Genomic DNA, 134,062 nt, shown 5'->3' on the forward strand with positions numbered 1-134,062 from the left:
CAGAAATGACATGCCAAAAGTCAACTGTTCCTCTACAATGCCTTGGAAGCCCGAGGATCTACCTGTGTCCTAGTCCACAGCCACAGTATTCAAAGCCAGCTGCTCTTACGAATGAGGAGACAGCTCCTCTGACCCAAAATCACACAGAACGGCTCGTGGAGGATTTTTTTTTCTGAGCTATGACTCAGAGGGATTCTGTAAACCACAAACTTTTCTAGGTTGTTTTATAATAAAGATAGAAAATCATTAGTCAGCTGATTTGCGGAGAGTTGGCTGATGCAGAGCAAATCTCTGCTTGAAAGAGGCATGGTTCAAGTGGACCAGAGAATCTGGGGCAGGGGAGAGGAAAGAGCAGGGTAGTTATATATTACCTGCACGGGACCCAGGGACCATAGGGGGTAGCCAATGGGGACCCTGCTGCTGAGCCACTGGGTCAGCTCAGGACACACACAGAGGGAGCGTTAGGGGGCTGGGGTGGACCCGAGAGGTTACTCAGCTGGTCTCTGTCCCAGATCCATCTGTAAGGGGCCTCAAAACACAGGAACCACAGACAGGCTCTGCTAATGCTTCTGCTGTATTCAAGCAGAATACAGTTTTGTCTCCTAATCAATAGGTGTCCCCCTTAGAAGCACGGACTTAGTTTGATAACTCTTTCCCATGATGCAAATCTCTGAATGTATAAAGCAAACGTTAGGAAATGGTTTGTAATTACAATAAACATTTCAAGTTTTCTTTAAAAACATCTTTACCAGAAGGTGAGACGTAAAGACGGGTGGATCTCTGAGCTCAAGGCCTGAACATAGTGAGACCTTGTCTCAAAAAAGAATTTTTTTTCCTATACCTACACAGGATGTGATTCTTCAATTTATTGTCTCTCTGTCTCTCACACATAAAAATTATCTAGTTGGTTTTTTGTTCTGCTTTGAATCTGAAATATCCCCCACGGGTTCCTGTCTTCAATGTTTGTTCCTCAGCTGAGAATGCTGTTGGGGCCTGGCAGGCAGAAGTCTCTAAGGGTAGGATTCCAGAAGCATCCGCATCCTCTCTGTTCCCCAGCCCAACGGACTGTGAGCTCCCACTGACGCAGAGGGAGCCATTCTTTCACACTGTCCCTGCTATGCTAGTCGGGAAAACCCTCAGAAACTGTGAGCCAAAGTTAGCTCCTCCTCCCGTGAGTTGTTTCTGTCAGAATGGTAACTGCAGTGACGCAAAGCAACTGATACTGCTTCCACAGAAGATTCACTCACTCCACGCCAGCCTCGCTGAGTTTGAGCAGGCTTATTAAGGAAACAAACCTGGTATATACTGGAAAAAGAAGTCCGTAAATCCAAAGCCATTCATGGGATGAATTCATGGATCTAGAACTTCAAAATCTCTGCAAGGGTCACTACCCACCACCACCACCCCACTACCCCCATCCCTCCACCACCACCCCACCACCCCACCGCCCCCATCCACCACCACCCCACCCCCTACCACCCCACCACCACCACCCTACCACCCCCATCCCTCCACCACCACCCCACCACCCCACCGCCCCCATCCACCACCACCCTACCCCCTACCACCCCACCACCACCACCCCACTACCCCATCCCTCCACCACCACCCCACCACCCCACCGCCCCCATCCACCACCACCCCCACCCCCTACCACCCCACCACCACCACCCCACCACCCCCATCCCTCCACCACCACCCCACCACCCCCATCCCCCACCACCACTCCACCACCACCACCACCACCCAACCACCCCACTACCACCACTACTACCACCACCACCACTACCCCACCACACCCATCCCTCCACCACCACCCCACCACCCCACCGCCCCCATCCACCACCACCCTACCCCCTACCACCCCACCACCACCACCCCACTACCCCCATCCCTCCACCACCACCCCACCACCCCACCGCCCCCATCCACCACCACCCCACCCCCTACCACCCCACCACCACCACCCCACCACCCCCATCCCTCCCCCACCACCACTCCACCACCACCACCACCACCCAACCACCCCACTACCACCACCACTACCACCACCACCACCACCACCCCACCACACCCCACTACCACTACCACCCACCACCCCACTACCAACCTCCCACCACCCCACTACCACACCACCACCACACACCCCCACCACCATCCCACTACCACCACCACCACCCCACCACCACCACCACCACCACCACCGCACCCCCCCCACCACACACCCCACTACCACCCACACCACTCCACTACCACCCCCCACCACCACCACCCCACCGGAAGCCAGAGCCTCAGCTACCTACACCAGGGAGTTAGAGGAGAAACACGCTAGCCCCAAAGGTCTGATTTTGCAACTCTGCTCTGCCAAGTCTCTGTGACAGAAGAACAAGGTCTTTGGTTTCTGGATTTCTCATTTCTTCATCTCTGAAACAGAAGGAAATCATTAAGGCTAAGAGTCTATGTTTGCCAAACTCATCTTCTAATTCTAATGTTTCTGTCTGCCTGGTGGTTTTTTGCATCATTTCTGGAATTTCTTTCCTTTCCTTTGATGCTGATCTATTGTGAGGCTCAGTTCCATGCAGGCCTTCTGTGCTGTGGGTCTTCCTGCACTCGCACAACTGCTTTGGAATTCTGCTATAAACTAAGATTGTAAAAAAAAAAAAATCAAGTTACACTATCACAATGGTTAATTTAATGTCAGCTTTTCTAAGTCACAGGGCCCAGATATTTACACGATTACACGATGTTTGATTTTTTTTTTGAGAACATTTTCGAGGCAATGAACATTTATGTTAGTGGATTCAGAGTAAAATCAGGTCATAATGTGATTGTAGGCCTTAATCAATTGAAAGCCTGAAAGAAGAAAACACTAGCTTTCCCTGAACGTGAGAGAACCTCCGCAGATGACCTGTGGACTTGAACTGCACCACTGCTTCTCTCCTGGATCTGCAGGCGGCAGGATCCTGCAGAATCCAGCCTTGTCAGCCTACAGCCAGGTTGATTCTCGGGGATGAAGAGATGTCAGTGGATAAGAGCACTGACTTTCAGGGGACCTGGGTTCAATTGCCAGCACCCACATGGTGGCTCGCAACTCGTTGTAACGCTAGTCTTGAGTGATCCGAGGCCCTCTAGAACCAGGCACATATATGGTATTATATGGTATACAGACATACATGCAGACAAAACATCCATGCACATAAAATACAGTAAAAAAAATTAAAAAGAAAACTTCCCCCTATCTCTCCTTATCTGTCTCTGCCTGTCTGTCTCTCTCTTTCTCCCTCTCCCCCTCCCTCCCTCCCTCCCTCCCTCCGTCTGTCTGTCTGTCTGTCTCTCTCTCTCTCTCTCTCTCTCTCTCTCTCTCTCTCTCTCTCTCTCACACACACACACACACACACACACATATACACACACATGCCTGGAGGACCCTGACTAACACAAATGTGACCAGGTTTTCTTACCTGTGATGTTTTCTGGCAGAAGGCTGATACATGCTACTGCCTGAGAAAAGGAAAGCTCTGGAAGTTCAGGAGCAATGTATTTTCCATGACCCTGCTCTCCACTCCTAAAACTGAGTGCCTTGGTGGGGTTGATAAAGGACATAGAGAAAGCAGTTCCAGAGAATGAAAAACTGATTTATTACTAACAGACCACATTTATTGTGTAGGAAAATGCTTTCTCCAATAACCAAAAACCAAAGAGACTGAAGTGGAACAGAAGGAGAAGGAGATAGGGCCTTTCTTGGCCTCTTGGATCACTTCAGATCAAGATCTTAATTGAACAGTAGAACTGGTTTGTTTAGTGCGTGGCTTGGCAACAGATCTGCTATGTGACCTTCAGCAGACACACTAGGTGTCTAGATGAAATGTTCAGAATGAAAAAATCACGGCACCCTGTCAACGTGGTGACACAGTCAAGGAGGTAGACAGGATTGTCCTTCTAGGAAGGATTTGCTGTCCAAACATAAGGAGTGTGGCTAGAAGAGAGTCTTCAGTGCTGGTTCCTCTGGATGGTCTCAGCTGCAGAGACTCAGTTTGCCCCAGACTTCGGGATTCGCCGGCATCTGTCCAGTGGCTGAGTGAGCTGCCGATAAAAGATCCAGTTGACTGAAAAGAGGCTCTCTCGGGCCCTTTATGAAGTTTGACTTTCTCCTTTCTCCATTCCACTTCCTTCCTTCTTCTTTCACATAGATTGGTCCCTAACATGTACCAACCCCATTTCCCTCAGTATCTGCTTCCAAAGAAACCAACCTGTGGCAGCCATAGGCAGCTACCTTCATTGCAGGTAGAATATGAGGAAATGTATTGTGAACATGAAATCACACTTAGGAATATGTTAACATGTGAGGCTCACAGCTCTACATAGATGTGGGATGCAAAAAATGACCCAAATCAGCCGAAAAGGAAGTGTTTTATTAAGAATTAGGGGTCTTATGGAGTTGGTCAACAGTCAGTAGAAATTATCAAAAGCTAAAGTTAACCTTTCTTTCCCTCCCTCAACTACCTCCTGCTCTCGCTTTGTCTTCCTCCCTCTTTCTTCCTATTTCCCACTCATCATGGTGCCTTATCTGTGTTCTTCATGTTAGATCCACTCTATAATTTTTAAGATTTCTTTTATGTGTGTGACGGTTTGCCTGCATCGTGTGTATGTCTACCTTTTCCCCTGGAGGTCGTTGGATCCCCTGAAACTAGAGTTATGGGTGGTTGTGAGGCACCATGTGGGTTCCAGTAACCTAACCCAGGTCTTCTACAAGAGCAAGAGTAATTTTAGCTGCTGAGCTATCCCACCAGCCCCTGGATTCATTCTTAGTGCTTATCAAATCACATGACCTCCAAGCAGAAACTCCAGAATATCAGGCTCAGTGACCCTAGTCTCTGTCCCCTTAGAGGATCTGAGCCTGTGGCCAGCTGATCCTCTTTATGGATTCTCAAGTAAGTCCTGACTTGGCTTCCTCTTCTACCATCAACCATGACTGGAGACGAGGCCATTTTGGACAGAAAGCTTCCTTCCCTCGAAGGTTATACATGGAATTTATTTTCTTAGAAGAGGATGTGAGCATCTTCGGCACACAGTTCTCACAGGTAAGGTGCAGTGGAAGAAATGTCCTGCTTTGAAGTCAAACTATCAGTTTTGAGTTCCTCATCTATCACCTATTAGTTACATTAAACTGGATAGAATCAGTTAAAGCTGACCCTGTTTGCTCAACTGAAAACAGGGATAAATCTTCTGGCTCAATGGTGTTTTAAAAACTTGTTTACTTTTCAAAAGTAGTTTTACATTTTATTCATTTGTTTGTTTGTTTGTTTTCTGAGACAAGGTTTTTCTGTATAGTCCTGGCTGTCCTGGAACTCACTCTGTAGACCGGACTGACCTGGAACTCAGAGATTTGCCTGCCTCTACCCCCTGAGTGCTGGAATTAAAGGCATGTGCTATCATTGCCTGGGTAAGAAATGATTTTACCTTTTTAAAAGTTGGCTGCTATGGTATGCACCAGAAATACAGAAGTAAGATATGTTTTTTTTTCTCTCTCTAGACAGATGTTCTCATTCTCCTGAAGGAGAAAAGTAAGGAAGCACATAATCATGCTCCTAGTGATGTGCAGTTAACGAGGAAAACATACCTGGTTAGGTGTCCTCCCTGTGTGTGCTCAGTGTGTGTACTTATGTGTATAGACAGAAAAGACAAAGGGGGAGAAGAGCGGAACCTGAGCGAGGAGGCTTGGTGGAGAAGGGAAAGATCTGTGTGGAGGCAATGAGGATATCATGTGCCAGATCACAAATGTGTGAGAGCATGGTCACACTCAGAGATGTGACAATGTCACGGTGAGCAGGGCTAAAATAAGAGGTAGCATCTGGCATGGAGGCAGACCGGAAGGGTGGTGAGACCACTGGAGATAAGGTTGGACTAGAGGTGAAGCCTGGATCAAAGAAGCGTCCCTGAGAAACAAGAAGTGAAACAGAAGTGCTCCACCATACCAGTGCTCAGCACTGAACTGACTATACGCCAGGAATTAGGCTAAGCTGTCTCATGACTTTGTTTCTGGGAGAAAAGTAATATCTTTATTTTGCAGAACTTTATCTGAGTAATTTCCCCCCAAGTTCACCTTGAGAAAGTTCATCTTGTTGGGATCCCTGGGAGCAGATCGTGAGAACAGAAGTTAACTATAGGTAGTTTATTTTGGAGGTGATCCCAGAAAAAAAAAATCCAGTCAGAGACTAGGAACACGAGGCAGGGAAGAAGGAGCTTCAGAGTTATTTCCAGCGGGAGATGCGGCCAGGCCGTTTCTTGACAAGTGTTGTTGGTATTGTGGTTTCAGGACTGTGTTTCACGAGGTTGACTTTGGCATTCTCAGTTTTCTAGCCCAGAAGCCATGCATGGCATTCAGGAGGGGTCCCCAGGAACTCTCACTAAACTGTCCTCAGCATGCGAGGCTGTGGGCCACAAGGCCATGATAAGACCCCAGCCATGTGCAAGGAGCAAGGCAGACAGTATATTTGGTTACACACAGTCTAGCTTGTTTTTTATATTGATGACTTCCATCATCAGTCCACCAGTATGGGGAGGGCGTGGTAGAGCAGAGCACTTCACACAGTAAGTAGAGAGAGAGACAGGAAGGGGTCAGGGATAATAATATATCCTAAAGGACCTACTTCTAGTGACTTACCTCTGCCAGATGGGGTTCACTTCCTTTAGTTTTTAGGACATCCCAAAATGGGGACCAGCTATTACTTGGCAAGTAGGAGTAGTGAGAAAAGAACTCAAGCAGTCCAAGCTGGAGTTGATCCTGTGACTCTCCTGCCAGCACCTAAGTACTGTCACTACTGGTGTGTTCCAGGAACCTTTTACTATATGATCCTTTTCTAAGAACACTGCATATCCAGTATCTTAGCATTCTGCTGTTGCCCCACCCCCAGATAGCTAAAATCAATAAACCATTTCCCTCCATGACCCTGTGAGGTTCTACCCCAAAGGTTCTCTTTCAAATAAGTTTACAATTTTCTAACTTTATACCCTGAAATTTCTGATGGTTGAGATCTGTCAATCCCTGGGATGCCTTCAAAGTATCTTTCCTATTTTCTCACGCTAAGTGTTTTTTTTTTTCCTTCTAGTCTTCCTTTTCTTGGTATCTTTAAAGGCACTAACCTCTGTAATACCTACCACACCTTTATTTCAACTACTTTGGTTTCCAGCAAGAGCACACATCTTTTAAACTTTTCTATACTTTTCGCTCCCGAGTCTTGCAGTAAATATGACTAAAAACAGCCAATAATTACCATGCCATATCCTGCATGCACTCCTCTCATGGAATTCCTCTTTTAAATTGGTCTGCCACTTTTTAAAATTGGTTTTCCCATTAAGTTTCAGGACATTGAGAAAGTAGAGACAAGTCCTGTGGCCTGTAGTCAAATTTCCTCCAGAGATTTGTCTCAAGTGAAACTTCATTAAATGAAGTTTCTACTGTCCGCATCTCTTCTTCTTCCTCCTCCTCCTCCTCCTCTCTTCTTCTTTTAATTTTATGTGTTTGGGTGTTTTGCCTTCATATTTGTATGTGTACCATTTGCATACCTGGTATTCATGGAAGGTATTGGATTCCCCGGAATTAGAGTTACAGACAGCTGTGAGCCTACTTCCTCCAGAAAAGAAGCTAGTTCTCTAATCTCTATGTCATCTCCTTAGCCCTAGGAAGGTCCACATTTCTAATAGCATTCTGGTCTTCTGAACTCCCAGGAGATGCCTATAAATCTCTGCTCACAGAGTTTTAGGCATTTTGTAGCCTACTTCTCCAAATTCTTCTAAAGTACTCCTGCAACCCAGTTTCATAGTGGGTGGATCTTTTCACCTCAATGAATCAGATCAAGGAAATCCTTCCTATCTGCCTAGCAGCTGATCTCTCAGGTGATTCTATATCTTGAGTTGGCTATTGAGAAAGACCACCACATAATCATAGAGTACTTTCTAGAAAACACAGTAGGGCTTGTTGTCCTGATAAATGACTGACACATAGTGGGTGATTGGTGAATATTTGTGAATAAATTTAAGTCAATACAAATTAATCATTTAGTTAGTTTGCTATGAAAAGTCTTAGGGTAGAAATCAGGAGATTTGGAAATTGGGCAGTTTGGAGGCCTCTCCTGTCAGTTTGGAGGCTGCAGAGAGGTTGTTTGGGTTTTTTTAAGCTTCACTTTCCCAGTCTTCAAACCTCAGGTTATTGCCTGCCTCACCTGCAGCAGTTAGAGTTTTGAGACCGAGTGTGAAAAGATACAAGTGCAGCAAAGGCTGTGGTTATTCCATATCTCTGTCTTGGATTTGTACCAGGAGTAAATTATTAGTTGACCTTTGAATCCCATTATCTAAGACCAAGAATTTTGGGGTCCACCAAATATATCAGCCAGACCGTTAGTTGAAAAAAAAATCCCAAAACCAACAAAACAAAACAAAATAGAAAAAAAGAAAAACCAGAAATTAATTCTGGCTACTATAATCAAAATAGGAGCTCATCGGGGGCTTACCATGAAGTTCTCAGAATAGACAGGATGTTTGATTACTGACCAGGAAGCACAGACAAGAATACACCACAGAAACACAGTAGTTGGAACACTCCTCGCACTTCACTGTGCCGTGCATATCAGTACCACCACTAGCACAAATTCTAAGCTTACTTCAAATTTGAGGTCTTTGGTAAGACTGGGTCTTATGGTCCAACTACCAGGACTAGGAGAATGACTGGCCTCGTCCAATTTTCATAAGTGGAAGACAGAAGACATACTCTCTCATCCTGTGTCATAAAATACTAGTTTCCCAAGGGAAGGGAGCTCATATGCTAAGCAGCTAATAAGAATGCCAGTCTCACGCAAGACAAGATGTAAAGGAAGTGAGATACTGATGAAAACTGGGAAACTTGGGGGGAGGAAACAGGAACAATTTATTGACCAGCAACACTGACTTGAGACTTTGTTAGGCAGTCTTCGAGGTCCTGGGTACAAAGACATGGAATGTAAGGTGTTCAGCCATCTAGGAAAAGTAATACTAACACTGTACTAAGGAAGAGCTGTAACCAAGTTATGACAAAAGGCAGTGGAGGCACAGAAAAAAGGACTGGCTCTAGAAATCATACAGTTTCTCAGAAAAGCTTGCACGGGGGGAGCTAGGTCTTGGAGGATTGCATAGAAAGCAGAACAGCTCTGGTATTTGTTAATCTTGCTCATTAGCCAGAATCTGGGTCATGGTATTTCCTGTTCTGTCCTTTCCTGTTGCCACCAACCACAACACATATGCTATTACAGTTAAGGTCTAAAATTAGCATTATTGGGGCCTCAGAGTTAGTAGGGTTCTGTTTGTGCCTCTGCTTTCTTCCTTTGCTCTCCCCAAGTTTTGACAATGGCAAAACTTAATGGCTACATCTGTTGTTTTAGGCTATTTTGGTTGTATATGTATTCTCAGAACCTGCATCTAAATAACAGCTCAGCCAGGGACTGCTAATATGATCTCCCTAAGACCTGATTCCTCAAAGATAAAACAGGAATGAAAAATATTCGCCTCCCAGAGCCACTGTGGGGATTAACTGGGGAGACTTCCGGGGACAGCCAGCATGCTGGCCATTAGCAGGCTGAGGCAGTTCACATATCTGTGGGGTTGGGGCTGCCTCTCCGTTCTTCCCCACTTTGGCTTAAGGGGTTTTATGAAGTGGCAGAGGAGTTACAAAAGAAAATGACTTCCAGGAAAGCAGGATCCCAGAGGGGGTGCCCAAAATGGAAGACTATTGTAGTGAAGGAGAAGCAGACAGAAGTTTCACGAGCAGTGAGACCCCCCTCAACACAGTCCCCAGAGGGAGAGCCAAGAGCCCCGCCCCTGGATGGAAGTGAAGCTTTGCAAGCCTATGAAACTGATTTCAAAAACAGCTGCCCTGGCTCCGGGAAGGCTTGTCTCTGCTCTTTATAAGGAAGAGATGATGTGCCCAGATGCTGGCCAAGCCAGGGCAGGCTCCCTTCTCCATCAGGATCTCAGAAGGGTGGAGAACAGAATGTCCGCTAAGCAGACATTGTCACATGCTGTCCCTACAACATCTGAGATATGTGCAGGACAGAAGATTGAAAGGCGTGGGGGGGGGGGGGGAGGAGGAGCAGCTCCCTGCTCTGTCTGAATAATAAAGACAATATTATTTGAGGGGACTGGGCCACAGGCTGAAAACATTTAATAAAGGCAAGTACCAGACATCCTGTGTGGCTTGCAGCAGACAGTGAAGTGTGTGCCCTGTGAGTTTACTTCTCCTTTCTGAGAGTCCTTGACATGATTTAGGAGCCTCTTCTTGCCAATGAGCCATGATGTTCCCTGCCAGTCTGGCCTTCTGAGTAAATTCTGACCATTTGCTATCTGAATACTTCACATCCCAGGCACTGGAGGGAGACATGAGCTCTCTGGTCTCATTCTAAGAAGGGAAAGGAGGTTGTTTGGTAAAAATCCAGGCTCTTCCTTTTGAACATCATTTGTGGGATGGGTGTCTGCCTCTCTTGAGTGCATATGGAGGGAATAATTTCATGCAGAGAAGTTTGGTTCTGGCGTTTGCCAAGCTCCTCATCCATCTGGGGACAAGCCCAAGGCTGGGAGCCACAGAGCAGTAGAACATGTTGCTATGGTAACTTGGTACCACACACCTTTGCTCCTCTATGTCAGCCTCCTTCCCAGTCCCCCAACCCAAACCTCCACATTACCTTTACAAGCAGCATACCTTTCCTTATTTTCACACAGCCAGTTATAGAGACATTTTCCAAGGCACTTGGACAAAGGGACAGTGCTTCTTTTTGAAGGCCAAGGCTCTGCTGATTTTGCTTCCTGAAACACAACTGTGACTGAGACCCATTTTAGCATATCTTCTATAGAAGACTTTACTTTCAAATCCCTTTCATACATCAGTGGACTTTATCACCATGCTGTTTTAACCTCAGGCTTAAACAACCCTAAAAGACAAGAAAATGGACCCATTAAACATTCTGTGCCTAGAAGCATCCGTGTGAGGTAGAGCTAATTTTCCTGCTTTGCAAATGGGAAAATAAAGTTAAGTGGCCAGTGAGCAGTGGCATGAGGGATGGTGAACAGGTGAGAGGGTCAGTGGATAAAGGTGCTTGCTGCTAAGACTGATAACCTAGTTCGATGCTTGGGACCCGCATCATGAACTTCTGAACTTTGATCTCCGACCTCAACAAGCATGCTATGGCATGTATGCACCTATGCATACATGCATACACACACACACACACACACACACATACACACAAATAAATATAAAAATATGTCTTTTGACAAAAATAAGGAATGGAACCAGGTCTCTGAACTCCAAATTTTATGTGTTGCTCTTATATCGTGACTGATCCTCAATCTCTTTCAGCCTTCATTATTTTAGAAAAAATTACAGATACATTCAAAACAGCAGCCAGGATGTGCTTTGCTTCTTTGCCTTTTTTTTTTTTTTTTTTTTTTTTAAGATTTATATGTGTGTACACTGTAGCTGTCTTCAGACACACCAGAAGAGGGCATCAGATCTCTTTACGGATGGTTGTGAGCCACCATGTGGTTGCTGGGATTTGAACTCAGGACCTTCGGAAGAACAGTCAGTACTGACTGAGTCATCTCTCCAGCCCCACTTGCTTGCTTTCTTGTCTGTCTGTCTGTCTGTCTGTCTGTCTGTCTGTCTTTTTGGTTTTTGAGACAGGGTTTCTCTATGTAGCTGGCTATCCTGGAGCTTGCTTTATAGACTAGGCTAGCCTCAGACTCACAGAGATCTGCCTGTCTCTACCTCCCATATGCTTTTGGTCTTTTAAACACAGCTTTATCAGCCAGGCTTGGTGGCACAAACTCCAGCACCAAGAAGGAAAAGGGAGTCTACCCACTGTGCCAGGCGCTGCTGGTACAGGTTTCTAAGTTCAGTGTCAGCCTGAATGACATAGTGAGTTTGAGGCCTGAGCAACTTAGCAAGCCTCTGTCTCAAAAGAATACCAAAAAGGGGGAGGGGAGGCGCTGGAGAGATGGCTTAGTGGTTAGGAGCACTGATTGCTCTTCCAGAGGTCCTGAGTTCAATTCCAAGCAACCGCATGGTGGCTCACAACCATCTGTAATGGGATCCAACGCCCTCTTCTGGTGTTGGTCTGAAGACAGCTACAGTGTACTCATATAAATAAAATAAATGAATAAACAAATCTTAAAAAAAAAAGTGCCCACTGGTTACAAATGTACAGTGTAATGGTTTTTAAAGTTTGTGAGGTGAGAAATATCCTGGGCTAACTCAGATGCTCTGTAGCCTTGCCTACTTGAAGCCTGTGCTCCAGTCATTTTCAACACCTCAGCAGAGGTGTACAACTATCACTGCAAAAAGAAGCTGAAGGCCTTTTAGCTGTTCCTCCCAGGCGATTGTCCCATACTCGCTTCTACGCCCAACCATAAGCAACCACTAATACACTTTACATTCCTATAAATTGTCCCCATTCTGGGCACTTAATATAAGTGGATATATATCTACATACACATAACATATATATAGTTATGTATTGATATATATTTATGTATAAATATATAATATATAATTATGTTTATATATATATATATAAAATGTAGTATATGTGTGTGTTTCTTCATGACCGCTTTTTGCTAAGCATAGAGATGTTTTCAAAGTTCATCCATGTTTGGATGTGGTATATTGCATTTCCTCATTCACTCATCAGTTAGTGGGCATTTGGGTTGTTACCTTTTATTCTTATTAGAAATGTTGCGATGAATTTTTGTATACTGTCTTTGCATAGAGTTTTGGTTTTCAACTTGCGTTTATGCATAGAGATGGCATAGGCGAACCAAACACCACAATGTTTCCCAAGATGATTTCACCATTTTACATCCTACTAAGAAATCATACAAATTCCAGTTTCTGCACACTGTTGCCAGTGTTTGGTGTCATTCTTTTTTTTTTCCTTCATTTTATTTCACAGTTGTATTTCCACGTCCACAGGGTTATCAGTTTTTTGATGGTTACAAAGCGTTCTGAGTCGGTTGGTGTGCCGTTGTTTAATCATAGTTTTAAAGCTGGGGCTTTGGATGTTGTCCAGTTTCAAACTGTTATAAACCATGGGACCTGAATTAGTACCATTTACTACTTTTCAGGTCTCTTCCCTTGATGTAGGTTCCAAAGCAAACAATGGATTCACACAGGTTTGAAATTTCTCCTCTGATTACTCTGCACAGAAGTTGTCTGTACTTAAGATGCCAGCAGTAGAGTTGGTGCCTGCCTCCGTCCCCAGAGCCTCTGTTAACATAAGGCTTTGCCTCCTTATTGTGAGCACTAATAATACAGGTGTGCTGTATAAAAGGCCCGGAGGTTGCTTTGATTTATGTTTCTTTCGCTGTTGGAGACTTACAACATTTAACGGCCATCAGATAGCCTAGTTGAGTCACTGAGCCAAATAAACCAGGCGGTACAGGAAGGTCCAGGGATCAAAGGAAAAAAACAGGTGAAAGAAATTGAAAGAAATTCCCTGGGTGTGCATGAACTGGTCAGTCCTAGTGGCTGGCTAGCTGTGGCTGTCTGGCTGTGGCTGTCTGGCTGTAGCTGGCTGGCTAGCTGTGACTGGCTAGCCCCCGGGAGGGTGCTGAGCTGTGAGAGACACATCCTTCTCCGATGCCTGCTGCATCCTGTGGTACCTTTCTTCCCAGTGTTGCTTCTCCCTCTCTGATTAATCCTTCTCGTTTATTTCCTTTGAGAGTTTTTCCCATCACTTCCTTCTTTGGCATTGGTATTCTCTAGAATTCCATTCCTGGATTCTTAGTCTTTCAATATCCTGGGTGATCCAGATCTTTCTGAGGAAGTACTGATACTAGGGGAATTCCAGACGCTCTCGTATAGTTATCTCAAGCTCAGACTTTCCTCAGAGTCCCAGTTCTAACTCTCTAATCTACTGAGCATCTCCACGGGACTTTCTCTGGGCACTTCAAGTCCGGTATTCCCCCTTAGGCCCCTCTTTTCATATGCCCTCTCTTCATGATGATAGCAATACTAGCCCCATGTCCTCAAGCCAGGAAACCATTCCAAACTTGCCCTTACACCAAATATCCCTAACTGTGCACGTTTCCTCCCCAATGCCTGCTATACTACTTTGATTGCTGTTTTCATTGACATTTGAGTTGTACTGGTAGAAGCTGTCACATTAGAAAGGAAAATTAATAAAAATGAAAAAAAAAAAAGAAAAAGAAGACAAAATAAAAATGAACTGAGTGGATATGGACGTAGAATGAAGATATACTCACTGGGGAAGGGCAGCCTTCCTGGCAATTGACAGGCTTTGGCAGAAATCAGGTTTTCCTGGGTATTTCTCTAAAGCAGTGGTTCTCAACCTTCCTAATGCTGTGACTCTAATACAGTTCCTCATGGTGTGGTGACCGCCCCCCCAACCATAAAATTACTTGTGCTGTTACTTCATTACTAATTTTGCTAATGTTATAAAATGTATTTCAGAGATCTGATCAGATCTGATACCCTCTTCTGGTGTGTCTGAAGACAACTACATTGTACTTATATATAACAAATAAATAAATCTTAAAAAATAATAATAAAATGTATTTTTTAGATTTATCTATTTAGATTATTTCATGTATGTACAACTACAGTATACTTATATATAACAAATAAATAAATCTTTAATGATACATATAATTTTTAGATTTATTTAAGGTATGTGAGTACACTGTTGCTATCTTCAGACACACCAGAAGAGGGCATTGGATCCCCATTACAGATGGTTGTGAGCCACAATGTGGTTGCTGGGAATTGAACTCAGGACCTCTGGAAGCACAGTCAGTGCTCTTAACCACTGAGCCATCTCTCTGGCCTCTATCTGTGTTTTCTGATGGTCTTAGGCCACCCCTGTGAAAGGGTCATTGCCCCACAAAGGGGTCATGATCCACAGTTTGAGAATCATTGTTCTAAAGTGTCTACATCAAATATGACTTGTTTCTAAGAACGTTAAACCTCACCGAGCAGTGATGGCACAAGCCTTTAATCCCAGTACTCGGGAGACAGAGGCAGGTGGATTTCTGAGTTCGAGGCCAGCCTGGTGTACAGAGTGAGTTCCTGGACAGCCAGGGCTACACAGAGAAACCCTGTCACAAAAACAAAACCTTAAACCTCATGCTTCAAAATTTCTGGGAGAGTCTGAAGAGCAGCATAGGGCTAAGAAAGTGGGGGACTGAGTGGACTACTCATGGAAAGAATAGCCGTGCAGATTGATCTGTGTATATTAGAGACTTTATCAAAAGGAAAGTCGGTATGAAATGGATAATCTTTCTAGCCGATGCTTGCCACATTGCTGTAACTTTTATCTAAAGCTCTGTTTTAAGTTTAATTGCTGCGCTTAAGAGACATATAAAGCCGGGCAGTGGTGGCGCACTCCTGTAATCCCAGCACTCTGGGAGGCAGAGGCAGGCAGATTTCTGAGTTCGAGGCCAGCCTGGTCTACAGAGTGAGTTCCAGGACAGCCAGGGCTACACAGAGAAACCCTGTCTAAAAAACCAAATCCAAAAAACCAAAAGAGAGAGAGAGAGAGAGAGAGAGAGAGAGAGACATATAAAACAAAAATGCCTTTAAGCCAGTGGTTCTCAACCTGTGGTCACAACCCAAAGTGTAGGGCAAATGACCCATTCGCAGAAGCCCCCTAAGACCATCTACATATAAGATATTTACATTACAACTCATAACTGTAGCAAAGTTACAGTTATGAAGAAGCACTAAAAATAATGTTGTCGTTGAGGGTCACTACATGAGGAATGGTATTCAGGGGTCTCAGGGGTCACAGCATTAAAGATTGAGAACAATTGCTCTAGCCTGTAAGCCTCAATTCGCCAGGGACTGATAACTTCCCAGAATGCTGAGGGCTACTGTTCATGTTAGATAACAAACCACATGTTTTTGATTTTATAAACAAGCTTGATTGCCCCAACTACACAAGACGTATGTGATCACACCTAAGTAGGAGGTATGTAAGAAGAGCATGTATGCTTGCCCCTGATTGGACAAAGCCTTGTGGGGTTTACCTTTATAAGCCCCTGACTGAAGTAACTCGGTGCCACACCCTGGAAAGTCCAGGTGTGGACCTGGGCAAAATCCATGGTCTGGACCAGTATTTTAAAAAGTTTGATTTCAAATTTGGCTCAGAAATATGGTAGTGATCTTATTCTTGTCCAGCAGGGTTAACACCATATTGTGCCAGAATTCAAGTCAGAGAGAGAAGGGAAGTATAGACTTCTTGAAATCCTTACTCAGTTCTTAGTAAGTCTGGAGCATACCATTTCTACCATGCATTTCTCCCTGTGCAAAAACTTCATAAATATGACTTCTATTCTTCACAATAACCCCATAACCAAGATAGCACACTTAGGTTGCAAAAGCAGCAGCTAAAACTCAGAAGGAATTAGTAAGACTGCCCTAGGGGTAATGACTGCTAAGTAGAAGACCTGAGCCCATGGCTCCTGTTGATTTTATAAAGTGCAAGGGCTCAAACACAGACTTAGTGCCTATTAGGTGACCACTCTTCCCCCCTGAGCAACATTCTCAACCCTAGCACAAGTTTTCTTCACATGAAACTTCCATTTCACCACATAAATGTGCTCTTGCATAATTTATTTCAGTTTGAGCTTGTTTTTTTTTTTGCTTTGTTTTGTTTAAAAACATATTTATTGTATATGAGTACTCTATCTACATGTATATGCATGCCAGAAGAGGGCATCAGATTCCAGTATAGACGGTCCTGAGTCATGTTGTGGTGGCTGGGAATTGAACTCAGGATCTCTGGAAGAGTCTTTTCTCCAGTTTCTAAGCCTCAGTTTTTATGTCTGAGAAATAAACATAATAAAATGGTACCTATACTATCAGGAGGCTCAAATGACAAAGCCCATGAAATGTTCTTTGAAGTCACCTTTACTTAACCTTGTGAATATTCCTTGAGATCCCCCCCCTTCCCCTTTGTCTTCTAGCAACTGCATCATTAGCATTTCCTGTGCACAGCTAATCCCTGTGTCCATCTTTACTGCTGCGTCGAGCATACTTTGAGATCAGGAACTCGGCCAGCCCTTTCCACGTCCCTAGCACAGGACTGAACACAGAGTGGTTGTGTTTACCAAGGCAAAATAGGAAATGAGTCTCAGGGGAACGCAAGTAACTCTATTCTTGGATTGTTTCTTTAAAAACATTCATTCCGTTCTTATCTTCCTGCAGAGCCAGGCCTTAAAATATTTAATTAGCCTACCTTCCATTTAAATAAAAGTCCACAGTAACAGAACCTACTCTTTTCTACTGAGTTTCCTTTTGTCTTTCTTTGTTCTAACCACTTCCTCTTTTTTCTTTCGACTTCCTCCTGCCAAGCTCCTCTCCTGCTGTGTCAGGTCCACCCTGTTTGTTTCTGTCAGTGCTGAGACTAGTCCCTAAAATTCGTGTTAACGCAGGTTTCCCAGAAATCTGTGTAGAGTTACAGTAACAGGGGAAGCCCCACCCTTCCTTTTCCCCTCCTGAGCCCTCGAGGCCTCTGAATATCGGCAGCCTTAGCTCCTAGTCAGCCTGAGCTCCCATCTCCCTGCAGGGTACAAGCCTGTAAACATTTGACTCGGAGTTTGCATGCCTAGCCACACAGTCAGGAGTTATTAGACTGGGAAGCTCATGCCTGTCAGCCTCCTGAGCTCAGACGTGACAAAGTTGTAGCACTACCTAATCGATTCATAAAATTCTCCATTGGATCTCTGAGAATTCCAATGAGATCAGAATCCTATTTAACCCTTCCTTTGAACTCCAGCCTTGAATATCCAAAATGAAGGCTTGTCATCTGATAATAAATACTACACCAATAATTATCCTGATCTGTCTATAATTTATTCTGGACTATTTGGTATATAAACAAACATTAAACCAAATATAATGTTGAATGGGATCAAACTCACTGGATGGACTCTTGCATTAAATCTGAGCACTGGCCAGAGGGCAAATCTCTATGAGCTGGAGGTCAGCCTAGTCTACATAGTAAGTTCTAGGCCAGCAGAATGTATTCTTTGTTCCATTTAGGTTAGCACACAAAGCAATAATTTTTCATCGTGGTATCTACACACACACATACATACACATGCACACATACACACACACACACACACAACACACACACGTGTATATGTGTGTGTGTATATATATGTATATGTATATATGTGTATATATGTGTATGTGTATATATATGTGTATGTATATATATATATACATACACATATATATAAACAATTATGATTCTTGTTTCAGCTGCCTCTGTTGGTGGAGCACTGACCAAGTCTTAAAACCTCTACTATTAAATTGAAGGCTTAGCCAGTAGGACATCAAGAGAACCTGGAACTCTGGCACTGAGTGCTATGTAAGGAGGAGACAGGGAGAGAGTTCATGTGGTAGGATTTATTACGTCAGTCTTTACTGAGGGAAATGAGCCTTAATGCCATGTGGGATTCTGGAATGAAAAGATGAACAGAAGAATATGGGGGAGCTGGAGATGACAGCATCAGTTAGACTAAGGGGCAGGAGCTCTTAGACACAGCAAATGCACTCAGATGCATTCAGATGCAAGGACTAGCGAGCTGTGGGAAGGGCTGGCTGGGCAGAGGTGGGTGCTGTGGGGTATGGCACAAAGTGAGGACCAACTCCCAGAGCTGTCCTTTGACCTTCACGTGCACATCACGGGACAACATACAACACACCATGCAACACACATATAAACATGAAGCAAAATACACAAACAGATTTTATTCTTTAAATGTTTTACAAACATTTTAAATGTCTTATTCTAATTGTTTGGGTAAATTTCTATGCACCCTGTATGTGCCTGGTGCCTAAGAAGGTTAGAAGGGGGTATCGGATTCATGGAACTGAAGTTACAGATGTTTGTTAGCTGCCATGTAGTCGCTGGAAATTGGACTCAGGTCTTCTGGAAAAGCCACCAATGCTCTTAACTGATGAGCCATCTCTTCAGCCCAGATAGATTTCATTTTAAACAAAGAAAGAGAAGATTGGATTAAGGGCAATGGGCATATAGATATGTGTATGATACATTGAAGATGAGATTGACAGTAACCCTGTCTGAATCATGTACCTTTGAATTAGGGCAGGCGAGTTGCGCATAAAGACAGTGGCTAATCTGGCAGGGATTTTGAAGGCAGGACTAAATTCTGAAGCATCTAAAGAGGAAGCAATCTGAGGTCAACACAGAGTGTAGATTTTGTTAATGGAAAGAAAAAAGGTACTAGGTACACTTCTGGGGAATTACACCATTTTATTTGTAGACATGGACATATATCTGAATACCTTTACTGGGAAACATTTAAATCAGGCATGTTTTTGTAGGTGGTGAGGAGTGTATTATTGTAAGACCAGGTTTTTTGATCGTTCCTATATAAATCTTTTAATAATCCAGGTTACTCCACTATTTATAACTTAAACCCATCTCCACTGACTCTGTCCTACTCTGCTGACCTCCCTGCATCTGGCATACATGTTGGTAACAGAGGCAGTTATATTAGTAAAGATAGGTTAATTCATACCAATACCTCAAATCTTACTGGTTGAAAAGTAGTTTTCTTCATTGTTTTCCTTTATTCCTCCCCACACTCTTATTTTTGTGTTTTGAGGGACAAAATCCAAACCCTTATGTACGCTGGCAAGTGTTTTCCAGAACTCCACTGCTCACCTACATCCCCAAGACCACTCCTATTTAAATGGACAAAACAAGTCACATGCCACTTTGTCTTCAAAAGAACTGCATGTCTGAATGCAAACCCTGGTGTCTGAATGCAAAGGTCAGAACTCTGTAAAAACCCAATAAACAGTTTTCCTTGGACACCTATCTGCACATGCTCTGCTACGTTTGCAGTGTCACTAAAATGTCCTTACTGTCAACATTGTGCAACCAACAATGCCATAGCACAGTTGCAATAGACAGCCCCCCCCCCCCAGACCTTAGCTCGACTGACTAAGGTCTGCTTTAGTATGATGCACCATTCAGCCCATAAGACAGCCAAATTAAAAGCAAAAAACTAACCCATTAAAGTTCTTGGTTCTGGGGAAATCTCTGAATGTATCAACCTTGCTTTTTGGCTTCTGTAGTTCTGCTTCTGGCTGACTGTTCTTGTTAACTGAAGTATGTCAACCCAGAATATGATTATTGTCCTTAAAAGCTCACTCTGAGAATCGCTGGCATCCCTAACATTCGGTAACATATAGTTAATAATGACTTTCTATTGGATTAAATTCATGTCTAAGAAGTAGTCTCTGGTGGATACCCCACAACATAATCCCTACAGGAACAAGTTGTTTTTTCTTTGCTGGTTCTTTCCTTTTTTATTTATTTTATTTTAAGTGTGTGCGTGTGGTGTGTGTGTGTATGTATGTATGGTGTGTGTGTGTGTGTGTATGTGTATGTATGGTGTGTGTGTGTATGGTGTGTGTGTGTGTGTATGTATGATGTGTGTATGTGTGTGTGTGTATGTATGTGTGTGTGTATGTATGGTGTGTGTGTGTGTATATGGTGTGTGTGTCTGTGTATGTATGGTGTGTGTGTGTGTGTATGGTGTGTGTGTGTGTGTATGTATGGTGTGTGTGTGTGTGTGTATATGGTGTGTGTGTGTGTGTATGTATGGTGTGTGTGTGTGTGTATATGGTGTGTGTGTGTGTGTGTGTGTATGTATGGGGTGTGTGTGTGTGTATATGGTGTGTGTGTGTGTGTGTGTATGTATGGTGTGTGTGTACTCATGGAGGTCAGAGGCATTGCATGTGCCCTACAGCTGGTTCCAGGCTAAGTTGCCCGATCTGGGTGCTGGGACAGGAGCTCTGCATGAGCTTTAAGTCTGGACATTATCTCCAGCTCTGTCCAGTGCGATGTCTCCCATTGGTGGAAAAGCAATAGTTAAAGCGCTCTTTATTTCCTCTCTGCCCCTGAGGTCCACTTCCCTAGCTTGTCTAGGAAGACTCAGCTCCCTTCAGTCCACTGTGCACTTCCTTCTTACCCTTTCACTTCCTTATCGCTCAGCACGTAAGGCAACCCACAGGACAAAACAACCCGCAGACAAACTGCAAATATTGCCCAATCTGTTGTTTGTTCTTTCTGACTCTGACCAGCTAGCTGCCCAGATTTTTCAGTCTGTGACATCCTATGACTTGTTGACTGGATAATCCGGGCGATAACCACTCTTCCTTTGTATCGGAATTCCACAGAACGCCCTTTGAGTCTTTGATCGGATGGACGTGGACACCCTCTGCATTAAGAATTTTTTGTTTGGTTTTGGTGAGGTTTGGTTTGGTTCTGTACTTAATTCTTTTATCTGATATTCATACTTTAGATGAATGGCAGTACATGGCCAGACATTGTTAACCCATTGACAGATATTTTAAGAAACTGACTGTTAGTTTTAGTTACACTGAAGTAAATCTTGGTACACAATTACATGTATTAGACTTTTGCTCATATTCAGAAGAAAGGAATATGCTTCAAATACATTGAAATACATTTTTCCTCATTACTTTCCTACTTCTTACTTCCTGAGTTGTAGTATAGTATTATTCTTTCTTTACAATTCATACTACACCAATCTCCTCCTCCTTTTCTTCCTCTTTTTTGAAAAGAAACCTTTCCTACTGAGATACAATAACAACTAAAACAAATATTCCAGTGGCTAGAGAGAGGGCTCAGTGGTTCTGAGCATTGGTTGCTCTTCCAGACGACTTCGTTCAGTTCCTAACCCTTACATTGTGGCTCACAATCAAATGTAGCTCAAATTCCAAAGATCCTGATACCCTCTCCTGGTCTCCATAGGCACTGGATATGTATGCAGTGCACAGATATGCATGAAGGCCAAACATCCAAACATATGAAATTAAAAATGCAAACAAAAAGCAAATAACTTCAGAGGTGGCCTTGCTAGGAACCTTCATTCCTAGTCCTAGGAGAGACGAACACAAACAATTGTTTCCAATCCAATCTTGGGGAGGAACAAGCAAACTCAGACAAGTTGAGAGTTCATCCAGTGTGTGTGTGTGTGTGTGTGTGTGTGTGTGTGTGTGTGTGTGTGTGTGTATGTTACAAAACAGGGTTTCTCTGTATAACAATCCTGGCTGGCCTGGAACTCACTTATGTAGACCAGGTTTGCCTCTGCCTCCTGAGTGCTGGGATTGAATGCATGTGCCTCCATGTTCCACATCAACCAGTGTGCTACACTTACAATCCCCGAGAATGCCTGGTGAGCTGGGAGAAGGTGACACTCTAAAACTATTGTATAAACCTGAAGAATTCTGTGAATGAGAAGAGTGATATGGCCCTCATTTGAGATATCACCCACTTGTCTTGTCCTCTCCTTAGGACATCATGGAAGGACATTTTCATCTCCTGGTACTGTGCATCCTCAGGAACTGGAATAAAGTTGGCCAAATGGCTCCGTGGGTAAAGGTGCTTGTCCCCAGACCACATGACTGAAGGAGAAAACCAACTCACACGGTGTCCTCTCTCCTCTTCATTTGATATGATGGTGACGGGGTAAGTCTTTCAACTGCTCTGAGCTCCTTTGCTTAAGGCAGCCCGGCCCAGGGGCTCTGGAGCTGAACGGAAACACACACACACACACACACACACACACACACAGCGGCAAACATTTGAAGTTCTGCTCTATGCTCCCAGAGGGTGCGTGTGTCTCCTCTGCACTTGCCCATGAGTCCTGGATTTACAAATGGAAGACACACACACACATCTAGACTTATTTTTAATATGCCCTAAGCTAGCTCAATGGCTGCACCACTCCTCAGCCTCCATGTGACTAACACACTCTCCTGCTGTATTCTTGAGTTATAGCTTTCTAAAATCTATACTTGATCTCTGCTACCCCAGACCTAAATGAGGGGAGTGTGTGGAGTCGGCCTTGGGGCCACTTTTCCCTGATTCTCTCATGGTTGGTGCTCTGTCTTTCACTGCTCTTATGTTTGTATCCTCTTCCTTCTGCTTGGTGATTCTCCTTCTCTCTCCTGTGTTTCCTCTCTGGGACTCTTCAAAGGTCCTCCTCTGTTCTCCTGCTCAACTACTGGCCACTGACTCTTTACTGACCAGTCAAAAAAACAACTTTTGGCAAGGACCTGCTGCAGATGAATTCCCATGTAAACAAAATTAAATCCCCAACAGACGGCACACACACACACACACACAGAGAGAGACAGAGAGAGAGAGACAGAGACAGAGACAGACAGGAAGACAGAGATACACAAACACACACAGCATGCATACACACACATGAGCATGCACATACACAAATAGATAATACATAAGTGCAATTCATGAAATTCTTTTTTTTTTTTTTTTTTTTTTTTTTTTTTTTTTTTTTTTTGCTTTTCCAGACAGGGTTTCTCTGTGTAGCTCTGGCTGTCCTGGAACTCACTCTGTAGACCAGACTGGCCTAGAACTCAGAAATCTGCCTGCCTCTGCCTCCCAAGTGCTGGGACTAAAGGTGTGCACCACCACCGCCCGGCTGAAATTCTTATTAAAAAAAAAAAAATAAGAAAAAGAAGTTCCTATTGTTTTACTGCAACGCCTTCTGGGAGACAGGAAAGTTTAGCCAAAGGATGAAAGCTGAAGAAACCACATCACCCTACACTCGCTTTGTAGGAACCGAAGGAAATGTTCTACAGTGCCTTATATCCAGGCCTCCTGGCCCTCCACCACGACGCATGTCTACTCAAAGACAAGACAAAAGATGGCCATCTCTGATACTCTAGATTACCTCTGTGTCCAAATCCTGTCCCCAGAGGGAGAACAGTAGAAACCAGACGAAACCAGACTCAGAACATCAAATCTCTTCCACTCAGTAAAGCCCCACAGCAGCTCCACCCCTCCCACCTAACCGAGGAGACCAAGCCGTGAACTTCCCGGCCTCATATCCTCCTGTGCCCGTCGGACTCCCTGTACAGGAAATGCGGAGACCCTTGAGGATATTTAGAATCCACATCCCTTTCTCAATGTTGTAACTTCAGCAACACTAAGAGAAAATGGGAAGTTTCTTTGAGGATCTTTCTCAATTTACTAGGAACTTGCAGACCTGAGTTTTACCTTTTGACTTTCCATGGGTGACCTAGTCTTCGTTCTAACTACTTGTTGTACTGCTGAAGTGAAACACAAGACATGGAAGGAAACTTGAAAACACACACAAACTATGCCCTTGGAATCCTACTGGGCTGGAGTGCAGACCCTTTAAGACCAGGAAGCAGCCAATCGGGCCAGCATAGCAGGAATCTGCAGATGTAGGATGATGATACAGTCTCATCACAGGGGCACAAATTATATTAAGAAATCCGTTGGGCTGGAGTGATGGCTCTGTGCTTAAGCATATTTACTGAACTTACTTGAGAGAAGGCCTTAAGGAAGTAGCTAGCTGTGGAAGGGTGTGACTAGCCTGTCACAATGGTGCCACCATGAGACAGGTCCATGAAATGTAAAAAAAAAAAAAAGTAAGGGAGGAAATAGAAACTCCTAGTGAGGGCCATATGGCCGAGAACTGTGGAGGCCAGCCACATGACTCTTTATTCACAGCACGGACATCAAACGCACCTTGTAAAAGGGCCCTTGTGTAGTCTGACTGGATGCACATAGAGAGTTGGAGCATAAGTCTGTAATCTTCCATGTATATGAACTTACTCAGATTTTCAGTTCATTTCCACAGCACTGATTACTGTACACAATAGCCATTCTTTTTTCTTTTCTCTTTTTATAATTTTTATTTTTATTTGTTATTATATTCAACACAATCATAAAAATGATGGACATGTTATTAAATGAACATAAAAAGATAAAGTCTTTTTGTTTGTTTGTTTTGCTTTTAGTAGAGCTTAAGATCTTGGCTCTTACTGTGGTACAAACCCAAAATAAGAACAATTTTTAGACATTGGAGTTCATTGTAATGCTGTTCTTCAATGTCCCTCACATCCAAAGGATTTTACCTCCATAGTAGCTAAACTAAGAGTTGACAGTTCTGCTATGCCAAGGAATGAATTGTAGGCACAAATATTTGGATGCAGATTTCCTGCTATGGTCAAAGCTATTTGACTTGAGTGATTGTCATCATTCTCAGACCACAGAGAGCAGGTTTACACATTTATTTAAGAAATGGTGTGTGTATAAAGATGGGCTCTCCATGAAGTCAGTCATCAACTGTTTCAATGAACAATGGTTCTGCTTGGAGGGTGGCACAGACATTAGGTGAAGGTAAGATTCTGGTTCATTGGCTGTGATGATTTTGAAAAGCATTCACCTCAGAAAAAGAGTAACTTATAAGGTCATTTTCTTCAAAATTGATACAATAATTATAATATCAAGCAAAACATTTAGTCTCACTCTGTTGTTCTCTTACAAGCCACCTCCCAAATTAATTGTCTGCATTTATTTTGGCTGTATAAATAATTTTAAAATATGTAAGCTGTTCTGAAAACCATAGTATAGTGTAAAAACATCAAATAAACAGTCCTGCTAATAGAGAGGCTGAGATAGGAGAAGCATGATTTCAAGACCATTATGTGATACACAGCTAGATATTGTCATGTACAAACAAGGAGAAAGTGTATATGTATTGTACAATATTGGATGTGTTTCTCCAATTACCAAATTAGAGAGAACACTGAGTGAGAGCCAACAAATTTCTAATTCCTCATATTTTTTAATTTCAATGGATTAGGATATATTGGTAATATTAATTTTCATATTAAGAAATGTTAAGGAAAAGTGATTGTTACTTCCTGTTATTTTTGTTATTAGAGGTGGAATTATGTTTGTGTGGGTTTGTTGAAAGATTACTTTCTTACTTTTCCTATGGTGTAGTTTCCCTCCTTGTGTTGGTGTTTTCCATCTATTATCCTTTGTAGGACTGGATTTGTGAAAAGATATTTTGTAAATTTGGTTTTATCATGGAATATCTTGGTTTCTCCATCTACGGTAATTGAGAGTTTTGCTGGGTATAGTAGTCTGGGCTGGCATTTCTGTTCTCTTAGAGTCTGTATGAGATCTATCCAGTATCTTCTAGTTTTCATCGTCTCTGGTAAGAGGTCTGGTATAATTCTGATAGGTCTGCCTTTATAAGTTACTTGACATTTTTCTCTTACTGCTTTTAATATTCTTTCTCTGTTTAGTACATTTGGTGTTTTGATTATTATGTGATGGGAGGAATCTCTTTTCTGGTCCAGTCTATTTGGAGTTTTGTAGGCTTCTTGTATGTTCATGGGCATCTCTTTCTTTAGGTTAAGGAAGTTTTCTTCCATAATTTTGTTGAAGATATTTACTGGCCCTTTAAGTTGGGATCTTCACTCTCTTCTATACCTATTATATTTAGGTTTGGTCTTCTCATTGTGTCCTGAATTTCCTGGATGTTTTGGTTAGGAGTTTTTTGTTTTTTGCACTTTCTTTGACTGTTGTGTCAATGTTTTCTATGGTATCTTCTTCACCCAATATTCTCTCTTCTATCTCTTGTATTCTGTTAGTGACACTTGCATCTATGATCTCTTTCCTAGGTTTTCTAGCTCCAGGGTTGTCTCACTTTGTGATTTCTTTATTGTTTCTAGCTCCATTTTTAGATCCTGGATGGTGTTTTTTTTTTTTTCATTTCCTTCACCTGTTTATGTTTTCCTATAATTCTTTAAGGGATTTTTGTGTTTCCTCTTTAAGGACTTCTAGCTGTTTTCCTGTGTTCTCCCGTATTTCTTTAAGAGAGTTATTTATGTCCTTCTTAAAGTCCTCTATCATCATCATGAGAAGTGATTTTAGATCTGAATCTTGTTTTTCTGGTGTGATGGTGTATTCAGGACTTGCTATGATGGAAAAATTGGGTTCTGATGATGCCAAGTAACCTTGGTTTCTGTTGCTTATGTTCTTACGCTTGCTTCCCACCATCTGGTTATCTCTAGTGCTACTTATCCGGATATATGTGACTAGAGCCTGTCCTTCCTGAGATCCTAGTTGTTTCATAAGTCCTCAGACTCAAGTAGTCTCTGGGATCCCGTTATTCTGGGATCCTGGGACCCTGAGATTCTGGTATGGCCAAGCTCCTAGGGTCCTGGGATCCTGGGATCCTGGGATCTTAGGTGTATAAGAGCTCATGGGAGTGGATCTTCCTCTGGGTGTGGTGGGACTGGCTGTGGAGTTTGCTCCCAAGGTCTGCTCAGGGCACCGACCCAGAAAGACCGGAAGGTGCCACTGGTCTGGCAGAGTTCCTGAGTGTCTGGGTCCCATTGGTCCCACAATAGCCATTCTTCCTGGAAGCATATAATAAGGATACATTTATATATTTTTGGCTCTTGCCACACAGCTAGGGACTGCTGGAATTGTAGATATCTTTAATATGCTAATTAGATAGCTGGTAGTTGGGAGTCTTTATGCAGCTTGTGGGTAGGGACTAGCAGGTCCAAAGTCTTGATGTGAAGTTAAAGCGTTCAACCCTGTCCCTAAACTCTGGGACAGAGGAGTTGGAGATTGAACTCAATCGCCAATGTCAAAATAATTTAGTGATTTAGTGAATCTACTTAATCGAACTTTCATGAAGAGCCCATCATGATTGGGTTCAAAGAGCTTTTCAGCTGGCAAATACATTTTCCACAACTCCATGGACAGAAGTCTTTATTCTCAGGACCTCTCTGCACCTTGTCCTTTAGACTTCCCATCCAGCTGTTCATTTAAAATAAACTGGGAGAAGGGCAGTGGTTTGCCCACGTCTGTAATCCTAACCACTCAGTAGGCAGAGGCTGGCAGATCTACAGAACAAGTTTCAGAACAGCCAGGGCTACACAGTGAAACTCTTGTCTCAAAAAAACAAAACAAAACAAAACAAAAAACAAACAAAAGAAAGAAAAGGAGAAAGAGGAGGAGTAAAGAAAAAAAGAAAGGAGAAAAAAAGAAAATGTGAAAAATGAGCCTTCTTAAATTCTGTGAAAGATTCTAGCAAATTATCAAGCCCCACAACAAAGAGAGAGAAAGGGGCTGGAGAGGTGGCTCGGTGCTTGGAAGCACTGGCCGCTCTTCCGAAGGTCCTGAGTTCAAATCCCAGCAACCACACAGAGGCTCACAACCATCCGTAATGAGATCTGACACCCCTTTCTGGTCTGAAGACAGTTGCAGTGTACTCACATATAATAAATAAATAATTCTAAAACAACAACAACAAAAACAAAGAGAAAGAAAGAAAATGAGCCAATAAGACCAGGAATATTCAAGTCCAATTGGATCAAGTACCTCCACATAAAACCAGACACACACTGAAACTAATAGGAAAGAAACTGGGGAAGAGCCTTGAGCACATGGGCACAGGGAAAATTTTCCTGAACAGAACACCAGTAGCTTGTGCTCTAAGATCAAGAATTAACAAATGGGACCTTATAAAATTACAAGGCAAAGGACACTGGTCGATAGGACAAAACGGCAACCAACAAATTGGGAAAAGATCTTTACCAACCCTATATCTGACAGAAGGCTAATATCCAGTATATACAAAGAACTCAAGAAGTTAGACTCCAGAGAGCCAAATAACCCTATTTAAAAAATGGGGTACAGAGCTAAACAAAGAATTTTCACCTGAGGAATATTGAATGGCTGAGAAGCACCTAAAGAAATGTTCAACATCCTTAGTCATTAGGGAAATGCAAATCAAAACAACCCTGAGAATTCACCTCACACTGGCCAGAATGGCTAAGATAAAAAACTCAGGAGACAGCAAGTGCTGGTGAGAATGTGGAGAAAGAGGAGTACTCCTCCACTGCTGGTGGAATTGCAAGCTGGTACACCCACTCTGGAAATCAGTTTGCTGGTTCCTCAGAAAACTGGGCATAATACTACCTGAGGATCCTGCTGTACCACTCCTGGGCATATACCCAGAGGATTCTCCAGCATGTAATAAAGACACATGCTCCACTATGTTCATAGCAGCCTTATTTATAATAGCCAGAAGCTGGAAAGAACCCAGATGTCCCTCAATGGAGGAATGGATACAGAAAATGTGGTATATTTACACAATGGAATACTATTTAGCCATTAAAAACAATGAATTCATGAAATTCTTAGACAAATGGATGGAATTGGAAAATATCATCCTAAATGAGGTAACTCAATCACAAAAAAAAAAAAAAAAAACACATGGTATGCACTCACTGATAAGTGGATATTAGTCCAGAAGCTTGGAATACCCAAGATACCTTTCACATATCAAAAGATGTCTAAGAAGGAAGAAGAACAAAGTATGGATACTCTGGTCCTTACCAGAGGGGAACAAAATACCCACAGAAGGAGATACAGAGACAAAGGGTGGGGCAGAGTCTGGGGGAAAGACCATCCAGACACTACCCCACTCAGGGATCCATCACATATACAGTTACAAAACTGAGAAAGTATTATCAATGCCCACAAGTGCTTGCTGACTGGAGCTGGATATAGCTGTCACCTGGGAGGCTCTGCTAGTGCATGAGAAATACAGAGGGGGCCACTCTTGGCCAGCCATTGAACTGAACACAGGGTCCCCAATGAAGGAGCTAGAAAAAACACCCAAGGGGTGTTGAAGGGGTTTGCAGCGCCACAGGAGAAACAACAAAATGAGTCACCCAGCACTCCCAGAGCTCCCAGGGACAAAACCATCGACCAAAGAGTACACATGGAGTTACCTGTGGCTCCAGACACATCGACAGCAGAGGATGGCCTTGTCCTGGACAAGGCCAAAGGGAGGACACCAAAGGGAGGAGAGGCCCTTGGTCCTGGAAAGACTTGATGCTGTAATGTAGAGGAATACTAGAACATGGAAGGTGGGGGGGGGGGGGATTGGTAGGGGAAGGGGAGATGGCTTATGGGATTTTGTGGGGAGGAGGAACCAGGAAAGGGGACAACATTTGAAATGTAAATAAAGAATATATCTAATAAAAAAAGAAAAAAAAAAGACCAGGAATATACCTTCAGTGGCCAGTTTCTTCTGAGTAGACCCCATCTTCAAAAGTTTCTTCGATCTCTCAGTGATGCCACCTGTGACTCTGCCAGTGGATCAGCCTACATATGAAGGCATAAGCCTCCTGGTCCAATGTGTCCCCAAAGCCATACCTGTGAGCTCTGCACCAGGGACCACTGCAAGCATTGCACTGTGAGGCCTCTGGGAGGAAAATTAGTATCTAAACCATCAAATTGCTTAACAGACCTTTCACGAAGATGTAAAAGTGGCCAACGGTAACACAAAAAATTCTCAACCTCGCAATCATCAGAGAAATGCAAAGTAAAACCACAGTGACGGGCTAGCGAGGTGGCTCTATGACTACGAGCATGTGCTGTTCTTGCAGAGGACCTGGGTTTAGTTCCCAGAACCCATGTAGCAGCTCACAACTGTCTGTAACTCCAGCTTCAGGTGACACAATATCTCTTTGACCACTATGGGCACAAGGTATGCATATGGAGCATATACAACCTACATAGAGGCAAACATTCATTCCTATAAAAATAAAAATAAAGACGCCTTTAAAAAAACAAAGAAAACCAGAGTGAAATATTACCTCACACCTATTAGAATAGCCATTATCAAGAAGGCAAAAACTAAAAAAAAAAAAAAAAGAAGAAGAAGAAGGCAAAAACTAGTGTTTGTGAGGATCATAGGAAACGGCCATATACTGTTGGTCAGTGTGTGAGTTGATGCAAGCAGTATGAAAAGCTATGTAGAGGGCTGGAGAGGTGGCTCAGTGGTTAAGAGCACTGACTGCTCTTCTGAAGGTCCTGAGTTCAAATCCCAGCAACCACATAGTGGCTCACCACCATCCTTAATGAGATCTGACTCCTTCTTCTGGAGTCAGTGTACTCACATATAATAAATAAATAAATCTTTATAAAAAAAAGAAAAGAAAAGCTATGTAGTTGTGCCTCAAATATTAAAAAATAGAACTTCTGCATGATCCAGAAATCTCACTACTGGGTATATTCATATCCAAAAAAAATTGAAATCAATGTGCCATAGAAACGCTTGTATTCATATCACCTTTGCAATATTATTTACAGTAGCCAAGATATGGAACTGAGTGCCTGTCAACAGATGGACAGAGGGAATGTGATACAGTTACCATTTGTGACAGTTCACATTAACTTGCAGGATATTATGCTAAGTAAAACCAGACAGGTATAGAAAGACAAATACCGCAAAGTCTCTCTTATGTGGACAAACCCAAAGGGGTGAACTCAAGAAGCCATATGTAGAATGATGGTTGCCAGGGTCTAGAGGTGAAGGAAGAGGAATCCAGAGATGCTGGCCAAAGAGTCCAGTTTTAACTGGACAAGGCGGCCAGGTTCCTGAGTTCTACTGTATCGCATGGTGACCATAGTTAATAATGTGTTATATGCTTGAAAGTTCCTAAAAGCATAGATCGTCTTTGTTCTTACCCCTTTCTGACTCTTTCCGGACTCTGAAGATGTCGAAGCGAGAATGTGGTGGGTCCTCCGGAGTGAAATTCTGAATTTCCCTGGGTCTTCCGGTGGGAGCTGTGATCAACTGTGCTGACAACACAGGAGCCAAAACCTTGTATCTCATCTCTGTGAAGGGAATCAAGGGACGGCTGAACAGCCTTCCTGCTGCGGGTGTGGGGGACATGGTGATGGCCACAGTTAAGAAAGGCAAACCAGGACTAAGCAAAAAGTCCAGCCAGCAGTGGCAATTCGACAACGAAAGTCATATCGAAGAAAAGACAGGGTGTTTCTTTATTTTGAAGATAACGCAGAGGTCATAGTAAACAATGAAGGTGAGATGAAATGTTCTGCTATCACAGGTCCAGTTGCAAAGGGGTGTGTAGACTTGAGGCCCAGGATTGCATCCGATGCAGGAAGCACTGCATGATTCTCCAGTGTATTTATTTGTAAAATATATTCATTAAAAAGTCTTTGCTCTGAAGAAAAAAAAAGTGTTCTTACCACACACAAAAATGTGTGGTGGGTAGATCTATCAGAATGTACAATTCTCAGATCCTCATATTGGATATTGGAAATCGATTCAGTTTTCACTCATCACATAGTCCTGTGGAGGGGAATGGTGACACACGGGTGATCTGACATGACCGGCAGCTGAAATAAGCCAAGTCTTATGCCGCTGAGCTATAAACCTGGAGTCCCGTGCTAACTCCTGGTAATTAATGTAACCCTTAAGAGAATTGTTGGAGACACTGTTAGTGTTCAAAGAGTTGAGTGATTGGTTGCTTTGAGGATGGAAAAATGTGTATATTTGGTTAGTAAAAATAGCTCATCTTGGATAAAATATGTGTATATGGTTAGGAAAATAAACAAAACAAACACTAGTACACATATCCCCAGAATTTCACAAACATTCTCTCCTCTCTCTCTCCCACCTTCTCTCTCTGTGTGTGTGTGTGTGTGTATGCACTTGTGCGCATAAAGGCTTAGGAATAATGAACGCTTTTAGTAGATGTTGGGCTATACTGCATTACTTTTCCTCAAATATTAAGTCAAGATTTAATATCTGCTTTGTTTTTTCTATTCCATTTATTTTATTTACTTCTGGAAAATGTCAAGCAAACTCACTGTGTTAGGAAATCTGCATCGACTCCATTCAGCTCCTCCACATCTCCTCTTGGTTCTGTTATATACTGCATCTTCTAGCACCTCTATGGCAGTGATTGAAAATAAATAGTGAATGTTGTCATGTGATGTGAGACGGCCCCACAGAACACAAAACTGAAGACAGAATGCTCTAGAGTGTATATTTCCGTGGCTAGCCCTTGTTGATCTTTGATATCTATTTCTTTATTTCCTTTTAGAGTACCAAGGCCCCCACAAAGGTCACTCTGGGCTTCCCTCTCTTTATTCGCCTGTATTCCTTACCACACCATTCCTCCCCTGCCATCTAGAATGAATCCCTCATTAGGGTGAGAGGATTTTTACATGTTCTCTGTCTATGTGTTATGACCTTGCTTTGAAAGAACACAAAATGAGCCATTTTTTTGACAATGGAGTATGAGGATGTGTATGTACCACTTGCATGGCTGATGCCCATGGAGGTGAGAAGCGGGTGTCAGACCCCCTGAGACTAGACTTATAGATGGTGATCAGTCTCCATGTGGGTGCTAGGGATTGAACCTGGGTCCTCCGGGAGAACAGCCAGTGCTCTTAGCCGAGCCATCTCTCAGCCCTGTCGCACTGCTCTTTTCTCTGCCACGTCAGCTGCTTTCTTGCTCCATCTGCTTGCTAATTCACTCCACACATTCAACTCTGGTTTTTTTAAAGTACAAAATGCTATGGAGTCATCTCAAGAGACATCCATGTGTCTTAGCATTTGTAACCCTACAATTGATGTACAGTAGACTTTCTTTTCTTTTCCTTTCCTCTCCTTTCCTTTCTTTTATTTTCCTTTCTTCTTTTCTTTTGTTTGAGATGGGATCTTACTGTGTATCCCTGGCTGGCCTAGCTATAGACGGCAGGCTGGCCTCAAGTTCACAGAGATCGACATGTTTCTGCCATCACACTCAGCCTCTACAGTAGACTTTTAATCCACAGGTGTTGAAAGAACCTAGTCTTAGTGTGATCATCTTAATAATGGCCATTCATGCTAACTAAGAGAGCAGCAGATACTTACAGGTGAGCAAGCCTCTAGTTATTCTTAAAAAAAATTTTTCAAGAGCAACATGTTATATGTCTATATGTTATGACCTTGTTTTGAAATGAGCCATTTTTTTGGACAATGGAGTATAATGTTTCCATTATATACCAGACCATATACTTGAATATATTCTCAAAATGATATAAAATAAATTTTATTGGTCTGGAGCGGTGACTCAGCGGTTAAGAGCACTGACTGCTCTTCTGAAGGTCCTGAGTTCAAATCCCAGCAACAACATGGTAGCTCACAACCATCCGTAAAGAGATCTAACACCCTCTTGAATCTGAAGACGCTACAGTGTACTTACATATAATAATAAATAAATCTTAAAAAAACAAAAATAGGGCTGAAGAGATGGCAGTTAAGAGCACTGACTGCTCTTCCAGAGGTCCTAAGTTCAAATCCCAGCAACCATATGGTGGCTCACAACCATCTGTAATGAGATCTGACGCCCACTTCTGGTGTGTCTGAAAACAGCTATAGTGTACTTACATATAACAATAAACCAATCTTTGGGCCAGAGCGAGCAGGGCCGGAGTGAGCGGGGCCAGAGCAAGCAGAGGTCCTGAGTTCAATTCCCAGCAACCACATGATGGCAATCATCTGTACAATTACAGTGTATTCATATACATACCATAAATAAATCTTTTTTTTTTTTTTTTTTTTTTTTTTGGTTTTGGATTTGGTTTTTTCGAGACAGAGTTTCTCTGTGTAGCCCTGGCTGTCCTGGAACTCACTCTGTAGACCAGGCTGGCCTCGAACTCAGAAATCTGCCTGCCTCTGCCTCCCAGAGTGCTGGGATTAAAGATGTGCACCACCACTGCCCAGCAAATCTTTAAAAAAATAACTTTTATTGTGTGCACGCTCCCTCTCCCACCATTAGTTTTTGTTGTGCTTACACACAGTGCAATAAGATGTAAAGATGTAGGCTGCTAAGGTAAGAAAACCAGAAAAGGAGATGCGCCTTGCTCTCCTTACTCTGGCATTGAATGCTCTGTCACATTTTTGAGAGATTCTAATACTCTAGACCTCCTATGTTCCCCTCTTCTCTCTCGGGAGCTTTTAGCTCCTCTCCTAAGTTCATGGTGGGATTACCAAGACATCCCACTGCCACATATCAGCTCCAGGACCTCACCTTTGCCCTCATTTAGTCACTGAGGCCTTCTGCATCTTAATCAGAATAGGCTAGACCCCACCCCCACCCCTTCGAGGGCAGCAAGGGCTTAGCCCACAGGGCTTAGCAGGTAAGCCAGGGCCTTTCTCTTGGGGAATGCCCAATGCAGTGGGAGGGCTGGGTGACAGATTTAGTGTCACCCACAAGGTTTCTGCATCTTCTTTGCTCCGTGTTTCTCTAGCGGGAAACCCCAGCTCACTCATCTCGTATCATCTCTTGACTAAGAAATCGATCTTACACCCAAGTGGCCTTCGGTGGTAGAAAGAGCTGAAGTAAGTGTCCCCACCCACATCTAACATTTCACACTGATTTACATAAGTTTTACAGAGGTTTCAGTCCTCTGTGAGGCCTGCCCCGTCATGCCCAAATTAGTCAGAACCATTATTGTGCAGGAATTCTCCTTCTCAAACAATGAGTAGCAGAGCTCTAACTAACGTCCTCTAAGGCAGGCTGAAGAGATGAAGAGATGCTCCCTGCATCTGTTCAAAGAAAGTCTTTAAAGAACTTAGAAAATTGGCTCAATAAAAGTTTTTAAGGAGGAGGGCTGTTCAAGCCCAGAGCAGGATTAGTGGATTTGGGAGAGTAGCAGCTGCCGCTCTGCCCGGTCAGGACTCCTCTGCCTACAGTAGATGAGGTATCTGGAACTCTGTTTCACAAACTCTTTCTATGAAGTCCTACGTAGTACCCGTCTACAAACGTTATGTCTTCCTCTCTTACATTCTTGATAATAGCACATGAACCTAGTCTTGCTTACCTCTTGCTAAGCCACTTAAAATAGAAAGAGATTAGGTGGAACAGGTGCTGTAGGCCTTCTATTCCAGCTGTTTAGCAGGTAGGGACTTTAGGTTCACAAGTTCAAGGCCTGCCTGCGCTACAGAGTGAATTCAAGCACAACCTGCACAACTTAGTAAAACTCTGTCTCAACATAAAAAGTAAACAGGGAGCTGGGGATAGACTTTGGTGGTAAAGTCCTTGACTGGTGTATGTAGGCCTTAGGTTCAATTCCCAATACAGTTAGAAATATACATTGATATTAAAGAACTCATGGGGTTAGAGAGATGGCCCAGTGGTTAGGAGCATTTCCTATACACTCTTAAGGACTAGAGTTTTGGTTCCCAAGACCCACATGATAAGTATCCCATGAATTCCAACCCCAGCTCCAACAGAGGTAGAAACAGGAGGCTCACTGGCTTCCAGCAGCACCAATAAAATGCGCATCTTGAGATCAGGGAGAGACCTTGTCTGCAAGAAATAGGCAGAGAGTGATAGAAGATTAAATCCTGCCCTTCTGTCCTCTGCTCTCATGCATGGGCTTACATAACATCATAAACATGTGTGTCACACACACACATGGACATAGAGTCACACACAGACAGACGCATCTACAAATATACAAACGTTTAAAAAATGTTAATGAGTTTGATTGGTAGACTACATGAGTAACTAGGTTAAATTAGCAGATGGATCATGAAAGCTCAAAATTCCCTATGCCACCCAAGCTCTGATTTTCAGATGGCCTTTACTTTACTTACCTTTACCAAAGGGTTAAACATACTGATTTCTGTATTGGTTGTCGGTGATATGCGTAATCTTTCTGGTGGCACGCCTGTGCAAGGCTTCTACCAGCCTCCTCTGGCCCATTATGTCTCTGGCTCTTACCTTGGATCTTAGTTCTGGATACTTTCGCTCTTCTCTTTTCTCTCTTTGCTTTCCTTTTCTTTTCTTTGAGACAGAGTTTCACTATGTACCTAGGTTGGCCAGAAACTCACTATATAGACCAGTCTGGACTTCATAGAGATCTATCTGCTTCCACCACTGTTGGGACTAAAGGCATGTGCCATCCCGGCTACCAGATATCATTTATAATTGCACTGTCCTAGATATTCTCAGCCTGAACAGCCTGAAACACTGGAAATCTACAGCCTATGTACAGAACACTCAAACCTCAATGTGATTTATTTTAGCTCCCAATCTGATATAACACTAGCTATGCTGTTATCTTCCAGAAAATGCAATCAACTTTAGGACTGGTTCTCTTTGAAGATTCTCCTTGCTTCTTTTCTACTATGAACCAATGACAATGCTACCCTCAGTATCCAAGATAGCAGCTACAGTTGAATAATGACCATGGAAAGACTTCTTGGAAGCTGCAAATGTCTTATTTGATTAAACAAATATTGTGTGTTTGGGGGATTTTCATATATAATAAATTTAAAGAGTATTGATTACCTAGGTAGACCCTAAATGCTTCTTAAGCACTCTCAAAAGAGAGATACAAAACGAGATTTGATATACTAAGAAGCTACTATGCTTTGTACTTTCCCAACCAATTCTCCCATCAACTAGTCAACCTACTGAAACCTTCAGTATGAGGATGGTTTTTGTAAAAATACCTGGAAAACATTGAAAAACGCTGAAACATTTTCCAAGATACCAAAAGGTTAAATATACTGATTTATCTATTTCCTTAGTCAAAGACATGGCCATTGAATTTGTTTGGGTCAATGGAGAATGTTTAGGTGACACTGAGTCAGGAGCCAGGAGGCTGATGGAATGAGAAACAGAGAAAGTATCAAAGGTTGTCATCCTTGAAACTTAAGACCTGGCAGACCTTAAGGGTTAGAGCTTTTGTAGACTGTGAGGTCAGAGTCCTGAGGAAGGATTCAGTAGCTTAAGTAAGGTAGGATAAAGGATACTTAGTGGTTGATAAGTCATGGAAACAAAGAGTGACGAAAAAATCTCCAAGACACTGACTTGGCCTAGGATATGTGAATTTAGGATACAGAAGGAAGGAAGAAGAAAGGCACACTTCCCAAGCAGGAAGAAAGGCATTAATAATACCTAAGTTGATATGCTTGTGCCTATCTATAGAGTATAGTATTGTAATTCAAGACATCTATGTATTTTACAATGATAAAATTGAGATAATTGGTGTATGTCCTCAAAAATCACTTCCACGTGTTAGGGACTTTCAGACTCTAATCATCTTAAATGTACATTGCTCCTTCCTTTCTGCCTTCTCATTTTACTTCTAGTCTACCATCTACTCTAAGAGGACAGTTGCTTTTTAGCTCCCACGGATGGGCTAGAGTGTGCAGCACTCTAGTGTCTTTCTGTGCTTGTTATCTGACTAAAGGCTGTGCTGCAGCTTTGTGTTAAAACCCTTGTCTGGCTGTACAAGGCCCTGAGTCAGATCCTCAGAACTGAATGGTAGTGGAGGAACGACAGTATCTACGGGGACCACTGATGAAGATTTTGAACCAAGCTAGCCAGATCAAGCATTTGGGGTGGTAGAGTGTCAAAAGAGGTATTTGTTTTTTGTTTTCTCCAAGGTAGGGTGAATCAGAGAAATGAAAACAATACAAGAAGCCGCTAAATTTGTGGTAAAGGGGTTAATAATAGTATGTCGAAATGGCGGATGTCTGTAAAGCCAAAAGCTATATATTCTCAAGGTCATTCTCAAAACCTTCTTAGCAAGATGGGTGTGGTGGTGACATGCCTTTGATCCCAGGAGAGGCAGAGGCAGAGGCAGAGGCAGAGGCAGAGGCAGAGGCAGAGGCAGAGGCAGAGGCAGAGGCAGAGGCAGAGGCAGAGGCAGAGGCAGAGGCAGAGGCAGCTCTAAGAGTTTTAGGCCACCAGAGGCTACGTAGTAGGAGCCTGTCTCATACAACAACAAACAAACCAAAGCCCATTCCTCAGTCCTTTCTTGCCTATGTATATGTGGATTTCCCTGGTTGTGATTCTGTTACCTCTCTACAGCCCACTGCCAGACAAATCTTCCTTATGTTTATTAGGAGGTTACCACTGTCCTGATCAAAACCCTATAAGCAAAGTCAATACAGCTCAGAAAACAGTGGTGACTGAAGCCCCTCGCTTCTATGCAGGATCGAGTGCTTGCTTTCTGGGTGTGCAGGAGCTCATATATTGCAAACTAGTGTCAGTTACAGGGGTACACATTCCTCACTTTGGAAATAAAATAAAAGCCACAGCAAGCTCTTATGTTTTCTTACGAAGTGTGAACATAGGAGAAGAAGCTATGGATGCCCCAACTTGGCTTATTTAGACTTTCTTTCAATCTGCAGTAGTCATCCAGGTCACATGTTCTAAGGAACCATATATTTTTATTAAGAGATTATTTCTGGTGATGTCAGGCAAACTGACTCATGGAATTGAAAAAGTGACCACATATATCTTACTTAAAATTAAAAGATAAATCTTATAGAATTAAATTTACATTCAATATATCTTAACTTGCAATCAACTGAATCAACACTCCTTTATGTTTACCCAAAATGAGTTGCAAATTAATGTCTCCTCTAGATCCTGCCTACAGACATTTACAGTATTTTATTCATAATTGGAAACTACCAAGATGCCCTTCAGGAGAATGAATAATTAAAGTGTGCTACATCCAGACAATAGCACATTATTACTCAACAGAAGGAAATGATTGGAAGCAGGAAATGAGTAAGAACAAAGTATGTATGTATATATTATGTATGGTGTGTGTGTGTGTGTGTGTGTGTGTGTGTGTGTAAAAATGCCATGCCATGTCCCCGCCCCCAGCTCCCGGGGACCACACCACCAACTAAAGAGTATACGTGGAGGGACTCATGGCTCCAGCCATACATGTGGCAGAGGATGGCCTTGTTGGCATCAGTGAGAGGAGAGACCCTTGGCTCTGAGGGTGTTGGATGCCCTGGTGTAGGGGAATGCCAGGGTAGGAAGATGGGAGTGGGTGGGTGGGTGGGGGAGCACTCTCATAGAGGCAGGGGGAGGGGGAATGGGATTGGGGGTTTCCTGAAGGGGAGAGACCTGGAAAGGGGAAAACATTTGAAATATAAATAAAGAAAATATCCAATAAAAAGAAAAAAGAAAAAGAATGCTATGATGTCCATCACATTGTCCACTTACTTGGACTTTCTATTGCTATAATAAACATGATGGCCAAGACCTACTTGGGAAGAAAATGGGTTTATTTGGCCTTTACTTCTCAATCATGGCTGATCACAGAGAAAAGTCAGGGCAGAAACTCAAAGCAGGGGCCTGAATACAGAAAGAGAAGCAGAGGCCTCACATGGGGACGTTGATTATTGACTCGCTCTCTACTTTCTGCTCAGCCTGCTTTCTTACACAACCCGGAACCCCCGGCTTAGGGCTGGCTCCACCCTCAGTGGCCTAGGCCTTCCATATCAACCATTAATCAAGAAAATGTCCCACAGACTTTCAGGACAGTCTGCTGGAGGCTTCTTAATTGAGGTCCTCTCTTCCCAGATGACCTGAACTTGTATCAAACTGACAAGAAACCAATCTGCACATATGCTAACTTAAAACATTAACTAAAAGCAAGAACAAGGCTGGGCAGTGGTGGCACATGCCTTTAATCCCAGCACTTGGGAGGCAGAGACAGGTGGATTTCTGAGTTCAAGGCCAGCCTGGTCTACAGAGTGAGGTCCAGGACAGCCAGGGCTATACAGAGAAACCCTATCTAGAAAAACAAAACAAAACAAAACAGAACAGAACAAAAGGCAACAAGTTTTCAAAAGCAGACTGAGGAGACTGGATGTATTAGTGCACAGCTACCCTAAAGCATCCAGTTCTGATGTCTTAGCTTTAGCAAATGCTTGCTGGCCCAAACACAAATGCCTCCTAGTCTTTCATCTGCTCTGCCAAGATTTGGCAGTTTGAGGACAAACCTGTGGTCTTCGGGAAGGATGGTCATTGTGGATCCCAAAACAACAAGACCAACAGGAAGACCACCGTGTCCTACTGTGGACAGCCTAGGGCACCTGGTTTGTGACCCTTCCTTGTGACCATTCCTTCCCTACCTCAGGACCACCCATCTGCTCACAATATCTCATGATCTTTGCACCCTCACTGCAGTTCTTTGGGATCCCTGTTTTTCTTATTTCCTTTGAAGTCTAGCTGGATTACAGAGTTAAATTTGTAATTATGAATAAAAACTAAGTAAAAAAAAAAAGCCAGTGTGAGAGGGCCGAATGAATCCAGCTACAAGATCCTTTTGGAAGGCAAGCAGTATGCAGACAGTGAACAGATCTGCGACTGCCATTGTTGAGAGGAGAGAGGCATGGGTATAAGGAGCCCAGAACAATTTCAGGGCAGCTCAACTACATGAAATGATGCTGTGTGAGTATGTGTCACTGGGGATTTCTTGAACCTCAGAGAATACATAATAAAAAAAAAAACAATGGACTGCACTGTGAAAATGAAATTTTAATTCATAGTGATATAACAATATTGACTTCTCAACTGTAATCTCTACCACAAGGGTAAGAGGAGTCTGGTAGCCCAAACCTGTGCTTCTTGCTGTTTAGGAGGCCAAGGCAGAAGGATCGAAAGCTCAAGGCCAGTCAGGGCTACAGTGTGAGCCTAAGGCTAGCTTAGTTAGGCTGGAGAAATGGCTCAGCAGTTAAGAGCACTGACTGTTCTTCCTAAGGTGCTGAGTTCAAATCCCAGCAACAACCATCTGTAATGAAATCTGACACCCTCTTCTGGTGCTGTCTGAAGACAGCTACAATGTACTTGGATTTAATAATAAATAAACCTTGAGCAAGCAGGGCGGACCAGAGAGTGCAGAGGTCCTAATTCAAATTCCCAGCAACCACATGATGGCTCACAACCATCAGTACAGCACTCATATACATAAATAAATAAAAAATAAGTCTTTCACAAAAAAGCTATAACCTAGGCAACATAGGGAGACACTGTATAAAACAACAATTAAAATAAAATATGGACTATGACTCAGGGGTAGAGAACTTGATCTCCTGCACAAGTCAAACAAATAAATAAAATGTCAGTAATGGGGGAAGGTAGCAAAGGGACAGGGACAAGGTAGTCATAGGTGTTCTGTAGTTTTTGGCTTTCTTCTGGAAAACTAAATCTGCTTTTAAAATCTATTAATTAAAAAATTAGGCCTTCAAATTTAGATGCTGTTGATTTATAAAGATACGAAATGAGTTTTCCTTCAATAGAATAGTAAGCATAAACTTCTAAGTAAAATGATTAAAAACAAAAGTATATCAAAAGTGGAACAATTCCTTTCTCCTAAATTAAATTACCTGTACCCGCAAACACATCTTGTTGGAGATGAGGTGCCGACTCACCGCAGGCCTGGCCCTGCACTCCTGAGACTGCCAGGCTAATGCTGGGAAGGTCACTCAGGCACTGAAGAGGTCAGCTCTGTTCTGTCTTTCAGGGGCGGCTAGGTTTATCCACAGTACTCTGTTTTCTTTTCTGCCCATCTTCTACCCTTGTTTTTTTATTGTTTATCTGTTTGTTTAAAATAATTTATTTCATGTATGTGGGTATACTGTCTGTCTTCAGACACACCAGAAGAGGGCATCGAATCCTCATTACAGATGGTTGCGAGCCATTGTGTGGTTGCTGGGAATTAAACTCAGGATCTCTGGAAGAGCAGTCAGTGCTCTTAACCACTGAGCCATCTTTCCAGCCCCTTTTGCTTTGTTTTTTTAAAGACAGGTTCTAGTCAGGCGGTGGTGGCACATGCCTGTAATCCCAGCACTCTGGAAGGCAGAGGCAGGAGGATTTCTGAGTTCGAGGCCAGCCTGGTCTACAGAGTGAGTTCCAGGACAGCCAGAGCTATACAGAGAAATCCTGTCTTGAAAAAACCAAATCCCCCCCCCCCCCAAAAGAGAGAGAGAGAGAGAGAGAGAGAGAGAGAGAGAGAGAGAGAGAGAGAGAGAGAGAGAGAGAGAGAGAGAGAGAGGGGCAGGTTCTCTCTAGTTCTCACTATATCTGACTATGGCTAATCTGGAACTTGCTGTGTAGACCAGGCTATCCTCCATCTCACAGACCTGTCAGTTCTGCCTCTAGTAGTGGGATTAAATGTATGTGCCATTTCACTTGGCTTCCCAAGAGAACCAACCATTCCCTCCCTGCACTGGAAATTGTTTTTTTCCTCTGCTTTATTATCACTAATCAAAGCATGGATACAGCCCCCTCATCAAAAATCATGTCCTTCAATTCCCTGCTTCCAAAATTCTGGTTCTCTATGCCAGCCTCATGCAATCAGCAAATGGAAAGAATCTGGCCAGGATCCTGAATCGTGCGTGGTTCTCAATGCTTCTCCCGCGACACTGAACAAAAGATGCTGGGATCAAAGGCTTATTCTTTCCTGGCAGCTCAGGCCAGGTCTCAACCCTCGCAGTAGCTAGCAGGACAAAGATCTCTAAGGAGGATACTTTCTCCCTAGTGACTTAATGTTCCAGCCATCAAAGACAGGGAAGAAATAAAATATAAAAGCATTACAAGAGTCATCCAAAGGATCCTGAGGTTATTAATGAGGAAAATGTCTTGGTTCACTTCCATTAACCCCTACACCTCTTCTAACACCCCTCCCTCCCCTTTCCATCTTCTTCTAGATTCTTTTTACAGGACTCTAAAAAACGAAGGATGGAGATCTTGAGCTCCCCCTGGAGGCAGAAGTGTGTTAATATATCTCCTTGGACTGGTTCTTGAGATTTGGAAGCTATGTTTGGTGCTTCCTATATTTTCAGGTAGAATTTAAATCATTCTTAGATTTCTGATAAGGTTGAAGACTAGTTGTAGTCCCATAGTCAACTCAACCTGTTTAGTATTGAGAGAAATGATATAAATTCGAGGTTTTCAGATGGTAATACAAGCTAAAAGCAGTACATTATTCAGGTATAGAATTGTAACACTTTTAAGTTAAGATAAATGGTGGAATGCTTTATCTAAAGTGACAAACATGATGGACTGGGTGTTAAGTGTATCTTATACTCTATAATTTGCACAATTGTAATAGTTGTGCTCAATTTATATTTGAAAGAAAGGGGCCTTTTAATTGGACAAAGCAGAATGAGTGGTCAGGAATGTTGTGGGTGGCCCTGGTGATGTTTGTATGCTGATGTTAATTCTGCTTCCTCAAGAGGGGCTTCCCGGATGAGGAGTGGATCACGTACTCAAGAGATTTCAGTCTGCCCATTTTAACCAGTCAAATAAAGGCTAGAACCTGTGGTTGCAGTGGAAGGGAAAGGTGGGGGTTTAGAGAGTGGGGAAAGAGAGAGGAGAGAGGAAGAGGAGGTGGAAGGAAGATAGAGCAGAACCACATGGCCCAGAGAAGCCACAAGTAGCAAGGGCTCTCATAGCTGGGGAATACAGCAGTGTAGCGGTAAATCTGCCCGAACTAGGCGTGCAGTTTATAAGTGAAACAAAACAAAACAAAACAAAACAACAACAACAACAACAACAACAAAAAGTTTTCCCCTCTTATCATCAACCTTCATAAACTAAGTTGTTTGGTTTCACTCATTTTCATTTCAGAGAGAATGTCTACAGTTCCCATGACATCTGTGTGTGTGTGTGTGTGTGTGTGTGTGTGTGTGTCTTAGCTACTCTGATCTATGACAGTTAAGAGGATCCTGGCCTGAGATATAAGTTACATGGTACTTTCCAGTTTGATTTCTCACGCACTGTTAGCTTACAGGCTATTCCACTAGGCTCCTACCAAGGACCTAGGAACAGCTTACTTCAATAAACACCATTACAGCACTTGGGAGGCAGAGGCAGGTGGATTTCTGAGTTTGAGGCCAGCCTGGTCTACAGAGTGAGTTCCAGGACAGCCAGGGCTACACAGAGAAACCCTGTCTCGAAATAACCAAAAGTTTAGCTTTCAGTGTGTGTGTGTGTGGTGGTGGTGGGGGATTATATTTTTGCAGTGCTGCAAATTGCTATTTTTATAATGTTTTCCTGACTTCTTTTAGACAATTTAAAAATATGTCTATGTGTCTGTGTGAGGGCTTGTGTGTGTACATGCAGGTGCCCACAAGGGGCAGAAAGGGGCACATCTCTTGGAGTTGGAATTAGAGGCAGTTGTAAACTGACCGATGTGAGTGCTAGGAACTGAACACAAGTCCTCTACAAACTCAACAGGTACTCTTAACCGCTGAGTCATCTTTCCTCTTTGGATCCCTCTTTAAGGGATGTCTAAACTACCCACTGTCCTTGCGAACAAGTGTTGCTGTGGCCGCTGTGAGCCTGGTGTGCTGCTCACTCCAGGAAACCACATCTTTCCCATTCTTCACGGCTTTGCAATGACACCAGCACAGTGACCTACTCTGCACGGTCTATCAGCCTTGACACACATGGCCCCGTCACTTTCATTATCTCAGTGGCCATGGTTGGGTAAGCACCAGGATGCCCAGCTGGGGAATCAGAGAAAAGGGAACTGATTGTGAGAGACCCCCAACTCAATGTTTTTAGACCTCTAAACAATTAGCCCAGCACAGAGTAACTTGTTTTCTGCTTTCAGCTTGAGAAAGATAGCCCACCCAGTTCTAGTTCCAATGTTTAACTATAACAATGCCCCCAAGGACATTTGCTCCAGATAATCTCTAACCTTCCTTACTTCCTCATTCTGTACTTCCCCATTCTGAGTTTTGTCCTCCACCCCTTGCCTTGTGAATTGTGGCCTCCAACCCTTGTGATTTTTCCCCTTTAAATACCCCTGACTTCAGTTGCTCCGGGTCTTCAGTCCTCTACCCCTGCATGGGGTATGGCTGTGGAATCCAGAATTCTGGAAATAAAGAAATCCTCATGCTATTGCATCACCTTCTGGGGTGTGGGGTGCTGGGGCACCCTAGGTTTTCGGGGTCTTACAATTGATACAGCAGGACTCAAGAGTGAGGAACTAGAGCTTTTCCTTACATAGCATCCAATGTCAGCAACTTCAGAAATGATGACAATTCTATGCTGCCCAGCTTGTGGCCTAAGGACTTCCTTTATCTTTTAGGGACTTTAACTCAGGTGAGATGAGATCATTGGCTTTAAGAAAGATCAGAAGTTCAGGGCTGGAGAGATGGCTTGGAGGTTAAGAGCACTGACTGCTCTTCTAGAGGTCCTGAGCTCAATTCCCAGCAACCACATGGTGGCTCACAACCATCTGTAATGGGATCTGATGCCCTCTTCTGGTGTGTCTGAAGACAGCTATAATTGTACTCATATACATAAAAATAAATACATTAAAATAAATAAATCTTTAAAAAAGATCAGAAGTTCAGGACTAGCCAATATGAAGTAAAATTAGCATTTATCATCTTTATAAATTGATGGTTTTAGTATCAATTTTAATCGTGAGGGTACAGTATGGGCATGGACTCCTCTAATTGAAACTAAAATTCTTTACATTGTCTTTACAAATTACACTTGCAAGTCCTGGGGCATCCATACTTCTTATGGACCATGTTGTGTGATAATTTTCAGGAACAGCTCACAGATCTCAGGAAGGCAATGTGTTTATGTTTATCAGTTTATTATGGATGATACAAGGAATATTTTGGTGAGGAGATAATACGAGGTGAGATCCAGAGGGATCCAAGGAGCAGACTCCTCTGTCCCCACAAGGCCAGGGAGTAAACAGCACCCCTCTCAGCAACTTGCTGTGGTCACTTACTGGGAAGCAGTCTAGCCCCATCATTTAGTGTTATTTATGGAGGTTTTTGTGACATAAGTGTGAATAATCAAGTAACTGGACAGTAGTGAAAGAACTTCATTTCCAGACTGTGTTGCTGAAACTGGACTATAATTCTACATTTCCAAGCAAGGGTTAGACTTCCTAGTTGCTAATCTGCATACTGAAGCTATCCAGGAGGCAAAGATTGCTTCATTAGATTTTTTTTAAAAAAAAAAAAATGCTACCATCACCTTTATAACTCAGGAAATTCCAAGGGTTTCAGGATCTCTGTGTCAAGAACTTGGACAAAGACCAAATATCTTTCTATGATACCACAAAGTGACAATGAATTCAAGGGCAAAAATTCCAGGGTATATGTAGTTAATAAGTAGTTTGTAATGATGAAGTCAACAATGTTGTTAACTGGATTTCAAAGGTAATGATAAATCATTAGGTTATACTTACGTTTCATGGCAATTTATTTCCCAGTAACTTCTTAAACTGACAAATTAATGATAGCAACATGTCTTTACTTAGTAATTACAAGCCCGCCCTGCCCACTTTCATCTAGTTCTAAAACTATCTTACTCTGGTTCATTTATTTGATAATTAGATGTTAGACATACTCATGGGACTGTGTGGTTGAACTGGATATTCTGATGCTATATTCCAGATAGCTTTTCTAAAACGAAGAGGTAGATGTTCTTCAACCTGAGCCCATTCACAAAACCTAGGCACTGAGATCTAAACTTTGCTTCTATATACCAACACATACCCCTTCAAAACACATGTTCTAATCCAACCAATTAGACATAGCTAGCTCCTTTTGAAAGGTTTATTTTACATATGTATGTATGTGAGTGCCTGTGGAGACCAGAAGTGTAGACTTAGATTTATTTATTTATTTGTTTATTTATTTATTTATTTATTTATTTATTTTGATTTTTCGAGACAGGGTTTCTTCGTGTAGCTCCGGCTGTCCTGGAACTCACTCTGTAGACCAGGCTGGCCTCGAACTCAGAAATCCACCTGCCTCTGCCTCCTAAGTGCTGGGATTAAGGGCGTGTGCCACTACTGCCCGACTTGTAGATTTTTTTAAAACCTATTTTAATAAGGGTTCTTAAATGTTTTAACCTCCCTTCTAGCCAGAAGTAGTGGAAAGGAAAGGTTAATAGGGTAAGGGAAGATGGGTCCTTTTGGGAGATTCCAAACTTCATTGTCAGGATGTCAGGAGTTTAGATCACACAAATCAACAGCCTTAGCTCAGTCCACTTGCAAACACTATTCACAAATCAGCAACGGCAGTACAATCCAGAAGAAACCTCAAGGCTCTAACCAATGGGCCCAAGTCTGCAAAAGCATCAAAAAGCCACTGAAGCATCAGGAAAAGTTCTTTGGTGCATTTCTCTCTATGAAGTCATGATAAACAACGATCAGTGGAGAAGGCAAGGTGAACCAGAGCCACAGTGTCATCAGCGGAAACCAGCATCAGCAAAGCCCAACCAAGACTAGCAAAGAGTGGCAAGGCAAACCAATGCCACACAGCATCGTCCACTGTCTGTTGGGTTACGCTTATATCCTTTCCAAATATCATGTGTTCTCTCAAGTGTCCACTCTAGCAAAACATCACATACCTCTTTTCCAGGCAGCATCCAGAAAAATACCATGTGTCTATTTCAGCAAAACATCCTCTCATAAGACAGCTTCCAGAAAAACATCACATGACACAACTGAGTCTCCAAAGAAACCAGAAATTTCCACTTTACATGGAGAGGGTATCTAGTGTGATCCCCTAGAACTGAAGTTACAGGCAGTGGCGAGCCACTTGACATTGGTGCTGTAATAAAATGTGGGTCCTCTACAAGAATAGTTCATGCTCTGAAGTGCTTAGCCAAATCTCTAGCCTCAATAAGTCAATAATTTAAGGGAATAAACCAGACCCTTCTGTTCCTGACAGGGTTATAGGAAGTAGAAAACTGGGGCTGGAGAGATAGCTCAGCACTGACTGCTCTACTGGAGATCCCGAGTTCAATCCTAGCAACCATATGGTGGCTCACAACCATCTGTAATGAGATCTGATACCCTCTTCTGGTGTGTCTGAAGACAACTACAGTGTACTTACATATAATAATAAATAAATCTTTTTAAAAAAGACATCAATGAACATAAAAGTAAATAAGCAAATTAAAAAAAAAATAAGTAGAAAACCCTCTTTCTTCTACAAGAAGACAGCAGGAAGAAGGTTATCTCCAATCCAGAAAGGAAGCCCTGAATAGCACCTGGGTCTTTACATTCTCAGGTCCCAGAACAACCCGATAGCAAAATAGAAAGCGGAGATCCTCAAAACACCTGACAGTTTTCAACTCCCATATATGTTCTTCAATTCTTCTTTCAGGGTTGCCAGTACACCATAAGGGATGCAGATAAGTGTGTAGAGATGGTGCAAGTAGCCCTGGCAACTGTGGGTAATGACTGCAAAGTCTATAGAGACAACTAGAGCTGGGCAGTGGTGGCGCACGCCTGTAATCCCAGCACTTTGGGAGGCAGAGGCAGGCGGATTTCTGAGTTGGAGGCCAGCCTGGTCTACAGAGTGAGTTCCAGGACAGCCAGGGCTATTACAGAGAAACCCTGTTTTGGAAAAACAAAAAAACAAGAGAGAGGGAGAGAGAGAGACAACTAGAAAATGGTACAGAAGTCAAGGACTGTATTCAGGAGGATCTCAAAGAGCATGGGATGGGCCTGGGATGCCACAACCACACGTGTGCCTGGATCGCTAACCTCAAGGACCCCTAGAACCCTGACCTGAAGTAGCATTTCGATCAGCAGGGCCATCTCTGTCAGTCTGTTAGCAAGATGGAAGTCCTGCTCCTCTAACGGAGCACAGGAGCATAGCATTAATAAGCTCATGAGGACCTTTGCTTTTGGTAATCATCAGAAGTTCTCTTTATGAGACCACTCACCAGGACAGCATTGATCAAGGTAGGGAACAAAGAAAAAGTGCTAAGCCGTGTAAACTGCAGAGAAAATTAAAATGAAAAGCAAACTAAACAGAAATTACATCAAATCACAGGTCAGATACAGTGGCACATACCTGAAATCCTAGCACTTTGGAGCAGACCACAAGATCAGGAGCTCAAAGCCAGCCAATTAGAAAAACAGAAAATTCAATCATAGTGCGAGCTAAGTTAAACCTTTCCAACAGAGAAAGCTCACAAGGGTAGGCTTGTGCACAAGCCTAATGAACCCAGTTCAGTCTTCCAATCTCAGTCATGGATTGAGCTTTAGAAAATGGGTTAGAATGTCTGTCTTTAGCCTGAGTAGACAAAAGACATTTAGAGATGTGTTATGAAAGATGACTTTCATAACAAAGGCAACAGAAACTAAATAGTATATTTTACCGTCTACTCTTAGAGAGAGGAGTATGGGCTTCTTATTGGGTTTCTTAACCTTACACACAATTTGTTCTTTTTTAAAACTGTGGGTGTTATCATTTTCAGTGGTATGACTTAAGTGAGTGGCACAGATAGTAGCCACCTTATAAAGATATTGAGAACACTGCAATCATGGGTCTGTGACACCTTAGGAATGTTTTTGTTACAATCCATCTTGGGACAACGGTAGTTGTTTTAGTGAAATTTGACCTGAAATGACAAACCCTAGGCATCGAGAGGCACACAACTCTTCTTTAAAGTGCAGTTTGAAGGCTAATGTGAATGGGGATTTTCTTATCTTCTAGGAAGTATTAACATAACATTGAGTGCTACAAGTGTGTCAAAATTGCATACATTCCTAATGCAGGTTTAGACAAGATTATTTTAAATCCTTTTCCTTATATGGATTTTGAAACCTCTGGTAGCATCTGTGCAGAAGCCTCAAACTTAAGAGTGTTTCTGCCTTTGTTCAGCTCTGGGAGCTTGTTATCTTTTTAATCCTCTAAAAAAGTCAATACTAATGAGGGTGGGAAGCAGAGATATAATACTGATTTCACGTAGTCAGCAGGTTCCTGTTTGGTTTGAAGGCACTGTGGATGTGAAGATGAACCAGAAATGGTGTCTGACAGGATGTCACAGACAGGCTGGTCTGGGATTGAGGTGTAGTGAAGCAAATGAGTTTAAACATGGGGTACTGAGGATGTAACTCAGTTGGTAGAGAATTTACCTAGTCTGTACTAAGCTCCTAGACATGGGGAGCTAGAAAGAGGTCTCACCTGGTAAGGATGATTGCTGCCAAGCCGAGGTCATTGCTAATGACCTAAGTTCAATCATTAATCTCTGGGACCCACATGGTGAAAGGAGAGAACCAACTCACATTTAATATTAAAATTTCCTCTGACATACATACATACATACATACATACATACATACATACATACATACATATACTGGAAATAAATGTAATTAAATATAGAACAAATAAATTTTAAAAACAACAAATAAACATGGTAGTGAAAGCCTATCATCCTTAGTTGCATATCAAACTCAAGGCCTACAGGAGACTCAGTCTTTTAAACTAAGAAAGAGCTGGGCACGGTGGTGTATGCCAGTAATCTCTGAACTCTGGAGGCAGAGGTAGGAGGTTCTCTTTGGGTTCTAGGCCAGCCAGGTCTACACATGGAGTACTGGACAGTCATGACAACATAGAGACCTTGTTTTAAAAACAAAACAAAGCAACAACATCAGAAAGGAAGAAAGAAAGAAAGAAAGAAAGAGAGAGAGAGAGAAAGAAAGAAAGAGACAGAGGGAAAGAGAAAGAAAGAAGGAAAAAGAGGGAAAGAGAAAGAAAGAAGGAAAGAAAGAGACAGAGAGAAAGAGAGGAAGGAAGGAAGGAAGAAAGAGACAGAGAAAGAGAGAAAGAAAGGAAGGAAGAAACAGAGAAAGAAAGAAGGGAAGGGAGATAGAGACAGAGAGAGAGAGAGACAGAGAGAGAGAGACAGAGAGAGAGACAGAAGGAGCTTGAGAAGGAGGAATTTTGTGTTGTTGGAGTGTGGAGTTGGAAGTATAAGGCAGTAGGCACAAAATGTGGTAAAGATGGCATTGAAGTGCTTACTTGGGCCTTCCTTAGTGTAATCTGGAGCAGTTGGTCAGTCCTCCTCTGACTCCTATCACATATTTTTCCAGCCCTTCTGGCATCTTGATCCTGAGCAGATTATGAATCTTTTAATCACCTTATGGTAACCTAGCTGTACTGGGAACATTACCTGGTACAAGAAGAACAGTGTGAAATGTACCATTAAATATTCAGTAATTTGATTTCTCTCCTTCTTTCCTAAGAAATGTAGTTGGGGACAACAAAAACAAGGATGGAACTAGTATGGGACTCCTCGTGGCAAACTCAAACACCATGTAAGAACACTAAGGTGAGGTTAAGCAAGGCTATCGTCATGATGTAATATTGGGTATGCTTAAAAATGTTGTGGGGAAACAGCTGTATGGTTGTCATAATTGCTTACAAAGCTCTAACATGGTTGGGGATGTAGTTCAGTTGATAAAATGCTCCATAGCATGCTGAAGCCCTCTTAGGTTTAATTCCCAGCACCATGTAAACCAGGGCTAGAGGTGTATGCCCATAAGCCCATGCATCCAGGAGGGAGAGACTGGAAGAGCACAAGTTCCAGGTCATCCTTTGCTACATAGCAAGTTAGAGACCAGCCTGGATTATATAACATCCTATGTCAAAAATAAACATGCACCAAAAATCCCATGCTCTTAATGTTTCCAACTATGCATGTATCCATGTCTCTGTGAACATATAAAAAGACTAGGTAAAAACATCAATTATGACTATCTCCAGACAGTGGAATTATGGGAGCATTTCTTTCTCTGAGCTTTTCTCCTAATTAACAAATTATCCAAAATATACACCTTACTCTTGTCTTTCCAAACACATTCTATTTTAAGAAGAACCAAAAAGTGGCTTAGCTTTCTTTTCATAAAAAAAAAAAAAATGTCTTAACCAAATTCCCTAAGGGTAGAAACAGAAGGCTATTTCAGGATGCCAAGTGTGCAGATGCAAAACTTTACTCAGAGAACTTGTATTTGGAGACAAAGAAGTTACTTCCTATCCTGCCTGTAAGACTCACAGGAGCTGTAGGGAGTGTTTGAAGACCTTCATATTGTTATAATAGTTCAAGTTTTTTATTTTAAAAAATATATAATATGTTTGTCTGGTTCAAGTTTATACATACAATTATGCAAATGTATGCATACCTTTTGCATGCAGATGCCTGTGGAGGCCAGAAGAAGGTGTCATAGACCCTACAAGTGCAGTTACAGGTGTCTCTGAGCCTGATGTGGGTGCTGGGAACTGAACTTGAGTCCTCCAAAAGAGCAGTAAGTGCTCCTAACCACTGAGCCATCTCTCCACCCCTGCATCCCCATCCTGATTCAAGGGATTTTAATTCTGGTATCTCTGGGATCCTATAAGAAGTCTCTCCAAGCATACTGGGTAGCTATGTGCCATGAAGATCACTGATGGCCTTGAGTAATATCCTAGAATTTCTGAGGAAGTGAGGCAAAATAGATCTTATCAGGAGACAGAATAGTATAACCATTGTGGTGGTTTGAATATGCTTGGCCCAAGGAAATGAGTGGCACCACTAGGAGGTATGGCCTTGTTGGAGAAAATGTGTCACTGTGGAAGTGGGCTTTGAGACCCTCTTCCTAGCTGCCTGGAAGACAATCCTCTCCTGGCTGCAGATGGATCAAAATGAGGAACACTCAGCTCCTTCTCCAGCACTGTGCCTGCCTACATGCTGCCATGCTTCCTGTCTTGATGGTAATGGACTGAACCTCTGAGCCTGCAAGCCGGCCCCACTGAAATGTGTTCCCTTATAAGAGTTGCCTTGGGAATTGATCCATCCTTGTCTCCTTGTACTAAGCTCAAATCCAAATGGATCAAGGACCTCCACATAAAGCCAGACACTCTGAAGCTAATAGAAAAAAAACTGGGGAAGACCCTTGAGGACATCGGTACAGGGAGAAAGTTTCTGAACAGAACACCAATAGCGTATGCTCTAAGAGCAAGAATTGACAAATGGGACCTCATAAAATTACAAAGTTTCTGTAAGGCAAAGGACACCATCAAGAGGACAAATCGGCAACCAACAAATTGGGAAAAGATCTTCACCAATCCTACATCAGATAGAGGGCTAATATCCAATATATATAAAGAACTCAAGAAGTTAGACTCCAGAAAACCAAACAACCCTATTAAAAAATGGGGTACAGAGTTAAACAAAGAATTCTCACCTGAAGAACTTCGGATGGCGGAGAAGCATCTTAAAAAATGCTCAACTTCATTAGTCATTAGGGAAATGCAAATCAAAACAACCCTAAGATTTCATCTTACACCAGTCAGAATGGCTAAGATTAAAAATTCAGGAGACAGCAGGTGTTGGAGAGGGTGTGGAGAAAGAGGAACACTCCTCCACTGCTGGTGGGGTTGCAAATTGGTACAACCACTCTGGAAATCAGTCTGGCGGTTCCTCCGAAAACTGGGCACCTTACTTCCAGAAGATCCTGCTATACCACTCCTGGGCATATACCCAGAAGACTCCCCACCATGTAATAAGGATACATGTTCTACTATGTTCATAGCAGCCCTATTTGTAATTGCCAGATGCTGGAAAGAACCCAGGTATCCCTCAACAGAAGAGTGGATGCAAAAAATGTGGTATATCTACACAATGGAGTACTATTCAGCCATTAGAAACAATGAATTCATGAAATTCTTAGGCAAATGGATGGAGCTAGAGAATATCATACTAAGTGAGGTAACCCAGACTCAAAAGGTGAATCATGGTATGCACTCACTAATAAGTGGATATTAACCTAGAAAACTGGAATACCCAAAACATAATCCACACATCAAATGAGGTACAAGAAGAAAGGAGGAGTGGCCCCTGGTTCTGGAAAGACTCAGTGAAACAGTATTCAGCAAAACCAGAACGGGGAAGTGGGAAGGGGTGGGTGGGAGGACAGGGGAAGAGAAGGGGGCTTGCGGGACTTTCGGGGAGTGGGGGGGCTAGAAAAGGGGAAATCATTTGAAATGTAAATAAATTATATCGAATAATAAAAAAAAATAAATAAAAAAAAAATGCCCACAAGCTCTCCAAAAAAAAAAAAAAAAGAGTTGCCTTGGCCATGGTGTCTCTTCTCAGCAATGGAAACCCTAACTAAGACAACTATTAAGAACTCAGACTTAGGGCTGGAGAGATGGCTCAGTGGTTAAGAGCACTGACTGCTCTTCCAGAGGTCCTGAGTCTAATTCCCAGCAACCACATGGTGGCTCACAACCATCTGTAATGGGATCTGATGCCCTCTTCTGTGTGTGTCTGAAGACAGCTACAGTGTATTCATCATATATATAAAATAAATAAATAAATCCTAAAAAAAAAAAAAAGAAAGAACTCAGACTAAGTAGTCAAACATACCTTAGAATCCTAACTTCAAAACTGGTAGTTGGTGCAACGTTAGATGGATTAGTTCATCACTGTGTCACAATTTCATATGTCAACAAAAGTATAATAATGTCTATTTATAATGTTTCAGTAGTACTGAAGTACTACTGCATATTAAATACTTAGCATTTTTTTATACACTGTAAGTAGGAACACAGAGAAGCTATTGCTACTAAGTTACACAAAAGGAATAAAATAAGTCTTTGATCAAGAAAGGGCCTTGTGGTTGGTTTGAATAAGAATGGCTACTGTAGGGTCATACACTAAAATGTCCCCAGTTGGCAGAACTGTTTGGGATAGATTGGGTGTGTCACTGCCGGTGGGCTTCGTGTTTTCTCCGTCTTGTGGTTTTAGATCAAGGGGTGCACTTTCAGCTCTTCCTCCTTCACTCCGCCATCATGGCCTCTAACTTTGAAACCATAGGTAAATCAAAACTTCTTTTTATAAATTGCCTTGGTCATGGTGTTCTATCGAAGCAACAGAAAAGAAATTAAGATAGGCATACTCGTTCTGATTGGAAAGATGATGAAAGTCTTCACAAAAAAGAGAAAATGTAAATATTCTATGATGGCAGAGGAAGGCATTTTGGGAGGTGGAAACATTGGAGCGTAGAGGTGAGGCCGCCATCGCGAGTGCTGTAGAGCTCACACGGGGCATCACCTCCATGAAGACTGAGGAAGGAAGAACAGCAGGGAGGGGGTTGTCTTAGCTCACGGAAGTTAATGGATGCCCAACTATTTGTTCTAATCTTTATTCTTAGCTGTTTTGTTTTTTTGAGAGTCTCTCTATGCAGTCTTGGGTATCTTGGAACTTGGCATACTGACTTAGCTGGTATCAAGCTCACTGAGATCTGCCTGATTCTGTCTCCAGAGTCCTGGCACATAAAGGTACACCAGCGTGTCTGACCCTCGATTTTTGTTTTCAGTTTGTTTAATCTGAGCAGGTACTGAAATGCCTCCTCACCTGTCCTGTCCTCTTTGTGATCCCCTTTTCTTTTCTTTCCTTTCCTTTTTTCTTTTTCTTTTTGTTTTTTGGATTTGGTTTTTCGAGACAGGGTTTCTCTGTATAGCCCTGGCTGTCCTGGAACTTACTCTGTAGACCAGGCTGGCCTCGAACTCAGAAATCCAGGCCTGCCTCTGCCTCCCAGAGTGCTGCGCCGCCACCCCCACCACCACCACCCAGCTTCGTGATCCCTTAGATCACCAGATAAAACCAAATTTCAGCCAGTTTTAAGTCAAAGACTTAATAGGAGACTATCCAAAGTATGAAATCATCTCCAGAGACAAGAGAAGAAGCTAAAAATTGTAGAATAAGGGAGATACAAGCCCTCCTTTTCAAAGCTGTATGGACAGTTTAAGACTTGGGGAGTCTCCTAGTTATGTTCTATTGCTAAGATGCTACTCTGTGACTAAAAGCACCGTGAGGAGGGAAGGGCTAACTAGTTTAGAGGTTACAATCCATCATCAGGGGATGCCAAGGCTGGAGCCCAAGCAAAGTCTGTAAAAGTTTCTTACTAACTTGCTCCTCTTGACTGCTCAGCTTGCTTTGTTATACACCCCAGGGCCATCTGCCCAGGGATGGCACCACCTACAACAGGCCAGGCCTTCCCACAGCAGTCATTAATTTAAAAAATACCCTAATGGCTTGTCTTTAGGCCAGTCTGGTGGAAGCATTTCTCTCAACTGATATTCTCAGTCTAAGATATGTCTAAGTTTGTGTCAAGTTGTCAAAAACAAAACAATATAAAATCAAAGGGAAAAACAAACCAACAAAGACTGCATTGTGGCAGCAGAGCCCTTAGGCAGTAACAGCAGATTTTGGATTTTCTAGTCTCCATAATTGTATGATTTAAGTCTTTAAAAATATATATATGCATATGTGTGAATACATATATAATTCATATGTGTTCTATACATGTGTGTACATACATAATACATATGTACATATATGTCTTAGGGTTTCTATTCCTGCACAAACATCACGACCAAGAAGCAAGTTGGGGAGGAAAGGGTTTATACAGCTTATATTTCCACACTGCTGTTTATCACCAAAGTAAGTCAGGACTGGAACTCTAGCAGGTCAGGAAGCAGGAGCTGATGCAGAAGCCATGGAGGGATGTTACTTACTGGCTTGCTTCCCCTGGCTTGCTCAGCTTGCTTTCTTATAGAACCCAAGACTATCAGCCCAGGGATGGCACCACCCACAAGGGGCCCTCCCCTCTTGATCACTAATAGAGAAAATGCCTTACAGCTGGATCTCATGGAGGCATTTCCTCAACTGAAGCTCTTTTCTCTGTAACAACTCTAGCATGTGTCAGGTTGACACACAAAACCAGCCAGCACAATGTATAAATGTTAGTTTTCTTCTATGGAGAACCATAATATATATCTTTGTTGTTTGGCATAAGATAAGAATAAATGAAAGTAATAAACATTATCCCCACCATTTACTCTGGATATGGACAGTCGTGGTGTCATTTAGTGTGGACCCCAAGTTCATGAACTTTGGAGCATTTTACCCAGCATGCTCTCTTTTGCACTTTTAATTTGTGCCCTTGGAGGAACATATTCTGTGTTTCTTATTCAGTTACACTTTGAAACAGCCCCTAAACGGAGGAGGCAGGAGAGGTTTACCAGACTCAGGAAACTCCCAACAAATGTACAAGGTTCTTCCCTGCCGTGTATAACTGGAGAAGAGGAGAGCCTTGGGTGGAGGGACCTCAGGCTGGTTTGTAAAACCCGAGTAATTTAATCTATGTAATTACCCTTTCACTACAAAAACTTCCCTGATGCCGACCTACTCCAACAAAAGCAGCAGTATCTGATCCTACAGAACAAGTCAGACATAAGAGAACAACGAGAAAGGGAGAGCCAAGCTTTACAAAGAAATGAAATCCCAGGTGTGCACTTCTCAGACTAGTGCAGAGTCCCAGCTAACTGCAGTCGCCACCTGTTAGCTGCCGACTTTGACTGTCAGGTAACAGTGGCTTTCTCGTGACTGATTAACAAACTTTCTAGTAGTGTAAAGATTCAAAGTCTTTTTAAAAAAGATTTATTTAATTATGTAATATATGAGGTAGCTGTACAGATGGGAGAACACTGTAGCTGTACAGATGGTTGTGAGCCTTCATGTGGTTGACCTCTGCTTGCTCCTGTCACCCCTGCTTGCTCTGGTTAACCTTGCTCATTCAGTCCCTGCTTGCTCTGGCCCAATGATTTATTATTACATGTAAGTACACTGTAGCTATCTTCAGACACACCAGAAATGGGCGTCAGATCTCATTATGAATGGTTGTGAGCCACCACGTGGTTGCTGGGATTTGAACTCAGGACCTTCAGAAGAACAGTCAGTGCTCTTAACTGCTGAGCCATCTCTCCAGCCCATCTTTTTATTATTATTATTATTATTATTATTATTATTATTTTAATCATATAGTTTTTAAGAGTTTTCTGTGTCTTAGTCAGGGTTTCTATTCCTGCACAAACATCATGACCAAGAAGCAAGTTGGGGAGGAACGGGTTTATTGAGCTTACACTTCCACGTTGCAGTTCATCACTAAAGGAAGTTAGGATTGGAACTCAAGCAGGTCAGGAAGCAGGAGCTGATGCAGAGGCCATGGAGGGATGTTTCTTACTGGCTTGCTTCCCCTGGCTTGCTCAGCCTGCTCTCTTATAGAACCCAAGAGCACCAGCCCAAAGGTGGAACCACCCACAAGGGGCCCTCCCCACTTGATCACTAATTGAGAAAATGCCCCACAGCTGGATCTCATGGAGGCACTTCCCCAACTGAAGCTCCTTTCTCTGTGATAACTCCAGCCTGTGTCAAGTTGACACACAAAACCAGCCAGTACAATTGACCTTGTCAACTTGACACACAAACACATCACTATTAAGCCTCAACCCTTACTTTCTTATTCATCCCCAAGATCTAAATTACTTTAAAAGTCCCACAGTCTTTACATATTAAAAGTTAAATCACTTTAAAATGTCCAATATCTTTAAAATTCAAAGTCTTTAAAAATTCAAAGTCTCTTAACTGTGGGCTCCACTAAAATACTTTCTTCCTTCAAGAGGGAAACATATCAGGGCACAGTCACAACCAAAAGCAAAACTCAAACTCCAATGGTTCAATGTCTGGGATCCAACTCACAATCTTCCGGGCTCTTCCAAGGGCATGGGTCACTTCTCCAGCTCTGCCCTTTGTAGCACACGGCTTGTCTTCTAGACTCCAGCTGCCTGTACTCCACTGCTGCTGCTGTTCTTGGTGGTCATCTCATGGCACTGGCATCTCCAAAGCACTGCTATCTTCCACTGTAATTAGCCTTTACCAATAGCCTCTCATAGGCTCTCTTCATGGTGACAAGCCTCGGCTCCTATGCATGACCCCTTCAAGTCCTGGGCCATCAATTGCAACTGAGGCTGCACCTCACCGGTGGCCTTCCGTGGCCTCTCACTGTGCCAAGAGCCTTAGCTGCTCTTCATGACCCCTTCATGCCTTCAAAACCAGTACCATCTGGGTGACTCTTACACAGTACCAAGTCCAGCCACAGCACAAAATACAATTGTGGCTATCTCTGGAACACACTCTCTGTGCTCTCAGTAAACACTTCCAAGAAGATTTCATCTCAGTGATGCTGGTTTCTTCTTAATCACTGCTAATTTCTTAGCTCCAGCTAACCAGCATCAATAATCCCAGTAACACAAAGGTTTGCTTTAGTGGTTCTGGTATCTTGTTACTCACAGCCGATTCTTCAGCCCCAGCTAACCAAAACCACAGAATCTTCACAATCAAAACATGGCCACTGTAAGAGTCTTTAATCTTCCCTCTGAAATTTCACAAGCCAGGCCTCCATCTTTTGCACTGTTCTTAACATTGTCTTCCAAGCTCCCACAGAACTTTCCACCGAGCTCTTAATATTCTAATGGCTTTTCTAGCTCAAATTTCCAAAGTCCTTCCACAGTCCTCCCCAAAACATGGTCAGGTTGTCACAGGAATACCCCACTACACTGGTACCAATTTGTCTTAGTCAGGGTTTCTATTCCTGCACAAACATCATGACCAAGAAGCAAGTTGGGGAGGAAAGGGTTTATTGAGCTTACACTTCCACATTGCAGTTCATCACTAAAGGAAGTTAGGATTGGAACTCAAGCAGGTCAGGAAGCAGGAGCTGATTCAGAGGCCATGGAGGGATGTTTCTTACTGGCTTGCTTCCCCTGGCTTGCTCAGCCTGCTCGCTTATAGAACCCAAGAGCACCAGCCCAAAGGTGGAACCACCCACAAGGGGCCCTCCCCACTTGATCACTAATTGAGAAAATGCCCCACAGCTGGATCTCATGGAGGCACTTCCCCAACTGAAGCTCCTTTCTCTGTGATAACTCCAGCCTGTGTCAAGTTGACACACAAAACCAGCCAGTACTCCATGGCTGTCCTGGCACTCACTCTATAGACCAGGCTGGCCTTGAACTCACAGTTCACTTCCAGGTCAAAATCAAAGGCTTAAAACAATAATATCAAAACTCTTGCACATACGGCATTAAGTCCTAAACACTTTTTTCAGAATCCAGCATTTATCTGAAATATTGTAGATCCTAAGATAAAGACCTTTGTTTAATTTAGTAGTAATTGTAGTCTTTAAGAAATTAAGCACTCCCGGGTGGTGGTGGCGCACTCCTGTAATCCTAGCACTCTGGGAGTCAGAGGCAGGCGGATTTCTGAGTTCGAGGCCAGCCTGGTCTACAGGGTGAGTTCCAGGACAGCCAGGGCTACACAGAGAAACCATGTCTTGAAAAAACCAAATCCAAAAAAACCCCAAAAAACCAAAAAAACAAACAAACAAAAAAAAAAAAAAAAAAGAAATTAAGGACACATAGACCAGAAAGGACTTTCTCTCTAAAAAGCAATGTATTTACTTCTTAAAATCAACATTAGGCATAGAGTTGGTTTTATTTTTCAGTAAATAAAGGAGAACTTGGTTATTTAAAGTAAATTATTATACATCCTTTTGAAGTTAAAACAATACTTTCTCTTATTTCAAATCTAATACATGTTTATTACCAGAAAGACAAAGAAGCAGAAAGACAGCCAGCGTGACGGGCATATGGCTCTGTGGTACAGTACCAGCCTGGTGTGTGAAAGGACTCTGGGTAATTCTCCAGCAAGGGAGGAAGTGGATGGGAAAAAAAAAGATGAACACATTGGTAGCTTAGGGGAGCTATATGGTACTGAGAAAGGAACAGGCCCCAGAGTTAAGCTGTGTGCAATCAGGCCTCGCCACCCTTGTGAACCAAAGCTGCTTAATTTCCTTGCTAGTATAAAAATGAAAGATTAAATTAGATAAAATTGTGCAACAGACCTTCAGTGACTGTGACCTCTGGACACAACTTTCTGAGCCCTTTTAGTCCTAGCATCTTAAAATAGGGATTGTGTTGGCTTTGATACAGTTGAAAAGATCACCTTCCATCTCAAAGTTGCCTTCAACAAAAATGTATTTTCCTTCTATTTTTTTTTTCTTACTGCATAGGAGGAAATTTCTGATGAAATCTTAGTCATAGAGTTCACCCTGGTGATGTGGGCACAGGAGAGCTGGTGGGCTGACCAACTTGGCTACCTCCCGGGCTTTGAGTTGGCCCACCCCAATGTCTAGCCCAGCTATAATTGGCTGGAGTGCATAATAGGGCTGGTCCTACAGATCCAAAGCTGCAGGATCTCCATGACTCAAGGCAATAACGGGATATCAGAGGAGCACCCATGAGGATCCAGTATTGATAGTGTAGCAGAAGCCAGAGAACTTCTCATTGCAATGGACATCTGCAAGACACGTGGACAAGGGTATACTGTGTGACACCCAGTGACACACTACAGCTTCCACAATGAGATTTTTTTTTAAAAATTCTATCTTATTTTCTTTTGGGGAGGAGGTTGCAAGGGTGGAGGGCAGATACACAGATGAATGGAACCGGGGTGATGATGTGAAATTCACAAAGAATCAATAAAAGGCTCATTTAAATCTTAATCATAAAATTAATACTAATAATTGTCAAGCAAAGTAAACCCTTGTTTCAAATTTCAAAGTTTTATCTCTCAGCAACGTTTCCAGAAATGATAAACGTTTAAGCTCTTTCATCTAAATTGTCTCATTTAGCTTACATAAACTTTCTCTGAAAGACTAAGACACTGGAGGGCTAAAGGAAAATACATATATTATTAAGTGGGTGCCCAGCAAATGTCTTGTCTGTTTCTACCTTTTCATTTTACAGATGGCAATATAGAAATAATTCTGCCCTAAAACTGAGGTGAGAGGGAGCTCCTCATTCAGTCATTCCAACGGCTTAATAATACACTCACCAAATCCACGAGGCTCATGAATTTATTACTTATCTGCTAAGATTGACTGAGAGGGCTAGTGAGATGGCTCAGGGGTTAAGACCACTGGCTAAGGCTGGTGGCTGGCTCACGGCCCTTATAGTAACTCTGGTCCCAGGGACAGCCTCTTCTGACTTTGTGTACAGGCACACACGTGGAGCACAGACATACATGCAAGTGAAACACACACATTTTTTTAAAATCTAAAAATGAAAAATGTAAGTTTTTAATGGTACAGGCAAATTTAGTTACCTTTTCCTATATAAAACATTGACTTTTATCTAAGTCTCACCAACGCATGTAGTTGCTCACACTGATGTACAGGTCTCGTCAGTTTCCTAGAGCCTCAGTTTTCAACAGCTAAAACCAACATTTAGACTATGAATCATGGTAATTCAGAACCATGTGATTTTTATTTATTTACTTTTGGAAACAGGCTGTCCCGGGACTTCTTGTGTAGACCAAAAACTGTCCTCTAACACACTGCAATCCACCTGCCTCTGTTACTCTAGTGCTGGAATGAAAAGCATGGGTCCCATACCCTGTCCAATCCATACAATTTTATGAGTTTTTTTTTTTTTTTCAAACAGGTTTTTAATAAATAGCCCTTGATTGGCTTGGAACTTGCTATGTAGACAAGGATGATCTAGAGATTGAGGCGATCAGGCAGTACTTCTGTTGTTACCTTTCCGATGTTGGATTACTGGAATGTATCATGCATCACAAAGTATTTTTATTTAAATCTAAATATTTAATTTAAAATATAGGTTTACTTAAGCCAATAGTGGCACCAACCAGTGGAATATAACCATTCATTGTAATAAGTATTTATTAGATAAATTATCTGCCCAGAATGTAGGCGTGTCCGTAGGCACTGATTTGGTACCGTTTTGAATCCCCCACAAGGCTTCAGAAATTGGTGGTAGGACTGGACTACCTGGTTCAGCAAACAAGAACGGAGAAGAGGAGGGGCCAGGAGGCGGCCTATCTCCGTAACCCAGCGCGAGAATACGCCGCGGCGCATGCGCACCTCCAGGTGGGACGATTCCATGTGCCCGATGGGGGAGGCGAATAGAAAACAGCCTCTAGATTTTGAATCTCTCCCTTCAAGAAAGAGTTTAGGCTGTGAGGAGTTCCACAGATACCATGCTAATGTTGTTCTCCCAAACTCCGCATCAGAGACCCTAGACACAGACATCTAAAACAAGCGGTGACTTATCTTTTCTACCCCCTCCCTCTGGGGCAGTGGTGGTCTGATCCAGGCCACAGACTTTCGCTCCTTTGCAAGCGGGTCGGAGATCGAAGGTTTGAGCCAATTGCGGATGAAACGACTTGGCAAGGAAGGGGGTGAGGGAGCAGCCCTTTGAGTTCCGCCTCGTCTCTAGGCGCTGGTGGGGAAGGGGGACGCAGGAAACCCTGCCCTCTGAGCCAGCAGACCCAACGCCTCGGTGCAAAGTGCCGAGAGGGCGGCGGGAAAACCGCCCGCCGGGACCAGGGGACGGGAAGCGGCCAGGAAGCCGTGCGGGAGGGCGCGCGCGCGCGCGCCCCTTTTTCAGCAGTGTGGCGGGGTCGCACGCACGCCCGCCTCGGCGGCTGGGCGCGATTTGCGACAGTGGGGGGAGCGGCGGCGGCGGCGGTGCCGGCAGCTTTGCGGCAGGCTCCGGCCGGGCGTGCTTGACGGCGGTGTGGCGGAGGCCCCGCCCGAGGCGGCAAGAACCTGGAGGGAGGCGGAGGAACATGTCCGAGAGGGAAGTGTCGACTGCGCCGGCGGGAACAGACATGCCCGCGGCCAAGAAGCAGAAGTTGAGTAGCGACGAGAACAGCAACCCCGACCTCTCTGGAGACGAGAATGTGAGTGCAGCCCCGCCTGTCCCGGGACTGTGGAGTAGAAGTTTCAGGTTCTTTGGTAACTGCGGTCTGGGCGGGCGGGCGGCCGTGGGGGAGGGAAAGGTGTCACCCCGCGCTCCGGAGAACGCAGGCGTGCGGGGAAGTCCAGTTTGGTCGGGGCTTTCGGCTGGGACTGCGCCTGAGAGCGAGCAGAAAGTTGGCGAGGAGCGGATTAAAGGTCCGCGGGGTCTGCTCAGGTCATCCCTGCGTGGGAGACGGAGTTTGTGGGGACTGGACGGTGATTGCGAATCTGAGATTGTACTAGTTTAACAGGCATGCTCGAGGTAAGGGATTCTGTTTTCCCAGGAAAGTTGGCAGGAGGGGTCCTCCTAAGGATTCGAGGGGTTGTGTCGCTGTAGAGCACTAGGGGATCTTGAGGATGGAGAGTGCAGAGCTCTGGCTTGGGGATACGTGACCGTGCGGTTACGCACGCCCTTTTCCCTGGAAGTGCCGTGTGCCTTCGTGTCGACTTTTCTGTGGAAGGAGCAGAATCTAGAAGATCGTGGAGGGAGAGCCACCTTTGATTAAGGCAAGGGAGGGAACAATTTGAAACTTTTTGCTTCATGTAAAGGTATTGGAAGATTTTATGCCACCGTGGTAAAAGTTTGGATTTGAGCCGAGTGTGAAGATTAAGTGAAGTCAGTGCTTAGAGAAATGCTGCCCCGTTAAAAAATACTATGCAGGCATTGTAAAAAGTACTAGACACGTGTTCTAATAACTAGTTACTTATATTATGATAGGGTAGTGTAGAGGCTTTGGCTTTAGTATAAAAATTACTCAGAATTTAATGAAAATGTCAAATTTATTTATAATGAGGAAATTGAAAGCTCATTTTATTTTTCCAGACCCCTAATGTACATTTTTTTTATGCTTTCTAAAGCTATTCATAGCCAAATGATTGGATTAACTTTTGCTTTGGTCCCTTTAAAGAGGGACAAGACTGAACGTTTTGGTATGTGTGTCTTTGACACATTATTGAACCCCTTTATTTAGAGTCCTCCCAGAATAAGCGATTTTGCTTGTTTGTTTGAGTCAGAATCTCCCAATGCGCCTCACACCTGTACCCTTCTTACTTTAACCCTCTCAAAATACATTCGTGCACTACCATGTCCAGAGGAGTACTGTGGAGATATAGCATGTAAGATTACAAACCAAGCTGGGTGGTGGTGGCGGTGGCAGCACTCGTCTGTAATCCCAGCACTCTGGGAAGCCGAGGCAGGTGGATTTCTGAGTTCAAGGCCAGCCTGGTCTACAGAGTGAGCTCCAGGACAGCCAGGGCTATACAGAGAAACCCTGTCTCGAAAAACCAAATCCAAAAAACCAAATCCAAAAAAACAACAACAACAAAAAAAAGATTACAAACCAGACCAAGTATAAAATTTTAAAATAGATTTTTTTTTTCAGGGCCAGAGGCATCAAAGCTCATTTGCAAAGCACATGCCTGGTATATAGGCAGCCCCGGGTTCTGACCTCACCAAAAGATGTACTTCTGTTGTATTTTATTTTGTTTTTTAAGTTCTGCAACAGGATCTCACTTTGTACTTTTTGTTGGCCTGGAATTCAGAGATCAACATGCCCCTGCCCCCTAAGTGTTGTAGCAAAGGTTCAAGACACACAGCTGCTTCCCCATTTAGATGGAGTAATATGTGTAGCCCTGGCTGGCCTCGAACTCACTCTGTAGACCAGGCTGGCCTCAAACTCGGAGATCCACCTGCCTCAGCCTCCCAAGTGCTGGGATTAAAGGCGTGTGCCACCACTGTCCGCCTAATATATGTATTTCTTAACACAGTAAGTTGCAGGTTCTGCCTATTGTGATGGAGCCATTGATAGAAGTGATAGGCTGATTTTCACCACCTTCACCAATTGTAATACAAAATGGGATTTTTTTTTTAACTGGAAAACCCAAAATTGGAACTTTTTGCATATAAGAACAAACTGGTGAGGAGAAACAGATAAAATGTGATTCTTCTTTTTTTAAATCAGTATCTTGTTATTCTCGTGTTGGTTAAGATCCTTTTGCCTTTGCCTCCCAATTGCTGAGAAACAGATGCCAGGCTGACAATGATTTCAATTTAGGAGGCCCATTTAAATTTCCATTAAAAGCTAATCAAATTGCAATTCATTCACTTGTAAGTCACCTGCTTAGTGTCAAGTACTTCATTCCTTGGTTTTTGGTTGTTTTTTTGCTTTTGCGTCTCACAGTCCGGCCTTAAACTCATTGATATTCTCCTGCCTCAGCATTCCAAGTACTGGGATTATAGGAGTGAGACACTTTTTTATTTGGTGCTATGTTCTAGAATACTGTATTTTCTTAAAAGACATTTTGTTTTAGACCAATGTGAAGTTTGAAAAACCTTAAGAACTAACTAATGTTTTTAAATAAATTAGTGGTTTTTAAATACCTTTTGACACTTCTGTTTATTTTTAACCATTTTTTAATACAAAACCAATTTGAGGAAGCAGTAACTTAGGCCACAAAAGCACTGTAGACTCCATGGGCTTCATTCTAACAGCTGTTAGACACACTCAGACAAAATTCCAATCCTCTGGAATGGGTTTAGAGACTACTACTACCCCAGGGTAATAGATGGAAATTTTTGTATGGGTTCTGAACTGAAGAAGTCTGAAGGCTTCTCAGTATTTCCTGAGTCTATATCTCCTTGGGCAGATTATAGTATACAGAGTTCAGATACATTTTGTGGTAGGATTCAAATTGTGAGGGGAATTGCATTTACATGTAGTATGGACCATGGAGGACTTCTTTAAAATTCTAAATGGTTTATGTTATAAATAAGTAGACTTTGCATAACAGAGGCTTTTCAAAACTACATCTAATATAGGAAGTACTAACACTCTCGCCCCAAATGGCCAACCTGAGTAGCAGTCAAATAAATTATGAAAATGTGTCATAGGTCAGTCAGATTTATTGAATTATGTGTTAGTAAAATATAGAATCCTAGCAACTGTTTACCAGCAAGAGAGCAGTTAGTTTGCCCAACATTTCCTTGTCTACTAGTGGCATTTTCCACAGAGCTGTGTAGGAATGAATGAGACATTGCATTAGTGTCACTGGTGTAGACCAGTGTCTTATTTAAAGCCAAGATTGCGTATAGCTTTCTTTCTTTCTTTTTCTTTTTCTTTTTTTTTTGGATTTGGTTTTTTCGAGACAGGGTTTCTCTGTATAGCTCTGGCTGTCCTGGAGCTCACTTTGTAGACCATGCTGGCCTCGAACTCAGAAATTCGCCTGCCTCCCAGAGCCACCACCGCCTGGCTGCGTATATCTTTCTTAGTACTGTGTTTTTACTTTCTCTGCAGTGTAAGTTGTTCACAAGTATTCTAATGCATAACTAGATTTTACGTCCCCAACTGTAGTCTGGAGTACAAATTTCATTTTTTTGCACACTTTTAATTCATCAATTTTTTTAATAGTGATGTTCCTTGCTTTTAAATACCATGCGCATCTGTTGATGAGGTTCCTAATTTACTGCTCACAGGACGATGCCGTCAGTATCGAGAGTGGCACAAACACAGAACGCCCAGACACACCCACCAACACACCAAATGCACCTGGAAGGAAAAGCTGGGGAAAGGGAAAATGGAAGTCGAAGAAATGCAAATATTCTTTCAAATGTGTGAACAGCCTCAAGGTATGTATAGGAAGCTCTAGGCTGCAGACTTCTCTCAGGGATATCCAGGATACCCTTAGCTCTGAAGTGTATTAAAACTACTATGTTTTAAAGGGGTTTCTGTTTGTTTAAGCTGAGTATTATAATCTGTCATACAGTCGTGAACTTTTTTATCCTTGTCCTTTAAATGTATAATAGTGAGTATTACAGGCTGCACTTGGTTTATTTGCTGAGCCAAATAAAGGATTTTAAGAGATGTTACTCGGGCTGGAGAGATGGCTCAGTGGTTAAGAGCACTTCCAGAGGTCCTGAGTTCAAATCCCAGCAACCACATGGTGGCTCACAACCATCCATAATGAGATTTGATGCCCTCTTCTAGGGTGTCTGAAGACAGCTAAATGTACATACATATAATAAATAAATCTTTAAAAAAAAAAAAGAAATTAACTACTTAAAAAAAGAGAGAGAGATGTTACTCTTTATATTTCAGTAAACTATAACCAAAGCCACTTCTGACATCAGTTACTAAAAATAGAACCGAGTGTGATCTATTAACTGGACCTTAGCAAATGTCAACACATCTTAACTTTTACAGTTTTAAAGACATTCTAAACTTTTGCTTATATTGTCTTTTAACAAAACAATGTGACTTTTTTGTTTTGTTTTTGTTTTATCGAGAGAGGGTTTCTCTGTATAGCCCTGGCTGTCCTGGAACTCACTCTGTAGACCAGGCTGGCCTCGAACTCAGAAATCCACCTGCCTCTGCCTCCCAAGTGTTGGGATTAAAGGCGTGCGCCATCACTGCCCGGGAAAGTCCCTTGCTTTTAAATACTGCGTGCATCTGTTTGATGAAGTTCCTAATTTACTGCTCACAGGATGATGCCATCAGTATCAAGAGTGGCACAAACACAGAACGCCTGGACACACTCACAAACACACCAAATGCACCAGGAAGGAAAAGGACTACATAGAAACTCTTTTTCAAACTATATGTGACCATGAGGGTGGGTTCTGTAGCTAAAAGTCCTAGAATCTGATGTGGTCTCTGACAGATAGCATAGATGTCACCAGGACACAAAGTACTTGTGACATCCACTAAGGGTGGGTAATTGTTTAAGGAGGAAAGAGCCTAGTCATTCTAGGGAATTCGGGTGAGATCTGTCCCTACTGAGTGCAGGATAGCAAAAAGGTCACCCGGTCTTTAACAACTTCCACTGTCAGCTTTCTGGATGGAATGCAGGTATTTGATTTTATCTCCTCTGAGGCTGAGAACACCAGCCTGATTAACATTCCTGGTTCTCTTGGTGCTTATCTGAGTACAAGGCCCGGTGTTCTTAGAGTGGGTGCTGGGAATTGAACCCAGGTTCTCTGAAAGAGCAGACATTGCTCGTAACCACTGAGCCATTTTTCCAGCCCCAAATCATTGTGTTTTCTGTTTTTTTAGACAGGGTTTCTCTGTGTTGCACTGGCTATACAAACCAGACTGGCCTAGAACGCACAGAGATCTCCCTCCCTCTGCCTCCTGGGTGCTGGAATTAAAAGGAATGCTCCACAGATGCCCAGCAATGTATTTTATTTTTAAGTTGGGGTCTCCCTATGTAACCCAGGCTTGCCTCAAACTAGTCACGGCTCAATCTTGTGGTGACTATAGGTTTGAGTGCTGTGCTCAGTTTAATAATTATGTGCTCAGTTAATTATTATGTTCTCAGTAACATTTTTATTTATTTATAAAAAACAGACCACTGGGGTGGGTGGGAGGACAGGGGGAGAGAAGGGGGCTTACGGGACTTTCGGGGAGTGGGGGGCTAGAAAAGGGGAAATCATTTGAAATGTAAATAAAAAATATATCGAATAAAAAACAAAAACAAAAAAAAACAGACCACTATTGGTAAGGACATGGTTTATATATCCATTTACTTTAAATGGTTTATATATCCATTCACTGTTTTTCTAAATTTTGTGGGCGTTTTTCCCTTGAGGAAATATATATATATTATATTTATTATATAACTTTATTATATATATTTGTTATATATATTCTTTCCTACAGATGTAAGTTTAACTTTGTGAGAAAAACTTTGAGTGGGAATTAATTATATTATACAAAATTATATTTAAAAAATTAGCCCCTACCAATAAGAACCCCACCCAAATCTAGTTAATAAACAGGCAATAAAATGAAGACATATTTCAAAAGATAAAGTAGGACCATCCAGATGACTCAGCGGGTAAAGGCACTGGCCACGTAAGCCTGAACACCTAACATCATCTTCAGAATCCACATTAAAAAACCAACTTCATGGGCTGGAGAGATGGCTCAGCAGTTAAGATCACTGACTGCTCTTCCAGAAGTCCTGAGTTCAATTCCCAGCAACCACATGGTGGCTCACAATCATCTGTAATGGGATCCAGTGCCGCCTTCTGGTGTGTCTGAAGACAGCCACAGGGTACTCATATATAAAATAAATAAATCTTAAAAAACAAAAACAAGGGGGCCGGAGAGATGGCTCAGTGGGTAAGAGCACCGACTGCTCTTCCAAAGGTCATGAGTTCAAATCCCAGCACCCACATGGTGGCTCAAAACCATCCATAAAGAGATCTGATGCCCTTGTGCATCTGAAGACAGCTACAGTATACTACTTACATATAATAAATAAATCTTTAAAAAAAACAAAAACAAAACAATTTCATAAGTTATTCTCTGACCTCTGGGGTCTATTTTCTTTCCCTCATCACCCATACACAATAATAATGAATTTTTATAAAAATCATGAAGTACTGTTGGTAACTAGACATGTGAAAATGTTCACCATCCTTATCAGCTAGGGATATGTGAATGAAAATGACACAGATTCTGTCTCTCCCCTGTCCGAGTAGTTACTGCTTTTTAAATGCAGTGAAGACAGCTATAAATGCTGGGGATGGAAGACACCTATACACTCATGGTGGCGATGTAAAATAGTACAGTCACACTGCAAGATTGTGTGCGGAGTTCTAGGAACTACAGGTAGAGCTTCCATCTGATCTTTCCATACTGTGTATCATAGAGGAACCTCTTTCCACAATAACCAAGCCAGGTCAGCTGGGTGCCCAGCAACAGCTGAGTGAGTGAATGTAAATACAGAGAGGTATTTGATTCAGCCATGCAGGATGAAGCTTTAGAAGGGAATTACTGAGGAAGAAGAGAACTAACGACGATGAAGGGTAAGGCCTAACCTCAGTTAAAAGTTCATGTTAGGGGCTGGAGAGATGGATCAGGGGTTAAGAGCACCAACTGCTCTTCCTAACAACCACATGGTGGCCCACAACATCCATAAAGAGATCTGATGCCCTCTTCTGGTGCATCTGAAGACAGCTACAGTGTACTTACATATCGTAATAAAACTTTAGACTGGAGCGAAAAGAGGTCCTGAATTCAAATTCCCAGCAACCACATGATGGCTCACAGCTACAGTGTACTCATATACATTAAATAAATATCTCTTTTAAAAAAGTTCATGAAGCTGGGTGTGGCACTCTGGGAGGCAGAGGCAGGTGGATTTCTGAGTTCGAGGCCAGCCTGGTCTGTAGAGTGAATTCCAGGACAGCCAGCCAGGGCTATACAGAGAAACCCTCTCTCGGAAAAAAACAAAACCAAAAAACCAAAAAAAAAAAAGTTCATGATGTATAGGAAAGAAATGTCATAAAACTCACTGCTTCTACAAACATACACTAAAGTGCCTTAAAAAGAAACTGAAGACCTTTCCTCAATATATTTTTAGGTAAACTCTAGCAAACATAAGAACCTGGCATTTTCCAGCATGGAGCAAACCAAGTGCTGAGTATGATTAACTACCCTGTAAGAGGTGAAAACTCCCCTTTAGTACATTAACAAGTGAAGTTCGTTGGTATTTACTTATATTAAGTTACTGGTTTTACATCCTGTCTCTAAAAGATTGTTTATTGAATTATGTGTAATTATGTGTGTGAGCATGGCTTCCATAGGGGCATGTGCATGAGGTAGCGGAGGGTTGGGTTCCCCTAGGACTGTTCCAGGTGTTGTGAGTCCTCTTCCCCCTACAAACACAGGGTGCCAGAGCTGGAGTAGGGTTCTGAGTCATCTCTTTAACTCTGGATGATGTTTGTAAGTGCCCTTTAAATACTTCCAAAGCCTAAAGCCCTGGATTTTCAAGAGATAAGACAATAAAAGCTAGAAGACATTAAAAGTAGAAGCAATACTTTAAAGTGAACTTAGAGGTCAGTGTTAAATATCACGGACTGCAGTAAAGCCCTAAATCTGAACTGCAACTTAGAAAGCAGTGAACAACCCTGTGGTGTGCTTGTATACCACATGGTCTAAGCTCTGCATGTAGGACAAGCACAAGCAACAAAGAAACCTCACAGATTGCTCTCTCCATGTGCATTTGAAAACTCCCTCTGAGTTTCTACTGTTGAAATTCTCCCGAGGGGGAGATACTTTCCTATGATAATTCAAGTCCAAGGTTATTTAAAGATTATTCAAGATAACTTAAATTTCTTTGACTAGGCCTGATTAATAAAAGCAGTGGCAGGGATGGGGTATGATGTGCTCTGTTTTCCAAGGGAAAACAACGAATACAGTCCAAAGTCATTTATTAGTCTGTTATATGAGAGAAATAACCATGTCCTCTGGGCTCAAAAACTTAAAATACATCTACCAAAGTTCTCAAAAAATGAAGGTTGGGTTTAAGAAAGCAAGCAGATACCAGAGTGTTTCTAGGATGCATAGCTGTTTTCTAACTTGGGGTGTCAGTCTTCGTTAGAAAACCTTCACATATTTTAAGATCTGGAAGCTTATTGGTGTTACAGTTTTAATGTCAGAAGTCAGTGTGTGTATGATTGTTGGATTCCATAGCTGCCTGCAGCTATTACGAAGTGGGTTGCTGGAACAGAAGCTGAGGGATAGATGGGGAAGGGGCGAAAAGAAGAAGGGCAAAGACAATATTCACTGATCAAAGCCAGAAACTTTAATGGTGCCAGACCATTTAACATTTTAGGCAAACCCTTCCCCCCAGACTCCAGGCTGAGTTTGGGTGGAAGTTGTCTAGCTTCTCTTGGAGGTCCTCCTCTTGAATGCTCTGGCAGCTGGGTGGGGCACCTGCTTAATTCGGGAATTCCTAGACCTGGAGGAACAATGAACTTAACCTTTCCTTCTAGCCCTCCACCCTAGGTGGAGCAGGATCCTGGCTGTCTGGGAGAAGTTAACCTTGACCTTAGTCAAGTACACTCTTAGCACTCCACCCAAGGATTAAAAATTCCTGCTTTAAATTAACCTACTTCCCTATTGTGTCCTAAAGGCAGATTCCTGCCCGAAGCCAGGGATTATCCTTGACCAAGTGCATGACTGCCCCAATATGGCTCCATACATAGTACATATGATACACGTCTTAGTATTCTATTGCTCTGAAGAGACACCTTGACCATAGCATCTCTTGGAAAGAAAAGTATTTAGTTGGGTCCTGCTCACCTTTTCAGAGGTTTAGTTATTTAGTAGTTGGAAGCAAGGTGGCATGCAAGCAGACATGCTGGAGTGATAGCTGAGTTCGTCATTTGGATCTACAGGCAGGAGGGAGGGACACTGGGCCTGGTGTGAGCTTTGGAAACCTAAAGGACCACTCTAGCTAAACACTACCACAAACAAGGCAGCATCTACCGCAACAAGGCCACACTCCCTCATCCTTTCAAATAGTGCCACTTCCTAAGCATTCAAATACATGCACCTATGGGGGCCATTCTTAGTCAAGCCTCCACGGTAAGATGGTGAATATGGGGGGAGAGGAAGAAGGTTAAGTAAAGGTTAGTTTGCTAATGGTTTGTGGTTTTAAAAATATGTTAACTTTTTCTTATTTCATGGCTATTTTATAGGAAGATCATAACCAGCCATTGTTTGGAGTTCAGTTTAACTGGCACAGTAAAGAAGGAGATCCCCTGGTGTTTGCAACTGTGGGAAGCAACAGAGTGAGTGTCAGTTGGCAATAGTGATTATTTTGCGTCTGTTACAATGGTTTTAAAATCAATTCTGAAAACTGGGGTAACAGTATGATTCTTCTGTGTAAGAGGGAAGCTTTTGAGAAGTGGTCAGGGTTAAAACTAATGACTAGAAAGTATATTATGAAGCAGGTTTTATAGTTTAAATAGTTTAAATTTTATAGTTGTAAATATTTTGGATGGTTGAAAAAAGTGACAGTTATTTATCATTCAAATATGAAAGCAGCCTGTACTTTTAGAGTCTCCTTTTATGTGTGTCTGTGGGTTCCCTCGTGTTTATCTGTGCACTTTGTGCGTGTGGTGCTCACGGAGGCCCTGAGGCTGTCAGATCCCCTGGGTTAGAGTTCCAGAGGAGTCTTAGCATCATGTGGATGCCTGGAACAGAACCCTCTGGAAGAATAAATGCTTTAACCACTAAACCATCTCTCTAATCCCAGAAGTCTGTCATCTAATAAAAAGGTATAATTAATTATTCTATATCAAGCATAAATCCAGTGGATTTAAGTAATAGTTTAAAAATATTAATTATACATAAAATCATAAAAAGTTGTACATATTTACGGCTATTGGGTAATGTTTCAGTACATGTATACTTTTTGTGAGGTTCATTATTTTTAAGGTCATAAACTTCAACTCACTTTGAAAAAGTTGTGATTACATGGATGAAATGTATGTTTAAATGTTTAGAAATAGAAATTGTTATTACTAGGCTATTAAATATAGTCTGGTACTACATAAAATGTACGAAGACTTATAAGGCTTTGGTAATAGCACTGTTTAAAGCAGCTTCTCTAATGTCATTAAGTTATGATTGCAACTGGAATGTTTAAGAGATAAGGAGAATGTTTATCTAAGATGACATGCATATTTTTGTTTCTTTAGGTAACTTTATATGAATGCCATTCACAAGGGGAAATAAGATTATTGCAGTCCTATGTTGATGCTGATGTATCCTTTACTAAGTGTTTTTATATCTCTGTTTAAGACATTTATTTTGATAAGTACAACTGAACTTTTGAAAACTAATTCTCTAAAGTTACTGTCCCAGCCTTTAGCTAGGAGTGTTGTCACTGTGGATCCTGGCATCTCCCTGATGTTGAGTTTGTTAGGAGGTGGGTGGCTGTAAGATGGGTGGAAGGGAGCACTGAAACCCAGGAGAGCAGTTATTAGCAGGCTCAGCTAAAACCTCTTGCTTATTGGCCATGCTTGGAGTTTTACACTTTAACTACAGTTTTAATGCTTAACTGGAAGTCCTTGTATGGATTTGGTCAACAGAGCCAAGATGGGAAAAAAAATAAGTGTGTGTAGTTAAGGAAATAAAATATTGGAAAAGAAAGATCATTTTATTTATTTGTCTGTCTGTCTGTCTGTCTGTTTATGGTTTTTTTGAGACAGGGTTTCTCTGTGTAGCCCTGGAACTCACTCTGCAGACCAGGCTGGCCTCGAACTCAGAAATTTCGCCTGCTCCTGCCTCTCAAGTGCTGGGACTAAAGGTGTGTGTCACCACTGCCTGGCTAAGGAAGACCCTAAAAGCTGAAGGTTTAGCTCACAGGAATTTAAAAAAAGCTGAGTGTTAAGATATTTCTTCAGATCCACTGGAATATAACAAGTGGGGCAAGGTGACATTGAATCTGTAGATGACACAGAAATGAGTGAATAGTTTCCATGTTAGGAAGGTACAAAATGAGCCATGCATGTATAGGTTAATAGCAGATCAGGATAGAGAGTCAGCAGCAGGGCAAGTCTGCAGGCTTGCCACCTAGTTTTATAAGTAAAGTTTTACTGGAGAACAGTTATGTCTATGTGGTGAACGTTGTTTCCGCCTGTTTTGGGACTACATCAGTGGAGAAGAGTAGTTCTGCTGGCAGCTAGAAAGAAGTGTGGTGGAGTGAGGGACAAAGACGGAGCTCAGTTGATACGGATTTTAGCCTAAAAGCCGCTGTGGATATGCAGTTATTTTCTGAGAGCAGGCTTTGCTGGTAGCCCTACCTGGCCTTTAATTTAAGAACATCCTCCTGCTGCTGCTTTTTGATTCCAGAGATACTGTTTATGACTATGGCAAAGTTTGCATAAATAAAAATGAGCACTTAAATATCCAAACTTTTACCAGTTGTTTGGAAGATTCCATTTATTATAAACATTAACTCTCTTGTTTTTTTCAAAATTATGTTTCTTAACTGTGGCGTTTCCCAGGCAGATGAAAACTTCTACACTTGTGCATGGACCTATGATAGCAACACCAGCCACCCTCTACTAGCAGTTGCTGGATCTAGAGGCATAATAAGAATAATTAATCCTATAACAATGCAGTGTATAAAGGTGTGTCTTCTGGTCAAATTGTAGATAATGCTACTTTTGAATATACATCTGGTAAAACTTCATAAAATGAAGTCTTTAAAGTGAATGCAGCCACTAACTCGCATGCCGTGTTTGATTTGTACCTGACTTATAGTCTTTATCCTTATTACACTGATGTGCTGCAGTGTGTGGAGAGTGCATGTGGAGGTCAGAGGTGTTTGTGCCCTCCTTCTACTGCCGTCTAGCTCAGGGCCGGCTAGCCAGCCCCAGCCCCAGCCCCAACTTTATTTAGATTATTCCTTTGGAGACCCTGTAACAGTTGGGTAGTGAGTGTGAACTAAGGAATACATACGAAAGGTTGATGGTCACACCTTTTTTGTACTGGGTTTTTGTTTTGTTTTATTTCTCTCCTTCCCTTCCTTTGAGAGTCTTTTTTTTTTTAAGATTTATTTATTTGTTTTATATAAGCACACTGTAGCTGTCTTCAGACACAGCAGAAGAGGGCATCAGATCTCATTACAGATGGTTGTGAGCCACCATGTGGTTGCTGGGATTTGAACTCAGGACCTCTGGAAGAGCAGTAAGTGCTCTTAACCGCTGAGCCATCTATCTCTCCGGCCCACTTTGAGACTTTTTTTTTTTTTTTTTTTTTTTTTTTGGTTTTTGGTTTTTGGTTTTAGCTAAAGAGTAACAGTTTCCAAGGGACCTGAACTGAGAGTTGTGGGTTCTAGGGCACCCTGTAAGGAACAGGAAGGGAAGGCCAAGGAAGCTACTATTAATAGGAAGGCAGGTTTTAGGCTTTGCTGATTTTAACCCTGGGAGTCATTAGCCTCTCTTACTCAGTGCTATTAGCTGAGCCTTGGCTAACTGGTACCATTTTCCTCTCTGTAAGTTTGTTGGGTGATATTATTATGTAGCCAAATTTGAGTGAGAACTGCTTGAAGTCAGTTTTTTTGTTTGGGGGCAGAGGGCAGCAGAGCTGGACACGGAACCACAGGCCTTGAGTGTACTGGGCTGTTGGTCTGCCACTAATTGTATCCTCAGCCTTTATGTTTCTCTTAAGGTTTATGAAAGAAAATGTATTGGCTTTTCAGATGAAATGAAATGTTTTAAATTTATTGTAGCACTATGTTGGCCATGGAAATGCTATCAATGAGCTGAAATTCCACCCACGAGACCCAAACCTTCTTCTGTCAGTAAGTAAAGGTAAGCGCAGAAGAAACAGATGGTCCCTTAGCTTAGTTTGTTTTGGGATAATTGTTTGAAAGTAACAGGTTGTGTTCTGAGAATTAATAATTTAAATTAAAAGAAGAAATAGACTTTAGGAGAAAAAAAAGCCTTTATTAACATCTCATAAACCAAGACTTCAAAAATAGGTTTCTGCCTGTTGGTGTCAGACATAGTGGGGTTGTCATCCTCAACTCTTTATGTATGTGATAGTTGTAGGCCCTTATCCTCAAGTGAGCTATTGCTTTATCAAAAATGCCAAAGTGAGGATTTTTCAAACGTCTTCAGTAGCTCAGTTTCCCATCAGTCTCTTCAGTGATGTGAGAGGAATGCTGCATGTTAAATAAGACTGATGAGGTGGCACAGTAGATAAAGCCTGACAGGCGGAGGCGGAGTCCACGTGTGGGTGGAAGGAGAGAGAGCTACCTCAGCAAAGCTCCCTCCGCATGCATACATGCCAACACACCCCACCGCAACTTCCCCTCCCCCAAAAGAAGCACTGCAGTGAAGACCCATACTGTTAAGATTTTGTTTTTGCGGGCTGGAGAGATGGCTCAGTGGTTAAGAGCACCAACTACTCTTTCAAAGGTCCTGAGTTCAATTCCTAGCAACCACATGGTGGCTAACAACCATCTGTAATGGGATCCTGTGCTCTCTTCTGGTTTTTCTAAAGACAGCTACAGTGTACTCATACACAAAATAAAGAAATAATTCTTAAAAAAAAAGATTTTGTTTTTGCATTCTTATACGTTTCCTTTAAATATATCCTGCCTCCTTTTTTGTTTTTTTGAGACAGTTTCTTATTCTGTATCTTCAAGTAGCCACAAAACAACAGAGAACCTCAGATCCCACCCTTCTTGGTGCTGAGGTTACAGGTGTGAGCCATGCGCCTGCTTCTTTCCTTAAATGGCTACACTCCTGGCAAGAAAGCATGCATTGCTCCTTGTGCCTTCACTGCTGCTAAAAGGCTGCCTGGATTTAAATAAATTTTTGGCTCTTCCTTTTTTTGTTTTAATATATATCAATGTTTTGCCTGCAAGAATGTCTGCACTACATGCATACCTGGTGCTCAGGGAGGCCAGAAGAGAGTTAGGTCCCTTGGAATTGGAGTTACAGTTATGTGCCATGTTGGTCCTGGGTCCAGTGTTCTTAACTGCTGAGCCATTTATCCAGTTCTCTCTGCTGTTTTTAACTGTTTCTGGGTTTTCTAAAATTCATTAGCTTGCTTTTTCTACACTATTATTTGCCTCATCTCTTTATATTTCTACTTGTATGTACTTTAAAAATAATTTCCTTTATTATTATTTTCAATTATGGGTAGATGCATATGGTTGCATGTAGGTATGTGCATGTGAGCTCAGGTGCCTACAGAGGCCAGAGACATTAGATACTCTGGAGCTGAAATTCGAGCCCATTGTGAGCCACTTGGTATAGATACTGGGAACTGGACCCATCCTCTGCTCTTTCTTGCTGAGCTATCTCTTCTCTACCTTGTTTTTGTTTATAGTCTAGCCCAGATTGGCCTGGAAGTCAAGGCAGTCCCCTTGCTCAGTGTTGTCCACCCCCACCCCCACCCCCTAGTCCCTTAGGGCTGAGATATATATAGGTATAGGGGGAGGAGGATTTTGCCTTCTTATTTCAGTGCTGAAGCTTGAATCCTGGACATTGGGTGTGCTAGGTGAGTGCTCTGCTCAATGTCTGCTGCAGTTTTCATTCATTCATTTGTTTATTTTTGAGGCAGTCTCAGTGTGTGGCTTGGAACTTACTTAACATTAATAATCTACATATGATGTACTTTGAGTTGTTATATATCATGGATAATCTTAGTTTTACTGTACATTATCTAAATCTCCATGGCTTTTACATGTTAAGGACATACTAAAAGTTTGTAGTAAGTGAGTGATAAAAGTCTGCCTTAACTTTCTGTGTTTACATTAGATCATGCTTTACGATTATGGAATATCCAGACAGACACTCTTGTGGCAATATTTGGAGGTGTGGAAGGGCACAGAGATGAAGTTCTGAGTGCTGTAAGTTGAATATGGGTAATGATCTTTGGCTTATATAGAGTGAATATCTCCCATTGAACTTTTCTCTTTGTAGGCAAGCGTGCCTGCTTCATGCAGCCTGGCAGGCAGTCATTTCCTCCATTCAACATAAAGATGCTGACTACACAAAGGTGTAGAGCCAGTGGGCCTCTGACAGAATGACTCGGACGAGTGCCCCGAGTGGAAGGATACTACAGTCATTCTCGGTCGATTTGAGGGTGGGGGTGGTTTTGGAGATATGGTTTCACCACTTAATTCAGGCTAGTTTTGAAATCTCCATCCTTCTTAGCTTCCTGAGTGCTAGGATTACAGGCATATGCCACTAGACCCTACTTTTTTCTTTTTAATCCAAAATTACCAATTGAATTTTCCTTGTTCTTGTTATTAAACAAGTTTATCTGACTATCCTCAAGAAGTTTTTTTGTTTGAAGTAGAAATAAGCAGCTGGGCCGTGGTGCACGCCTGTAATCCCAGCACTCTGGGAGGCAGAGACAGGCGGATTTCTGAGTTCGAGGCCAGCCTGGTGTACAGAGTGAGTTCCAGGACAGCCAGGGCTATACAGAGAAACCCTGTCTTGGGGAAAAAAAAAAACAAAACAAAAAAATCCAAAAAAAAAAAAAAAAGAAAGAAAAGAAAGGAAGAAAGGAAGGAAAGAAAGAAGGAAGTGGAGCCAGGCAATGGTGGCACACACCTTTACTCACAGAGAAACCCTGTCTCTAAAAAAACAAAACAAACAAAAAACAAAAAAGGAAGTAGAAATAAGTGATTCCCTTTGAGGAAGTCTTCTGATGTGCTTACCTTGCATTTTAGGGTGCCTCTTCCCTGGGTAGCATGGAAGTTTATGGGTTTTATTTTTTTGTTGTTGTTTCATTTTAAATATTTTTTGTGCTTTGACAGCAAGGTTTCACTATACTCCTTCTGGCCTGGAACTTGTTATGTAGAGCAGATTGGCATCTGAGTCACAGATAGCCTGCCTCTGCTTCCTGAATAAAGCCTGGGCCACTCTTCTGCCTGCCTGCTGACTGACCCGCCTACTGTCCTCCATCCTCCATTCCCTGTCCCTCCCTCCCCACCCTCTCTTTCAACATTTCTTTATTGTGTTTATGTGTGTGGATAGGTGGGTGTGCTCTTTTTGCCTCTATGCTCCCCCTTGTCAAGGTTACAGGACAACTTGCTGGAATCTCTTTCTTGCCGGGGATAAAACCAAACTCTGGTTAACTGTCTTTACCTGGGGAGCCCTCTCTCGTGGTCCTAGTTATCCTAGAGATAAGCCTGTATTATCTTTATGCTGATACATTGTAATCAGGGACCTGTCAGCTTTAGGAAGTGTTCCTAGTAGTCACCTGTCCTAGAACTCACTCTGTAGACCGGGCTGGCCTTGGAACTCTGAAATCCACCTGCCTCTGCCTCCCAGAATGCTGGGATTACAGGCGTGTGCTACCACGGCCCAGCCATTGTTCAAGTTTTTAACATTGCAGCCTTTGCATGAAACTCACTTGATTTTTTTTAAAACCTTTGTTTCTCTTAATTTTTTTTCTAATTTGATTACTTAAAGATGAATCACTTTGAACCATATATGAGGTACCAAAATACTGCATTAGTTCAAGTTTATCTGCTTTTCAGAATCATGACTACCTAATGCTACTCTATCAGCTTAGATTTTTCTAGAAGTCGTGTTATCATTCTACACCAAGCTTTGTATGGGAGTCATCAAGAGAAGTCTGACTTAGGACCTGGAGTGATGGCTCAGTAGTTAGAGCACTGACTGCTCTTCCAGAGGCCCTGGGTTCAAGACTCCAGTTGCAGAGCATCTAGTGTCTGTCCTCTTCTGTCCTCCGCGGGCTCTGCATACCTGCTATACAGGCACACATGCAAAACACCAATAAACATAAAAATAAACAAATCCTTAAGAGTTTTGTTTTTTTAAGCTAAGACAGCCATAGATTCTTAAGGGCATTTTGTTAATGATAATGAAGTTATTAGAAATAGTAACAGGTACAATTATGAAATCAGTAAACCCCAAAGCTAATGTTTTGGTAAAATGGTTTCAGGTTCAAGTTGCTGCAGAATACCTAGGTTGGTATAAGCTGTTCTGCATAGAACTGTTTGCTGTTGCTCCTTTCCCTTTCCCTTTCCCTTTCCTTTTCCCTTTCCCTTTCCCTTTCCCTTTCCCTTTCCCTTTCCCTTTCCCTTTAGAGACAGTATCTCTCCATAGCACTGTTGTCCGTCCCGGAACTCCCTCTGTAAGCCAAGCATGCCTCAAACTCAGAGATCCAATTGCTTCTGCCTCCTTATACTGGAATTAACATGTGCACCACCAAGCCCGACCTTACTGATACATAAAATATAAGCAGGAGAGACTATCCTTTATTTTATAACAAAGGAGAGGATGTGAGAGTTTTGTGAACTCTTTGAGTGCTTTGCACTAAATTAAATAGCTTAGTAAACATTATAAAGTGGTATCTTATGCTTATATCCCTGGGACGCTGATATAAGAGGATTCTGAGTTCAAGGCCAGTCACAATTATTTCTTTTTTTAGACTTTTACTCATTTAAAAAGTGAGCCATAAAAACAATATAGGTCTGAAATGTTTTGAAAGAAAGTGCATGGGAGTGGGGAGCACTGTTGGATGGCATCACAGGTAAAGGTCCCTGCTGCCCAGGCTGGAGCCTTATGTGCAGTTCCCGGGGGAAGGAGAGAGTGACTCTGGCCAGTTGTCCTCCACCTCTGTGCATGCATCATGGCTCACTGTGCCACCTTCCCCCACACAGACAACAAATGCATCCTTTTGTTTAATTTGTTGATATTTTTAAATGTTTGTAATGTGATACTTCATTGTGTTATTGTGTGTTTGTTTATATTCACCCCCATCCTCTACTCTTCCCAGAGCCTTCCCTATCTTCCTCCCTCCCTCCCTCCCTCCCTCCCTCCCTTCCCCCTTCGTTCTTTTCTGTATCCCATCCAGTCTCGTTAGCTGACTAGTCCTGGGCATGGGCCTACCCTGAAGTGAGGTAAATATGCCAGGTGTCACACCACATCATGAAGGTGACAATTTAATTTAAATTTTAATTTAAAATTAAAATATTTCAATATAGTTGAACAGATAAATGTAATTAGCAAAGTAATTAGAATTTTGAGTGGAATATACTAGAGTCTATTCTATGATATGACTTATGATCATACTGAGGTGACTCCCAGAATGTGGTTAGTATTGTGGATTGAATTGTAGTGTTTATGGTACTGGGCACTAGGTGAGAACTGGATAATAGCATCTGAGGCTATAAATTACTTACTTGCACTTTCCTGCTTTATTCCTAGGATTATGACCTTTTGGGTGAAAAAATAATGTCCTGTGGTATGGATCACTCTCTTAAGCTGTGGAGAATCAACTCAAAGAGAATGATGAATGCAATTAAGGAGTCTTATGATTATAACCCAAACAAAACTAACAGGTGACAGTTACGCTGTGTGTACTGAGTAGTGCGCTTTCCTCCCCAGGGCTGTGAAATCATCCCACTGCTTAGGTATCATGTAGCTGCTATCAGACCTTTCAAATGGAAACCTTATTTAAATGTATTTCAGTTTCTGAATTGTTTTCATCTAATTTATTGGCATATTTCAGTTACTTTGATTTATGTATGCATGTTCTTAACTCATTATGTTGGAAGTATAAAAGTTTTAAATCACCTGAACCTACTGTGGAATGGAGAAGGGAAGAGACATAATAGTAAATTCTAATTCAGTATAGCACATTATAATCTCAAACTGGATTCTAGCTATAGAATAATTCCTAGTTCCTGATAATAAAATATTGTCCTGCTAGGTGTGGTAGTAAACACCTTTAATCCCAGCACTGAGGAAGCAAAGGCAAGGGCATTTCTGTCATTTGGAAATTTGGATGCCACTCTGGTCTACAGAGCAAGTTTCAGGCCAACTAGGGCTACTGCCTACATAGTGAGACCCCTAGATGCATAGATAGGTAGGTATGTAGGTAGATAGATAGATGTTGATATTTTCTTGTAAATGATGCTTCCTTCATTAAACAAACATCAAATTGTGGAGTCTTGTTCCATAATACTGTGGTAAGGAGTCTGTTCCTGAGATGCTTCATGTGTTTTTCTTGTGAAGTGCTCAGGTCTGAGTGTACTGCCTTCTCAGTACTTCCTTGGTTGTCAGAGATACTTTGACAATAAACATGTATACATTTGTTATACTTTCACTATAAGTATTATATGTTTAAATATGTTACCATTGCACTTTTAGTTTAGCAAAGAGTTTATTTTCAGGTATCCAAATAAGTTTAATAGGTTGGTTTTAACTTTTGCAAGGTTTAGTAAACGTTGGAGTGCATTTATCATACTTTACTGACTTTTAAGAATTAGTACAACTTTTAGTTCCAACCTTTTATCATCAGGTACAATGGTAGATTTATGTTTTAAAATAGTTGTTAGGTTTCTGAAATAAATATAAATTACATTTCACGGAGTTGCCCTGGTCATTTTGAAAGGGCTTTAACTAGTAATATAATAATGCATTTGACTAAAACGCAGCTGCGATTGTAACAGTTGTGAATTCATATCAGCGTGGCTTGGTGGGATGGATAAGAGCACTTGCTGTAAAGGCAGAAAGACCTGAGTTCAGATCCCCAGCACCCGTGTAAAGCCTGGTGTGGTTTTGACTTGCCTATAACCCAGACTTGGGGTGGAGCTTGCAGGCTGAGCAGTGGAAGAACCCCACTAGCTTTAGGTTCAGTGAAAGACCTTACTTCATAGACAAGGAGGGGGTAGAGATAGGAAGATGCCTGAGACTGTCCTGTGACCTCTGCATGCACATTCATGGACTAGTAAACACATGGTTTTTGTTTTTTGTTTTTGGCATTGATAGCATCTTACCAGGAGATCCTAGGCTTTGAATTGGAGAGTTGAGATGACAAGCTTAACTAGGTTTTAGAGATGAGGGAAAGGAAAACATGATTGCCTTGGGTCGTCATCTCATCCAATCACAGTTCAATAATTAATATAACATGAATCACGGGGTGGGGTGAGGCTCAGCAAGGGTCATGTTGTGGTTGTGGTCCCCTAAACAAAGACAGGCATCATAGAATCAGATTAGAATTTACCAGCTCCAGAATATCTTATTTTTTGTTTTGTTTTGTTTTGTTTTTTGTTTTTTGAGACAGGGTTTCTCTGTGTAGCCCTGGCTGTCCTGGAACTCACTTTGTAGACCAGGCTGGCCTCGAACTCAGAACTATGCCTGCCTCTACCTCCCAAGTGCTGGAATTAAAGGCGTGTGCCACCACTGCCTGGCTCAGAATATCTTATTATCTCACAAATATGTTTTAGCAAAAATGGAGGTCCTCGGACAGCTTTGTGTAGTCACTTGTCATCTTCCTTCTGGTAGGCAGGCGTTCCTGACACTGAGCTCAGGTCAGGCTTGTGTGGCAAGTGCTTTTACCATCTCACCTACCCCAAACTGAAAATCCTGAGTTTAAAAAGAAAAGGAAAACATTATATTGGCAAACTGATAATGAAAGGAAATAAAAATGACAAATGGATACATTAGCTCTAAAGAACAGGTAGAGGGACAGAGAAGTCAGTGGCCACATTTTATGTTGTGGAGTTTTAAAGATTGAGCTGGAAGAGGAAGCTCAGGAGTAGGCAGAGTGCTTGCCTGATTGGTGTAAGCCCTAGGTTTGCTCCTGACTGAGCACTGCAGAGTTTATAAACCCCAAACTGAAAAACAGCATGATCCTACTACACTTTTTTTTCTTTTAACTTTTACATTTCCATTCTTCCTTCAGGCCATTTATTTCCCAGAAAATCCACTTTCCTGACTTTTCTACCAGAGACATACATAGGAATTATGTTGATTGTGTGCGATGGTTAGGCGATTTGATACTTTCCAAGGTACGGAACACTAGAGTTAAGCTGTACTTGCATTATGTGTCTGTGTGTGTGTGTGTGTGTATGTACTTTGCAGGAAACAGTTACTTATGAAATTTATTAAAATCAATAGCAGGTAATAAACTTTTAAAGTCTTATATTTTGGTAGATTTGCAGACATATTTAAGGAAAAGGAAGTTTGCTAGATGTTCTTTACATCTAGTGAGAAAAGAAGCAAGCTTAGAAGGTTCAGCTGTCTGGGAACCAGTGATGTTGAAAATAATTAAATCCAGTAGGATTTTTTTGTTTGTTTCAGTAAATCCTTATTTGTAAGAACAGGTGGTGGGTGGAGTTGATTGGCTTACAGACTCTACCTTGTTGGTGGATATAGATACACAGCCCTCTGTCTCCTTGGATTCTACATCTTCTAATTTAGTCTGAGTGATCAGAAGTATTTGAACAAAAGAATTGCATCTGTACTGAATGTGTGCAAGAGTTTCTCTTGTCATTGACTAAATAGTACAACTACAGTATACATATGTATTGCATTGGGTTTCATGAATGTAGTAGTCATGTCACGACTGATGGCATGTGGGAGCGTGTGCACATATGAAGCTATTTCAGGACAGGACTTGAACCTGTAGCCTTCTGTGTTTGCAGCCAGTTCTTCCTCTTGCTTTGTTTAGTTCGTTTTTTTCCAAGTGGTCATCTAGAGGGATGATTGATTGGTGATGTAACTGAACATGGAGGCTTGTCAGTGCGAGAGTCCACCCTGGCTTCTTGTCAAGGTGTCGTACGTTTTCTCAGGCAGAACCTAGTTTGGTTTTTTTGTTTTGTTTTGTTTTTTGCCCCTCTTTTCATTTCCTTTTGGATTGAAATTTATTGTTATTGGTTTCATTTTCCCCTCCTTAAACTCTTCATCTTGAGATAGACTACAGGAAGTTTTAAAGGTAGTTCAGAGAGGTTCAGTGTTACATCACCTACTTTCTCTCAGTAGGTATGCTATTATTATTATTATTGTTATTATTATTATTATTATTATTATTATTATTGTAGATTTTTGTATTTTATGCGTCTGAGTGGTTTGCCTGCCTGGATGTCTGTGTACTATGTGTGTGTCTCTGGTGCCCTCGGAGGCCAGAGGCGGGTTACCTGGAACTGGAGTTAAAAATCAGAAATTACACTGTTGTGTTCCCCAAACATAGACAATGAACATCGATATGCTGTCTCTTTAGTGCCCTATCATTTTGTCATGTCACATTTTGTCATTTCGAAAATGCTACATGGGGCCTGGAGAGATGGCTCAGTGGTGTTAAGAGCACTAACTGTTCTTCTGAAGGTCCTGAGTTCAAATCCCAGCAACCACATGGTGGCTCACAACCATCTATAATGAGATCTGATGCCTTCTTCTGGAGTGTTTGAAGACAGCTACAGTGTACTTACATATAATAAATAGATCTTTAAAAAAAACAAAAACAAACAAACAAACAAAAAAATGCTACATATAGTTGGGGGCCTTTATTTTCCTCAGTAGGATTCACTGGCGACCCATCCAAGTTCTTGCCTATAAAGTCGTTCTTATTTTCCATTGCTAAGTAATAGTTGGTACTATCGCACTTAGTTAATTTTTTTTGTTTGTTTGTTTATTTTGAGGTAGTCTGGTGAAGGCCTCCTGACTGCTGGGATTAAAGTTGTATGCCACCATTCTCAAGTTTCATCACAGTTAATTTAATACCGTATTCCTGGCTGTGGTGTTTCCAGTTGGAGCTGCAGCATGCTTGCAGATGAACAGTTGTGTACTGGAGTTTATGTAGGCTTAGCTTTTTGTTTCTCTGGGATAAATGTTTAGAGTAGTTGTTGAATAATAGTTAAGTTTTTTTTTTTTAAGATTTATTTATTATTATATGTAAGTATACTGTTGCTGTCTTCAGACACACCAGAAGAGGGAGTCAGATCTCATTACAGATGGTTGTGAGCCACCGTGTGGTTGCTGGGATTTGAACTCAGGACCTTCAGGAGAACAGTCAGTGCTCTTACCACTGAGCCATCTCTCCAGCCCAGTAGTTAAGATTTTAAGAATCTACCACACTATCTTCCAGAGTGCCATTTTACACTCTCACCAGCGATGTATACACAGTCCATTATCTGTATCATTGGTACCATTTAGTATTACCATTTAGTACTATCATTATTTTTAGTTATTCCAATAGATGTGTAGTGAAACCTCATCATGGTCTGGATTTACATTCACTGCTAGTAATGCTGTTGAACATCTTTTTCATGTGCTTATTTACCATCTGTATTAGGGTTCTCTAGAGGAACAGGACTTACAGAATGAATACATATATATTCATAAATATATGTGTGTATATTTATGTGTATATATAAGTATATATGAATACATATATAATATGTCATATATATGGGATTTATTACAATGGCTTCAGGCTGTGGTCTAGCTAATCCAACACTGGCTGCCTATGAATGAAGGGTCTAAGAATCCAGTAGTTGTTTAGTACCCGAGACTAAATACCTCAGCTGATCTGAGCACAACACAATTTCCAAGAATGCTCTTGAAGGAATGGACTTGCTATCAAGAGCCAGCAAGCAAAGGGTGCATCCAGGCTAAAGATGGAGCTTCCCACCTCAGAGATTCTAATTAGAACTGGGTCTTTCTACTTCAGATGATTTGAGAGAGAAGAAAAAAAATCCCTCACATGTGTTTCCAGCCATTTGGGTTTTAGTTAATTCCAGATATTCAAGTTGACAATTAAGTATAGCCATCACACCATCCATATTCTTTGGGGGGGATATTTCCTTGTATCTTTAGCTGATTTCTCTCTTCCTTTCTTTCTTTCTTTCTTTCTTTCTTTCTTTCTTTCTTTCTTTCTTTCTTTCTTTCTTTCTTTCTTTCTTTCTTTCTTTCTCCTCTCTCTCTCTCTCTCTCTCTCTCTCTCTCTCTCTCTCTCTCTCTCTCTCTCTCTCTCTCTCTCTCATCTCTATCTCTATCTCTCTTGTATTTTGGTGTTTTGTTTTTGAGCCAGGGTTTCTCTGTGTAGCCCTGGCTGTCCTGGAACTCACTCTGTAGATCAGGCTGGCCTCGAACTCAGAAATCTGCCTGCCTCTGCCTCCTAAGTGCTGGGATTAAAGGCAGGCATGTGCCACCACCGCCAGGATTTTAGCTGATTTTCTAATGGATTAGGTTTTTTGTTAATTTTTTGAATTCTGAGTGTTCTTTATATATTGTAAATATGCATCTCTATCAGAAACATGCAAATATTTTCTTCCAGCCAGTGGCTAATCTTTTCAGTGCCCTTATTGGGGCCTTTGACTAAAAAAGTGGCTTTTTTTTTTTTAATTAGACTGTGTGTGTGTGTGTGTGTGTGTGTGTGTGTGTGTGTGTGTGTGTTGTTGTTGTTGTTGTTGTTCCAGTACAAGTGGAACTTAGAGGGCAGCTTTGGGGAATCACTTCTCACCTTAAACTTGGGTCATCAGGCTTAGTGACAACAACCTTTACAATGCCACCCCTCTCAATACTTGAAAAACATTTGCCCTTTCTCTGGCCTGCATAGCTTCTAATGTGAATATTCTGTCATTTACCCCTCCTCCCCCCTTTCTGTATAACTGGAACTATGTTCTTCAGTCCTAACTGCTTTCAAAGTTTTTCCTTTAGTTTTCAGATTGAATAGGACTGTTTTAGTTTGAGGGTTGAGTGTGATTTGACTGGATGGGACTTTCTTTGATTTAACTTATTTGTAGTTCATGGATCTGGACTCTAGTAGACTTCTATATTAGAGAAAGAGTTTGTTTCATACTTTGTACTGTACTAATGGTGCTGTTTTCTTCCCTCATTTTGAGACACTAATTCTTCTTATTAATATATTAGCTACTTTTGACACACACACAGTGCTGGTCTTCTTTTATTCCTACTCTATCTAGTACTGAGATTTTTTATTTTTCACAGATTTTGTTGGTTGGCTCCTGAAATGACTGTCTTTTTCCTCCATCTGTTTCTTTTTTGTTTGAAAATATTCTATTGAGTTGCCTTGATAATTCTTCTCCTTTTTGTTGAGCCGGCCAGTTAAGTTTTCATTGTGTTTACTGCATTAGTTACTCGGTGGTGAGACAGAATGCCTGGGAAGGCACTTTTGGCTCCAGTTAATAGACAGTCTCATGGCATGGACGTCCTGGCAGAAAGGAGCGAGGCAGCTGGTTGCATGCATCCTTGTTCAGACATAGATCAGTGAATTCTGCCGGGCTTTCTATTCAGTCCCGGATTCCAGCCTGTGGATCCGTTTCTGGAAACTTGCTTCCTTTTTGTCATTCACCCAGTCATTTGGTTTTTGTTTGTCGTTTGTCATATGATGGATATCAACCCCAGGGCCTCACACCTGCTTGACAAGCACTCTTCCACTAAGCCAGCCCTCCGGTCTCGGGATCGATCCTCTTGCTAGCAGTCTTTCTTTATTATCTACTTAGTTGTGGAAAGGAGCAATTTAGGGCTGCCTTGTAATTTGCCAGGTGAAGGTAGTAATTCAGACTTTGCACTGGGCCTCAGCTGAACACCTTAAAGGAGGTGAGGGCGACCACTGGTTAAGATCACTGCTTACCTAGTGACCTCTATTGGCGCTGGGGATAATATGTTGTACTCCAAGCCAGGCTAGAGAGTTAGCACATTACTGCAAAGGGTGAAGAGAGTCTAGAATGTACTTGTTAGGACCTAAGGAATGGTTTCTGGAGCAGGTTCAAATGTCACTTAGCATTAGAATTTTTACATCTGAAGAAAGTAGAGAACTTTGCTCTTCCCATTCCAATCTTTTTGTGGTGCTGTGGTTAAACTGTTTAAATATAGACCCCTATAGGCTGCCATCTGTGACTGAATAGGCTGTCCTGAAAAACTCTGGGGGTGCAGGTTGTTAATCTAAGTACTATTGAGTTTGGTCAGGCATGGAGGAGAGGATGAGATGTTTAGCAGCATCTCTGGCTTCTATTGACTAGAAGCCAGATACATTGTCAAAAATTTGGTAGTGTGGACCACTGGTTAAGATAGTGGTTGGAATAATGACCACAAGGAGATTGTTTTAAGTAGAAGTGTCAAAAGACACAATGTTACAGATTAGGGAATGTGTAATTTCATGACTGTTAGACCCTATCCTCACATCAATATCTTGAGCCACTTTATAGCCTATGGTCCTTTCAGTGAACTAATCAATAATTTCCTGTGATGTCATCCAAGCATCTACTATACAGTACCCACACTGTATAAAGCCTCAGTAGTTAACAAGGGACAGGTTACGTGTGGATTGGGAAACTGAGGAACTATGAACCAATGGCCAGATTTAAAAGTCTAATTTTCTATAGCATTCCTCAAGTCTCTGGTGTGAATGTATCTGAAGCTGAACTTAATTTGTTCTGGAGGAGAAACTCACTATTTTGAGAAGCACGATTCTTCTAAATTGTTTAATTTTATTGCTAGTCCGATATCTTGTCCTCAGGTGTAAACCTTGACTTTTATAGTCAAGTTTATAGACAGTTTATAGTCTTGAAAAGCAGGCTCTCTGAGCTATTCTAAAATGGTAACAGTTTTATTTTTATTTCTTGAAATTCTGTTCTAATTATGTGTCTCTTATTTCTCTTTTAGTCTTGTGAAAATGCCATTGTATGCTGGAAACCTGGCAAAATGGAGGATGATATAGATAAAATTAAACCTAGTGAGTCTAATGTGACTATTCTTGGGCGATTTGATTACAGCCAGTGTGACATTTGGTACATGAGGTTTTCTATGGATTTCTGGCAAAAGGTAGCACATAATTTTACATTTGGAATTGTCTTCTGAAACACTATAATTCTAGCCTTTCCTGCCCTGTCTTCCTCCTCATCCTCTCACCTTGGTTGTACCAACTTGCTTTGGCTACCTACCTGGGCACTGCACATCTGCAGAAGGGGCAATTAGGTGTCAGCAATGTTACTTTCCTAATACCTGTTTCTTAGATACAATGTTTTAATGTGTTTATCATACACAGCTTTTTTTTTGTATAGAATAACTTAGAGGAAAATCAGCATGGAAGGCAAAATAACTATATCTAAAGTGTTAAAGGAATCTGCTGCTGCAGTTTTGTCAGGTTAACTGAGCATTCTCTAACAGAGCTGTGGAAGAGCATCTCTTTCTTTAACTCTGTAAGGTAGAGGAAAAAAGTACCAAAAAAAAAAAAAAGTAATAAAACTGTAATGCCATCCATGAAATGTCTTAGAGCCTTATTTTTTCAAAATTCCAGGGAAATATTAATTATTCTTAATTTTTCTTATAAATCAGTAACATAGATGCAAATATTAGTCAGATGGGCCATCAGAGCTGAGGTGTAGGCTTCTCTAAGCAAGAAAGCTGTCCTAGGATTACTGGAATACCTTAGAGCCTGGTGCTGTGCTAATTTTAAGTTTTCAATTTTGTTTACACAGATGCTTGCATTGGGCAATCAGGTTGGCAAACTGTATGTTTGGGATTTAGAAGTAGAAGATCCTCATAAAGCCAAGTAAGTATAGAAATTTCTACAATGTTCTATATTATAGCCTTCTTATGCCATCCTTAAATCATTAATTTTGAGCCGGGCGGTGGTGGCGCACGCCTGTAAGCCCAGCACTCTGGAAGGCAGAGGCAGGCGGATTTCTGAGTTCGAGGCCAGCCTGGTCTACAGAGTGAGTTCCAGGACAGCCAGGACTATATAGAGAAACCCTGTCTCGAAAAAAAAAAAAAAAACCCAAATCCAAAAAACCAAAAAAAAAAAAAAAAAAAAAAATCATTAATTTTGTGTACTGGGGGGTCAGACCCAGGGCCTTCCCTATACATGCTAGGCAAGTACATCACCACTAGGCTGTGTCATAGCCTAATTTCAGTGTTTTTAATATGTCAGTTAACTGTTAATTTATACTGTGGTGATAAGATAAATATACCAAGCGTGATGAAATTTGAGAATGAGTTCTCAATGAACATAAGCTGGTTTTATGCTACACTTTTCTCCTTCACTCTTTAAGGTAAATGCTGTTCTGTGTGCAGTTTAACTCTTGTCTTGTTTCCCCTAGATGTACAACACTGACCCATCATAAATGTGGCGCTGCTATTCGGCAAACCAGTTTTAGCAGGGATAGCAGCATCCTCATAGCTGTCTGTGATGATGCCAGCATTTGGCGTTGGGATCGACTTCGATAAACTATTTTTTTCCTAGTAAATTAGAATATGTTGTCTGTGTAAAATAGAATTAATGTATCTTGCTAGTAAGGGCACATAGAGCATTTAGACTTGTTTGTCAGCATTCGATCAGGCTGAGCTGAATGTAGTGATGTTTACATTGTTTACATTCTTTGTACTGTCTTCCTGCTCAGACTTTACTGCTTTTAATAAAAATTTATTTTTGTAAAGCTGTGTTATTTTTATTGTGATGGAAACAAACTGGAAGAAATAAAGTTATACCATATCTTTTTGTAATGTGTACTTTAACTGGTGAAAGCTATTTACTATGAATTCTTAAGTGTAAATTGTATACCTAAACTTAAATCAGGGCTCTGCCACCATGTAACCTTGGATATTGTCTTAGTTACTGTTCTTGGTCATGTTCTGTGAAGAGACATGATCAAGGTAAAGAGGGCAACATCAAAGCCCACTCCCGGTACACACTTCCTCCAAAGGCCACACCTAGTCCTTTCAAATTATGCCATTCTGGTGATTAAGCATTCAAATATATGAGCCTCTGGGGCCATTCTTATTCAAACTACCATAGAGAGGGAATTTTGTATCACTGTATTTTTTTTTTTTTTTAAAGATTTAAGTACACTGTAGCTGTCTTCAGACATCCCAGAAGAGGGCATCAGATCTCATTATGGATGGTTCTGTGCCGTCATGTGGTTGCTGGGATTTGAACTCACGACCTTTTGGAAGAGTAGTCAGCACTCTTATCTGATCCCCTGTATCATTGTACTTCAATTTTATGTTTAAAACAGGCATACCTTATTTAATGTTATTTGAAACATTTTTAACATTTCCTGATTTTTAAGTTCTGGTCTGCAGGGACAGTTCAGTAGTTCAGCTGTTAACTGTTCTTCCAGAGGACCTAGATTCAATTCTTAGCACCTACGTGGTAATTCACAACTGTGTCAACTCCGCTCTCTAAAAGGACCAGGCTTAGAAAGCCTGGAAAACCATGCAAAGCACCCATACACAAAAAATAATTTTAAGCTCAGGGTTACTGAAATTAGGTTTTATGGACTCATCATAGTTGGGAGAGGGGCTGGTGACCTGAGTTCAATTCCCAGGACTTAAAGTGGCTCACAACCATCTGTAATGGGACTGGATGCCCTCTGCTGGTATGTCCAAAGACAGCTACAGTGTACTCTTATAAATAAAATCTTAAAAAAAAAAATAATCCCAGCACTTGGGAGGCAGAGGCAGGCAGATTTCTGAGTTTAAGGCCAGCCTGGTCTACAGAGTGAGTTCCAGGGCAGCCAGGGCTACACAGAGAAACCCTGTCTTGAAAAACAACAAAAATTCTAGTTGTGGACAGCAGTGTTAGACAAAACATATGCCCTTTCTGAGGAATACAGAAGTACAGGGTCTCAAGACAGCCCTAGAATTTACAGGTGAGCCCTAGACAGTTAAGTTGAAGAGTTCAAAAACACAAGCCAGCTCAGTCAGTGGGTTCTCCACAGAGGAAGCAAGGATTAATAGAAAAAGGCAATTAGACAAGACTAGCATGACCCCAGCCAGTTCTGAGGCTGAAGCGAGTTTATTTTTACAGTCTGCCTTTATACCATTTTAAGTGCATACTTAACAGTACTTACTTTCCAGTCAGTTCTAGGTTAAGGAACAAACAAGGCAATAAACAAAGTCCTGAGAACCATGTTTCTAGGGGCTAATTAGGATGACCAAGATAAGAGGAATGCCACATCTGTCAGATGAGCTCACCTTGAGCTTTGCATTAGCCCAGGTACTTTTTTATTTGGATTTGGTTTTTTCGAGACAGAGTTTCTCTGTGTAGCCCTGACTGTCCTGGAACTCACTCTGTAGACCAGGCTGGCCTCGAACTCAGAAATCCGCCTGTCTCTGCCTCTCAAGAGTGCTGGGATCACTGGCGTGCGCCACCACTGCCCAACTCCATGCAAACATTCTTATCTGAGTCTACTTCCCTGTTCCAGTCCAAAGTCAAATTCCTGCCTAGTTTCTAGAAGTAGCCCCAAAAGCTCTCCACAAGCCCCGTATTTTTTTTTCTCTTGGTGTATTGTACTAAATGCTAAAACCTGTTAAACTGCACATTTATACAGCTACACACAACACAAAACAGCCCAAGAGGCTAAAGGGGGCAGGGCCTAAAGTAGGGCCAGGTGTGACAACTTAAGACACTTGCATTTTTGGTTGTGAGCCTATCCTTTAATGGCTGAGCCATCTCTCCAGTCCTACTTTCTTTTCTTTTCAAAAAAGATATTTATTTTATGTCTGAGTACACTGTAGCTGTCTTCAGACACCAAAAGAGGGTGTCAGATCCCATTTCAAATGGTTGTGAGCCACCATGTGGTTGCTGTTGAACTCAGGAACTCTGGAAAAGTAGTCAGTGCTCTTAACTGCTGAGCCATCTCTCCAGCCCTCCTTACTTAAAATGAAAAATAAAGAGAAATTTAAAATTCCCTGAAGATAGTGGCCAGTGGTAGAGAACTTGCCTTACATGTCCTGGGGTGGGCTACATTCAACCCCTGTATCCTCAAAAGGATGGACATGGGAGGAAATAAATGTCAAATATATACTTAACAGTACTTTGCATAGTGAAGAAAAAAAATTAAAAGCAATATAGGTTATGGGAAAAAACTACATAAATTTAGCGTTTGCTGCTTATCAAAACATAACAAAGGCTTAGAGAGATGGCTCAGCATTTAAGAGCCCTGGCTGCTCTTCCAGAGAACACAGGTTTAATTCCTAGCACTCATATGATGGCTTTTAAACATCTGTAACTCTAGTTCCAAAGGATCTGACACCCTCTTCTGGCCTCTCTGGGCACTTGCACCCCTGTGGTACACAGATAAATAGCCATACATATAAAAATTAATATTTTTTAAAATTAACAGATTAAAACATAACTATGTAACTCATGATTTTATTTGCGCCAAGTTCAGCTCGGAGACTCCTCTGGCTTTGGCTAAGTTGCATGTGTCTTGCATGTGTCTGCTCAGCTGCAAGTCAGCCCTGAAGTTTGACTGCTGGTATTAAACCAGGTATCTTTCATTATCTGCAGCCATTCCTTGACTTGGTCCTTAAATAGCTTGGCCAAGTTTCAAGTGCTAGAGCAGAAGTTTGCAAATAATTTTTAGCTTGGAACTGGCATAGCATCGCTTCTTTCAGTCAGATCAAACGCAGCCAGAAGGAAAGAAACTGATTATCCTCCCCTCTGCAAAGTCAAAGTCCAGTGGGCTTAGATACAGGTAAGGATGAGACTACATGTTTGCAATTGGCTCTGGGTGATAAGACTCAGCCTTCAAGAAAGTTTCAAACTCTCAACATATCTTCTCTGAGTTAAAATTCTTACAATAGCATAGTATTACTTCTCTCCTTGTCATGGAGAGAAGAACTTAAGAAGGCTTTATTTGGGTTTGTTCTTAGAATACATTCTATCACCGTGAGGAAAGGATAGAGTCAGCGACTTGCTCATGACTAGGTGAGTGAAAGAGACTGTGGGCCAGAAGCAAGGTTGGGTTGTAAGCTCATGACTAGATGCTACTGACTCCACTTATTTCTACTTCAAACAAAAAATTTCTTAAGGATAGTCAGATAAACTTATTTAATAACAAGAACAAGGAAAATTCAATTGGTGATTTTGGATTAAAAAGAAAAAAGTAGGGTCTAGTGGGAGCATGCCTGTAATGAAAATGTTTTCTAAGGCCGGGCAGTGGTGGTGAGCGCCTTTAATCCCAGCACTTGGGAGGCAGAGGCAGGCGGATTTCTGCAAGGCCAATCTGGGCTGGAACTCACTAGGACAGCCAGGGCTACACAGAGAAACCCTGTCTCGAAAACATCAAAAACAAAACCAAACAAGCAAACAACCCCCCCTCCCCCGCCCAAAACACCAAAAAATACATTAACACTTTTGAGATAGTGTTTGTCAGAAAGAACGCAGTAATTGGGTGACAACTTGAATTTACGCTCACAAAACCAGTGAGCTTTAGGGCTGGTTATGCTGAACCAATTGCCCTCAGTATAAAATGGAGATAATATTTACCCCATTGAGCTTCGGAAGGGAGAGACTGGGTGAAACGATTCTGGCAAAGGCGCATTGTTACTCCTAAAATGTTACACAAACATCAGAAAGGTCTTCTCCCAGCACCGTATATAGACATTTTGACTCACACATGCACGGAAGTCACGTACTGTCAGTCCTAACTTTCAAATTCTCCGGGCTCGCCCACCCGGAGGCTGGCGCACGTCTCTATGGGATTTGTAGTCTTAGTGCGATACCGGCTCCTCCTTACTGCCTTAGAAGGAGGAAACGGGGTAAGGACCCGGAAGTACTCGTTCCTGAGAGGCGTGCTGGTTAGCAAGGGAAGGTCAGAGGTCGCCGGCCCAGATGCGTTCCTGTGTTGCTATGTAGTGGAGGGGCACGTTCCTTCCTGCAAATTCTGGAAGGTTCTTGAGTTCAATTGGGACAGTGGCTGTGGAATTCCTGGTGTCCGGCCTGAGGTGCCCGCTGGCCGAGCAGAGGCGCCGAGGGCGCTGCCATGTTTGGCTGCCTGGTGGCGGGGAGGCTGGTGAGGATGGCCCGGGCGGTGGCAGGAAGGGGTCGGTGACTGAGAGCTGGGTGGTGGCACGGTGCACGGCGCTAGGAACGCGGGGAAACCTGGGCATTGTCTTTTTTTCTGGCCTTGTGCGTCGGGGAGTGGTATGCTGGCCCAACTCTTAGCTGTGTTTGAGAAGCTGTCAGGATATTGCTGCATATTATTGAGTGCGTATTTTGTTCCACCTGCTGTAATTACTTGTTCTTTCAGCCTTCTGCACGGCATTTCGCCGTAACCGTGGTAATTCGTGAGATACTCGTGCTCTTTTTGCAGTTCAGGAACGTACACTCAATAGATAGTGTAATTACTCGCTTAAATTGATAATGTCTCTTAGAAGTAAAGCTGAGATTTGTAATCTAAAGCTAAGTGTTTTTCGAAAATTTTCATTTTCCGGACAATGAGGTTTTTTTTTTAAAAGTCTTTGGAAGACTCCCTTTCAGATGTTTACTGACCTAATTTAAAATTAAAATAATTGCGAGTTGGTTAATTGAAATGACTGAAATTTAGGTGTGAGCCATATCTTTGATAAGTAAAGGATTCGAGTATAATGCTTTCTTTTTGGTCAAAAGGGATGTCCTTCCTTAGCCGGAGTCTTAGAATTGAATGAAACGAGTGCTGGGAGGAGTAGAGGAGTAACCCAGAGTGAATCTTGTTTGGTCCTGTAGAAACCATCTACGTTCTGTCTTGAGGCGTGATTCTTCAGAGCTATTTTTCTTTGTTTTGTTTCTCCTTGCTTTGTTAAATATTGCAGCCTCTTTGTTAAATTGTGCCTCACGCGTGGTAAGCGAGCTCTCCACTCCTCCGTTTTCACCAGCTTTTGATAATGTATTCTGTACATGCTGCTCTTAAGAAAACACGTGGTTCTAAGAATCCACCTTCTCCTGCTAATGGGAGGCTCCCGTGGAGGTGGGGTAGTGCTAACACCGCTGAACTACTTTTGGAATGTCCCAGTGGGAGCTCTGGGGTTGAAAAATGAAAGAAACAATTTGAGAAGGGCGTGTTACTCAGATGTCTGCGATTAATAAAGCCCGGCTTGGCGGCTTACACCTGTAATTCCAGCAATTCAGAAGACTGAGGGAGGAGGATCATGGTTGCAAGGCTAGAACCTGTCTCAAAAAAAGGGTGTTGGGAGTATAATTCAGTAGTAAAAAAAAATTTTTTTCCCTTTCTTGAGAATGGGTTTCTTTGTGTACCCATGGGTGACCTAGGACTTGCAGACCAGGATGGGCTTGAACTCTAGAGATTGGCCTACTTCCAAGTGCTGAGTTAAAGGTGTGTGCCACCACATCCAGCTCAGAATTATTGTAAGCCCAAGATGTGGGTTCAAACTCCAGTACCACAAAAACAAAACAACAAAATCCTAGGCAGAGTTTGTGTGTTCTATTGTGAGCTAATCTGGAAGGGAATTTAGAGCTATCTGCTGCTTCATTTGCCCAATATCAAATTTATATGATAAATATCCAGTTGATATTTGTTCAAGACAAGATTCTTTGGCTTTGAATTATATATCATTAGACATAAATGAAAATGAAGGACAAATAGACCTACTAACATCTCAGAACTTAACTCCATTTTTTTTTGCTAGAAAAACCACCTATTGAAACTTACAAACCTAAATTTTTTTTCCCCCGAGACAGGGTTTCTCTGTGTTGTCCTGGCTATCCTGGAACTCACTTTGTAGACCAGGCTGGCCTCGAACTCACAAACCTAATTTTCATTCTTCGATCTTTTTTTCTTTTTCCTTTTATTTCTCTAAGACAGGGTTTCTCTGTGTAGTTCTAGCTGTCCTGGAAGTTGCTCTATATAATAGGCTAGCCTCAAATGCACATGTTTCCCTCTGCCTCCCCAGTGCTGGGATTAAAGCCTTCATCACCACAACCCTTCGTTTTTTTAAGTTTATTTATTTAATATATTTAAGTACACTGTAGCTGTCTTCATACACACCAGAAGGGGACATCGGATTCCATTAAAGATGGTTGTAAGCCACCATGAAGTTTCTGGGAATTGAACTCAGGACCTCTGGAAGAGCAGTCGGTGCTCTTAATCACTGAGCCTTCTCTTTAGCCCTAGTTTTTTTTTGTTTTTGGTTTGTTTGTTTGTTTGTTTGTTCTTTTGAAAAAGAACCCAAAGAAAGGAAACTTTTCCCTACCCCCATTTTTTTGTTTGTTTTAATTAAGGTCAAGGATTAGACTGTCTAGTTGGATATGGTGGCACACCGCTGTAATCTTAGCACTTGGGAGGTGGAGACAGAAATTCGAGGTTGGTTAGATCTCTCAAGGCTAACTTGGGCCCCATGCAAAAGATCCTGTCTTTTAAAGGGGATTGGAATGTGGGTGGACATTTACAGAATGTCTCTTGCCTGTGCAATAAAAGTTGAAACAAATACTTATTTTGCCTTATGGTTCTTTCCATACCTATGAATACCATAGTTTCTCATGACTTCCAAGAAATATATTTGCTAAAACTTGGTGAAGTTGAATTTAGCACTATAGGAAGTTTTGGATTATATTTTTGCTTTTTGTTTTATTTATTTTTTTTTATGGTGGAAAAATTTAAATTGGGTCAGTAAATTTCATAAAAGGGAATCTGAACTTGACCTTAAACACCTAGCCCTAGTCAAGTACAGTTACTTGTACCTGTAAATCTGACACCTGGGAATAGAGGCAGAGGATTTGGAATTGAAGGTCATCCTCTACTGAACTTGAGGCTGGCGCGAGCTATGCGAGCTCCTGATACTCAGCTTTGACATCTTGGGATTTAGTTTAGTTTACAGGTAGTTTAGTTTAGTTTATAGAATTAAGTTTAAGTTTTCTTGTATGGGCAGGATAGGAAATTATAGCAGCGGGGGGGGGGGTAAGCATTTAAGTAGCAGCAAATATTGGGCACAGAAAATTAGTTACATTCAGACATTAAGAATTTAAGATTTGGGTAGGGCTGGGTATGTGGTAGCGCATAACTTTAATCCGTGCAATTAGGAGGCAGAGCCAGGCCTGGTCCTCAGAGAATGTTCTAGCTAGGACATTCAGCTACCTAGAGAAACCCGGAGTCAAAATAGAAATTCAATCAGTTAATTGTTTAGTCTTCAGAATAATTGTAGTAATGATTTGTTGTTTAGATGAATAGCAATTACAATTAAAAAAATTACAGAAACCTAAAATAAAATAAAAATCCCATATAAGCTAAAATTTAGACAATCTGTTTATCTGAGTCTCCTCAAAATTGCTATTTTTTTTAAATGATGCATACTGATTCGGCAGTATCAGTTCATAATAAAGACAGAAATTTATGTGCTGGAACCAATGGCCCTAACCTCACCACACAGGAATTCATAGTGAATTCCAACTTGCTATGTAAGCCAAGGTTGGCCATGATCTCCTGACTTTCTTGACTCTCTTTCCAGGATATATGTGCCACCATACCTGGTTTACTATCTTTTTGTTTTGTTTTGTTTTGCTTTTTTTTGTTTGTTTTTGTTTTTTGAGATAGGGTTTCTCTGTGTAGCCCTAGCTGTCCTGGAACTCACTCTGTAGACCAGGCTGGCCTCGAACTCAGAAATCCGCCAGCCTCTGCCTCCCAAGTCCACCAATTTTGTGTGTGTGTGTGTGTGTGTGTGTGTGTGTGTGTGTGTTTTCGAGACAGTGTAGCCCTTGGCTGAATTTTTAAGCTTCTCAAAAGTAAAGTTTTCTTTAATTTGAAGCCCCAGTGGTAAAAATTAATCTTTACAACTAGTTAAGGATTAGGTTCCTGAGGATCTTTGGTTTCAGCATTTTTTTAATACTTTTTATTTTTTTAGTTTTAAGTTATTTACATCCCAGTTGCAGTGTGTGCCCACCCTCCTCCCAATCCTCTCACCAGGTACCCTCCCTTGGCAGCTGTTAAAACATCTTGTCTTGACTTTATATCATATATATTTACATGTCTTTAAAAACCTGTGTTATTGCGCTGGGACTGATGGTATACAACTGTAATCTCAATACCAGGCTGGAGAACTAAACTGTCATTCTAGGCTAGCAGAAGGGGTGAGGGAGATTTACATAAGCCAATTCCAGACCAGCCAGGAATACATAGCAGTGTCTGTTTCCAACAGAAACCACTGTTGTTTAATATTCAACTCATGGCCTAACACTATTATACCTTATACCTGAAGAAAAGTATAACAATGTATTTTTTCCTTGGAGGCATTTTGTAGTCATTTTGCAAGTAGAGACATTAAGAACTACTTTACAAAGTGACCATTTTAAACATAAAAATCACAACAAAAGCACAAAGTGACACTAAAAACATTGCCAAAAGGACATTTGTTTACACGTGGGAGCTGAGACCAGAAGGCACTACACAACCGTGTTCAGTTTTAGATGGAAATGGTTTCAGTAAGGCGACTTACTGTGTTTTCTCGTTCTGCCCTAGAGAGTGTTTGTTGGTCAGTGATGGCAGAAATCCTACAAGCCTTGACTTTGGGTTATAAATAAATTTTAGTGGCTGAATTTACAAATCCAGAATCTTAGAATAATTGAGCACCCATTTTTTTAAATTTTATTTCACTATTTTATATATTTATACACACACACACACACACACACACACACATATACATATATACACCTAAGCACATTGCATTGTAGTTGTCTTCAAACATACCAGAAGAGGGCATCAGATCTCATTACAGATGGTTGTGAGCCACCATGTGTTGCTGGGAATTGAACTCAGGACCTCTGGAAGAGCAGTCAGTGCTCTTAACTACTGAGCCATCTCTCCAGCCCTTGAGTACCCATTTTACTTACCTGACCCTCTATCCTTCAGACTGAGGATAAAAATCCTAATAGTGTTCATGTGAACATGAATTCTTTTTCCTCTCCTTTCAGGGAGCCCCCTAACACCCACCTCTCTTTTCTCTTCAGAAAAGGGCAGGCCTCCTATGGACATCAACTAGCCATGGCTTTTTAAGTTGCAATATGACTAGTAGGAGGAAAGGGTCCCAGAAGCAGGGAGCAGAGTCAGAGACAGCCCCTGCTTCCACTGTTAGGAGTCCCACGTGAAGACCAAGCTGCACAATTGTAATGTACAGAGGCCGGTTCCATACAGGCTCCCTGGTTTGTGATTCAGTCTCTCACACTTTCTCATTTTCATAAGGCTTTTGTATTTGGGATGGCATCTCATGTGGTCCAGGCAGCCTCAAACTTGCCATGTAGCTGAGAATGACCGTTCAAGTCCTGGGATTCTAAGAGTGTGCCGCTATGTGCTCATTCTTAACACTGTTCCTAAACCACAGGTGGTTTTGTAGGTAAAAACCCACTCAGGGAGCTGTTGAGAGAATGTAGCAGTATTTTTAAATGAGCATTTTAAGACTAAATATTTGGCTTTGGATTTTATTTTTTTGATTTATTTTTTTGGTGGTTTTGTAATTAGAATATTAGGCTAACAAAATTTTATGAAGTGTAATGACTATACTGGTGACAGTTTGTAGCAGTACTAAAGGTTACAGTAACTCATCAAATTCTGGAACTAAGACTGGTTTTTTATTTTCTAGGTGCAAACAGCTGCACAGCAAGTGGCAGAGGATAAATTTGTTTTTGACTTGCCTGATTATGAAAATATCAACCATGTTGTGGTTTTTATGCTGGGAACAATCCCATTTCCTGAGGGGATGGGAGGATCTGTCTACTTTTCCTATCCTGACTCAAATGGGGTGCCAGTGTGGCAGCTCCTAGGATTTGTCACGAATGGGAAGCCAAGTGCCATCTTCAAAATATCAGGTCTTAAATCTGGTAAGAGTAACAATTCAAATAGTGTCATAGTTAAGCTTTCTTGTAAATGACAGAACATGAAGTACAGCTTCCATCATGGTTTTTCTGAGTAATAGTAGTATATAATATTCTTTTTGTAAGAATAGATGATACAGAAGCATTTGAAAAGTGGTAAAAGCAGGAGAAGCTGCTAAGGCATGCCACACTCGCCCTCTGGCCCTGAAGGAAGGAAAGCACATTCACCGTTTGATTTGGACTTTTCTGAGTTCCTGAGTGTTTTAATAAAGGAGGGTTTTTTTTTTTCTTCACATTTTAGAGTATGCATATCTGTCTTAAATACAAATAGATAGAATTACAACAGTATAGGAAATAAAATTGGTATTTTTCATTAAAAGTTTGAACTCTTGCATGGCTCAGTTGGCAGTGCTCTCTGCAAGCATATAGAAAGTAAGATGTGGTGGTTTGCCATTGTCATCGCAGCACTACGGAGGCAGAGACAGGAGTACCCTGGGGGTTGCTGGCAGTCAGCCTAGCCACGGTGGCACACTCCAGGCCAATGGGAAATCCGGCAAAAAACAATGTGGACAATCTCTAGGAATAACACCTAAGATTGACCTTACCCTCTACAGACATGTTCATGTGCACTCACACATGTATTTGAACATGTACACGTGAATATTTGCTTCCTCTTGTATTCACATGCTTATATAAGTGAATATTCACACCCACATTCACATAGGTGAATTTGCATGTACACATGTAATTGTTTTCAACTCTTTGAGCTCTAGAGTTCTTTTGATTATGTTAACAATGAGGGGGCATAATCTTTACTTTGAAGTATTTTTGTGAAGAAATGTGAAAATAAGCTTAGATTGGATAACATTTGCTGCCGAGTCTTTCTCTTAAATCTAGATGACATGTATACAAATACATTTCTTATAGAAATCACACATGGGAGCCTGGCGTGGTGGCACACACCTTTAATCCCAGTACCTGGGAGGCAGAGGCAGGTGGATTTCTGAGTTGGAGGCCAGCCTGGTCTACAGAGTGAGTTCCAGGACAGCCAGGGCTATACAGAGAAACCCTGTCTCAAAAAAAACAAAAAAAAAAAATAGTAAGAAATTACACATGGAGGCAAGCAAAGGCTGATTTAGGCAGTGTAGGTAACATGTTTATCTACTTAATAAATAGGTGCCTGCTTTGATCAAAGTTTGTGTGCTACAAATAAATGCAAACAGAATGGATTTGAGTAGATGAAAGTTCTAAATAGACATACTATGAATAAGTTGAATAATCATGATACTTAATATCTGCATTAAAAAAAAACAAAGTAAATTGAGCTGCTATTTTGGTTTTCATTATAAACATTTTTAATGTATACAGTATTATATGAGTCAAAACAGTCTCATCATCCATTTTTAAAACTGATAAGCTTATTTAAATTTCCTATCTTTTTGTTTTGATATGACTGGATGCAGAGTCCTGAATTACAATCTGTAAATATGTTAATATCTGGCTTTGAAAGATAAATTTTGAGAGCCTTCTTTTTTTACAAAACAGTAAATTCTTTTAATGGAAGTAGGAATGCATACCTCAGTGGTCAGAAAACTTGCATACCATGCACAAGGCCTTGGGTTCAAGTCCAAGCACCTCAGCTTCGACCTGCCCCTCAGAGGGACTCTCCTCACACCCATTCATTCACTCACCCGGAGTTAGGCCCGCCTGTGACCTCACCTGCTGGCTGGAATTCTGTTCCCCTGTGCTCACACTCTACTCCCCTCCAGGCATACTCTTTCTCTTCCTGTTCTTCTCAGCCATCCTGTCACCTCCTAGTGATTTCTGGAGCTCTTGAGTCTTGTCATGACATTCTGGCCTGGCTCACCAGTTCTTCACTCTCTGTCCCCGGCTGCTGTTGCACCCTCGGGTCCTGCCTCTCCTTTGTGATCCTTTCTCTTAGATCTCCTCCGCAAGTGCAGGCAACTATGATATCTATTCTGATATCATAAAAGAATTTATATTTTCTAGAATTATATAAATGATATCACATATAATGTGTACTTTTCAGGAGATAGCTTCTTTAATTGAGCACAATTAATTTTGGAATTATTTATACTATACCGTGTATCACTATTCATTCCTTTTCTGTTGTTGGTTACAAGCTCTTTTAATAGAATTGCATGCCGTACAAAGCTTAAGTGTGGCATTTCTGCTAGGAACCATTGAATTATTTGTGCTTTTTTTTTTAAAGCATACATTAATGTAAACTGTTACATTACCCAGACAGTTGTTCATTGTTATGTAGCATTCTATTGATGTCGAACACATACTGAAGTTTATTCACTCTACCCTTTTTTCCCTGAGTTTTCCCTTGGGTCTATGTAGCCTTGATTGACTTGTTCTACTGACTATGTAGAACAGATTGACCCTGAACTCACTAAGATCAACCTGCCTCTGACTTTCAAGAGCTGAGATTAAAGGTGTGTACCACTGTGGGGGACTGACTAGTATTAACAGCTTAATGAACAGCTGGGAGGGAGAGCTCTAGATAGTTGGGTCTTAAAGTTGCTCATAGGTAAAGGCACTTGCCATCAAGCCTGACGGTCTGAATTTACTCTCTAGGACTCACATGGTAGAAAGAGAAAACTAACTTCTGCAAGTTGTCTGACCTCTGACTTCGGACTCTGACCTCCATACCTATACTCTGTACTTAGCGTAAATAAAAGAATAAGTTTTGTAACTATGTATGTGAACATACATATAAATTTATATGGTAGTTACTTCTTTAGGATGAGCGTCCAGGAGTGCAGTGCTGGATAATACAGTACTTGTATACTTTGCCATTGAAGAGTCTACTCTATTTTTGCCAAATCCTTGCCATACGATGTCCTTGGTATGATCTGTCTTAGGCATGTTAGTATTAGAAGTAGTACCTCATTGTGTATTTTATTTCTTTTCTTTTCTTTTTCCTTTTTTCTTTTCTTTCCATTTTTTGAGACTGGGTTTCTCTGTGTAACAGCTCAGGCTGTCCTGGAACTCACATTGTTTATCAGGCTGGCCTTGAACTCAAGAGACCTTTCTGCCTCTTTTTCCTGAGTGTTGGGATTAAAGGCATCCATCATCACCACCACCGCCTGCCTCTTCATTGTGGTTTTAATGAACATTTTCCAAATGTTTTATGATACTGAGAATTCTTTTTCATGTGCCTTCTTTTTCCTCCAAAGACAGGGTTTCTCTGTGTAGCCCTAGCTTTCCAGGAAACTCACTTTTAGACTAGGGTGGTCTCTGCTGTGCCCGGCTTTTTGATGTGAGCTCAAATCTTTGCTTTTTTCTCAGAGATCTTCCCTTCTTCTTCCCCTCCCCCTCTCTTGCTCTTCTTCCTCTTCCTTTCCTCCACAGTCAGGAGAACTTGCCATGTAGATTCGGAAGGTTTAAACTTGGTGGTTTTTCTACATCAGCCTCCCAGGTGTTGGGTGACAGCATATTCTGTTACTTCTACTTCTGGAAATTAGAATTTCGAGAGTTGTCAATATGAGTTCTTTTTCAGATTCATGATCTAAAAATATCTTTTTTTTTTAAATTTTTTATTTTATTTTATTTTTGTTTTTTCGAGACAGGGTTTCTCTGTGTAGTCCTGGCTGTCCTGGAACTCACTCTATAGTCCAGGCTGGCCTGGAACTCAGAAATCTGCCTGCCTCTGCCTCCCAAGTGCTGGGATTAAAGGTGTGCACCACCACTGCCCGTCTTGAAAATATCTTTTTTCTCTGTCTTTGACTACCTTTTTTTGGTGTGTTTGATAAGTGTATTATTTAATAGAAGTTTACATTTTGGTGTCATCTGAATGGATTATGAGTTTTGGTTTCTGTCTAGCTTAGGATATGTTTTGAAAGTTTTTGTTTTTTTTTTAACTTCTTGGGAAATGAATGTCCAGTAGATTCAGCACTTGTTTAAAAGCCAGCAAGAGCACTTTGCTCTCAGTGAGCACATTCACTCGGTATTCATTTGGGAGGTTTCACTGCTTTGTTTTTAAGTAAAAGACAAAGATAAATTACTGTTTGTTACCATTTGTTAATTAAAAAGGAATGCACATGTATGTATGTAGACACAAGCTTGTTAAGGTCACACGGCAGCTTTTGGGATTTGGTTTTCTCACCATGTGGATATAAGTTATGGAACTTGGGTTGTTAGGCCTAGCAGCAGGAAACTTTACCTACTGAGCCTTCTTGCTAGACTGTATTTATTTGGTTTAAAAGAATAGAAATAACAGCCGGGCCGTGGTGGTGCACACCTGTAATCCCAGCGCTCTGGGAGGCAGAGGCAGGTGGATTTCTGAGTTCGAGGCCAGCCTGGTCTACAGAGAAACCCTGTCTGGAGAAAAAAAAATAGAAATAACATGGAAATAGTTACTTTTATATTTTTTTTTAAACAATAGAGACTGACTTGGAAAATGATAGAAAGATTGGATTTATGTTGCTCTTCATTTGTAGTAATAAGCAGTGTAGGAAGAAGAGCAATGGACTGTGGGAAGAAAGAATACTTGTGATTTGGATTTGAGAAGCTTGAGTGACATGATAACCCAGCCTTAAGTATAAAGTTGTAGGTGGAATTGAGTGCCAGTTGAAAGCCAGAAGTTTGCTGGCGTATTTTATATACAGACTCACAGCATTGCCTAGGCTGAAGGCTGGAATCATCTTTATACTAGAGTCATGTTTTTTAATCTTTGAGATACTACTTCAAGCCAGAGTGTTTAAGGGTGAGCAAAGCTACCCAAGCCCGTCAAGGCTGGGAGGGAGTCGCTGAAGGAGCTCCAGGTAGTTGTGGCCGAAGCTCTTCTTAGAACCAGCAGCTTTCTAACGAGGGAGTTGGGTCAGCTCATGGATTTTCAAACTTTGCTTTAACATTTTCATTTTGATTATTTTTCTCCTGTTTTTGGCATTCTTTTTGATTGAATATTTTAAAGTTTAACCATAAGCTGTATTTCTTTTTCCTAGAGATTATCCTTCACTTTTTACAATATTCCATGGATTAATCTAGAAGTAAATATCTATATATGTTGATGACTTTGAAGTGAAATTTGGTAATTTTTATATTTTATCTTCAGGCTTCCTTGTGTGTTGATTCATTTAGTACAATTCTGAATATAATGATAGATTTAGGACAAAATATTTTTGATTATTCTGAATTAAAAATATTTGTCTCAATTTTTACTTTTTTTTTTTTTTTGGTTTTTTTCAAGACAGGGTTTCTCTGTATAGCCCTGGCTGTCCTGGAACTCACTCTGAAAACCAGGCTGGCCTCAAACTCAGAAATCCTCCTGCCTCTGCCTCCCAGAGTGCTGGGATCACAGGCGTGTGCCACCACCGCCCGGCTATTTTTACTGTTTTTATAGTTTAAAATTAGTGGTGGGGTGTTTTGTTTTATTTTGTCTTTGAGATAGGGTCTCTCCATAGCTCTGGCTGTCCTGGAACTTATCATGTAGACCTTGTTGGCATCGAACTCACAAAGATCGGCCTGCCTCTGCCTCTCTGGAACTAAAGGCATGTGCTCCCATGCCTTGCCAGCTTTGGTGTTCTTGGTATTCAAGTTAGGCAACAGGAAGCCAGATGCTCTGTTAAGATACGCTGCCTATTTTCTCTAATGTTTGGAGTTTCCACATTTTCCCTGAGTCAAATAACATAGGCAAAAAGGCTATTTACATACTTTTATTTTGACTTAGTTTGGTCCACCAAAGTATTTCATTTCCAGAGAATTTGAGAATTTCTTGAGAATTTTCTTAGCGGATTACATCTTTAATACCAATAAAGATGTAAATAAATACTTTATTGCCAATAAAGTATTTTTACTCTCTGTAATCTCATTAACATAAAAGGTACTCTAAGAATTCAAAATCCATTTCCACATATACCTATTTTATCTTAATTTTTATTTTAACACCCATTATTACCTTTTTCAATTGTTTCTTTAAATGTCATATCTGAGTTTTGAAAGTGGTATTTATCCTTTGTGGTATTAATATTAAGACTCTTCAGAAGCCTTGATACTGCTTTCAGCATTCAGAGGGGCAACCGAAAAGTGGTTTCACATTAAATGTCTGTTAAAACCTGTAGCAGCTGTGAATAATGAAATGCTGTGAAATATTGTTTCAATTTGCGATGAATCAGGAATCTGAGTGTGATGCTTTTCAGATTATGGGTTAAAATTTTGATTCTGAATTTAGAAGTAGAAAGCAGTGTCTCTTGAGAAAGATAAGTAAGTACTTAGAGAAAAACATAAATAATGTATGTCTAATCATGTTTATGTGCATTCGTCTGTCAAAGATAAGTGTTTGCAGAGTTCAAATATTATTTGAAGCCACAGGCACATACCTGTTCATACACACAAAAGTTCAATTTCAAACCTTCCTTTTCTCTGTAGGTTAACTATTTGTAAAGTGTTTCAAGAGACAAGGAGGAAGTAGCGAATGCCTCAGTCAGGGAGCATTCCAGTGACTTCTACAGTGGAGAATTATATGGAGAATGGGAAACAGAAGAGGCCAAGATTGGAAGAGCAGGTGGGGGAGTAGGACCTTAGGTCAGATATGAAAACACTTCCATAGAGCTTGACAAATTCTCATTTGTGTTTATAGCACTTTTAATGTGTGATTATACTTTTTAGAATAATAAGTAGTTGCTCAAATTGCCTGTGGTGTAAGAGAAAACAAGTGTTTATGTGAATAAGTATTGTAGTGGGGTTTTATAAACTACAAACTTGTTATTAGTAAAGGATTATATTTTGTGTTCCAGGCCTCCAGAGTAAATTAGGTACCTTGTAGTTGAGTTTTTCTTTATACTGTTTTGACCAAAGCCCAATTATGAGATACTGTTAGTTTGGAACTCAGGTTTTTAACTGGCAATTCCGGAGGCTGGAGAGATGGCTCAATGGTTAAGCGCACTTGCAGAGGACCTGGGTTCAGTTCTCAGCACCCACATGGTAGCTCACAATTTGTCTATAACTGTAGGTTCCGAGGACCTGATACCCTCCCTGCTCTGGCCTCCATGGGCTCCATGCACACATATGGTACATACATACAGGCACTCACACATACACATTTAAATAAATTAGGGATTGTGTTTGTGATACGAATGTGAGGCACTACCACTGACTTCTGCATCAGACAAAAATAAATCAGTGGAGAATATAAGACCTGTACAAAGATTCCTTATACTCTTTCCCCACATTTATCATTTGTCACATTTGTCATCTAGATAGAAAAGAGTTACATTTATGTATTTGTTTTTATGTGTGTGTTACACATGTGTGTGTGCCATGGTGAGCTGAGGATTGTCTCTCCCTTACCACATAGATCCCGAGGCTTGAACTCGGTTTGTCAGGCGCTCAGATTGTCAGCAATCAATGCATTGACCTGCTGAACTGCCTTTCTGGCCGGTGGTCATTTGTCTTTCTTCTGAAAGTTTGGAGAATATGTTGTACTTTTGTCTCCTTTGCTGCTGAGTGTGGGAGCGTTTGTTTTGTAGCTCCATGGCATAATCTTGCGTAGAAACACAGTGTGATGACGTTGAGAATTAATGCAAACACAGCAAGCTCATCTAATTTGCAGCCTGCTCTAGTTTTTTTGTCATTTGTCCCCAAAATGCCTTTTATCTGTCATCTAAGATCTCTGCAGATCATACATTACTTGTTACCCGTCTAGTCTTTCATCTGGTATAATTGCTTATCTTTTATTTGCCTTTCATAACAGTAACATTTAAAATACTTATTTAAAAAAAGCTGTCACCAAAGAATAATGGCTGGAATATCCTTTTTTAAAAACACATTTCTCGACTTATAGCCTTGGCTGTTCTGGAACTTGCTGTGTAGACCAGGGTGGCCTTGGACTCACAGAAATCTGCCTGCCTCTGTCTCCAGTGCTGGGATTAAAGGAATGGGCCACTACTTACCTGTGTTTTTTTTTTTTTTTTTTTTTTTTTTTTTGGTTTTTTTGGATTTGTTTTTTTTCGAGACAGGGTTTCTCTGTATAGCCCTGGCTGTCCTGGAACTAGACCAGGCTGGCCTCAAACTCAGAAATCTGCCTGCCTCTACCTCCCAGAGTGCTGGGATTACAGGCGTGCGCCACCAACGCCCGGCTTTTTTTTTTTTTTAAACATGGGCCCTGCTTTTGTTTTTCTCGTGTGTGTGTGTGTATGCACTTGCTTGTATGTGTACTTGTGAGGCCAGGAATTGAGGTGTCTTTCACTTTCTCCCTTATTCTTGATGGGCAGGGTCCCTTACTGAATTTGAAACACTGCCTGCTACAGAGATCTCTGTATGTTATGCTTCTTAACCTCATGTGCAGTTACAGGAACATTAGGTTTAGTTCAGATCTCTCCTTTCTGAGCCATTTTCCAAGTTTCATAATTTTGTTGACTGGTTGATTTTGTTTTTGAGATATGGTCTTATGTAGCCCAGGCTGGCCCCACACTCACTATGTAGCTAAGAATGGACTTAAACTCCTGCCTCTACCTTCCAAGGGCTAGGATATAGGTGTACACTACCATGCTCAGCTGTCAAGGGGTCTTGCTGTACTGCCCAAATGCTCTCTTACTCAAGAAGTTTTCCTGCCTCAAGCACCTGAGTAGATGGGACTTCTGGCATGTGCCCCCACACCTAGCTCTTAACCTAGATGGGTTAACCATCGAGAATTCACGTTATCATCATAACCACAGTGCAAGTTGTTTTACAAGCATTAAATACATGTAATATATGCAAAATGCAAGAATTAGATATAAGATATGCAAAATACATTAGACATAAGTAAAATGGCACAGTTGGTGCACAGTTAATGGTTGTTTTCTTTTTAGAGTTGTGAAACGCCAGTGTTACAAGGGATATTAGAAATCACCAGAGAGGGGCTGGAGAGATGGCTCAGTGGTTAAGAGCACTGAATGCTCTTCTGAAGGTCCTGAGTTCAAATCCCAGCAACCACATGGTGGCTCACAACCATCTGTAATGAAATCTGATGCCCTCTTCTGGAGTGTCTGGAGACAGCTACAGTGTACTTACATATAATAATAAATAAATTAAAAAAAAAAAAAAGAAAGAAATCACCAGAGAAACTGAATATGGTAGTACCCCAACCACCTAGTCTCCCCATAGAGATGGGGCAACAGCAGGATCAAGAGTTCAAGGCCAGTCAAGGCCAAGCTGCATGAAATCTTGTCTCAAAAACAAAACCAGAAATCATTCAGATAATGAAACTAGTTTAGAATAGCTAAGTAGCTTCATAGCCCTAGTTAAGAGTTGAAGTTTGTTGAGAGTAGAAACTGTTAATATCTCCTAAATTGGTAGAGTTTGATGTTCTGTACATATATTTTAAATATCCAAATTCAGATATGTTAGATATTTTTATTTAAGTTAATATATTTACTAACAATAGAGTTTTAAGATGCATTTTTTGAAATTAGTGACAAATATATTTTCATACATATCGTATTAAATATGTATATAGAAAAAAGATATTTGAAGCACACATATCTACATCTACATTTATAGATTATATATATTTGATTTCTAATCTTTCTGCTCATTACTAAGAATGCTTTTAAGATGCTTGTGTTAGTTTGCAACATATGTTGTCATATTCAAATGTTACTGTGTGGCAACTACGCTCCTTTGTCATAAACATTTTCAGTTTTTCTTCCTTAGCTGCTGTGCGCACATACAGCACATGAAACAGAGGACTTGAAGCTTTTATGTTTTTTCTTGAGGACTTAGGTAAATTACATTTCATGCTTTTATACAGGTCTTCCAAAGAACAACTTTTATGTTACATATACACTTTCGGTGTTGTTCCTAGGAGATGTCCACCTTATCTTTTGAGACAGGGTCTTCTGTAACCTGTGTCTTACCAGCTGTGTTTAGTTGGCTGGCCAGTGCTGGGACTACAGGTGTGAACCAGCACACATGGCCTTTTATGTGTATTCTGGGGACTAAGCTTGGGTCCTTGTGGTTGTGAGGCAAGCAATTTTCCAACTGAGCCATCTCCTTGGCCCCTTAATTCATTTTTAATAGACTAAATAGACTATCTACAATTACAGAAGTGCAGTAGATCATTTCTAAAATCCCAGCTGTAGTTGGCTGTGTCATACTGTTCCAGTCTCACACTGTGGATTCAATCAGAACATTATTGCATTTTCAACTCACCATTGTTTTTAACTGTGCTCAGAGAAAAGGGGTTGAATATGGTAGGGAACATGGAGGGGTGATGGAATTGCCCAGGGCAGAGTTGGCTGGCTTTTTAGCGAATATTTTAGTCTTTCTAGGCTACAGGAAGTTTCTATGGCATATTTTTCTTTAAACAACTTTAAACATATAAGCTGTATTCTTAGGTTCTAGGTCATACAAAATAAGCAAGATGTAAGCAAGAATTTTTCATTTCACCAACATATATTCTTCATAGAACATTTTTCCTTTTTTTTTTTTTTTGGCTGTTTTGGTTTTTTGGTACAGTCTCTGTTTAGCCCAGACTGTCCTAGAAACTCATCATGTAGGTAAGGCTCGCTTCAAATTCAACAGAAATCCATCTACCTTTGCACTCCACATACTGGGATTCAAGGCATATGCCACCATGCCCAGCTCCAGTTACACTGTCTTTAAAAGAAATAGAAAAGACTGAAGACCTGATCTTTATGGCCTTTTGCTTTTATTAAACAGAATCTGGAGTTCAGCCTCTTCAGACTTTATTCATAATGGTAAAGAAAGAAGCAGACAGAGGAAGTTTTATAGACAGAAATGCAAAGGGAAATAAAAGAATAAAGGGGAAATACATTCTAGAATGATAGTGAAGTTGCTTGTATTAGCAAAATCTTAGATACTGGGTCTTTAGATGTCAGTCTCTTCACCTGGGTTTCTTTAAGTAAGTGTTGACCATAGAACTGTTTTTAAGGACCAAAAGAAAATAGGATATTTTACTCAGTTATTTAAAAAGAACTTACTGTTCAGTATTTGGTAATATCTTGAGTATTTGGTGAAAATATATGTGCAAAGGTAATTGAAGTGAAATAGTACAAATGTGAAATCAAAAAACCATTGGTTGCTATGTTACCAGACCACTTGCCATGACCAAACACCTGAGCAAAGCAACAAAAAAAGGAAGGATTATCACGCCTGAAGTCACTGCTGCAGGAACCCCGGAGTTGTTCTAATTTCACATTGTATCAATTAGAAATCAATGAATGGCTGGGTGGTGGTGGTGCATGCCATTAATCTAGCACTCAGGGAGGCAGAGGCAGGTGAATCTCTGTGAGTTTGAGGATAGCCAAGGCTACACAAAGAAACCCTGCCTCAGACAAACTAAATAGACGAATGCTTGTGCTCAGCTGTCTTTCTCTCCAGGCCAGGACTCCAGCCCATTTTATAATATTACCACATTTAGGATTGGTGGTGCCTTGTTTCCCTTACACATTTTCAGTTGACAGCCTGCAGTTATCTGAGAGGAGACTTCTCAGTTGTTGAACTTTCTAGGTCAGGTTGGTCTGGAACATGTCTGTGCCTAGCCTACCTTGAGTGGCAGCATTCCTGAGGCCTGTGGTCTGTGGTCTCTGGCTGTGTGAGGATGATAGCTACGGAAGAGCCCGAGGGCGTGCCTGCAAGCTGTGTTTCTCTGAGGTGTTTGCTTCAGGCTCCTTCTTGACTTCCTCTCATCCATTTCTACCCCCACCTCCCCTGCCTTTTTTTTTTGGTTTTATGGATTTATTTTTTTCGAGACAGGGTTTCTCTGTGTAGCCCTGGCTGTCCTAGAACTCACTATGTAGACCAGGCTGGCCTCGAACTCAGAAATCTGCCTGCCTCTGCCTCCCAGAGTGCTGGGATTACAGGTGTGCGCCACCACCGCCCCGCTCCTGTCATCCATCCCTTAATGATGGACTGTAACTTAGAAGTATAAGCCAAATCTTTCTTTTCCTTCTTTTGGTCAGTGTATTTTATCATAGCAACATGAAGAAAACTAGAACTATGGGTTTGCCCATCCCAGGTAACCCATCTAGACAATCCCTCACAAGCACAAGCTTGGCCCTTGGTTCTGCCAAGTTGACAATCAGGGTAACTATCATAAATTGGGCATTCTTGAAGAGTTGTTTAATTTTATTTTCTATATCTAAACGTTATCCTGTGTGTGTTTGTGACCAAGCCAGCTCAGTCATTAAACAGGTTCTCCAGTGCAGGAGTGAGGATTAAAAAAAGTCAATTAGACACCTTGTAGTCGGATCCCTGCCAGTTCCGAGGCTGTGGAGGGTTTATGTTTTTCCAATCTGCTTTTATACCATTTTAATTACATGCAAGTAATAAGGTCAGTTCTAGGTTGAGGAACAAGCAAGACAATAAACACAAATAGTCTAGGAACGAGCAAGGCCATAAACAAAGTCCCTGGTCGCTCCCTTATCTCTGTTTCTAAGGGCTTATCAGGATGACCAAGATATCAAAGCCTGCTTCTTTGTTCTAGCCTAAAATTAGATTCCTGCCTAAGCCTACTTCCTCTTCTTGGGCCCAAAGTCAGATTCCCGCCAAGCAGCCCCAAGGGCGCTCCATGTTGTGAGCCCTAGGAGCCAAAGACCAGCTGTGGGAGCTGGTGCGCACCTTTCTCCCGGGGATCCTGAAGGTGGAGCTTGGCAGTTAGACTTGGCAGGTGCCTTCACCTGCTGAGCTCTCTTGCTAGCTCTGCTTGTTATAGTTTTTATATATTTATTTATTGTCTGTGCGAGTACTCCACAGGGTATATGTGGAGATCTGAGGACAGCTGGTAGGGGTTGGTTCTCTTTTACCATATGGGTTCCTTTATCTATAGAGACATCTCACTGGTCCCATCATTCGTTGGCTATTCTTAAGGTTTATAAATGTAAAAATGAGAATGTTTTGCATATTATAGCTAGAGAAGCTGATGTTCCTTACTTGAAAAAATTATGAGCCACTAAAGGTTTCAGAGGTCCAAGATTTGAAGTATTGTATTTGACCGTGCACGTGCAGAGAAAGCAGAAGATGTGACCATACATATCCATTAGAGATCTGGTTTATGACATGTATATTCTTACTTTTGTGTGGTGATGAGATCTGGAAGATGAATACATTTATTCTGTTGTGTCTTAGAGCTGGCGGTTCACATCAAAGGACAACTAGGATGATTTTCCTTTCAGGGGAGCTTTATCAGAGTCACAGCCGTGACATGTGAGTGGAGAACAGACCTTAAGGTCCAAAGCAGCAGTCACAGAATGGGACCTAGAAGTGAGACAGCCTTCAGTTATCAGAATCATAATGATAAACTTCATACTTTAATGTGTTAAATAAGAGATTCCTCATTTGCAGAGGAATTTGAATGAGTACAAGTTAGTTTGAAATTTGTAGCACCTGTAAATTTCTTTCAGGAGAAGGAAGCCAGCACCCATTTGGAGCCATGAATATTGTGCGAACCCCATCTGTTGCCCAGATTGGAATTTCGGTGGAATTGTTGGACAGTCTGGCTCAGCAGACTCCTGTAGGCAGCGCTGCTGTGTCCTCAGTTGACTCCTTTACGCAGGTGATGCACACAAGTTTCATTTCTCTTTTGTCCCGCCCCCATTATGGTATATTTCACAAAATTGTATATCTCTGTGGTGTTTAAAATAATGTTCTGTTCTATGTCTTATTTTGTGAGGAAACTAAAGCTAGATAACATATCCACAGCGCTGCATTCTTCGCTGTATAAGCCCACTTATGATCTGATGTCTTAGCAGGTTTGCAGTGTGCTTTCCATGTGTAATCTTCTGTTATACATGCAGCTCTGCCCCGCACCCCCCCTTCCCTTAACCTTCAAGCCACCAGTCTTCTCTCTGCTCTGTAAGCTTATACATTTTTGAGCCTTTAAATAAAGCACTTGTATTTTTATTGAACATTTATTATGAAATATTTTAAGTATATGAAGTACAGAGAACAAGCTAGGTATTCCACACTTTGTATTATGTATGTACTCTGTGTCAAGCATTTTTAAAGTACAGATAAATACACAGAAGCATACAGAATAAGGGAGCAGCTGTCCTTGTAGACTTAAGCCCTTTGTTATATTCTCTCATAGCTACTAATTTCTAGATTTCTCCAACCTGACTCTTTTGTATACTTTTTGTTTCTAGTTCTAATTTGTGTTCAGAATCTGCAAGTATAAATCATACCACTTTGACATTCACTGGTTTTTCCTTTCTTTTTTTTTTCTTTTTCTTTTTTATTTTCTACTATAAGTTTGTTATTTGGGTCTCATGTAATCTGCTTGGGCTGTTTTATAGTTAGTATTGACGTTTCTTTATTCATCTTCTCTGTTGAATTATTTTTATTTGTTTTATTTTTTTCTGTCCCATTGTTTTAATGATTAGCTTCCAATCCCAGAGTAAACAACACCTTTGTCCTATATAATGTCACCTATATTCAATTATATTTTGGATTTTTTTACTCTAGGTAGTTTACTTTCATGCCTCTTTGCTAAAGTTCTATTTCCTTTTTTGTTGTTTTGAGACAAGGGCTCACTAGGCTCTGGCTGGCCTAGAATTTACTATGTAGATCAGGTTGGCTGCAGACCACAGAGATGCACTTGACTCTACCTCCTGAGTGCAGTTATTAAAGATGTGGATGGACCACCACTGCCTAACTGCCAGTTAACTTTTTTTTTCTTTTTCTTTCTTTTTTTTTTTTTCTTCGAGATAGGGTTTCCTGGAACTCACTCTTAGATCAGGCTGGCCTCAAACCACAGAAATCTAATCCCAGCTAAGTCTTATTAATGTCTAATAGTCCAAATTCCTTCTCCTCATCAGAAAGAATAGGCTTAGATACTCTCCCTAATAATAATTTTAATAACCTTATTGTGTTCTAGACATTAACACCTTGTTAAATTTTGTGGAAATTCTAATTTTTTGAAAGTAGCATTCAACTTGCATTTAGTTCTGGGCACCTTGATTCCCTTTCTTTTCCCATTGTCTACCTGTCTGCATCACAGAAGGACAGACAGGAAGGAAAGAAGTCTTATTGCTGGTGTGGAGGGTTGCTGTGAACTTTGTTTCTAATAGTAACCTTTTGGTTTGTGACCTTACTAATTCTTTTTTTTTTTTTTTAATTTATTGATATATTTACTTACATTTCAAATGATTTCCCCTTTTCTGGACCCCCCACTCCCCGAAAGTCCCATCAGTCCCCTTCCCTCCCCCTGTTTTCCCACCCACAATGGAGTACTATTCAGCCATTAGAAACAATGAATTCATGAAATTCTTAGGCAAATGGATGGAGCTGGAGAACATCATACTAAGTGAGGTAACCCAGACTCAAAAGGTGAATCATGGTATGCACTCACTAATAAGTGGATATTAACCTAGAAAACTGGAATACCCAAAACATAATCCACACATCAAATGAGGTACAAGAAGAACGGAGGAGTGGCCCCTTGTTCTGAAAAGACCTTACTAATTCTTGATAGTAATGATAATGGTAGATCCTTGAATTATATTTCTTCATCCCATAAATGTGCAGATTTCAAAACCCCAAATAAGGTAATTCCTTTTGTGAAAAAGATGCATCAGGAATTTTCAGAGCTGGTTTTGTATTTTTGAGAAAGTAATGCTGGGAAGATCATTTGTTTTACATTTATTATTATTATTACTATTACTATTATTATTGTGTGTGTTACACATGTGTTAGTGGGCACATGTGTGATTGTGGCAGTCAGAAGACAACTTTTGTTGAGTTGGTTCTCTTTTCCACTGTGGGTCTCTGTGATGAACCCAGGCCGCCCGCCTTGCCCGGCATCTTCCCTTACCTTCTGAACCATCTCTGTGGTCTGGAAGGTTGTTTTTGAGTGAGCCCAATGTAGCACTGCCTTTAATTTTTTAACTTTAAGGTTCATTGCCTTTAAGATCATTTGATTTTCATTAAGAATTAATGAGCTTACTTCTAATTTCTACCATGGACATTGGCAGGATATTAGTAGATTGATCATTTTAGGATCAGTGAAAAGATACAGATTAACCCCTGGGAGAAATGGCCAGCCTGCTCTCTTTACAGTAATGGGACCAGGAGCTTTTCTCCCCACCAGTCCCCTTTCCTTCTTTCCTCTCCCCCTTCCCTTCCCCCTCCCCCTCCTCTCCTTCCCCCCTTCCTCTCCCCCTCCCCTGACCCTTCCCCCTCTCTTCCTCTTTTCCTCTCCCTTTCTCTCTCTCTCTCTCTCCCTCTCTCCCTCTTTCCCTCTTCCTCTCTCCCTCTTCCTCTCTCCCTCTCCCTCTCCTCATATTTTCTTGTCTTTCTTTCTTGTTTTTCTATTTTTGTTTCTTTTTCTTTTTCCCTCCTTCCCTCCCTCTCCTTCCTCTCTTTCTTTCTTCCTTCCCTCCCTCCCTCCCTCCCCTCTTCCTTCCCTCCTTCCTTCCCTTCCCTTTCCTTCCTTCCTTCCTTCCTTCCTTCCTTCCTTCCTTCCTTCCTTCCTTTCTTCCTTCCTTCTTTTTGAGACAGGGTTTCTCTGCATAGCCCTGGCTGTCCTGGAACTCACTTTGTAGACCAGGCTGGCTTTGGACTCAGAGTTCTGCTTGCCTCCAAGTGCTGAGATTAAAGGTTTGCACTATCACCATATGGCTGTAGCTTTTCTAATAATACTTCAGCTTTTATATTTCTGTCAAGACAAAGGCCTTGTAGAGGAGGTTATTGTTTTATATGAGAAAATATGATGATTGAAGGAAAAAGGGGTGTACTTATACAGAGATGAGAGGGGTTCAAAGGAAGATTTCTCTTTTACTTCTCTAGACAAATATCACCTTATAACTAAAAAAAACTTTTCTCAGTGGACTTAGAACTTTATTTATTGAGGCAAGGTCTCTCTGTAGTGCTGGATGGCCTGAAACTATGTAGACCAGGCTGGTCTGGAACGGATAGAAATCTGGCTGTCGCAGCCTCCCAAGTGCTGGAGTAAAAAGTGTGTGCCAGCACACCTGGCCGACTTAGAGCTTATATTCCTTAAACCAAGTTAACATGCAGATACTTTACAATAAAAGTATTGATCTAAACTGCACATTTAATGAACTATCTAACATCAACTGTTAACTTTTCAGTTCACACAGAAGATGTTGGACAACTTCTACAATTTTGCTTCATCATTTGCTCTCTCTCAGGCCCAGATGACACCAAATCCATCGGAAATGTTCATCCCAGCAAATGTGGTTCTGAAATGGTATGAGCCAATTCCAATAACTAGTATTCAGACTTTAGTAACTATATATATTTGCATGTGAATGTATGTCTTCTTTGAGAGGTAAACAGTTTTTTATTGTAGATATCAACATGTGTTAATGTATTGCATGCTAATAATGTCTTTTCTGTAGCATTCAGATCTGGAATAGTTCATATCCTAAATATCCTGTTACATGGTAGCCATTAGGAATTCATAGAGTTAGGTAGGGAAACACAGTTGTCTGTGTTTTAGGGATCACTATTAGGGTATATGTTGAGTTAGAAGTACTATATACTTGAACAATGGATCAAAAAACATTTTCTCCCAGGGGCTGGAGAGACGACTTAGTGAGTAAGAGCATTTGCTGCTCTTACCGAGGCCCTGGGTTCAGTTCCCAGCACCCACGGCTAATTGTAACTCCAGTTCCAGAGGAAGGATCTGATATCCTCTTCACACACATACATGGTACACATACAGACATGCAAAGTGTTCTTTTATGTAAAATAAAAATAGTAATAACCAAAATCACAAGTCAGCCAGGCATCTCGTGGCTCACACTACACCTTGAACAGAATGTCTATTAAATCATTTTTCTCCCACTTCCTATGTTTTGTAGGGGTTTCGTTTCCCTTTGAATGTCCCAGTGAGGAGATGTTAGGGAAGCTGTGTAGGCAGTAGTGCTCTGCTGCAGTGAGGGGCACCAGAAGAGATGAGATTTGCATTTCGTCCCATTGCTGCTGTGACTTTGAGCAAATTGCTTTCAGGAATCTGCAGTATCTGCGATGATTCTGTTCCTTGACCTTCTCGCATTGGCTCTGTCTCTGCGAAGGTCAAGGTGATTGCTGCCTCTGCCAAGAGTGGTCAGTCCCATCTCACCTCAGGTCACCGCTCTTGTTCTTCCTTTTTTTTTTTTTTTTTTTTTTTTTGTTTTTTTTTTTCAAGACAGGGTTTCTCTGTGTAGCCCTGGCTGTCCTGGAACTCACTCTGTAGACCAGGCTGGCCTCGAACTCAGAAATCCACCTGCCTCTGCCTCCCAAGTACTAGGATTAAAGGCGTGTGCCCCCACTGCCCAGCCCGCTCTTGTTCTAATAATTTCCAGGCTTGCTTTCTCCTTGTTTTATCATAGTGTTTTAGAAATGTCATAAAAACTATTGTTGATATGTTATTTAATAAATTATGAAATTGTGATTGAAATGTTCTTATACAAATTTGGATTTTCTTTTCTAGGTATGAAAACTTTCAAAGACGACTAGCACAGAACCCTCTCTTTTGGAAAACATAATTTGAATAAAATGATTTGTCATGTCATGTAAAAGTATGAAGTCATAAGGTCATGAAGTCTACCTTTCAAAAAACCCTGCTTAGTGACTGAGACTTATAAAACCCTTATAGAAATTAGAACTGTGAACAAGGAGAATGTTCAATATTAATTACCTTCTCCCTTGTAAGTGTGATATATACTTCTTGGAGGCAAACATTTTGTATCAGCTGTCATTCATTTCTTAAAATAAATCCTACTCACAGCAGGAGTAGTTGAAATACCATTGCATGTGTAACCTTTTCGTTTATTCTCACAGTACTTTGCTAGAGTAGGTGACTTTGTTGCTTGGTTTTAAGGGTCTCATGTGGCCCAGGATGGCCAGTAATTAGTGCTGTGATTACCGGCTTTATTCATCATGCCCTGCTTAACGTAGTTAACTTCAAATCAAATATTCATAATTGGGGAACCTTTGAAAAACATGTCAAATGTATATTTTAAGATGGGAAGATTATCTTCTGGGAGTATTTCTTTTCTTTCTTTTTGTTTTTTGTTTTTGAGACACGTGGCCCAGGCTAGTCTCACATCCCTCTGTAGCTGAGTGCCCTTGCTCCTGAGGGCTGGCCTTACAGGACACACCACCTCATTCGTTTTAGGAAGTATTTCTTAAGGTTAGCAAGTTTGTTGTTCTTCAATCGAGAAAAGTTGGTTGTGAGTTTTTATATCTTCAGGTTGATAACAGTCCTGTTGTTATTTAATAAATTTTCTATGTTTAATACCAGTGAATTTTTATTGAACATTGTCAATGTTAGTAGAAACATAGAGAGTATAGGACTCTGCACCTTTGCATATGAAGTCAAAACGTTTTGTCTCATTTACAAAGACTCACACTAGTGAAGCACGCTAGTCTTAGCTGTAATGAAAGCTCAGTGTGTTAGCCTGCTTGTCCAAGGAGCACGTACAGCCGAGGAGCCACAAGTCCCCCCCAAAGGGAACTTAAGGCTTTGGAGCCTTGAGGTAATTTTGTCATTCTGGCAGGTAATTCTAAAAAATTGGAAAATAGGTCACTGATGGTGCAGTGTCTTTTGTTTTCAAAAGGTGTAAGTGATCTGAAGAGGAACTCAATTATAAACAGTGTCTTTAAAATATATGAACCTGTGCAGAGTTATTTGTTAGAGCAGTTTGTGATCTTTTGTTGAAACAAGGATCTAGTTTAATTGCTCCCCAACCTGCCCTTTGGAAATGTCTTGCATTGTCAGAGTTTGGTTGACTTTACATGTGGTGTGACTTTTCCCCCAAATTATTCTTAGCTCTCTCTTCTTCAGCTAGAATCCTAGGTTACTGGGTTATGATTGTGTATAGTGATTATGCTCAGTCCTTCTTGTTAATAAATGATTGTTGTTTAGTCATGTACCTTGACAGTGGCTATACAACAACTTTTGCTACTCAAGACAAAAAACATTAACCAATTTCAGTATATTGACAGAACCAGAATAATTATTCTGCCAGCATATGTGTAACTAGGACCCTAGATTACCAACCCAATCTATAAAACTGACACACGGGTCAACTGAGCATTCTAGTCATGTAGCTACTTGTTCTTACCTAGTCCAGTTCTATTCTGGGGCAGAGAGATGGCTCAGTGATTAAGAGCACTTGCTGTCCTTGCAGAGGACCTGGTTTTGGTTTCCAGCATATACATGGTGACCCACAGTCATCTGTAACTCCAACAACAGAGAGTCTGGCACTTTGTGTTCTCCAAGGATACCAGACATGAATGTTGTGTGCATACATACATTCATGGGTGCAGGCATAACACCCATATGTGTGAAACAGAAATGAATAATCTTTAAAAAAAAATCTGTTTTGCCTATTCAATGATTTGGTAGCCAGAGGTATTTGTGTATTTAACACAAACGGTTCCTTGGTTTGGTAAGAGGACATTAGACAGTGTAATAGTCTCTGACAGTTCTGGGTCAATACAAATAAACTAGTTTGTTTGGTTTCCTGAGCAGATGGTGAGAGTTAAATTTTGGATGACCTTTTCTAGTTGAGTTATTCTTGCTCTTGCAATAGCATTTGGCATAGCATGAACAAATGAGTTTTCATTTCCAAGAACTCTCAGATACAGCATATACTCCTGGCATGTTGAACATGCATAGTTGTTCCCAGGGAAAAAAGAAAGAAGAGAAGAAAGTTAAGTATCTGAATGATTAAAAAAATTACTCTTTTTCCACAAGATGGATTTTGGTGAAGGATGCATGTATAAGCCTGGGTTTGAGATAAATTTTTTTTAAAAATTTATTTTTATTTAAAGTTCAGACTTCATCCCCTTCCCGGTCTGCTCCCTGACAGCTTCCCATCCCATATCTCCTTCCCCTCCCCTGTCTCCAAGAGATAAGTAATTTCTAATGGTACATAACATAATGGGTACGTTAATATCATTTATTTTTAGTCTTTTTAGTCTATGTACTTATTTAGGGTAGTCCAAAATGTTTAAGGAAGTAGCAAGGGGAATGATGATAGTGGATTGGAAAGATGACTACGTGATTAAAAGCTCAGACTGTTCTTGCGGAGGGCTCTAGTTCATTTCCAGCACCATGTTGGGTGACTCCGCATCACCTGTAACTCCAGCTTCAGGGGACCTGACACCTCTGGCCTCTGTAGACATATAATTTAAATTAAGAAATCTTCTTTTTAAAAAAGAAAAACATTCTTATAAAACATAGAGCATAGATGTCAATAACATTATTCTTAGTAGCCTAAAAAGATAGAAGCAACACAGTTGTCCATCAACTGAGACTGAATATGGTGTTCTGTGCTCCCATAATGACATATTTTATTTGCAATAGAAAAGAATGAATTAGGGCTGGAGAGATGGCTCAGCTGTTAAGAGGACTGACTGCTCTTCCAGAGGTCCTGAGTTCAATTCCCAGCAACCAGTCATGCTTCTCAACCATCTGTAATGAGATCTGATGCCCTCTTCTGGTGTTCTGAAGACAGCAACAGTGTATTTACATAAAAAATTAAATAAAATCTTAAAAAGATGAATTACAAATATCGGTAGCATGGAAAATCTTGAAAACATGGTACGTAAAGGAAACCAATACTAAAAGACTACATACTGATTTCATTTGAATAAAATATCTAGAAAAGGCCAATCTGGAAATAGAAAGATCAGTGGTTGCTTAAGGCTATTGTGGGTCACAGGATAGGATTAACTGTTACTAGAAGTGAGGCTACTTTGGGGGAGGATGGATGTATTCCAGAATAAAAAAGACAAAAGTTATAAAACAGAAACAGTGCTCTAAAGATGGAGGATACTGCTACATAGCTTTGAGTAAACTAAAAGTACTGTATTCTTTAAATGGGGAATCATGTATATAGATTATGTCTTAAAGCTTTTTAAAAACTAAGGCAATGTTGAAATATGTACACAGAAGTCATGGAAAAATATAGAACTATAGAAATAAAATAATTCTTGATTTTTAACTGTTTTTTTTTTTTTATTTTGCTTTGTTTTTCTCAAAATATAACAATGAGGCTGAGAAAGAACGGCAGTTAGAGGCTGAAATCCAGAAAGCATTTGCAAGATCTTAAAAGTCTTTAAAGGCTGAGCCAGCAGCCACAGTGTGGTGGGATGGAGCCTCGTGGAGGGCCACAGTCATGTGGGGCATAGCTTTGATGAGAATGAGTGTTCTCTTCCTGTCTGTCTTTACTGCTTGACTGCCCTGAGGTGAACTAACTTTCACCATGTGCTTCTATGATGCTACATCTTTCTTTGGCCCTCAAGAATAACAGGGCCAAGGCACCATACACTGAAGCCTTGGAAACTGAACCAAAAAATCTTCCTTTTTTTGTTGTTGTTGGTTTTTTGTTTTATATTTTGGTTTTTCCGAGACAGGGTTTCTCTGTATAGCCCTGGCTATCCTGGAACTCACTCTGTAGACCAGGCTGGCCTCAAACTCAGAAATCCACCTGCCTCTGCTTCCCACAGTGCTGGGATTACAGGCGTACACCACCACCACCCGGCCCTAATCTTTCTTTTTAAAGGTTGATTGTTTTTTACCAGTAGCAGAAGTTAACACAGCCTTGTAGGTTCATGGATGATACCTGACCAGATTGGGTGGGTATAAGCCATGAGCATACTGAAAATATTACGTTTTATTTAAAAATTGGCTAGCAAATGTTTAAAAATACCTATTTTTTTCTTTTGTTAAAAAAATTTCCCCCGAGACAACATCTCAGTGTGTAGCCATGGCTATGTAGACTATGTGAGTTGTGGAGGAAAAGATATAAGACTTAAAAGTTTGTTTGGCATTTTTTAGATTTCAGGTTTTCCAAAACAACTTTAGAATCCATGACTTCAATATCCAGCTTAAAAAAAAAAAAAAAAAAAAAAAAAACAAAAACAAAAACAAAAACAAAAAACTATTGAGCTGGAGTCCTGAACCCATGGAAGGAGAGAACCAACTCCACAAAGTTGTCTTTTGAGGCATGCATACAACCTCCCTTCCTATCTCATATACACACTAATAAAGTTATGGGACACACTGTGAGTTTTCACTGTCAGTAATGTAATAATCACCATACTTCTATCAACTGTTTTGTATTTCAGTAATGGCACTAGTAGATTCCACTTTCTTGCCAAAACAACAACAACAACACACACATACACACACACACACACACACACACACACACAAAGCTGCATCCACTTAGGAAATAAAGCCTCCTACAAGAGACCAATTCCCATTAAGGAAGAAAAGCTTACTAGATGCTGTTTGACAACTAGCCTGGCGGTAAGGCTCTGTGAGGACAGCCTTTGGCCTGTGTTTTCAACTGAACAAGTCTCTTTCCAGATGGCAGACAACCACACCCGGCAGAGTTTAAGCTAGCAGAGTCTTAAATGCTCCAGTAGCCAGGACCTTGAGGAAGACAGTCAGTTAGGTCCTTCACAAGCAAGTTGGCAATAGAAAGTGCATAACTTCTTCCCAAAGCAATAAGCAAGCTGGATTTATTACTATTGTTACAAAGAACATCTGGGTATTGTACTGGACTGTCTCCTGAGTCAAACTGCCAGCACCTTCACAAGTTTAGCTGTGACTGCTTATAAATAATCACCATAGCTGGGTTCATTGACAACTGGCCTCTCATAGGAGGAGGGTTGGGAAGGGTCATAATGTGGAGTACCCAGCTACTCCTCCCAACCAGGCTCTTGCGGTTGGCCTCAGGGAGGATCTAGAAGTATATAGGTTGGGAAAGACGAGAGAGGAGGCTCTATCTCTGTGGCCACTGGGGAGTTGTTCATCTAAGCTGGGTGTAGATCTCCCAGTGTGAGTGCTTTAGGGCCACCCACTCTTCTGTGCATGACCCCTACTCCCATTGCTATAAGTAAGCGTACATGACCCATTGGTTTTCCGGAGTGAACTTCGGTGGAGCTATGCCTTGGTTTAACATTGGGGCCCTCAGAAGAGAGGTAGATGGTTATGTCTCCCCATAAGTCCCAGAGACGTGCAGTTCAAGGCTCTGTGAACTAGAGACTTGTGGCTCTGTCTTCAAAGCCAGAAGTTTATAGCTCTGGATATTCAGACTAAACACTAGCTAGAGGCTGTGGCTCATGGACCCAAGAAACAAATGATTATTGTTCCAATCTTCAATGTGTAAGCAGCTATTGATGCACAAGTCAGAGACTTGCTGCTCTGGGCTTTGAGTGCCGTATCCCTGCTGGCACCGGGTTAAAGCTCCCATGTTTTGGATGTTGGCTCTTAAGCTTTGGTGGCTTTCAGGACATCTAATGATTGGGGCTCGTGGGTCTCACTGTGGTTCAGTGTTGCCCCTCTGTAGTTTTAGTTGTCTATTTTCAGCCACTGGTCGATCTAAGAAACCAGCTACTTTTCTTGAAGCTGCTTGGGTAGGCCTGAGGCTAGTTTAAAGCACTATGGTGATAAAGACCGCAAAGGGGTCAATACAAGACCATGTGGAGGATGCCCTTTTTGGGGGCCTGATATCAGAATACCAAGGATAATAGACCAGAGTGAATGAAGTCTTCTGTAGACAGGGCTGAAAAGTGTGGGAACTAGATTGCTTAGATTGCCTGGTAGGGAATATGCCATGTTTATATACAGGTTACATACGCTGCTACTAGAGCATAACTCATGTTTCACAAGCCTTATATAACAGGCCAATCTTGGGCCTCAGAAGACCGGACACTGGCTCTTTATTGTACCAACCACAAGTATGTGATTTCACCAGGGATATGTTCTATCCTGAGTGGCTACAAGGGGAACAGAGTCATCCAAAATTCATCAAGGCTTATCTGTCTCTGAATAGTGTGCAAATTGCTGTCATGACTGGAGCAAGTTGTCTCTGAGTTTTTAAGAACTGTTGACCATTCTCATTTTGCTCTTATGAACCTAAAGCTGCCCTTTAAAAAGTCTTCTTGAAAGAAAAATCAAAACAAAATGACCTGTGTGGTAAAAGGATTGAGAATCCTGGGTAACGTCTTCAGCAAGAAGGATAAGTTTGTTTTCAGCATAGGTGGATGCATAAGCAGATGGGTAATCTCACAAGGGTGTGATTAAGGAGTCTCTAGAAGAAGGAAGACATCGTGAATGACATCGGCCAGTTACAGAAGAAAGAACAAATGGTTCCACTTCCCTGAAGTACCTGGCATCTGTCGTAGGAACTGAAAGGGAAACGGTAGTTATTGAGGTGTATGTGTAGGGGGAGAACTATGGGGGTGGTTTCAGTTTTTCAAAAGAAAGTTTGGGTATTGGCTGGAAACAATGTAAATAAACCTAATGCCATAGTATTTTCTCTTAGAATGGTTAAGATTTTAAATTTGTGTATGTGTGTTTTCTAATTAAAAATAAAAAAATAGATCTGTGGTCAAAAGTGACTATAATTTCAAAAGTGTTGTTTTATATATATATATATATATATATATATATATATATAGCTTTTATTGGAATTTCATTTCATTAGGGATAATTTGCTCATCTGCTTCATTATTTTGGTTATACCTACATGTACATATCAAGCCCTGTAAGGCACATTGTAAGCAGCTGCTTGCTCATGGTTAAGTTGTTTTTGAAGAATTCAGATAGAAGTCAAGACAGAAAAACAGTACTGGGTTCTTCAGGTAACTGCTTTTCCATTTGCAGTGTGGGGGCCTGAGGATAAAAGCTCACATTCATACTTGATAGCAGACCTGGAGTGTGCATGGACAGAAGCGAAGAGGTTAGGAAGGGATGGAAGGAAAAACGAATGAATGGAGTTCCAGAGAGGGGGGAAGGGGGAGGGGGGGGGGAGGGGAGAGAGGGAGAGAGAAGCTAGTGGAAACATTTCCTTTGGAGAGTCCGGAGAACCATATTAGAGCCATCCTGCCAATGCTGTAAACTAGTCATGCTACATGTATGAGGGGCAGTGGTGGGACGTTGCTAAAGGACCCCTAGGAAGGAACTGCACAAAGTTTCATGGGGCTGGTTCTGAAATGAGACCTGGAGACTAAACTAGAAATGATGGAATGATAAAAAAGTCAAAGGATTGTAGCATGAACTCAAAATCTTATGTGATGTTTACATTTACACAATATTAGAGCATCTGTCCCTTTCATTGAAAGAAGTACAATATGCATTTGATTATGTTTGTTTGTTTTTTTTTTGTTTTTTGTTTTTTGTTTTTTGAGAAAGGGATTTTCTGTGTAGCTCTGGCTGTCCTGGAACTCACTTTGTAGACCAGGCTGGCCTCGAACTCAGAGATCCACCTGCCTCTGCCTCCCAAGTGCTGGGATTAAAGGTGTGCGCCACCACCGCCCGGCTTGATTATGTTTAATATCCCAGATTTGTGATATGGAAACAATGATGAGGAAATAAAAGTTCTCACAGTTCTCCCCTGTGACCTCCTGTGGTGTGGAAAACAGATGTTGAGTATAATATGCTAAAGTGAGGACAAGTTCCATTGGGACCACAGGAAAATATCATTTGTAATCTCTCTGTGGGGGAATAACAATTTTTCAAGTTTTTAATTATATATATATATCATATACATATACAATATATCTCTCTATCTCTCTATCTCTCTCTCTATCTCTCTATCTATCTATCTATCTATCTATCTATCTATCTATCTATCTATCTATCTATCTATCTATTTCTTCATCGTTATAGCTATTTTGGAATTTCCTCTGTAGACCAGACTGACCTCAAACTCACAGAGATCCTCCTGCCTCTGCCTCCTGAGCTCTGGGATTAAAAGCTGTGCCACCGTCGCTCAGCTAGATCTCCGAGTTTCGGTTCTGTGGCTGGGTCCAAGGCTCTGTCTCTGAAGGACAAGCACAAGAACCTGGGATTGATTCCTGCCACCAAGTGAAACTTAGGATGTCGTAGCTGTCAGCTTGACAGCGTCTAGAAGCACCCAGGAAACGGGCATGTGGTGTGCCTGTGGGGACTTTCTTGGCTGGCTTGACTGAGGTGGGAAGAGCTTCCCACTGTGGGCGATGCCGTTTCCAGGGCTGTATACGTGGGTAAAGGGGACCGAGTAGTAGCATGAGCTCATTGCACTCTTCTCTGCCAACATAATGTGAGCAGCTGTTTCACGCTTCCGCCTTGACTTCCCTACCATGATGGACCTCACCATAAACCGAGCTTAGATAAATGCTTTTTCTTCGAAGATGTTTTTGTCAAGACAGCAAAAAAAAAATTAAAGTATGACACCACGTGTGCTAGTGTCTGTCCGTGACGCTGGCACTGAGGAGGTAGAGTCTGGAGGATTTGAGCAGAGAATATAACAGATCAATAGACATAGAGCCGTTGAGGATAAACCAGCCCCTCATGGTCAGCTTTGAACCCTACCTCCTGTTTCCCTGGTAACACTAAAAAGGTAAACATCAACTTTGTCACTCCTTCGGCTTCCTGGTCACAAAATTGGGTTGCCTCTGGTCTTGGGTAGAAGCATGACATTCTGATCTGTTCCAAAGATTAAAACATTACATACTATTGTTTCTTTCCTTAAGAGTTAATCCAGTTGGGCCTGTCAATCACCTGGCCTGGAGTCCATCCCCTAGGAAAGGTGATTTAGCTGTGGAAGTGCTAAGGATCTCAGGATACTATTTGTCCCCCTAATGAGATATCACACTTCTCCTTCCCAGAAGTCTCTATGTGAAGACACTGAGAAGAGCCTGTCCACCTTTTGACTCCAAACTCAGGAAAACCTAACTTTCCCCCTTCCTTTGTCTCTTTTCTTTCAGATGCCCAGAGCCTAGAGCATGCCTTCCCCAGCACTCAGGACGTTCACAGTTGTCCTTTGAGCTCTCCACTCTTTGGTCTGTCATGTGCCTGCTTGCAGACCTTTGTCACTAAGATATGCCACCTTTTAGGACCTTAGTTCAAAGGGCATAGCTTTCTCTTCTCCATCTCTCAACTTCTGGAAACTGTTGAGCTTGACAGCTTGTCTGCCCTTTTATTTTCTTTTAGACTGGTGACATTAACATTCTTCTGAGTCTGTTTCTGAATTCTTTTATTAACAAGACTAGGAAATAGTGGCTGGAGAGATGGCTCAGTGGTTAAAGTACTGGCTGCTCTTCCAGAGATTCTGAGTTCAATTCCCAGAAACCACATGGTGGCTCAGAACCATCTGTAATGTGATCCGATGCCCTCTTCTGGCATGCAGGTGTACATGTAGGTAGAGCACTCATGTACTCATAGACATATAAATAAATAGATAAACAATCAACCAACCAATCAATCAATCAAGACTTAGAACCCAAAAAGGGAATCTTAATTTCCCCAGAAATGTGGAGTATCCTGCTCTATCATTCTCCTTCTTGTTCCCCAGTTAAATCTCTCACTGAACTTGGAGGTCATCCTTTCAGATAGACTGATCAGCAAGCCCCAGGGATTTCCCTGTCTCGGCCCATGTCCAAGCTGTGCTGGGCCATACCTGGCTTTTTCCTAGAGTGCTAGGGATCTGAATTCTGCTGCTCAAGTGTACCCAGCCAGTGTTCCTTACTCACGAAGCAACGCCTCCGCTCCACGCCCCTTTCTCTAACTATTAGCTAGCCCTTCCTAGAACCAGAGCTGCTCTTCACCAGTGGCTCGGCCGAATTCTCCCCACTCGGTGGAGTCCAAGGGAGAGGGCGGCATTCGGCATCAACTGATCTCTCCCTCACCTTGCACGAGCCACGTAGGACTGCCTGCCTGCTCAAGCTGTCCGGAACCAAACATCTCAAGAACAAATCTTGCTTCTGTTCTCTTTGTGAAAGCCGCTCCTCGGCACCAGATAAAGTTTCAGCCCCTTTTGTATCTCCTAAACTCTCTCTCCGGATGTTCCCAAGGGTTGTGTGCACGCTTCCCCCTCCCCCCATCTGCAAATATCTATACGTTTCTCTGGGGAGGGAGGATCTTTATGAGGAGTCGGGGGTGGGGGAGAGTAGGGGGGCAAGCTGGGGAGTCCTTTGCAGATGCAGCTGTCTTTCTCCTAAAGTAAAAGATTTGATGGGCTGTTAGGTGGATTAATTTCTATCCCAGAACCACACAATCTAATCTACGTTAGGCAAGTCTGTCTAATCTTCCTATTGACATTTGTTCTTCCTCTGGTTTTTGAAGGATCATCATGTTAACATCATGCAGTCCTGCTGGAGCGACGTGGGTAACTTAAGCCAGGATTTAAACGGGCCTCTTTCATCTGATCGCGATGTGGGAGAGGGGATAGACTGCCTCTGTTGATACTGCCACCATAGTCTGACATTTTGTTGGTTTTATAAATTTGTCAGCAACAAGGTCACAGATGTTGGCGTGAGTTATTTTGAGCAAGTTATTGGAAGTCCGTGGGGGGGACGCTACACAGTGAGAAACTCTGCAAGAGTCGGACAGGTAGGCATGGAAGGAAAGATGGGCCGTATGAGTGCTGACAATTTCCTTTGATTGGTAGAGAGGAAAGCACGCCATCTTTGCATGGCTGCCTTCCAGATTTTCCTGCAGCGTCTGAACCTCTAATCACCTTCTCACAGGAGCTTTGGTCGCATGCCTGGCCCTTGGTCCTGCTGAGCCGGGGAGGTAAGGGCTGTTCCCTTCAGCTTCTGGGACACAGTGTGGTCACTGGGAAGTCTGTCCCACCGAGATCATGCACAACATGGATGTGTGAGTTCCTTGTTTTTAAGGAGTCAGAACACTGCAAATGCGTGTTCCTACCATCAAATGACCAAAACGTAGGAGAAAAAGATGGAAGATTTAGGATGTGACAAAACGAGAGGAGGGGAAAGTGATAGAAAATAGGAGTCGGGAGAAGACTGCTTGGCCTCACTTAACGTATTCACGTAGACCACAGTGGCTTTTTTCCCTCTTAACTGCGGTTCTCAACCTTCCTAATGCTGCGACCTTTAATAAAATTATTCTTGGTGTGACGACCCCCCAACCATAAAATGATTTCGTTGCTACTTCGTAATTTTAATTTTGCTACTGTTATGAATCATAATGTAAGTGTCTGATATGCGGCCCTTGCGGGGGTTGTGGCCCACAGGTTGGGAAACACTGTGACTAACAGGATTTTACAAGGTCTCTAAAGCTGGGAGTACAAATTAGACAATCTAGAAGTAGTTACTCCCTCTCACCACTAGATGGTGCTTTACAGAGGGAGCTTATGCAGGGATCCCTGCAAAGGGTTGAGCATACTTAGCAAGCTTGCTTAACTAGCCATTCTAGAAACACTGAAGGACTTCAAGTCCCGAGGAGGGTTACTTAACCCAATTGTATAGATGGGTAGAGGAAAGTTTCTAATAACGTCCGAGACTTGTGTGCAAAGGCGGGATAGAGGCTGGAACGCGAACTCCAATTTAAGAAAGAATCCCAGATGGTGGTGGCTCATGCCTTTAATTCCAGCACTCAAGAGGCAGAGAGGTAGGCAGATCTCTGAGTTGGAGTCTAGCCTGGACCACAGAATTCCAGAACAGTCAGGCCTCCGCAGAGAGAACCTGTCTTGAAAAAAAGTAACAAACAAACAAACAAACAAACAAACAAAGGAATGGAGAATCAATGAAAAAAATCAAAGAAGCCATGAATTGTAAGAAAGCAAGTAGGGGTTGTTGGAGGTGGAGGATGATGGTGGTGTAATTATATCATGATTTTAAAACAGCAGCAGCAGCAGCAACAGCAACAACAACAACAACAACAACAACGAAGAGAAGGCCAGCACTCCAGGTGTGTAGAATGTGTGGATTTAGATTAAATTATGTTGATTTTATTGTTTGGGCTTTTATTGGGCTTTCAGATCTTAGGTAGGACCCAGACCTTGGGAAATGGGCTGTGTGGAATAACTACCTTGGTTATATCTCTAATGATTCCCACCACTGGGGACTGGAGAGATGGCTCAGTGGTTAAGAGCTCTTGCTGCTTTTGCTGAGGACCAAAGTTTGGTTCCCAGCACCTATGTCAGGTGTCTCAGCCACCTGCGACTCCAGCTCTAAGGGACCTGACACCTGTCCTCTGCAGGGATGCCTCAGCACACACACAGAGGCACACAAATAGACACACATACATACACACACACACACACACACACAGACAGACACACAGAGGCACACAAACATACACATACAGAGGCACACAGACACACACAGAAGCATACAAATAGGCACACATACATAAACACATAGACATACAGAGGCACACAAACAGACACACATACATACACACATAGAGGCACACAGACACACACACAGAGGCACACGGATAGGCACACAAACACACACGCACAAGCACACATAGAGGCACACAAACATACACAGAGGCACACAAATAGGTACACATACACACACATAACTATATATATTTATATTATATAATTATAAATATATATATATATATATTTTGAGACAGGGTTTCTCTGTGTAGCTCTGGCTGTCCTGGAACTCACTTTGTAGACCAGGCTGGCCTCAAACTCAGAAATTCGCCTG

At 41.6% G+C, this 134,062-nt stretch overlaps 2 protein-coding genes, 1 long non-coding RNA gene and 1 pseudogene across 7 annotated transcripts; all 4 read left to right on the forward strand.

Annotated features, from left to right (window-relative positions):
• The first annotated feature begins 21,185 nt into the window (after positions 1–21,185).
• Positions 21,186–24,763, forward strand: LOC127681389 (uncharacterized). The gene is made up of 3 exons (XR_007977116.1): positions 21,186–21,335; positions 22,407–22,580; positions 23,429–24,763. It is a non-coding gene; the product is annotated as an uncharacterized LOC127681389 (long non-coding RNA).
• Positions 24,764–31,489: 6,726 nt separating this feature from the next.
• On the forward strand, positions 31,490–31,911 carry LOC127681396 (60S ribosomal protein L23-like; annotated as a pseudogene).
• A 31,555-nt stretch (positions 31,912–63,466) lies between these two features.
• On the forward strand, positions 63,467–92,522 carry Eed (embryonic ectoderm development). Of its 3 annotated transcripts, none has more exons than XM_052159020.1 (12): positions 63,467–63,985; positions 67,516–67,668; positions 73,531–73,623; positions 74,536–74,601; positions 75,847–75,972; positions 77,076–77,157; positions 79,117–79,208; positions 82,546–82,679; positions 85,028–85,133; positions 90,751–90,909; positions 91,566–91,639; positions 92,187–92,522. In XM_052159020.1, the coding sequence occupies exons 1-12, from the start codon at positions 63,872–63,874 to the stop codon at positions 92,311–92,313; spliced, it is 1,326 nt and encodes a 441-aa protein (XP_052014980.1). In that variant the 5' UTR covers positions 63,467–63,871; the 3' UTR covers positions 92,314–92,522. The 3 variants fall into 3 exon arrangements, with proteins under 3 accessions (XP_052014980.1, XP_052014988.1, XP_052014975.1); XM_052159028.1 differs by having other exon boundaries at positions 63,775–63,985; positions 90,751–90,820; positions 92,187–92,285; XM_052159015.1 differs by lacking the exon at positions 63,467–63,985 and adding an exon at positions 64,149–64,305.
• Positions 92,523–96,647: 4,125 nt separating this feature from the next.
• On the forward strand, positions 96,648–121,396 carry Hikeshi (heat shock protein nuclear import factor hikeshi). 3 transcript variants are annotated; one of them, XM_052159043.1, is made up of 5 exons: positions 96,648–96,887; positions 102,442–102,679; positions 116,047–116,198; positions 119,734–119,852; positions 121,080–121,396. In XM_052159043.1, exons 1-5 carry the CDS (start codon positions 96,858–96,860, stop codon positions 121,132–121,134), a joined length of 594 nt encoding a protein of 197 aa, XP_052015003.1. In that variant the 5' UTR covers positions 96,648–96,857; the 3' UTR covers positions 121,135–121,396. The 3 variants fall into 3 exon arrangements, with proteins under 3 accessions (XP_052015003.1, XP_052015012.1, XP_052015020.1); XM_052159052.1 differs by lacking the exon at positions 102,442–102,679 and having other exon boundaries at positions 96,649–96,887; XM_052159060.1 differs by lacking the exons at positions 96,648–96,887; positions 102,442–102,679 and adding an exon at positions 109,090–109,205.
• Positions 121,397–134,062: the final 12,666 nt, after the last annotated feature.

Source organism: Apodemus sylvaticus, chromosome 1 (genome assembly GCF_947179515.1).
Source record: "Apodemus sylvaticus chromosome 1, mApoSyl1.1, whole genome shotgun sequence".
NCBI classification, from domain to species: Eukaryota; Metazoa; Chordata; class Mammalia; order Rodentia; family Muridae; genus Apodemus; species Apodemus sylvaticus.

Excerpts from the sequence above, each read along its gene's own strand:
- Eed (XM_052159020.1), top strand. The coding sequence starts at position 63,872 with ATGTCCGAGAGGGAAGTGTCGACTGCGCCGGCGGGAACAGACATGCCC. Across the intron at positions 63,986-67,515 it reads ACCTCTCTGGAGACGAGAAT|GACGATGCCGTCAGTATCGA; the intron begins GTGAGTGCAGCC and ends TACTGCTCACAG. Across the intron at positions 74,602-75,846 it reads AGTCCTATGTTGATGCTGAT|GCAGATGAAAACTTCTACAC; the intron begins GTATCCTTTACT and ends GGCGTTTCCCAG.
- Hikeshi (XM_052159043.1), top strand. The coding sequence starts at position 96,858 with ATGTTTGGCTGCCTGGTGGCGGGGAGGCTG. Across the intron at positions 96,888-102,441 it reads GCCTGGTGGCGGGGAGGCTG|GTGCAAACAGCTGCACAGCA; the intron begins GTGAGGATGGCC and ends TTTATTTTCTAG. Across the intron at positions 102,680-116,046 it reads AATATCAGGTCTTAAATCTG|GAGAAGGAAGCCAGCACCCA; the intron begins GTAAGAGTAACA and ends AATTTCTTTCAG.